This window comes from Centroberyx gerrardi, chromosome 4, assembly GCF_048128805.1.
Source record: "Centroberyx gerrardi isolate f3 chromosome 4, fCenGer3.hap1.cur.20231027, whole genome shotgun sequence".
NCBI lineage: Eukaryota > Metazoa > Chordata > Actinopteri > Beryciformes > Berycidae > Centroberyx > Centroberyx gerrardi.
The window spans coordinates 24,815,756-24,956,738 of record NC_136000.1 but is presented as its reverse complement, the minus strand read 5'-3'; the positions used below and the strand labels follow the sequence as shown (position 1 = coordinate 24,956,738).

The 140,983-nt window shown below is 42.3% G+C and overlaps 12 protein-coding genes and 1 non-coding gene across 13 annotated transcripts; 10 read left to right on the top strand and 3 right to left on the bottom strand.

Moving 5' to 3' along the window:
• The first annotated feature begins 749 nt into the window (after positions 1–749).
• Positions 750–832, top strand: trnal-cag (transfer RNA leucine (anticodon CAG)). The gene has a single exon. It is a non-coding gene; the product is annotated as a tRNA-Leu (tRNA).
• Positions 833–3,173: 2,341 nt separating this feature from the next.
• On the top strand, positions 3,174–11,372 carry pllp (plasmolipin). The gene is made up of 4 exons (XM_071920960.2): positions 3,174–3,376; positions 7,960–8,133; positions 8,967–9,089; positions 10,376–11,372. Exons 1-4 carry the CDS (start codon positions 3,212–3,214, stop codon positions 10,481–10,483), a joined length of 570 nt encoding a protein of 189 aa, XP_071777061.1. The 5' UTR covers positions 3,174–3,211; the 3' UTR covers positions 10,484–11,372.
• A 1,227-nt stretch (positions 11,373–12,599) lies between these two features.
• On the bottom strand, positions 12,600–15,493 carry arl2bp (ADP-ribosylation factor-like 2 binding protein). Its single transcript, XM_071920957.2, has 7 exons — positions 15,420–15,493; positions 15,008–15,101; positions 14,668–14,729; positions 14,222–14,328; positions 14,007–14,092; positions 13,657–13,753; positions 12,600–13,293 (listed from the first exon to the last, which is right to left on the bottom strand). The coding sequence occupies exons 1-7, from the start codon at positions 15,436–15,438 to the stop codon at positions 13,195–13,197; spliced, it is 564 nt and encodes a 187-aa protein (XP_071777058.1). The 5' UTR covers positions 15,439–15,493; the 3' UTR covers positions 12,600–13,194.
• Positions 15,494–16,111: 618 nt separating this feature from the next.
• rspry1 (ring finger and SPRY domain containing 1) lies at positions 16,112–32,563 on the bottom strand. Its single transcript, XM_071920956.2, has 14 exons — positions 31,973–32,563; positions 30,081–30,133; positions 26,357–26,469; positions 25,070–25,196; positions 24,065–24,123; positions 23,332–23,398; positions 22,642–22,773; positions 22,347–22,462; positions 21,412–21,555; positions 21,179–21,290; positions 20,911–21,013; positions 20,348–20,500; positions 19,263–19,367; positions 16,112–18,898 (listed from the first exon to the last, which is right to left on the bottom strand). The coding sequence occupies exons 1-14, from the start codon at positions 32,368–32,370 to the stop codon at positions 18,802–18,804; spliced, it is 1,779 nt and encodes a 592-aa protein (XP_071777057.1). The 5' UTR covers positions 32,371–32,563; the 3' UTR covers positions 16,112–18,801.
• A 5,264-nt stretch (positions 32,564–37,827) lies between these two features.
• anapc13 (anaphase promoting complex subunit 13) lies at positions 37,828–39,015 on the top strand. Its single transcript, XM_071920958.2, has 2 exons — positions 37,828–38,155; positions 38,486–39,015. Exons 1-2 carry the CDS (start codon positions 38,057–38,059, stop codon positions 38,609–38,611), a joined length of 225 nt encoding a protein of 74 aa, XP_071777059.1. The 5' UTR covers positions 37,828–38,056; the 3' UTR covers positions 38,612–39,015.
• A 1,601-nt stretch (positions 39,016–40,616) lies between these two features.
• LOC139928406 (lathosterol oxidase-like) lies at positions 40,617–43,637 on the bottom strand. Its single transcript, XM_071920959.2, has 5 exons — positions 43,428–43,637; positions 42,473–42,605; positions 42,236–42,336; positions 41,461–41,589; positions 40,617–40,889 (listed from the first exon to the last, which is right to left on the bottom strand). Exons 1-5 carry the CDS (start codon positions 43,635–43,637, stop codon positions 40,617–40,619), a joined length of 846 nt encoding a protein of 281 aa, XP_071777060.1.
• A 3,912-nt stretch (positions 43,638–47,549) lies between these two features.
• On the top strand, positions 47,550–51,769 carry LOC144538586 (profilin-1-like). The gene is made up of 4 exons (XM_078283302.1): positions 47,550–47,626; positions 48,124–48,304; positions 48,968–49,157; positions 51,418–51,769. Exons 2-4 carry the CDS (start codon positions 48,146–48,148, stop codon positions 51,513–51,515), a joined length of 447 nt encoding a protein of 148 aa, XP_078139428.1. The 5' UTR covers positions 47,550–47,626; positions 48,124–48,145; the 3' UTR covers positions 51,516–51,769.
• Positions 51,770–55,689: 3,920 nt separating this feature from the next.
• Positions 55,690–56,786, top strand: mt2 (metallothionein 2). Its single transcript, XM_071920951.2, has 3 exons — positions 55,690–55,826; positions 55,940–56,005; positions 56,557–56,786. Exons 1-3 carry the CDS (start codon positions 55,802–55,804, stop codon positions 56,646–56,648), a joined length of 183 nt encoding a protein of 60 aa, XP_071777052.1. The 5' UTR covers positions 55,690–55,801; the 3' UTR covers positions 56,649–56,786.
• A 5,282-nt stretch (positions 56,787–62,068) lies between these two features.
• LOC139928401 (semaphorin-4E-like) lies at positions 62,069–69,863 on the top strand. Its single transcript, XM_078283281.1, has 14 exons — positions 62,069–62,101; positions 63,385–63,487; positions 63,964–64,109; positions 64,753–64,911; positions 65,035–65,134; positions 65,405–65,515; positions 65,758–65,906; positions 66,026–66,201; positions 66,670–66,817; positions 66,991–67,213; positions 67,875–67,993; positions 68,629–68,795; positions 68,898–68,947; positions 69,118–69,863. The coding sequence occupies exons 1-14, from the start codon at positions 62,069–62,071 to the stop codon at positions 69,861–69,863; spliced, it is 2,430 nt and encodes an 809-aa protein (XP_078139407.1).
• Positions 69,864–71,549: 1,686 nt separating this feature from the next.
• On the top strand, positions 71,550–73,377 carry steep1 (STING1 ER exit protein 1). Its single transcript, XM_071920953.2, has 2 exons — positions 71,550–71,986; positions 72,554–73,377. The coding sequence occupies exons 1-2, from the start codon at positions 71,672–71,674 to the stop codon at positions 72,914–72,916; spliced, it is 678 nt and encodes a 225-aa protein (XP_071777054.1). The 5' UTR covers positions 71,550–71,671; the 3' UTR covers positions 72,917–73,377.
• A 2,814-nt stretch (positions 73,378–76,191) lies between these two features.
• nup93 (nucleoporin 93) lies at positions 76,192–115,124 on the top strand. Its single transcript, XM_078283070.1, has 22 exons — positions 76,192–76,312; positions 77,254–77,436; positions 78,668–78,785; positions 95,066–95,128; positions 98,700–98,828; positions 103,147–103,221; positions 104,582–104,674; positions 104,872–105,011; positions 105,258–105,390; positions 105,687–105,844; positions 105,991–106,156; positions 107,149–107,242; positions 110,402–110,593; positions 110,692–110,818; positions 111,254–111,326; positions 112,066–112,110; positions 112,600–112,716; positions 113,003–113,121; positions 113,532–113,649; positions 113,916–113,999; positions 114,133–114,261; positions 114,716–115,124. Exons 2-22 carry the CDS (start codon positions 77,258–77,260, stop codon positions 114,824–114,826), a joined length of 2,463 nt encoding a protein of 820 aa, XP_078139196.1. The 5' UTR covers positions 76,192–76,312; positions 77,254–77,257; the 3' UTR covers positions 114,827–115,124.
• Positions 115,125–119,708: 4,584 nt separating this feature from the next.
• On the top strand, positions 119,709–124,612 carry zpd (zona pellucida glycoprotein d). The gene is made up of 10 exons (XM_071914941.2): positions 119,709–119,729; positions 119,954–120,005; positions 120,116–120,223; positions 120,866–121,074; positions 121,242–121,399; positions 121,991–122,105; positions 123,292–123,419; positions 123,563–123,746; positions 124,209–124,314; positions 124,491–124,612. Exons 1-10 carry the CDS (start codon positions 119,709–119,711, stop codon positions 124,610–124,612), a joined length of 1,203 nt encoding a protein of 400 aa, XP_071771042.2.
• Positions 124,613–126,330: 1,718 nt separating this feature from the next.
• Positions 126,331–139,161, top strand: LOC139924010 (matrix metalloproteinase-15-like). The gene is made up of 10 exons (XM_071914926.2): positions 126,331–126,433; positions 128,039–128,187; positions 129,764–129,889; positions 130,000–130,313; positions 131,322–131,483; positions 133,861–134,294; positions 134,650–134,788; positions 136,414–136,564; positions 136,863–136,978; positions 138,030–139,161. Exons 1-10 carry the CDS (start codon positions 126,359–126,361, stop codon positions 138,524–138,526), a joined length of 2,163 nt encoding a protein of 720 aa, XP_071771027.1. The 5' UTR covers positions 126,331–126,358; the 3' UTR covers positions 138,527–139,161.
• The last annotated feature ends 1,822 nt before the right edge of the window (positions 139,162–140,983 follow it).

Here is a 140,983-nt window from a genome sequence, read left to right as displayed (position 1 = left end):
TGGCCACCAGCCCGAAAACCTCGGTAGGCTACATACAGAGACAGACCTCACCCATCAGTCATGTCTTTACATTTTCCTGCTCATGTTTTCCCAGTGCCTATATCTGTGTTAATGCAATTTGTGGATATTGTAATGATGTCAGTTGTATTGTGCATTATGTTGGATAGGGTACATTGTGACATTCGCTCTGAACTGCTTGGATGCTTTTATTTTGCTCTGTGCTATTGACGGTTCAATATACTTTTGGGTTTTAATAAGTTTAAGTGTCCATGTGTGTATTAAATACAGTTGGGATTTTACATTACATGTTAAATACATTAGGGATTTGGAATGGAAATCTGCCTTTATCGTTTCCACACATGCTGAAACTATCACAAATTTCACAGAAGTTCGTAATTTAGCCACAAAAATAGCCAAAATAACCAGGATGGATGTTTGTAAAGTGTAAGTAATATTTTGAGTAGGTGCCAGTTTTGAACGCATTCATGTTTTTGGTTTTGACCATAGACTGTAGGTTTTGGTTTTGACCGGTCACTGTAGTCTGGATTTCCGAGCTACACCAGCAGAGGGCGCAAGAGAGCTGTGTTTGAAAACCGGGCCACTGCTGCGGTTCTGCTCAGACACAAATAACGGTTTTTTCAGTAAATACAAATCCACTGATCTTCAACAAACTGTGGGGACACAACTGAACCATGTACATCATCGGTGGTTTATGAATAAAAGCCAATGTTTCTTTTTACTGTTTCCACGTCAGGATGGCCGAGCGGTCTAAGGCGCTGCGTTCAGGTCGCAGTCTCCTCTGGAGGCGTGGGTTCGAATCCCACTTCTGACAAACACTTTTCACACTTCTTTTGACAAAAGGCAGGGAGCGGAAGAAAGACGGTAGAGATTCACTGCGACCGTCCTAACCGATAGAAATACATCCTATGATAGCAGGCACATGTCTGCCCGTGTCAAAGCGCTACTGGCTTGTACACATTTATTTCAACAATTTGACAGTTGACATCCCCTCCCACACACACACACACACACACACACACACACACACGCACGCACGCACGCACACATATTATGCGAGTTCTTCACCCCAAATAATGTAACTAATTGATCCACCAGATAATTGGCATTACCTTACATACCTATCTTGTAAACCTGTATGGTTTGAGTTGATTTCCCCCCCTAAATAAACAAACAAACCAGTAATCAGTAATACATACACAGAGATAAACAGACATATATTAAAACATACATAAAATAATAAAAACCATGTACTATGTGTCCACCCAATGCATGCTGGGATAGGCTCCCACCCTCCCTTGACCCTGAATAGGGTTAGGGAATGAATGAATGTGTACAAGTAGCCTATTGCATTGTTGTTTCTTATGATAATATAGAATAATATTGACTATATTTATCTATTTGTAAAGTTGCAAAGTGGCATAAGTCACGTCAGAACAAAATGATGCGACAAAGTAAAACACAAGGACACAAAACAAAACACAAGACACAAAATAAGATGGAAAGACATAACAGGCCCTACTTTATCCTACCAAGCTGGGCCTGGCCTACCTGGCACCACCAACCTTAGACCCTCAACAAGGAAAAACTCTCAAGAAAAACCTTATAAGGAAAAAAAGGGTTGGGACAAACAGTAAAATGTACAATAACATAATACATACAATAACGACAAAGAGAAACATGATGAGGATGAAAGACGGGACTCAGGTCAGTGCTGCCAGGTGAAGTCACTGTGTGTGTCAGGTGCCTGAAAGAGAAGAAAGACATAAAAATGAGATCAAAATAAGGAGGGCCCGATGATCTCAGGTTGCACTCTGGCTCATTTTGGTTAACATTATACAGGGTTGCTGTTTCTTGACTTAATCCAAGAGGTGGTGGTTAGGTGGTGTAGAAATGCAGGAAATTTGTTGAGTTATTTGAGTTCTGAGATTAATCTCATAATTCTGAGGAGAAAAGTTTAAAGTCTGACTTTTTTCTCAGAATTCTGACTTTAGACCCAGAATTCCGAGATTAACCTCAGAACTCAAATAAATTGTTTACATGTGGCCCTAATCCTGTTCCGCAACTATCCGCTGCCCCAGAAGAAAGAGTTTTTTCCAGATTATTTTCCTCTGGCTAATCTTGTTACACACCTTGACATCTTCAATTTTTTGGCTAACTGTTTACTCCCTTCATGTGCCCAGAGGCACAGGAGGAACCCTCTGGTCTGTCCTGTCAGCGTTAAACGCTGTAACTATGCCAGTGGAGAAAGCTCCCTCCCTCCCTCATGTTAATGTGTCACATAATGTGAGTGGTTCCCATAGTCTCTCTCTCTCCCTTCATTTTGTCTCTTACCTCTACTTTTAATTGTTTACTCTCCTAGATAATTTGTCCTCCTCTTTTCCCCCTTCCATTCATCCTTCTCTGTCTTTCTGCCTCCCTCCCTCCTCCCAGTTTTCAAACAGGTGTTAATTCATGTTGATGTGTCGCTCAGGTGAGAGGCGGGTTGGGCCTCTGGGAGCCATATGGGAGGTGCCTGAGAGAAATAGAGATGGTAGGAGAGAGAGAGAGAGAGAGAGAGAGAGAGAGAGAGAGAGAGAGAGAGAGAGCAAAATAGATAGAGAGAGCATGACAAACACTCTGCGGGAGATAGAGTGAGGGAGAGAGAGAGGGAGAGAGAGAGAGAGAGAGAGAGAGAGAGAGAGAGAGAGAGAGACACACACACCCCACCACCATTAGGCACCTGTTAGTTGAGGTGGAGATTAGTGACTGCTAGATATCTGGACCTGGAACTCTCTCTCTGGAGCAAGGACAGACTACTGCTGGACTGTTTTTCTAACCGTTGACAGTGTGTACTTGTGTGTAATATTGCTGAGACACGTTTTTTTATCAGCTTCTTAGGAAATAATTGTGTTTTGGACTTTACTGAAGTTCTTGAAACATTCAGTCTGGCAGACCAAGTCAATGGTCACTGAATACCTCACCTTAGGTAATACCTCAGGTACATAAACTACTTGATTACTGCTATTTCTACAAAGAGGGAGCAGAGCCAGCGGCCCACGTTTCTGCGAGGAGTGAAAGACAACCAAACTCTCTTTGAGGAGGCGAACTTGCTCAGTTCGGTCACTGACTTTATTCACAGAGTGCATCACCTCCACAAGGGGTTTGACGTTGCTTTAGCTGGTGCAGCCGGTTCCAGGACAGCCGTGCGATCATGGCAGACTTCCCGTCCAAGGTGACCACGGAGACGAGCCCGCCCCAGGCCCAGGCCTCTCAGCAGGGGGGCAACAGCCTTCGAGGGCTGGCTGCTAGCGCATCCGCCGGGATGGACATGTCCTTTATCAAGAGCATCCCCGCCGTGCTCATGATCAGCGAATCAGTGAGTGGCTGCGTTTGGAGAGAAAGAGTGTCAATATATTCAGCACAGTTCTGTTCTGTTGTACTCTGTTCTGTTCAGTACTGTTCTGTTCTATTCAGTACAATTCTGTTCTTTTATGCTCGGTTCTCTTCTGTCCAGTACAGTTTTGTTCTTTTGTATACTCTGTTCTCTCCTGTCCTGTCCTGTCCTGTCCTGTTCTGTTCTGTTCTGTTCTGGTCTGGTCTGGTCTGGTCTGTTTTGTTCTGTTCTGTTCTGTTCTGGTCTGGTCTGGTCTGGTCTGTTCTGTTCTGTTCTGGTCTGTTCTATTCTGTTTTGGTCTGTTCTGTTCTGTTCTGGTCTGGTCTGGTCTGGTCTGTTCTGTTCTGTTCTGTTCTGTTCTGGTCTGGTCTGTTCTGTTCTGTTCTGTTCTGTTCTGTTCTGTTCTGGTCTGGTCTGGTCTGGTCTGGTCTGGTCTGTTCTGTTCTGTTCTGTTCTGTTTTGGTCTGGTCTGCTCTGTTCTATGTTACTCTATTCAGTACAGTTCTGTCCAAACTCCCTTGAGTTTGTCTTTTTTTTACTTCCCACACTATAGCAGCACTAGTCTAAAAAAGTTGAAGAACCCCAGTGTGGAGAGGAGTTATACCTAATTACTGAAGATGAGTTGAAGATAAACTACACTAAGTGCTAAACTCCAACTTTCCAATAAAGCTGCATGTGCGCTCTTTATCTTGTGCCACAGGGATTTGAATGCATGTAAACAAGCTTCAGTTGCTGCATTGTAAATGTCACTGGCTATCAGCAACAAAACTGATTATCATTGGTCAAGGCCTTTCCTATTTTGCTGTGCTGTGTGTGTGCACTTTTATAGTAATACCCCTTCTTGCTTTTTTCAGATGTCAGGTCAGTTCAGGGGCTGGTGTAGTTGAGAACTTTCTAGTTAAAAGTTTATAGACAATTACATTCATAAGGATTTCTATTTATGTACATAAGACTTGTCTATAAATGAGGCACCAGCAGAGGTGCGTCATGTTTGCTCTCCCTGTTCCTCAGCAGAACGTGTTTTGAGACTGAGGCGGGGACAGGCAGAATCAAGATAGCAGTACTGCGCCTCAGCTTCGATCTCATTAACCCTTCCAGTCAGGATGTATTTGCACGAGACTCTGTCCCGTTGCAGACGAGAGCATGTGACTGGCCTGCTAACCGACAGGTAGATCTTTGTCCCCTGGAGGCCCTCGTCTCCTGCTGTCACACCCCTCTCAGGCATCCCATTAATTACAACCACTCAGCCTCCATGCACAAAGGCTTTTACAATGAGACTACTGACCACGTTAAAGTTAATGTTCATACTGTATAGTATCTGACGGTTGAACATTTCTCACTTCCCCATGCTTTATGAGTCACAAGCTTTGTCGGCTCTTGATGGTCTAGGTCTACAGACAAAACTGTGGCCAGCATTGATTTGGAATAAGGCTTGGTTTGTAGATACCATGTCCTGCACACCTGTGTCTGATGAGCCCCTTAAAAAGGCAGCAACCTCCCCTCTATAAATATATATAGTTACTCTGTGGTCAACTGTCCCTCACTGATAGACAAGTTGAGTAGCTGTAGTAGTGTGAGCAAAGAGTTGTGTCCAATTAAATACAGACATTAGAGAACAATAATTGACTTTATCTTTGAAGTGATCTTTTAAGATGCAGTAAAATTGTTTCCATTGATCAAAGTGTCTGGAATGTCACAGGTTCGCTCTATCTTGATGACATGTGTTTAGGCACTAGTTACAGATAGTTTTAAACAAAGATAAGGTTTAGTGTTGCACTAAAGCCATTAGAATTATTTGAGTTGGACCTGACTCAACTGTATGAGTAAATATCAGGAGGGGCTATAGCCTTGATTTGGGAGGATTTGAATCGCCGAATTAGCGAGGACAATCTCAGAGGGGAAAGTGAAGGAGCAACACTCTCCTCTCCCTCAGTCGCTACCATCAATCTGCCCTTGGTGTGAATGTGTGTACCTGTATGAATATAAAGCAGGGTGTTGCTGGAAAACATCTGTGCTCAGAAAACCTTCCTTGGATAAAATAAAGGTTAATAAAAGATACAGTGTTTCCCCTGTGATTCTCATAGCAGTGGTAGATGTGGCTTGATGTCCATATATATTTCAGTACCAGCTTTGGTTACTGTGATGGGTGAAGTGCTAAAAGTGTTCTTGATCGACTACTTTGCATTGTATTGTCAAATTTAGTCATAAATTCGTCATATTCTAGGTTAGGTCATGGTGTTTCTAATATTGTTTTGATTTGATATTGATGTGAGTTAATACAGGAGAAGCACTGGTGAAATATATACTGAGTGTGTGTGTGAGGATGCTCCACCTGTTTGACTGTTCATACAATACCGACTTTAAGCTAGCCTGGGGCAGGTTTCGATGAGAGTAGTCTGTCTGCTTTCTTTGTTTTCAACTTTCACTCATTTCCTTTCAACTTTCACTCATTAATTAGTAAAGGAAATTAAATTACAGCTCCTTCAGTCATTTCCATAATGACGCTGTAATTGTATAGTAACAAAATATAATAACAAATGATGAGTTGGGAAAGCTGGACAGCAGGCACCGGCTTTCTCTCTATTTGAAACAATGCATTGGTATCATGATGTAACCAAATCCAACAATCTAACCAGTACATTTTCAGTTAAGGCCGGGTGAATTACAGGTCCACAGGTAGCAGTAGAACCAGCTATGGCAAAATAGAAACATATTGTCAATGTCTAAGTGTACTGTAATTATAGTAAGAATATGAATTTCAGTGTATTTTGTAATAAAAATAACAGTAGCTGTGGTACAAAAGGTGTTAAGCTTCCTGAATCTCTGTGAGAAAAGGCGTGACGCTCTCAGTGTTCCACAGGACAAATTTATTTAGGTAAAAACATGACATTTTCTTCTTATGACCTTCCTGCTTCTGCTCAGGAAAGAGACTTTTCCTGGATTTCCCTTCCATGATTCTTCTAATAGAGCAGCGATGTATGGATAGTTAGTAGCCTGTGTGTGTGTGTCTGTGTGTGTGCGTGTGTGTGTGTGTGTGTGTGTGTGTGTGTGTCTGTGTTCATACCTGTATCTGAGAGGAAGGTGAGGGAACAGTGAGAAATTTCCCGGAAGGATTATTGATATGAAAATCATTTGTCCTGATCCCTAAATGCCAGCTTATGCAACATCAAGAATTTGACTGAGCCTCTGTTTAGTAGTGTCAAAGACTCTCTCTCGCTCTCTCTCTCTGTGTGTGTGTGTGTGTGTGTGTCACTGCATGGTGACATCAGATTCCATTATCCCTACGCATACTCTGGCAACAAAAACATAGAAAGGGGAGAGGCAGACACTTTTACTAGAGAATTATTATTTGAAGTATTCAAACCAAACTGTACCTACTTTCTACTCGAGCGCATTCATCTAACATCTGCAGTTAGTATTGCATTTGAAGAAGAGGAGAATAGTATGCAGAAGAGTTGTATTAGGCTTTCCTGCCTCTCTATGTGACTACCGACCCTTTCAATTTTACCTAAAGTGCTTAATGCACTTTAGATGGGAGATAAATAGAAGAGGCCCAATAAAGTGATGGGATATTTGTACAGAGCGTAACTCTAGCCAATCTCCTGTTTCACGACATCCAGTCCCTCATCCAATATTAATAAATAATATGCGCCCAGCAGACTGTGTGTTATAAAATGCATCCAGAAACAGCTTGAAAATATTGGAGCTGCTTAAGGTGTGCTTGAAGTTGCCTCAAAAATGGGCGGTGAAAATATAAAGTGCTCCGCATCAAACATATATGACATCTGTTTGGTCCTTAATAAACCTTCATTAACTGTCTCCCTTAACAAGATGATCTCACTATTGATTCCCTACTGTTCTCTCACTTATCAAACTGGAGTCCAAGCCATAATGTGTCTCTGTTTCGTGATGCTTAACATAGAAAAGCTTGGGAGCCACTGTCCAGAGAGCTTGATGAAGAGAAGGGGCATGAGTCAATACATGGCTGTAGATGATAGTAACAGTTAATAGTTCACTTTGTTACTCTGTAAAACTGGGTTATAATCGCAGTGTCCCTCTTGTGCAGAATGGAGTTCGTTGTTAAGATGGGTGCCTTGTAAAGGTCAACCTTTGAGCGCCTCCCTACTGTGTGTGTGTGTGTGTGTGTGTGTGTGTGTGTGTGTGTGTCATGTGTGTATAAATTGAAACATAATCTCTGCATACATAATAGACCATCCTATCATATCAAGTGAGAGAGAAAGAGAGAGAGAGGGAGTGTGAGAAATTAAAAAGCCACATCAACATCCTCTTCGTAACAGGAAGCAAGGGTTTATGGGAAATGTAGTCTTGATTTTGAGAAACACCGGCACTAACAATAGCACTGGCTGGAGAATAACGCCATTTGACGATCATACAGTATATTGATATGTAAAAATGCTACACCCAGCATCTTTAACTCTCTGTCCCACCTCATCCCTCTCTCTCTCTCTCTCACTGTCTTCTTCAGTAGGACAAATAATATACCATAATATAATATATATATATATATATATAATATAATATATATAACCTCCTTGTCTCTCCAGGTCCTGGGGCTGCTCCACTGGGCGTTGATAGCCAGCGCCTACTACGCAGCGGTGCCGGCGTACGGCTGGGTGATGTTTGTGGCCGTAACACTGTGGATCCTCACCACCATCCTCTTCTTCATGATCCTCTACAATGTCCAGAGGAAACTCCCCTCTGTCCCCTGGACCCTGACGGTGAGTGTGTGTGTGTGTGTGTGTGTGTGTATGTGTGTGTGTGTTTGACTTTACTTCCAGTGTCTCCACATCCAAAACAGTGAGGGTTTTTTTGGATATCTAAGGGTTACTTAGCTAAAAAAATTGCTGTTTTTTCTGTAGAGAGAATTATTTAAAATCTCAATTATAGGTTTCAAACCGTTATTTGACCTCTAACCTTTAGGCCAACATGTATCAAATGTGCTTTTATTTTGCATGCTTTAAGGTTTTCAAGTTATTTTATTGCCTTTTATTGCCTTCTGTCACCCTGCACAGTTGATGTTAGCTGTATCCCAGCAGGCACAATCTGATGGGACACGGTCTCTGTCCTGTCTCCTATAGGGGAAGTTATAAGGCAAAGTATATATGAACAAAAGAGAGCAAAGAGACCAAGAGTAAAGACACGCAAGGAGAGGAGGAAAGGAAACCTGACGACCGATTAAGAGAAAGAGGCAAGGACATAGGGGAAACTAGGAAAGTAGAATTAGGTAAGGGAATAAGGAAACATCCTAAGATAAGGAGGCAAGGGTACAAGGAGACAGAGAGAGGGACTGAGGCAAGGAGATGAGGAGGCAGATTAAGAGAAAGGTGGCAAGGGAATAAAGAAACAGAAAGCGAGAGAATAAAGCAAAGGGACAGAGGAAGGACATGAGGGATGCGACAAGGGAACAAGGGGATAGAAGAAGGCGATGAGGCAAGGAAGCAAAGGGGGAGAGGAAACAAGAGGGAGTGCCAGGAAGGAAAAAGAGGCAGAGACAAAGGTCTGCTATGTTTGTGTTGCTGATGTACTGAAGTCGTCTCCTCCTGTCTGCTAGCTGATGTTGTACAACGCCATCGCCACCGTTCTCTATCTGACCGCCTTCCTGGCCAACGCAGCATCTGTCCACCCGTACCGCCTCACCCACTACTTCTTCTACGGACATATGGCAGCCGCCGCTGTAAGACCGTAACACCTGACACCTCTCACACACACACACACACACACACACACACACACACACACGCAGCTCTGAGTTAAGAATGTGTCAGGGAGAAAGCAGTGGAAAATGAAGCTGAGGTTCTTCTTCTTACACCAGGATATTCTTCACAACCGTTGTGGTCACACACACAAGGAATCAATAAGATGTGCATGCTGCTCTCTGTATTTGCCCGCTACTATTGTCTTATCTTGTCAAATACTGAATGTTAGTCTTTGGCTGATAAGCCTGGCCAGCAGGCAAATCCCTGTGAAGAGAAACAAAACTTGGCCCTCAGCTGGTTTCTGTCACTTTCTAAGGCCGCTACATGTTCCAGTTTCTACAGTGTCTTCCATCCATCCATACATACATCTATCCATCCAGTCCATCCATCCCTTCCTACCCTATCCCTCCCCCCCTCCCTCCCTCCCTCCAATCAATCATTCTCCTTCTAATCTAAAGTTTCTACACTGTGTACATTTTGTAGTTTTCTTCTGTGTCCTCCCTCCCTCCGCTATGACACACTGTGTTTGGCTAGGTGTGTTCCTGATAGGCTGTTTACTTATCAGGCTGTGGCAGGCACACATACCTGGAACATGAAGAATAGATGACAGAGAGAGAGAGAGAGAGAGAGGAGGAGGAGGGCAGGGCTTTCTTACGGGTCACATGTCATGTATTTGCAAGTTTTAAAGTCCAGTTACCTTCGCTGCACGTCTTCCCCTCTCCCTCCCCTCTGCTGCTTCATCAAGCGGATGTTCAATAGAAATGGTCTTTTGAGAGAGAGAGAGAGAGAGAGAGAAAGAGAGAGAGACACACACACACACACACGCACACACAAAGTGTGGCTGTGTCAGGAAATAGAGGCTAGTGGTCTTTTATGGTCTGGTCCACTGACCAGAGTCCACGTTAGTTTACAGGTAGCACATGACCAGATTTCACACTCACACTCATACACACACACACACACACACACACACAGCCCTTGCCCCTCGCCCTATCACAAAGCCCTATCAGCTGCTTTTTACTGCCTTTAAAAACAGTACAGGCAAGACTTTAGCTAATGGAGGTGCGTTAGTCAACATCATCAGCATCTATCAGAGATATGAACCTATTAGTGGATTAGTGGCAGTCAAATACATCTTTGGTTTGCTGTTGTTTTGTTTGGCTTTAGAAGACCTCAGACCTTTGCTCTGCTTTTTGAGGACCCACAGGAGAAATAATGTGCTCTCTCTCTCCCTCTCCCTCTCTCCCTCTCTGTATACCTGCAGTTCTTCGGGGCGGTGGTGACCGTAGCGTACGGTGCCAGTGCGTACTTCTCCTATTTGGACTGGAAGGGCGATGGAGGGAACGCTGCCACCAGCACAGTGCCTACATAGGAGTCAAACCGCTCCCAGGAATCCTGTTTCCCCTCATGACTCAGGCCCGACCCAACTTGGACTTCAAAGTTTCCATCCAAACACGAAACTGAAAACTGAGAAATACAGCCCCCCCCCCCCCACCATTAAGCACATTATGAATCCATATTCTTATGGTCAGAGTATTACATAATTTAAACTCTAGGTTGACTACTTTGTGAGGTAACTGTGCAGCTATTGATAATCTCATACTACAGTCATGCCAGACTTAAAATGTATTATCATGTCTGTCATAATGAAGTAAAATGCATGTCATTTTATGTGATTATAATCTACAGAGGGTGCATATTATGTTTATCATACACTTGCACTTCAAGTCAAGTGGCCCAGCTCTGGATTACAATGTTAAAATGCTAAACGTCTGATTTGAGCTGCTGAGTGAATCACATTGTGGGTGCCCAGGTTCACAGATATGGATTAAACCATGCCATATTCAAAAGTATTGTAATATTATAAAGGTCTGGATGAGAAATGCCCATCAAAGACAGGATACATCCATGTCTGTGGATCTGACTTACTGTCCATGTTTGGATCACTGGTTTATTATCTATATTCTCTGTCCCAATGTAACATTTTAGATGAGTGGCCATTACACAAGAGCAGGATGAACTAGATGTGAACACAGATTTATACCATCAAATATCTTCAAATAATATCAAATATCAGTCTATAGGCCTTTCAGATGACAGTTTTTACCTGGGTTCACCAGAAAAGTGATAATTGATAATAATCTCCCAATCTACGTAGGCTAAAATATGAATAACTTGTGCTGTTGTATTGCCTGTGTAGTGTAAAATGTTGCCTGTGTAAAACGTTTTGAATAAAAATAGATTATTGAGATGGACCTGAAGTTTCTAGAAAACCAGTAGGTGTTTTTTGCCCTGAATATTCCTGCCCTTGTAATACTGACACCAGTTTACACAGGCACATGCTGTGAGATCTAATCATTAACTATTTGTGACACACATCTGATTGTTTTATGGCAGTCTTATGATATTTCATTCCTCCCTAGTTCAACAGTGATCTAACGATCAGATTTGTGCCACAAATCTGATTTTTCTGTTTCAGTGTGAATGCAGCATTTGTGTGAGTGGACTTGTATCAATGAACCAAAGCACAGAATACAAGAAATTAGCTTACTTCAAACTTGACAACCTGACCAAATACTTTATTTAAAACTTGTCTGGGCTCTATGATGCAAAGTGCAGAAATATCGTCTCATCCTTGCATCCAAGCCCATGAAAAGCATCCTTCAGTCATGTTGGGTCCCGTCAGAACTGAATCCTTTTGCCCATTTGGGATCCCAACCCATAGCTGAAGAAACACTTTTCTGTTAGATTGATATTGAAATGCTGTTTGTTTAGTATTCCTTGTTTACAGCCATTTGCTTTGGTGGTTGTTGCTATTTTAGCTAGTCTCCTGCTGTACTGATGCTGTGACATGCCTGAGTCATGCGTGTTGTCTAAATCTCTTCTGTGATGCCCAGATAAAGGTGTTGCTCTCATAAATTACACATGGCCGTGCAAGAACATATGAAGATTGGCAAGAGTGTCTATTGATAAAGCATGACTGATTAATAGCATGTGTCCTGCAGAAAGGTTTTCTCTAGTTCCTTCTACTGTACAGTCAGGCCAAAAATTTCCACCTCATATACAAACCTTATTTCTGATGCTTAGTCCAAGTCAAACCATTGATAATGAATTGCAAATTGTCAAAAATGCATGGTTGCTGATGCAAAATTGACCAGTTTCTGCAGGACACTGATGACAGGATTCACTAAATGCAGAAACAAATCGACAACTTAGCAGCTGTGTAAAAAATGTGTTTTTCTTTACTGATTTATATGAAACCTCTGCTCGACTCCTGTTGTACTTGCCTTATGAAATAATATTCTTTTGTACCAAGAATGTGAATATTGGTGGAAATGTGTGGTGGGTGCTGGGGCTCAACCATGCACTCTTTCAAATAAAGCCGCTGGTGATTTTAAGGATAGATTTCAACATCTTTATTTGAAAAACGTCTCTATTTACAATCAAATATGACCACAAATATTTACATTACAAAACAGTACCATAAATATACTTCATTAGCAATTACAGCAACTGCTATGTTAAGACAAGTAGAAAACACTTTGTCATACTGAAAAACTATAGACTCTACTTTTAAATTAACTTACACGAATGACACTTACACTCATGCACACACACACACACACACATATATACAATACATCAAATCACATTCATAGGCACAAAACTCGACCCACTGAGTTTACAAACTGACCAAATAATTTAAGACTTTTGATGTCATTTCATAAGAGGGACAGAAGTGCTTCTCTTTGCCGATGGTTAGTTAAGACACAAACATTCAAAGCAAAGAGAGCAGATCAGCGTTTTAGGCAGAACAGGTCAAATTAGCTGAGACAAATCACAACCTCAAATGGTTTTACTTGCTTACTGAAACATTCATTGACGTCAATCACAAAAGGAACTAGGCCGAACTAATCAATGCAAAATCAAAAACTGATAAAATCAAGAATGAATTAAAGGAATCAATGTAAAATCAGGACTAGGCCTCTTCCCACCTCCAAATTCCAGTTTAACAAATGACTTGAAGCAATCATTAACCCAGGTGTGTGTGTGTGTGTGTGTGTGTGTGTGTGTGTGTGTGTGTCACTGCGATCCAGTGGAGCTGACATGTTTGTAGCCAGCAGAGCACAGGGATGTGACCACCAGTCCTTGGCTCAGGTCTAGACCTCTGCCCTCCTTCTCCTACAAACACACAGATTCATGCTCCGATGTTAAGAGTGATATTAAACAAAAACGCATCTTACCTTAAACCCTTAAACACAGCACAGGGAGACTTAATAATGAAATAAGCCTATAGAGAGCAGCTCACAACTAGGGAATGTAGCACCAATGGCCAATATCGCAATTCATTCAAAATTGGTAATATGGAGAAAACCCTATTCAATTAATTCAAAAATAACTTGTCTCAACTCTTGGTATGGATTTTCTTGAACGTGAAATTCTTACATTTATTCTTATAGAGGAACATTTTCCTGACGGGGAAAGTGAATAGGTTCGATTGGGAAACCAGAGGCAGAAAAGTAAAGAGGCCGGCGGACAACTCACCGCTCTGTAATCCAGAAACATCTCCTTGAAAGCCATGAAGTCAGTGAAAGTCAGCAGCATGTCGAAGATGTCGCTTGGCACCTCCTCTTTGTGCTGCCTGAAGAGGGGAGAGACAGACTGAATATTATATTACATTATATTTTAGAGGTACTAGTGTGCCACCTAGTGGCCTACTGTGGAATAATATTTCTTAAGCAACAGGTGCACCAACAGGAAATATAAGCTGATGGGTTTCTTTCCTTCCCACCACTTTGTGTCCCCAATTCAATTAAAGTGACTTAAGTCTTCTAGGAGGGATGGAACACAGCCAGCACAAAATGGCTTCAGGTGAGAGCGAAGGCTAGTCTTACATGAGCAGGTCTATGAAGGCGCTCATGTTGAAGTTCGGGATTCTCTCCATCAGCTGCTGTTCCAGGTGTTTCTCCAGCAGGTCGACCTACAGGAGTCACACACAGCCAACATGAACTTTTTGGCTCACCTGCCAGGGGCTGCTGAACTAAAACAAATTTACCTGCCAAGCACAATTTTTAGATCGGGTTATACAGCTAAACAGCGAGCAACTCACGTATTCGTTGAAGATGGGTGTGTAGCTGAGCTTGTTCTCCTCAGAGTCGTCAAACTCCAGGTAGTGTTTCTCCATGAAGCTCTGCTGAAGCTGCTGGAACTCCTCCTCTATGAGAGGAGAACAGATCAGTCAAACACCACACTTCCTCACCCATTTACTGGAAAAAAAAATGGGCTCAGAATAGGATTTCTCCTCAAGAGGCTTAGGTCCGTGACATTTTAAACATCTTGCTGGCAGGATTTTTTCTAAATAAGCCCCAACTTTCCATGTGTATCAATACATTTTTTTACAATATGAGACAATAGAATTACTCCTTAATGTCACATTGCTCTGAAATTCAGCTTTCACAAATAGTGTGACTTGTAACGCAATACTAATACAAAGAGAAGTCTGACAAAGTATTACCATATTGTATTATAAAAGAACAGTTTGATTACTAATCCTACCCATGATGATGTCCTCGATGCTGCCAACAACAGCATCAAAAGCAGCATCTGCGGCTGATGAACTGGAGGAAGAAACAACAGATAAAGCTCATATCACTTATCGGTCTAATCAATTAAATAGACTAACAATAGCAGAAAGGAATAATGATATTAGTTCTGTACTATAAAGCCACAGCAGCCCTACTGTAAATCCATCTACTGTGGGTCTGCTGGTTGAACACCACGCACAGTACGTGTTGACTCTGCTTTCTCACTCTTACACACATGCTTTCGGTCTGACAGACAGCCAGGCTGCAGAAATACTCATACACAAACACACGCACACATTTTAAACACATACTTAGAGATGGCAAAGTTCTCCTCGTCCATGTCAACCATCTCGACGATGTTATCTCCACAGCCCAAGACGTCTGGTGACAGAGGGGAGGCGACATCTGAACAGTGATGGTTTGGCAAGAAAAGACAGTTAGCAGTTAAACACTTTGTTTAGTTACTTAGTTCAATAAAACAGCCGTATTATCGACTGGTTAACTTCCACGATAAACGTCAACTACTCTGTCACACATACAGTAACGTTAGCTAGCACTGGTCGTTATTTAACGCTAGCTGACTGGCTAACGTTAGCTAAGCTAACACGCATTTTGAAATGAGACACTAACAGTTATATCTTACATTTCCCAAACTGGTGGTGGTATTTCCAAACTCACTTTAGCTGCTCTGGAGTCATTTAAAACATAAATATATACACTTACTTCGCTCCTTGATATCCATGATACTTGAATGATTAATTGTGAACGTGGATGGCAAATGTCGAACGTAGTGTTGTTGCCAAGGAAACGGAGAACAAGTGTGCTCCGTTACGTCTCGTCCGACAGAACAAACTCTGCTCGTTAGTTCCACCAGGAAGGAGCAGGCCAGGAGAAATATAATGATGGATAATTGTAGAGCTGGTAAGGCAGAGTTGGAAAGGCTTTTTCTAAATCAAATCCATTGCCGATTACTGTAATGTAACAAAATATAACTCTCAAAACTCAGAAACGACTGATTTTATACATTTGGGTTAGTTTGCCTCCAAAAACCATAAACATGCAAACAACCTATAGAGCATAACACCATGTAAGAGCATCTCCTCTGGGAATTATTGCTATATTACTGTCTGTGATTTGAATAATGTAAGCATTAACATCTACAGCTACCACCAACCATTATTTCAAGAGGTGTATGTATCTCAATGTGCATCTCAAAATCTACAGGTTATTTTATCTCCTCACAAATGTAATCCAACAAGTGTTTTTGCAAAATAATTGTAATGTCCATGTTTTGCAATTAGATTATTACATTAGCATTGATACATGTCATCTGTGACAAGTAAAGCATAGTAGGTTATAGGTTGATGAAGTGTGATTTTGAGATGTCAAACAAGCACTACACAGTGAGACAAAAATCACATGAACATACATTTATTACAAATATCACAATCCAGGAAACAACAATTCTTCAGTAAATCACATCTTTGGGAACCCTGGGGCAAAATTCCTTTATAGATGTTTAAATACAACTTACTTTTTTTTAATAGTCCTGAACTTCACCTCCAGCCATAGAGACAACTTATAATTTCTCTCACCTGGATGTACAAGGTGCTCTGGGAAGTACAAGGTAGCAAACAGTGACCAGACAAGGCTGTTTCATACTGAGAGATGCATGTTATCTTCAGAAATCATTCTGGTATAGTTGGAATGATTTTACAGATCCAGTTCATGCAATTTAGTGGAGTAAGAGCTGTTCCAGATTCCTTTAATAAACAATTTGACCAAAGAAAATTCTAAATTATTTAGCATCATTCATCTGAAACATCTTCAATTGAGCGTTTAAAATTGTACACAAATATAATTTTTCTTGAATCACAATTACTCGTGTTCATTTCGCCACCTGTTTGCAAAATACAACCGTTATTCAGTCAACCCAGAGATGCTTCAAGTAAAGGACGGAGAGAAAGAGAGAGAGGAAAAGACAGGAGGAGGGTGTTACGGAGAGGGAGGGACACAGCAAGAAGAGAGCAGACAGATGTGCTTTGTTGTTACGTAACGCATGAAGAGGGAAACCACATGTTGCTCAGTCTGACCCAGTCTCACTTTGTGCAAACCTGGAAGTTACTGTACTGGTCTGACTAACTTGCTTTGTCTCAATTCTGTTCAGTATGTACACAATCCCAACTGTGCAACAGGGATAAATGTGCTGTCATTTGTAGCATGTGGAAAATGATTACTACTGTCAATCCATACTGAAGCCCATGTCACAGCACTGTAGGTAGTTTTTTACTCTGCCAATTCACTGTTAGTATTTTGCAAATGTGTCCCCAATCAAACCCAGAAAACAATTACCTTTAAGAGGAACCTGGGACTTTCTGTCAACTGACATTGAGGGAAAAATTCCCCACTAAACCATTTTAAATTCCTTTTAAACAACTTGGTACAACACAGAGTTCCAACAGGGCAACTGACTTACTATCATCAAAACCTGTCACGTTTCTACATCAGCGTTCACCATTACTTATAACACAAAGGATAGTTCAATCACATCCTGTGGATTGCAAATGACTGTTTTAACTGACTGACCGCACGTGTCTGCCATCACAAACCCAAATGAAAACAAGAGCACTGCAGATACACACGGAATAACTGAACAGAAAGTCACCGGCTTCGCTTGTTGGCAATCTCAAGTTCTGCTGACCCTCGATGGTGGAGCCACATTACAAGGTTTAACAAATGTTTAGCGCCAACTAAGCCAATCCCGCAGTCAGGGTGACAATTTTAATAGGATATTTTCTCCTCAGTGGCTCTTAAAGCATTTTGCACAATTTAAAGGGACAGAAAACGTGCTTAAATGTACCGAGAAATCTTCTATAAATTGTAATCCACCCTTACAAACTCGTCCGTATGTTGGTTTATTTGTTGTGGTTGCTATGTATTGATTTAGATTGAGGGATGTGAGCAGAGAGGAGGAAGCACAGGGAGGAGGGCTGGGTGTGGTGGAAATCAGTTGGCTCTGATACCAGTTCCAGTATTTCAAATTTTATATTCGTTTTAAAACTATACTCAATTCATTAACTTCCTCTGTGGTGTGAAAGCTCATTTCATGACACTAGAATAGATTTTCTGCTTAATATCTGCTTTACTAAACCAAATCAGACCATGTTCAACTGAATTCCTCAATATAAATAACCATGAGAAAACAGTTCTTGTTAGAATCCAAGATGCTGAAGCTTTTCGATACCTTTGATGCCTCAAGAATTGACATTGATAGCAAAAATCTGTGCTTTATCCAAAGGTGTGTTTGTTCCGATCCCCAGCCCTAACAGGGGCGACCAATCAGTACAGACAGTAAAACTGACCAAAGGATAGGTGTTGGTACAGAAACAATATTCAGAATCCCTAACATTCAGCAAAGAGAATGACAACGCTACCTTGAAAACATCACCAACTGCATATCTACACCCAGAATTATGAAAGAGAGATATATCTCCAATTTCTCTGTACCGTAGGTTTAATACTGTACGACAGGCTGTATTCCTTTCTTCCTCCTACCCAACCCTTTCAGATCTGCAGGTGGGTGAATGACGGTGATGGGATTAAATAGTAGTAGTTTCTGGACTGAGTCTGAAAGCGCGGTGGGATCCTCCTCTCTCACGGGACGACATGTAACTCTACACTGGGGCTTGCGGACGAGCAGTTGGTTCTGTCTATGATCTGGTTGAATCGGCTCCGCTTCTCACTTCTCCTGCTCTTTTTTTTTTGTCTGACAAACACACTGGCAGGAGAGGGTTGGCGTTTCCTCCGCTTGGCCCGGCTCCTGCAGTGAGTTGTCAGTCGGATGCAAAAGAGAGAAGATGGAGGTAAATGAGAAGAGGCTTTTACTCCCCTCCTCTCCTCACCTCTCGTTCTCCTCTCTCCATCCCTCCATCCCCGCCTCCTCTGGCCAGACCCAGGGTTCCGGCATCGTCGCAACGCTGCGGCACCGCCCTCACAGTCCTATTGGTCGGTTCGATTACTTGGGCGAGAGGGGGTTAGGAGGAGGAGGAGGAGGCTGTAGGGTGTCTGTGTCCATGTCCTGATTGGAGGAGAAGCAGGAAGTGTGTCAGGAGACGTGTGCAATGAGTCTGACGCGGGTCTGGATGTCCTGGCGGCACAGGGGGCACGTCTCTAACTGTAAGGCACACTCCATACATATTCCACTGGAAGGAAAGAGAGAGAGAAAGAGATGAATTAAGAGTTTATTATCCCATCCACAGCCACAGTAAATGCTAGACAGGAAAATAAGGAGGTTTATCAGTAAAACTATAGTTCAGATCTCCCCTTAATCCAAAGCCCTACACTGGAACAGCATCTTGCCATCATCCTATTTCTTTATGATGGGCTGATTGCACAATGTGTTTTTATCTTAACTTCTGTTTGTTGCTGTTATCTATTGTTTTTATGTCCTTGCTGCTGTCTTTCACGTTCAAGACAAGGTTCCCTGCAGTAACAAAGTTACTTTTCTCTTGTTAAAGACCTTGTACAACAACTTTCACCGTTTCTTCACATCAGACGCACACGTACCCATGTCCACAGGGTCGCAGCTCGGTGTCGGCCATGATGTCGCAACATAGCGTGCAGCAGTTGTCTCGGATGCTGACCTGCTTCAGCAAGGCCAGACGCCGGTGTCTGGGAGCACACACACACGCGTACACAGGCAAACACACACACAGATAGAAGACCAATGTTTATGTATATACGCAAGCATTAATGCTGTGTAAGAAAAGCAAATTTCCCTGCTGAGATGACACTGCTGCATCCTCCCTTGTCCTGTGCGAGATGATAATAGAACTATTTCATACTGTATTTTTATTGTTGTTCATGCAGATTATGCAGAACACTAAAATTTACATGCTATACAGAAACTTGTAAAATGGTTTGCACTGCAACTAATACACATGGATGAACAAGGTTTTGAGAAATTTCTGAGTGAGTGATGTATGGCAGTAAACACACTGTCATTTCCAGCTCTTCATCACACTTTAACCAATTATGAGAATAAAAGCACACGGCCAATAAATGGTTTAGCTATTAGCCTGTTGTTTTTCCAAGTCACTAGCTGTGATTAAACCAAATGTTATTCATTCATTTGTGTTTCCTGAACCAAGGGTGACGTACTAAACACACCATTCTACCGTTTGCTCCAATTCTATATTCAAGATAAAGCACAAAATGATTAGCATTGAATTTGCAAACAGATTTTTTTGTGTGCATCAAATACAGATATTGAACCTACTATATATAACTGGTCCTATTAACAAAAAGAAGAAAGAGTTACTTTGACTTAGTGAGTAATGAAAAGGCTCTTTGGACTGGAGCATCCCTTTTTTTAATTGACTAGTCATGTTTGTGTCATGCCATACCTCCTGACTCACATCTACTGGTTAAAAGCATGCTATTGCAAATGCAATCAGCTGTTGGCTGATCTCGGTCACCTGTGGGTTACCTGATCTGTCATGGCTTGTCATGGTTCAGCCAATAGCAACCAAGACCAGCCAACAGCAGATTGCAATTGTAATGGCATGTTTTTTTAGCCAGTAGATGTCAGTACAACCTGAAAAGTAGTGTCCGTGTTTGGCTTCCCTTAAAGCACCAGCCTCATTTCTTACCTGGGCAGAATGATCTTCTCATTGGGCAGCAGGGAAGCAAAGTCGTTGAAGGTGCTGAACTTGATGGAGGGTGGGTGGCGGAAAGGCTTGGCCCCGAAGTTAAACTCACACTGCTGGTACGACATGAAGCTGGCCGCCGCAAAGAAACCAGACCTGAAAGAGAGAGAGAGATGAAGGGAAGATATGGGATTAGAGGAGGTGAGGGAAGAGAAAAGGGAGGGACAGAAGGAATAGAAGGAGAGGGGAAGGAAGGAGGGAAGAAGGAAGGAAAGGGAGAAGAGAGGGGAGAGGGAAGGAAGGCAGGAAGGGGAGGATGGGGCGTGAAGAGGGCAGAAGGAAAATAAAACAAGCAACGGTTGTTTAGTATGCAAGTTTATGAGAATTGGACACATGCAGAGAGAGTGTGAGTGAGCAGGACTAACCACTGAAACTAAAGACACTACAGCGAGAGAGAGAGAGAGAGACAGAAAGAGAAACGCTCGTCTGAAAAGGGATATGTGACTGAGCGACAGTGTGCACGAGGGCAAGATAGACAGTTAGGAAATGTGCGTGTGTGTACTTACGTGGCTGAGGAGAAGACCTGTTTCTCTGGCGGCAGCTGATGTCCATTCAGGTAGAAGATCATCTGCTTCTTACTGAGGTCCAGCAGGAACCCTATGGCATCTCCTAAACAGGACACACACGCATACACACAGCATTGATTGAAAAACAAAGAACAAGAATCAAATAAGGAGAATTGGAGCCAGAATCAGTAAAATACAAACTGTTACCAACTCTATTTGTGTGTAAGTTCTATTTGAGTGTGTGTGTGTGTGTGTGTACAGTGCATACCTTCCTTCCAGCAGGGGTGAGAGTGGGGTTTACTGCGAGCATTGTACCAGATGAGCTGCCTGCAGCCATCATACGCACACGAGTACTCATCGTCTCCTATCCCATAGCCCTCCTACAACAAACACACACACACAAAATGCAAAAAAAATAAAATGAGACCATACAACAAGCACGGTAGCAAGAAAAGGATATTTCGAAAAAGGCTGAACAGGAAAGAGATTAGAGATGTGTACATGGTTGAGGAATTTGCTGTCCTTGGTGGCCCATCCGATTTGCATCACTCCTGATGTAATGACCGTCACCTCGTAGTACCAAACGCCTGAGTCCACGCAGAATGTACAGCGCACACTCTCAAAGGACGAGGCATCGCAACGTGCCTGAGGAGGGAGAGAAAGAGAGAGAGCATGGATTGGAGAGGGAAGAAAGAAGGCAGGGGAAGCAGAGAAAAAAGAAGAGAAGGAAGAGAGTGAGAGAAAAAGAGAAGGAAGAGGGAGATGAGTGGAAAGGAGACGGAAGGTGAAGTAGAGGCAAGAAGGAAAGAATGAGGAAGGAGAAGGGAACAAGAGAAAGGGAGGAAGAAGAAATGAAACATCAGATGTCCATTTTCACAATATAATATGCTTAGTCTTTCTGAGAAAGCCCATCACTGCATGCTCATGTAACATATGCTAACCATGTATCAATCAATCAAAGGGTCTAATCAGTTAGTTAGGTACAGCAGATTGATTTATAACAACCAGTCACTGTCACACTAAACTACACATCACCCTTTTGTATTGTGGAGGATAGAAGTTTATGTTAGTTGAACAAGATTGTTGTTTCAGTTCTATCGCACAGTAGAGTGGTATGAGAGAAGAGAGAAGGTGAAAGTGGCCTCGAAATCTTCAGCCTTCTGCATGCAATTGGTTCATAACTAGACACCTAAACAGTGGACTCCAACTGGCCTGACCTGGCTCTCTCTCACTAACACACACACATTTATATTGCAGTGTGGACCTTCCATTGACGGTCCTTCCATGTTCATTTCCTAGTTCTAACCCTAAACCAATCACCTAACGGTAACATTCCCCTTTTCCTCACTCCTTACCTACAAAACTTCCCAAAAGTAACACACACACACACACACACACACACACACACACACACACACACACACACACACACTAACCTCCAGTCCAGTGGGAGAGATCTTGAGGTACTCGCTGACGTCGTTGCTGTTGAGCATGGCGTTTATGTTGGTGAGGTTGACCTTCTCGTAGGTGAACTGACGGCCCTCCTTCAGGACTGGACAGAGGAAAGAGACACCAGAGGGACCACTGTCACATTTCATTCTTCAATGACACACAATCACAGCTAATTACAGAGATTGTCGCGGCTCTGGTATGAATGGAATAGGACGTGTCTCTTCAGCATACATGCAGTCGTGATGACACACACGCTGTCGGACACTCTGGGCTACTCACAGAGGTTGTCGAGGCTCCACTGGGAGCAGAATCCGACCTGCCTCTTCAGGTAGTCAGACTGCTCTGCCCACGACTCCAGGACAGCGAGCCGATTGCTGATACATGACTCGGACACCGTCAGCTTGTTCTCACCTGAGGAAAAGTAAGGAGTGAGTCAGAGAAGGAAAAGTAAAAACCTACTTCTGATACATATATGCATACAAATACAGCAAAGTAGGCGCAAGTGATATCATTTCATTCTGCGTTGATAGTCATAGTTTTCAGGCTGTCATTTTACATGTTAACAATTATGATACCAAGAGCAGCCTGAATGCTCGATTTGATGGCAGACCAGGATAATTATTGTTGGAGGCTGACTGCTCCTGAACTTCTGTAATAACCTTTACTTGTAACAGCCATTATCAAACACTAAAGGACAAATGCACAGAGTTTATTAAAACAAGAATAAAAACAAAACAAGAACCATACTTCAAGGCAAAGCAAGCCTAAAAACGTGTTTTAAAAGGACCACAGTGAGTTGGCAAGCCTAATCTTGTCAGACAGGTTGTTCCAGAGCCTAGGGGCTCTGATGGAGAAGAGCTTCCCGGAAATATGGAAAACAGTGTTTTATTACAATCAAATATGGCATTAAAGCCTGTGTGGGAGAGGCACTGGTTGGGTTGAGTGTAGAGATGCAGTGGGTGAACCTACTGGTCTGGGAGAACTTCTCCAAGGCAATAAGAGCAAACAGCATGACTGTGGGATGGGCCTCAGAGCTCTGCACAGAGAGAAAAAGACACAGAAAAGAAATACAATCATGCTCAGCAGCTTGTGCCCCATTGACTTTTATCACATAGCACTGTAGTACTAAAATAATTGTAAAAAGCATTCATTTGAGGTGGTTTATTGAGATCTACAAAAACTACAGTGAACATTTACCAATACACAAGGTCTGATGTAATTACCCCTTCTGTTATTAAACGATGGGAAGCATGCCTACATAGACGGATGTCAGAAGAAAGACGGGTGGGTGAGAGCCGGTATGTCACTGGGGTTATCAAGCGGCCACCTCCCGTCACAGCTGTCCCATTAAATTAAGCCCAAGACACCTCCAGATCCAGCCCCGCTCTATATCTGCGCTCTGCTCTGCGTCACACTAGACTAACACTGCGCCTACAGCTAGGCTTACACTTCACAGCATCTCACCAGGCAATTTCCAATCTCACCATTAACCACAACAACAGGTTAAAGTAACAGACCCCTTCTGGCTTTGACTTCACTATATAAAAGAAAAGAAGATTGTAAAAATGCATTTGCCTGGATCAATGGGTAACACTTAAAAAATCAAAACAAAGCTACTTGATTTTATGCCCGTTCCCACTCTTGTATTATGCACACTGCATTAGAGGTCTGTGTGTGTGTGTGTGTGCGTGTATTCTCTCACCAGGCTCTCTAGAAGGTACTCTAGGGTTCCAGGGCTCAACAGTCCAATACTGGCCGGTCCTGAAAAAATCAATAGAGCTGAAGTTAACAAACAACAGCAGTGCTGCAGGTATAAGAACCTCCATGTCTTGTATCTACTTGTATCTAACCTAAGTCTCTAAAAGGAGGAGTCTTGAGGAGTCTGTAACTAATTTAAGTCTCCAGTGATATGGTTTTTACTTCATGTTTGCCAAATTATTTTTGATGAGCAATGTTAGTTAAATTGTACTTGCTGTCTGACCACATTAGTGTCCTGGACATTTATAGGAAAGCACTGGGCGCTGTGTGCACCTTGCTGATTTTGACGGCATAACGATAAAATGTTGTGGCAGAGCGGCCCCCATTACTCGATGAATTTGTGTGATTGCGTCCCTCTATGTCCTGAGCTGCTGTGTCTGGGGTGTTACAACAGGATGACAAGACCAAACGCTCACATCTGCAAAGTCAGCTGTCTTCACCCTCTCTCTCTCTCCCTGCCTCTACTTGGTATGCTTTACAGGTGCCTCCGTCACGCTGTGTTTCAGTGTGTGTGTTTGTATCCTTGTGAGAACCTACCAAAGATGGGAAGCTGAGGACAATCATCCACTGTGAGCGCATTTTTTTAGTCTTCACTTGGAAAATAGGCGGTTGAGGATTTAGGTTAGGTTGGGGTGAAGGTTAAGATTTGACATTTAGTGGTTAGAACTTAACTTAGAGTTAGGAAATGAATGCAAGTCAATGGAGAGTCCTTATAAGTTGAGTAACAAAGATTTTGTGTTCTTTTAACCAGTGTGGTCAGCTCTCTCACGCCTACACGCTCATTGAGAGCAATTAACACGCTAGAGAGCTCTCAGGAGCAAGGGGTTATATAAACTGCAGTGCCTGAAGAGTAAAATCTACCTACACCTACACCCTGTGTGTGCGTGCGTGCGTGCATGCGTGCGTGCGTGAATGTGTCTATACACGTCCACATGTCTGTGTACTGTACCAGCCAGTTTCTCTGCCAGGCAGCCTAGGACAGCCGTGGTGTTTCTGTGTTTAGCGGGGCTGAGAGCGTCCTGGCGTGCGACAGCCGAGCTTAGACTCAACATCTCAGAGAGTTTCTGGAGAGCATCCTGGAGACAGAGGACACAGACCAGTTACTGTGCTGAAGGACAAGCGCGCGCGCACACACACACACACACACACACACACACACACACACAGTTTCTACCGAACAGCCTGAAAGGAGAGGATGAAGGAGAGATGAATTATTAAGCTTTCAGTCACAATGTGTTGTGTCCCTGAATGAATTAAAACAAAACCTTATCGGGAGAGATGCAAAATAGCTGCTGCACAATAGATGAACATGCAAAGCAAAATATACTAATATGTGCACACACACACATACTAACACATACACACACACACACACACACACACACACACACACATAAGTCACTTTTGGGGTATTTACATAGACTTACATTTCCTGGAGACTTACCCTAACCATAACCATAACCACTACTTGCCGAAACCTAACCCTTACCCTAACCTTAACCACTGACCCAAAAATCCGCTTTTTACCAATTGGGGACACGGCTTTTGTCCCCAATTGCACAAGCCGTCCCCAATCAACTGGTCTTAAGTCTGGTGTGTGTCCCTGAAAGTGACTTAAGTCAGGAACACACACACACACACACACACACACACACGCACACAGACAGCCTCAGCAAAATTGAAGAGAGATCATGGAGATAGAGGAAGAGGGATTGGTTTACTGGTTAGAGCTTCAGTTACAGCATCTTAAGTAGCCTACAGGAGGTATGCTTCATTTAGCTTGTTAGATTGAACAGATGAACAGCTTCAAACGTGTATGTAAGCACATACAAGATAAAACAAATCAAATCAGGATTGTTTTTCCAGTTAGAAACTGGATGTCTATTTTACCCAGGCCTGGCCTGCATACATGCAGGTCATAGTAACACTCAGACATTCTCACTGATATTTCAGTGGCTGTAGCAAAGGCTATCAACACTGGAGCTTCACACTTATGCCCAAATCAGATGGGACCAAAACTGAGAGGCCAGGGCTGGGTCAGGGCTTGGGTTCACGAATATAGTAGAAAAAATTCTGCTGTTAGCGATTGATCATTAGCAAATTAGTAGCCTCTTAAGGCATTGGTCAGGTTTGAGATTCCAAAAAGCTTTTCTGCCTCTGGTTTGGTTCAGGTTTGGACAGAAATTTTTCAGGTTGAACCCCAAGTCAAGCTGTCACACACACAGCAGCTGCTGACCTTGGTGGGCAGGGGGCACTCGTCCAATAGAAGAGTGATCACTGCAGGGCCCAGTGGATCGTCCAATGGGATCACTCGAATCAGAGACTGGACCACCTCCAGCCAACCATCATCTAGCAGAGGAGAGGAGAGGAGAGGAGAGTGATTTGAGATTCAACATTGATTGATTGAATTTATTTGACACGTCACTCCAATAATAAATGCAACAGTCTACAATGCACTTGTACAAAAAGGGATGCTTCAACTGAGGCAATAAAATGTTCATTAGACAGTAAACTCTAGTTCTGGTGAAGAGCTAAATGAAGACAGGTCCTTGGACTGACTAGTATGGTAATTACTACTAGTACTAGAAACTAGTACAAAGGATGACCTTATAGTCACAATGTCTGACAATCACCATTTTAAGCACATTGTTAGACCTGTGCATATTTTTGTTTACTATGAAGATAAATCAGATTTATATTTTTCTACCTCTTTTCCTGAATCAACATATTTTTTTAAATGTGGGCGTGGTTAAGGAGTGTCGATTCAGGGAGCTGGATCTGAACAATTCAGCCCCACAGGTAATTGTCCCCCACCAAAGGGGGGACTATGGATCGGTCTCCGTCCGTTAGTTAGTTAGTTCGTTTGTTAGTTAGTCACACTGTAACGCTGACTTTGTGCCGCTAGGGGGCGGCATTGACAATGAATGGGGACTCAGTGGTAAAGCAGGTCATACAGTTAAAGTTAACATACAATGTGGGGGACAATGAATGGGGACTCAGTGGTAAAGCAGGTCATACAGTTAAAGTTAACATACAATGTGGGGGACAATGAATGGGGACTCAGTGGTAAAGCAATACAGTTAAAGTTATCATAGGTAACATAATAGTCTACACACGCTACACACTTGGAGACATCAGACTGGGTTGATGTGTTGAAGTGAGAGTCAATGGAGAATTTTTGGGCAAACTAACCACAAGACACTGTAGTTATTGTACAGTTGTTGGACTGTTGTACTGTTATTGCATTCATCACTGCACTACCACTGTGCCGTCAGTGTTGACTACTTATGTCATATTACCACTTACCTACTGTGCAATACCATTTATCACTTATCATTTAGCATTTATATTATTCATAACACTCACGCTCCTGGTGTTGTATGTTATATTGTATATTGTATTATAAATTGTATTGTAGTGTACACTGTGTAATGTACGGATTGTATTTATTGCGTATTGTAGTTCTTATATTTTGTACTGTATTGAGTAAAAACAAGACAATTACAGTTACTACATTTCAAGATATAACTTGTAAGCCTAATTCTGAGGAGAGTAGGGCAACAGAAATATATGGTCAATCTGTCCTTTCATTGTCCCATACGAAAATGCTTATACAATTTCACTCATATTTCAAGTAGACTCAGCAATCACTGACTGACCCAAGGGTGGAACTACATCACTGGTGGGGGACAGCATGTTTAGTATTTGCTTGTTTATCTGTAGTTTTGTGTGAGAATCTATGAACTGAGCCGCTGAGGACTTCAGTGAATACACATCCTCAGATGGCAACTCATAGACTGACACCTGATCATGTCTATCAACTAAAGCTGGTATTCCCCCCAGTTCATCTTTATCCCACTGGGTTACAAATAACTAGCATGACCTTAGTGCCACAATACCAGGCCATGCCTGCCAAGATCTAAGCCTTCATCATCCTTTCCCTGTTGGGCCCAACACGTCTGACAGCTTGATAAGGCAACTCAGTATCAGTGGGTGACATTATAGACTGTTGCGCAAACAGGCGCCCCTGACTGAGTTTCTGTCACAACAGCAGCACATTTGTCAGGCACACTGTCAAAAGCACTTCGGCGGGTTTCAACAAAACGTCAATCACAGCCTAAACTCATGGATTATGCAAAAGATTTGGCCGCTAGTGACAAGGCGATATGTTGAGACTGGGCCTGGTACAGGAATGCATTGAAACAACAGCATTTTATAATCTAAGCTTGCACTGTCCTCAGTTGTTTTAGAGTGGAACCAAGACCCTCAAACAGAAGAATGGCTAGAATAAACAACCCACCAGCAATTAGCATATCTGACTCAGTGAGCTGGGTTCACTGCCTGAGACTGTCGGAGAAAATCAACCAGACCAAACCCGTCCCATCTTCTCCGCACTGTACTGTCTTCTTATACCTGTGTATCACAGGGATATTTGTCATAATAAGTTTTTCCCTGCATTTAACTCAAAACTCTATCTATGGTTATATTTCTGATCGGCTATAAAGAAGTTTTCTATATGGTCTTGGCTTTCAGAATGGTTTTCAATAGCATTTGCCCATAAAGACTGGTGTGTGGTAATTACCTGAATTTCAGTGAAAGCTTATTCTACTGCTGGCATCAATCAGTGATTCCAATACTCAATATTCACTGTGACAAGAAAATTGCCATCATCATTTTGTAGAGAAAATGTGACAATAAAAGCAGGCATTTTAATTTAGCCCCATTAACAGTTTTATTAGTTGCACTGCAACTTGTACAAGAGCAAACATTTGAATCAAAACAAGAAGCTACACAGAAATGAAAACAATGTAATACACTAACCCACAGGTAAAAATAAAGTAAAATAAAACTGCATGAACATCCACCCTTTCCTGTGCATAAGGTAAGAAACTCGCTCTCTCGAAGCACTATCACTCCCCCACATCAAAGCCACAGCACACTGGCTTATGAATAACCTAACATCGTAGCACATGGCAAACAGAAAGTGGCTGGCTGGCTGACTGACTTCAAGTGACTTGCTGGTTGGCTGCCTTCAGGGTCCAATATCTGCTAGCTAATACCCAACTTGGCTGTTGTTGAGCCACACAACACCACGCCATGTGAGCATCAGACACCATATGTGCGTGCCACAAGCACAAGTACGGGAATTCAAATGCTAGCACACGAGCATATACACACACACACACACACACACACACACACACACACACACACACACACACACACACAGGCTGTGAGCATCACTCACCATATGCACAAGAAGGCATTTATTTATCCAAACACCAACACACAACATTTCAGCTCTTCCTTCTCTCTAGACTGTTTCGGAGCCAGCCACAGCTTTTTGTGACATTTGACAGTACTCAAGAAAAAAATCTAAACTTTCTCCCATTAATTGATAACTTCTCCAGGCCGGGAAAATTCATTTTTAAAACTCCATGACTTTTCCGGGGTTTTCCATGTGTGGGAACCCTGCTAACATTTAAAACACAAGACACTTGCTTTCACATCGCACTGATGCTTAGTGTCCTGTAAACCAGATTGAAAAAATGTTTTGTTTGCCAGGGGGACACAAATCAAGCTGCTCCAGTAAACTAGTCAATGCCATCTTTGTTTAGGGAGCGTGCAGAGCTTTCACAGTGCCTTTTCTGCAGTCAAAACGCTGTTGGCGGCAGTTCTGAGGGAAAACCCATTGACCCCTGTTCCTAAGATGCACCCAACTGCTTTAAAATGCCATTAAATGAAGCTAGACATCAAGACAGAAGGAAAAACAACACACATAAATGCATTGTAGCGGCATGTAAATGGGCCTACATGAAGATAAACCTCAAGAAAACTGCTACAGAGGAAGTATGACAAAGCTGATTTGTCTGATCTTCTGCCAGTGCACATTGTGTATTGTGTGTGTGTGTGTGTGTCTGTATGTGTGTGTGTGTGTGTGTGTACATTTAATGTCATACCTGTCTCTGCCATCTCATGCAAGGTGATCATGGAGTAAGGGGGCTCTTGGTCACTGAAAAACAAGACAGAAAGTTTGCATAGAATCTGATAAGTGTGTTTATTAGTATTGCTTTTTATTGTGTGTGTTCCTCGCCTACACCACATCTTGTCACATGTATCACCGTGTACCACAAATTACGTTCTACGTTCAGCATGTGATATGTGTGCTAATGCATGTGCACACTTTGCACTCTTTACAGCTCTTTAGTTCCAAGTGGAAGTGCTGCTTGTCGGTAAGAGCATTCAACCAGCAAGTACATCCTGACTGTAAATGCCCATGTGACTACGGCCATAAATCTGGATATAAATAAATGATTCAACTGTGTGCATTTGTGTTTGTATACATGGCTCCAGTCAGTAATGTAATTCCACGGACAGGGTAAGACAAGCATATAATTGTGATGGATTTGCTTCAGCTGCTGTTTGTTGTTGATGATGCCGCCATTATTGTTACTTGTCACGGCCCATCCCTGAACTGTGCTTTCCCTTTGTCAGGCATAACCTCATTTATCCTGCTGGATCCTCAGATTTCCAAACAGACCTAAGCAATGAAGTAATACGATAACTGTTTGAATTTCCTTGGTGATACATGGAATTTCAAGCATCGCAATTATGAATCAGACTGTGCACAGATCCTTGGATATGTGCAGGCATGTTTCACACAGGGCTGTACAATTATTCAAAATGCAACTTAAAATGTGATTTGAGTATATGGGATATCCCAGATGCTACAGGGTTGTTTTTTTCCAATATTTTCACCTTCACACAGTGCAATGGCAATATTTATCAAAATTCTCACAAAGCGTTTTGTTTTGACCATATCTCGCAGCCACAGTTGTGTATTTGTTTTATGGTCATTATGTTGATGTATTTCTGTCATCCAAACACATTTTCACAAGCTTTCCTTTACCATCACATGACCAAAAGCTTAAACACAAACTAAACAGCTCAATCTCTGTCACACACAGAAAAAAAAATCCTAACCTTGGTTCACATTCTACCGAGACTCATTGTTTGGGATCCAGGCAGTTTTCCAAAGCTGTCACCGCAACAACTCAACAATAACATCAGTGGAATTTTACAGTGGTACGCCTCGGTGATTTGCCCTGTGGGATTTCAGCACAGAATCCTTACTGTCCCTACTGTGCCTCCAAAAAGTGAGGCAGTGCTTAGTCATCTCCGAGGCATGACTTTACTTTGTACCCATCACTCCCACAAACAACCTTGTCAAACTCGCTGTGAATGTAATGTGATTGGTGACCACAATAGAACCTCATTTTTTGCTTCCCTTGGACATCAACCTCCAGGTTTTTCTAAGTTTTGCCTCTTTCCGATGAGCCAAAAATCACGGGCAGCTACTGTGGAGCACTTGATCAAGGCGTTTAACCCCAACTGCTCAAGTGACGCTGCACAGTAGAAAACCGTGGCCGTATAGAGCAGCTCATGGGTGTGAATGTATCTCACTGTATGAGTACGAAACAGGGCATGAAAAAGAGCAACTGTGCTCACCATCCTTGGATAAATAGAGGTTAACTAAATCAAATAGACATGAGGAGCAACAGGTGATGAAGTTGATCAATGGTGTCTAGCAAGGAAAAAAAACAGTAGGCTAAACGTTGATGACTTGTATTTTTTGTCCTGGGTCTGCCCACTGCTAATTGTAGCACTAAAAGATTTGTTTGTGAATGAAAATGCAAGAGATTTTTCTGTTTTGTTCAAACACTGTAAGAACTCTGGTATTAAGTCATTATTTCAACTATAATGTCTCCTCTGAGAACTGAACAAACCCATCCCTCTCTTCCTCCCATCCCCATCCATATGTTATTAATATCATTCCACTTGTTAGACTCACTTGTCTACGAGCGTCCTGATGACAGCGAGTGTGTCCAGCACCAGGCCGTCCACATTCTGTTTCTTCCGTCTGGGCTCATGGGGCCCCCGCCCTCGGCGCGGCGGCCTCACCGGGTCCCTGGGCCGACTGCTCCGAGCCTCTCCAGCATCAACGGCGACGCCTGTACCGTGATCCACCCGCCTGGCTTGGCCTCGGGTCGCCCTTGACGACCCGTGGTGGTGGTCCTCCAAGTCACTGTCCTCCCGGCACACGCAGCTGTTACCCATGGTTACAGCGCCGGAGACCACACTGGCAAGGGTCTCCCAGAATGGAGGAGGGGGTTTTGAGGAGGAAAGGAAGAGCAGAACCCGTGCAAGGCTCCTGCAGGCACAGAAAGTGATCCAGGCGGCTACTATCATATCATTTGGAGCGCTTGGTTTTGGGGGGTCTTGTCCCAACGGGTCGGGTGGGGTCAGCGTAGCTCATCATACTGGTGCCAAGCAGAGAAGTGGGATTGGTAGGGCCGTAATACTATATGGCTGGTTAAATGGACCAGGAAGAGTCAGATGATGTAATGAAAAAGCCTCTGCTACTGGTACAGGGTTCAGCTTTCTCCCTCGTAGGCACACCTGAGGGAATAACACACACACAACAGAGAAAGTGAAACTCTCAAAAGCAAAGTCCAATCTGATTCCTATACTTAAATGTTAGACAGTCATCTGATCATGTTCTCACAGCAGTACAGCTAAAGCTTAGCTTAATCTACAGATCCTGTTAGATAACAGTGACATTTATGTGGAACATAGCTAGCTAACAACAACTGATGAAATAACGCAGAATAATAAGCAAAACACTCATCATCTCTCTTGGAAGATATACATCTAATTTCTACTTCCTTTCACTCTGAGATTGTTAGTAGCGAATAGCGGCTTATGAATAATTAACTAATGATTTACCAAAAATATTAGAAATGGCTAAAACGTATTCGAATTGACTGTTGACAAACAGATTATCAAAGTTAGCTAGTTAGCAAGCTAGCCACTCACCAAGCTTTCCTCTGTCCAAGTTAGCAATTTAAAATGAGAACCAAGCCTGGGAATTCCACAGTTCTAATTTTGTTAGTAAGCAAATGTGAACCAACTTTCATCTGAAACCCATACTTACGTTGCCACCGCCTGAAAAACGGGAGTGTTCAAATGCAGCCAAGCCAGCAGAATGTAGCTAACAAAACAGTCAGACAGCTACGTGTGTAGCTAACGTTACCCTGTGAGCAGAAGACTCCCCTGATTCTGTATTAGCAAGCTAGACAAGTTAGCTAGCTAACGTGAGTAGCAATGTTTTGTGCGTTGTACTCAAACGCGGGTTGACAACACGATATAGAGGCAAATTTACATGACTCACGTATATCTCATAACACACATTTGCTGATATCTAGCACAACATATTCACTTGATAGTTAGCTAACGCCTCTTACACATTGTTTAACGTGCGCTACATCGCTAGCTGCTTGCTAAGTTCCGTAGCGTCGTCAGCTAGCCATCAGCTGTCGATGCGGAGGCGAGGCTGATGAGGGAGGAGGGAGGAGGATTTGCTCACAGCAAAGACTTCGTGAGTCATGACAGGGATGTTGCCTGCCATGATTAACTTTTTAACTTTTTAACCAAAAGATAAAACCTACGCGAAACTTGTAGCGAAAGTAACGTTAACCCAATCGTTTTTCCCAGTAAGGTTCAAAATGCTGTAAAATAAAGGAACTAAACAAAAGTGTCTGAACAATTCTCCAGCCTCATTACAGTAATGGTTTATGTTTGTTTATTGTTTGTCTCCTAGGATTGATTTTACGACAAAAAAGAAGGTGAATGCAATATTTTTCAGCATCTCATTTGGAAATCCCAGATGTCGGACTTTCCCATCAGTACATGAACGCAGCATAATAGTCTAATGGGCGGCAATCCCACATTACCGTCAAACTATTTGTAATAGGCTATATCTTTGAGCCAAGGGCTATCTGTTCACCAGATTTCAGCCAAATCTGAACGTTGCGAGATATCTTGTTAACAACCAGCTAGATAATAAAGGGAAACCACTGCTGACTACATTATGGCTTGCTCAGCATAACAGAAATAGAGCAAGACTACTATGTAATGGCAATTTTATCATATTACCATTACATTATAGTCACCTGGGTACCAGTGTACTGCCAGTGTATCATTCCAACATTGTACAAATGGACACTGGCCAAGGCAACTAGTCTGATAGAACAAGCATTGTTCATCAAGATGAACAGCCAGATCTGACTTAGATTTACATGTTGTGTTGTATTTCTGTAGCCTATCATCAACATTAAACTGTCCTCGTGTGAGTCTTTATAGTTTAGCTGAAATAGAGAATTCAAAAGTTTGCTATGGCATTTTCAACAAATTCATTATACATAACAGATCACTTTGAAAACTTCACAGTGTTTAACAGCTATTTGGCATTAATTCATCTTCAGAGCAATTGTGATGCAAGTCTGTCTGTGGAGGAGAAAACAGAGCAGAGGGACTGCAGGTGTCCAGCCAAGCCAGATTCCTCCATCAACACACAAACCCACCAACAAAATCCCAATGTCCATAATAAACATCAGTTCAGATAGTTTCCACAATATCCACAATAAACCAACTGTAAGAGAATGTGTACTGTAGCTACATTATGAAGATACTTACTGCACCTTTTTACCTGATGAAGATCCCTCCTCCTGCACCAGTGGCTGCATTCGTGGAGAAATTCCTCCACAGATTTGTTTTGCTTTATCAGAGACTTCTCACTCCAAGTATCTCTCTTATGTTATATTGGCCTTACTTTCACAGTGGATTGTAAGCCACAGTATGTAGATGTGGAAAAACAGGCTAGTGTGGTGCTAACAGAGGAGTCATTGGTACCTCGATGTCTACATTCTCGTCCCACAGCTATTGTCCCCAGGCCACTTTTGCTATTAAACATAGTGCAGTTTTCATCCTTCTAGCAAATTTGCCAACTCACTTTTCTGAGTAAATTAGGCAGGAAACCATGTGAAAAATGGTTTACTGACAACTTTGGCCTTATTTGCTGTCTCAGAATGTGGAAATCAGCGGCGCACACACTCATTATTTTTAAGAATGGACTGGGGAAATGAAAGCTCAAAGGATCCACAATGGAGGTATTTGGTGTGGAAAGAGTAATAAACCAGGACAAAGCAAATCTGTAAAGACAGGTTTCTTTCACTGCAGTCAGAGACTAAACACTCAATTTGCCACTATCAGGAGGTTTGAATAGTTGCTGAATTTGACAGTTTTATTTTCAAATTCTATCATTTGTTGAATGTTGAGAGAATCACAGTAATGAAGCACAGATATATATATTTGATTTGATTTAAAAAGGGGTAATAATAACAGTGATTGACAGTATACTGTGAAAAACACTGACCTCTGCTGATGGAGCTTAACAAAGTTGACCCAGTCCTGTTAACCTACATAAAACTGTCAGCACAAACTTGAGTGATGGTATTGTCACAGGTCTTTGGGACTTGAGGCTTTATGAAGCTGCTCTGACAGTTAATCATCAAATGAAGCTCAGATTGTGCAGATACACATAGAGGCAGATTATTCAAGATTGTATAGAGGGAAAATGTGCATACATTGTATGACTGTTCTTTTCATTTTCCATTCATATTGTTTTTATTACTTTCAAGTCCAATTGCATGAGGATTCAAGTAAATGATCACAGAACCAAAGACTTTCAAATGTTTATCATTTCCAGACTAATTCATTCGATGGTGTGCTGTAAATTGGGGCAGTCATACACCCTGCTTCTGTCCAGACATGTATTGAAGGAGTTGTCGCGGTACATGCCACACTTTCCCAGGTCTCTAGTGAATCTTTGTGACAGAGGGTGGAAAGCACACGGTGAACTTTCAGACGTGGGAGACAGAAGACCGTAGTCATTGGAGGTGGTCCTGTACAGGAGACTCTGGGGTTTCGCCCACAACACTCGCGGTTTATCTGTAGCTGCTGGGATCATCAAGCAGGAGAACACTGGGTTTCCAGGGTTGGTGCATGTTTTCGCTTGATTATTTGGTCCCTGCCGCTCTTGAGAGGCTGACATCATTGCAGTACCTAAGTAATGAAGAGATATCTTAATTCAAAAACCTCAACTTTGGTCCAATATTACAGAAAAATAGCCAGAAACATTTTTTAAAACTTGCCTACAGACAGATTGACTGAAGCGAAGGGTCTATCTAGCTTTGTTTACCCATCCTTATCTTTCTAGGCATATGTTTTAACAGGTTAACAAACATTTCTTTTATGTCATATGGAAGGATAATTTCCTCCTATTCTGTCAGAAAAAAAATTAACCCATGGACATATTTTGAATGAATGTCATCTACATGTACAAATACATTTGACATTTTATAAAATAGATATACCAAAAGTATAATAAACCACACTGTAATTATCAATTAAGAGACAATTAATCCTGATCTAAGAGTTGAAATAACTGACAAGCAGCCTAAAGTGAAAAAAGAAGAACAAGAGAGGACAACAGTTACCTTACCTGGTCCTGTCAGGTGTCCATTATGCACTGATATTGATGCTACTTCTTAAAAATCTGTCATGTTGATTCTGTTTGAGTACTCCTACATTTAGTTAAGTAGATTCATTGTTTTGTATAGCAAGTAGGCTACAATGAGATCTGGCATTTAGCTAGTTTACAACATCCTGAATTTGACCTCCTAAAAAGTAGTGTAGCTTGTAAATGCTAAAAGGAAACAATCTCCAGACCTCTGGCTGATTTTGGAACAGCCACAAAATCTCAGCGACTTTCGTGTAAAATGTAGCTACTATTTTTAGTTACTCTTTTACGTTTACATGCTCCGACTTGAGTATAACTGAATTGACGAGGTCGCTAGCGTTAACGTTACTTGAGTAAAACGAGTAACGAGCTAGCATTAGGTCTGACGTTATTTCCACCGTTGACGTTATTTCTAACACGTTATTTCCCCCTCTGGATGTGCCAGACTCACCTTTCCGCTGACTGAAAAGTCTCTGAATGAAAACTGTCCAGACACTCTCTGAATATATTCGACAATATTCTCAATCACTTGGATAAATCGTAGTTAACCTGCAATACAGTCTTCATTCTACTGTGTTAGGTCGCAAGTGTTTTGTTTCCAGGAAGTGGTGTCTGGTTACCATAGTAACCATAGAAAGTCCTATGGGGTTGCCATTGTGAAGTCCCTTATGAAACCCATAGGATTCTCACTGGGTTCCCATTGGCATTTTATTGAGTGCTTGGAAAAACATTTTCTTCATGAGATAATTGTTGAAGTCTTTGAGCTTGTAAGCCATAGTTACATTTATCACCACTGGATCTGTCTCTATAGAGCTCCTTTCAACACTGGTTGAAATTAACATAAATACATAAACACAATATGTGTAACATCATCATCAACAAAAACTATTAATGGTATATATAACATAGGTATTGGTCAGCAAACCCTGCAGATACGGTCATTTTGTGCTATGGAGCAGTAAAACCCACTTATTTCCCCTAAAAACCAAGATAATTACTGTATCTCAGACTGGACTGTGTTCATTTTTCTTAAGCTGACATTTGCAAGTGTTAAGTTTATTTTCTGACAAAGGGGTTATTCACAATTCACTTGACTTTGGTGTAGGCTACAGTTTTAAGTATACATGAATCTGAATTGTCTGTTGGTAATAGCATAAATGAATCAGTAGGACTTGAGTCGTTCATGTCCCGCAGCACTTGAAGGCAGCATTTGCACATACATCACTCCCTTAGAATGCGCCAGCTGCCTACGCACAATTACCGCGACTCCTGCATCTTCACTTCCTAGGCAGCACGTCTACTGTGCAGAAACCTAGGCTACCTTTTTGTTGTTGCTGCTATTTTCTTATCACTTTGTAAGCTAAATAGTGCATTAGAAAAGACAGCAAACGTGTGAGTTGACTGGCTCCATCTACCTTCTGCAACACTGCTCGAACTGATGCAGTTAGCTTGAGGCTAGCTACAGGAACAGGGTTGAGTGGGCAAGCGTTAGCTTGTTATTTCCCTGAAAAGAGGATGGACAGTGAATTTCAGCGGGATGGGAGAGTCCTGGATCTCACTGATGACGCCTGGAGGGAAGACCGGCTGCCTTATGAAGATGTCACCATTCCTCTGGTAAATGTTGGATATGCCATCCAGTTTAACGTTAGCGTTAGCAAGACACAGGTTGAGTTTACAGTCGGGAGTGCAAGAAACGACGAGGTGGTTCACAAAGCCTAATTCAGCTCTCACCTAACACCACATTTCTCCTCGTATATGAGATTTCACTTGTGCCCTGATAATTGACAGCATTCCTGTTTATTTTTAATGGAGCTTCACTTTTGTTCTCAAATGTTTTCTTTTTTGTCCTCATCCCATCCCTGTTATTAAACAGGATGAATTGAGATGGATGTGACCCCAGCCCAGCTCCTCTGTCTCATGTTGTCTTGTCCTGTCCTCTTTCAGAGCGAGCTGCCCGAGGCTGAGCAGGACAACGGAGGATCAACCGAGTCTGTGAAAGAGCAAGAGATGAAGTGGACAGACCTGGCCCTGCAGAGCCTGCATGAAAACACCCCAAACACTGGAACCTAAAAGCCCGACCTGGAATCAGTGAAGTGCCACCTGTGGAACCAAGACACCCCCCCACCCCCAAATCAGTGACAAGCATAACCAAACTTGACTCTTGGTTTCTGAAGTCTCTTGACGGGAAGAAGTCTTATCCAAATGTCCTGGTGCTGGCTGCTGTATGTTGTATGGTTGGTTAGACAGCTGTAGCGCTGACAGCACCAATCCTAGTCCAGTAGGCCATCCTTATATTTGTTTTCTGTAACACTTCATCATCTAAAGCAAAGGTTTTTTTACTTTTGGATCCAAGAAAGTAGAGACTAAATGCGGTGCTAGATTGCACAACTTGAATCATAGGGTGAGAATGTTACTGAGCCATGAGTTGGAGCAAAATAATTTTATAAGCAATAAATACAAACTTGAATGTTGAATTTATTGAGTGTTAAATGCCAATGCCCTCAAAGCAAAAGAAAAAAAGTCAGTTTCACATTTCCTACATGTTTAATTTATGTTAAATTATCGTCAAATTTGTAAACACAATACCAGGTTGGAGAGAAAAGGTGGTTAAGAAGATGAGAAATTGAAGTTACTTGCATAAATACCAGGTTCTACTTAAAAGTAGTCTTTACTTGTTCAGACAAGACCAGGCAAGCCTAGTTTAGCTGAACCGTGAATGCAGCCTCTGGGGGGACATTGTCTGTCAGGAACTGAAACATTTGAGCTATGACTTCCTCTCCATAAATGGTGCTGGAGCTTCTTTTCATGTAGGTTCCAGAAGATTCCTCCCTGTCAAAAGTCAGTGAGAAGTAGGGCGACATTTTCAGGCTCTTGGGCAATGTCCTGTGCCCTAAAACAGCTGCTGTGGCATGCACGTTCCAACAATGGGGAGTCAGTCAGTTAGGGACAGAGTATTCTTGGCCAGCCCGCTCAGCCGTCCGGCAAAAATCCTATTAAGCGAGTCGGCTGTGTTTCTAACCTGCCCTCTGTCTGCTCTCCGTCATTGCTTTCCCCTAGAGGCCACTAGCTATTCAAGTGCAGCACAGCAGCAACAGTGCCTCATAGTGGGTTACAAACTGCCAAACAAAATGCACACACTATAAAATTAGGATCACAAATCAGCTTTTGGTGGGGATTTACATTGTTATTTGGATGAATAGAACCCTGGATTTCAATGTGACTGGCAGTATAATCTATCAGATTAAAGTTCTTCTTGAAAACTTAAAATGTTCTCTCACAGTTGTCTCCCACAAAACAAAAAGTGTATGTAATTTTGATTAGAATAATGCCTTTCGTCTTAAGTAGTGAAGGAATAGTATCTGATATGTTGCCTCTGTCAACACTACTGCATTTGGAACAGCAGTACTTTGCAAAGTCTTGGTTAGGACCTCAACACACACAAAGGTTAAAATGGATCAAAGTGGTATTCAAAGCTGTCAAGCTAAAAAGCCCAAGACGGTCCATTAAATACATGTTGGATAGGTGGGTCAGAGGCCTAAAATTGGGTAGACTGTTAGATAAGCCTGCACAGTAGCCTGAAAAATCACTTTTGGGAGGCAGAAAAATAATTTTGAGAGTGAGAGTACCCAGAAAAAGTAAAAGAAACAAACGGACAGAAGCAGTACAACCAAAGAACACTTTTACCAAGATGCACTCTGATCACACCATACTTCTGAAAAAACACATATGTTTAGCTTATGCACATCAAGGATGGGTATGTAGACAAATTCATCACCTTGTGTAACATGGCCAATAATGTGATAGTACGTCTACTATTTTAAAGTGTGACCAACATGTACTAAACTGGGCTACTGAACAAATATTGTCAAAAAGTACACAGACATCTTTCTGCAATACATCTCTGTGTAGTTCTACTGAAAACACTTACATGGACATAAAGACCAAAAAAAACGTTTAAAAACCCACGTAACCAAATCACAGCGTCTGATGCAACTATCCCTCGCGTCATGACGCAGGGCGAGCACTTCCCCAGAAACCTTTTCCTCAGAAGTTTCAACCAGAAAAAAAAAATCCATCATCTGTCCGTCTCTGCAGCTTCTGCTGTGAGTTTGCGGATGTGGTCGTGTGGCCCCTTCCCCAGCAGGGCCGAGGGGTGTCGGTATGAACCCCCCAGACGGTCCCAGAGGGTGAAGTATTGACCATAGTTGTAGTAGAAGAAGAGGTGATGGTCCACGTGGTGGGCAGCGCCGTTGATCACCTCGATCAGAGGGCCGGGGAGGCGGTAGTCCCCGTCATGGATGGAAATGGTCCAGATGTTGACGAAGACGAAGAGGGCGAGGTAGACCACCTGGAGGATGTCAGAATGTCATTTGACAGTTTATATCATGTTGATAGCACACTCATACTTTTTTAGAAATCATTGTTTTATGGGACTTTAGTGGAACAGCCTCGTTTTTAGGTTAATGACCATGCATTTTTGAAGTTGCACAATGGTTTTTGAAAGTATTTTGCAAGCCAGAGTGTCGTGAAACTCCCTGAACCCACAGAGGAACTTCATTCGTAATCATTCGATTCAAGTGAAAACATGAAAATCATGACAACTGGAGTGATACGTTTTCACCTGACAACAGCGTTATACAGTTCCACTGAAATCGGTTGACGGCTATGACATTTTAGAATTTGCACAATGATTTTTGGAACTGTTTTGCAAGACCATGAAAGTCAAGAAAGTTCCTCAACCCACAGAGGAACTTCCTTATATATCCTTATATTCAAGTAAAAACATGAAAATGGAGTGAGGAGGTTTTCACCTGACAACACCGTTATACAGTTCCACTGAAACCTGTTGTATTCATCATTTGCTGGATTGTTACTCCTCAGACCTGGTTCTAAATATAATGTTAAGTGAAGACCGCCACCTTGTGGAGTGGGAAGAGGAAAGGGTAGACGTGGTAGGGTAGACTCTGCAGGAAGCCGTCGACTGGGTGGAAGGCATGGCTGGCGAATGGCGTAGGGATCTTGAATATATGGTGCTGCTTATGTAAGTGCTGAGGGGGAGAAACATGAATGACCATAATTAACTAGGTTTCATTTAAAACCGACTCAATCTCAGGACTCCAGCAAAATTGACAATTCAGAGCTTGAATAACTCGGACCCAAGTACAGTAGAAGATAAAGCGTAACTCCTGCCATTTTCAGCCTGGGCCCTATTTTCCCATAATTTTCCATCATACTGATCAATTCTGACCAAAATCTGGACAATTGCTTCATTACTCAACATCTTCCTTACCTGGGTGCAGCTCTCCAATACAGCCAATGGACTCCATTGGCCTATTGGAGAACCAAGCACTCAGACAAGCAAGCGTAAATCAATTGGTAGGTAATGAGGATCCAGGTGGGAAACAGTTCTGCTGTAAGTGTTCTGAAATTCAAACATTCAAAGTGACCTCTAATAAAATAGGTGTAGTTAAAAACCCACAGTAAGGCAATTCCACATTGATTTGTCATGCAGGAGGCCTGCTGGCACCATAGGGGACACTCAAAACTGACAACTAACTGAAAATGTGTGAGTCAGTCAGGCTTAAGCTGAGCCAGAGTGGACAGCACTATTGTCCTCGCCAAAGCATGTCTAGGCCTTTGATGTCATACTGGCCCTCTACATCTCAATCAGCCATGAAACACACTTAAGATCACCTTGTAAATGTTCTTATGATGCATGGAGCGGTGTATCCAGTAGATACACATGTCAGTAAAGAACAGGAAACCAGCAATGCTCAGCAGCACCCCGGGCCAGCCTGCAACACAAACAACACAAACAGCAAGTATGGGTCTCATGGTACAACCTGTTTCAACATTTGAGAACTTGATTCTAGGCTGGATTCAAAGTGAATGACCTAGCCCGGGTTTCGGGGTTGCCGACTGTTCTCTCACCCAAGGCAGATTCGCTGACGTCGTCGTACAGTTTGCTGTATCCCCTGATCTCAGCGAAGAATAAGGCCACTGTGGGGAAGCTCATCCAGAAGATGGAGACTGTTCCTAGATTGATCTCTCTTCGTACCTGGTTCTGTCATTACATTGGAGACACAAAGTTAGGACTTGTGTAAACCTGCTCTGGAGTCGTTACTAGATTGTTATGCAGAGTCTGTGTTGCTGTTAAGTCCCGCTGACAGCGACAAGCAGTCTAGATTACCATCAGTCTAGGATCTTGATCCACAAGTAAACCTGGAGTTATCTATCCTGATTTTACCCATTTTCTTACTTTAATGACTATGGAAGAGGAACATGGACACATATGAACATTTTATTTGAGTTCTGAGATTAATCTCAGAATTCTGAGTTCAGAGATTCTGAGAATAAAATCAGAATTCTGAGTTTAAAGTCAGAATTCTGAGAGTGAAGTCAGATTTCTGAGATTCTAAGAATACTAAGATTCTGAGATTAAAGTAATTCTGATTTGTACCCAAATACATTTTTTACATATGGCCCTAATCCTCTTCCGCATATCACAAAGGGCACACTCCCCAAAATGATATGCCAATTCTCATTCTTCTTGATAATCCACTAGCAATGGACCAGGTACAGTAAGATGGCTGCTTGCATTGAGCTCAGAGGTGACCAAGGTGTTTGAATGACATTAAAACAAGAGACTGCCATCTTTATGTGCCAGGGTCTGAGTTCATACTGCCTCTCAGGATAGAAGTACTGCTAGAAAACCAGAGTTTATCTTTAAAAATAAATAGGATTAAGACAAATAGTAATTCCACATCAGCAGTCTTGCTGAAGCAAATGTCATTAAATCAAGCTTCCACTGACGTCTACTGACCTTTTACTGGTCTCCAAACTACGTCAATACCAGGCCTGATCCATGGCCAATTAAACAGCCTACCTTAATAAACTGTGGGTGTTTCATGAGCTTATGGTCGAAGACGCAGTAAAAGCTCAGAGCAGCGAAGCCTAGGTAGATGAGTTGTGCTCCCAGGTTGGTCACCAGCAACAGGCTGATGAGTTGCCGCAGAGTCCCGTCCTCGGGCCAGGAGGCCGGGTACACATAGGGGCTGAGGATGTAGTAGTCGGCCACGCTCAGCACGTGATCCATGGCTGAATCTGTGAAGCACAAAAGAGTGAAAAGCCCTTAAATTACCAATCTCACCCTTTATATACAATGACATGGATGTGTTTGGGAGGGGGGGAACAAAACACATTATGATAAAGTAGAATGGGCTATTTGAGGCCAACAAATGCAATTTTTTATTCTACTCTCCAAAACTGCAAAATCATAAAGGTGCAGAGATGGTGGACATTATCTATCAGTCATTATCTGTCTATCTACCTGAGAAGATACTTTCAGAATAGAACTGGGGGATCTGATAACAAAAAGTGGCCCTGGCCCTTCATGGCACAGCTCCCTTCTCAGCAAAGTAAGAAAGAAAACACAAGTGACGCGGTTCTAGAAAATTCTCAGTTTGAAAATATCAGTGTGGCCGCTTTCCTAAAGACATTTACTGTTACTTATATTTTATATACCTTATTCTATATGCTTTCTATGCCTAGCTCTGTACTTTTCATTTATGCTCTGAATAAGGCATATCTTACAAAGTTAAACATTTCAACCTCATCTTACAATGCATAAGTAATTATCATTTCCATGCAATACGTGTAAGAATTTGACTGAATTTGTTAATTTCTTCTACAAGTAGGAGCAGCAGAAGGGTAAGCTTGACTCTGTACACATGCTGCAGAACGTGCTCCCGCTGCAAAAAATATCCCAAGCTCTGCAAGCATGGTCACCTTGCATTCAGACTTCTAAAGCTTCAATTGTAAACTGTAAGTGAAGTAAATGAACTGACCTGCTTTGAGACCAGAGCCAGGTGACTGACAGGCTGAGCGAGGCGGGCGAGCCTTCCCAGATCAAGTGTTCCCAGTAGCTCCTTTGCAGCTGCAAAGAGCGCGACCACCAGCATATGATTTGTGGAGGAAACATATGGGCCAATATAGGGCAAATTGTTCAATACAAAGAGCCCCCAATTCCATTTAAAATATGAGTGTTAATAGTCATTTTATTTATCTTGCATTCAGAGAATATTTTTCACAAATGTGCATAACATTTGTAAGTATTCAAATTACTTTTTTTTTTTTCCTAGAGCGGCCCTATAGAGTTTTAGAATGAAACCCTTCCTTTGCTTTTCAGGGTGACACAGGAATACGATCCCAGGCCTGGACGGGTGCATGCACAGCAAAAAGTGACACGCTCAGCAAGTGACTTTATCTTCTATCGAGCTTCTATTGAGCTTTCCTCAAGAGGCTTTGAATGAAATCATCTCACTGCACTGGCGGGTAATTCAGCTGACACCAAGAAATTTCACTTGTTTCATAGCTTGTTTCAAGTCTCAAATCTCAGAACAAGTCATACTGTCATGAAACAAGTGAAAATACATTTCTTGAAATGGGGAAAATCACCTGCCAGTGCAATATAGGATTTAAGTGTGAATGAAAATTTGACTTCAACTATTTTGATGTACCACAGATGCAAAAATGCAAAATAAGTGCAAAATAAATGCAAAGTAAAATCACTTGCTAAGCCAAGCAGGTCATTTTTTACAGTGCATTTACCCCTGCTGGCCTATAGGATCAAATTGCCCCCCAAACTGTCTGTGCTGTAAACTCCCACCCAACCCCCACCACCCCTCCTGCCCCACCCTGCACACACGAGCAAAAAATAAAGATTCCACAGAAATAGACTATAGGGAAATATTAAAGTTGTTCCGAACATTTGCAGAGATGTACGACTGATAAGGGGGAAAAAAACATTCCAACACACATGCACACACAAAAGGTCACCACAGACCTGTCCAGCAGCAAGTCAGTATGTCAACACTCGGGTCTGACCTGCCACACACACACACACACACACACACACACCTTGCAGGCAACTTACATGCCCGAGCAAGAAACACTAGAGGACAATGTGGAGACTTAGGAGGAGGAGGTATGCAGTGAGACGTATAGAGCTTCTCTTTTCGCACCATTTAATTGTTGTTTTTTTCTCATAGTAGGCCTTTAAAACTTTAAAACTTTACAACATTCAGGCTTTTTCATCTCCATCCAGACACACACGGATAGGTGTTGCCATGGTTACCTCTAATATCTGATTGGCCAGAGACCCTCAACCTAAATCGATAAACCAAGGCATTTCTTAACTTTCACTTAAGTCTTGATACATCTGGACAGAGTTCAGTGGAGCTCTTTGCAGTGACACCCCCACTCCCCCCCCCATCCTCCACTGACTGCAGCAGATTACAGTTACCAGGGTTTGTATTCAGATTACAACAATCCTGTTACGTAACGTATGACCAATGTGTGTGGAAGAGACACAGAAAGAGAGAGAGAGAGACTCTGTGTTTAAAATGACTACTACCCTTATTTCCCTACCCCAATGAGTTGAGACCACATTCCTATGTAATGGCCTGAGGGAGCTGGGAACGCACACACACACACACACACACACACACCTGAACAGCCCCTTAAAATGCCTCCTTTAAGTCCTTTGTTAAAACTATTTGGAAAGTCATAGAAGGCCAATATCGAAATAGTAAGTGTGGCTGAAATGAATGTGACAAAAACTGCATGTATTCAAAAAGATTCAAATGAAATATAACTTTACTGCTAAAATGAACACAGAGATCTGCTGAGAGGCTGAGGTCTAGTCAGTTCTATGAAAAGCTTTATGGAAATGATCGTTTAAGAGCCTCACTGTTTCTGCATGTTTCACCTCATCTGTATTCACTCAAGGCTGAACCAAGTTGTCCCCTCCTGGTTTTTCCTGCTCAGTCAGACTGTGCTAGTTGCCTGCAGGCAACAGCTAGGGGAGTGTTTGTGTGTGTGTGTGTGTGTGTGTGTGTGTGTATTTGTCTCTGTATGCAAATGCTTGTGTTTTAATCACTATGAAAAGATTTTACCACAAGATTATTGGTCTACCAATACACATAATTTGATGTTGTAATCCTCTATGCCATAATGTAGGGCAAGTATTCATACAGAAAATATAATAATGAATAATATACAGTATATGAAAATATACTATATATCCTAAGCCATGTGAAAGTTTCGATTTTGACTGAGATGAACTTTGGATGACATTATTCTTGTTTAGAACATGCCATGGACATGTCATATATATATATATTCACTTTAAAGTCACAGTGAGGTGACGATTACTTTTTCTCCTTTTTAGCTCACTCTGTCATAACAATTTATGCCAAACAAAATGACAAAAAAACATATTTTCTTATATTTTTATATCAAAATCTCACAGAAAATCTTTAGTGGTGACATCATCGTGAACCAGCAGGAAGAATTCCAATCAATTTCTGAACACACCCCCCTCCCAGGGGGGTAGTAACGTAATACTTGCAACAGCATTACATATTGAAAATCAAAAAAAAAAATCAAATCAAATCTATATTCTGCTATGTTAACTAAAAAAATACTGTATACAGCTACATACAGCTACTTGTGTGTGTGTTGAGTTTGGGTAATCCCTTAGATTACGCTACTGATTTCAGTTTCTACTAACTGCAATAGAATGCATTTTTACAGTAACCTAGATTCAGGTCTTGTACTTTACTGTACTGTCTCCTGCCTCGCCCATGGACCTGCAGTGCTTTCATTTCAGTCTATCAGTTTTTCCTGCTCGGTCAGAGCGTGGAAGTTGCCTGCAAAGCAACAGGAGTGGTGTGTGTGTGTATAAACGACTCTCTATATTCAGACTAGAAACAAAGTGAGAGTAATATACTGTATGTCTCTGTGCAGCAGCTTTGGGAGTCCCTCCTGGACTGTGCATGGAGGATGCCGACTGGGCTCAGTGTGACTTGGGGAGGAGAGCGGAGAGCTGATATGTGTCAGTTCGCTTGTGTGTGCATGTAGCAGGTCAGACCTGAGGGTTGGCATACCTTTTGCAAACATCTGGTCTGTTTGCGACTTTGGGACAACCCTCCTCCCCTCCGGCACACACACTGAGAAGTATAAAAGCTTGACACCTCGTACTTTTCTCCTCTCCTTCGCTCTCCCCTGACAAACCTCACTCAGGTAAGCCAAAATGTTCTCTTTCTCTATTGCTCTTTTCTTTTTCTTTCTTTCTTTCTTTCTTTCTTTCTTTCTTTCTTTCTTTCTTTCTTTCTTTCTTTCTCTCTCTCTGTCTGTCAAGTTTCTTGGAACCAGCAAAATGATCTGCCAGAGTAGTAAAAGTCTGAACACAGGATAAAGTCAGTTGCTGATGTGATGCAGATGAACTCACACATACGGGGAGTGATTATTGGCTTTTTTGGGGGGTTTGTTAATAGTGTAGGATGTGCCTGTTTTTAATATTTTGCTTTACTTCAGCTCTGTCTCTATCTATACCTGCCCTCCCACCACCTCTTCTTTCTCTGGGCGTGTCTGAATGCTCACATATAACCTACACTGCAAAAGCTGAAAAGCCATTCTATCTTGTGTTTCTAATTTTCTATATTGAAAGCAAGTAAAAAAAACAAAAAAAAACAAATCTGCCAATGTGGTAAGTTACCTTTCCTTTGTTTCCAATACAGTTTCCCTCCCTGCCTATGAAAAATGGCAGATAAGCAAGAGGAGAAGGATACACCTTGGTACGCCTACCTTGATATTCTGGCTAATTTCGAACCAGAAGCCGGTAACCTACTCATGGAATCGGCCATCGTGGGCCTGGATGGCAGAATGTGGGCCGGGCGGGGCATGCTGGGCAAAATCACGGTAAAAAAACAATAACTGAAAGTGTGTATGCAGGGTGAATTAATTCTTTGTGTTTTATCATTATGGCAACAATGTTTGGGCAGGGGCGGTAGGATAGAATAGTGGTTAAAGAGGCCGACGCTGAACCCCTACCTGCAAAATCCTCAGTGTTAATTTAACTCTGAGAGCATAGAAATCAACTCTATCGGTGTTTATGTAAGTCCACACCCATCAGAGTTAATTGGTAACAAAAAAAATCTGCTGTGAATACCTGTGTGAAAGCAGCCATGTTACCTGGAATGCTGCTAATCCGTCACTGTCAGACCACTTTACAGGACAGGGTGTTATTTTGAGACCTTTAGGCCTGTTACGGCAGGCTATGACTGGAATGTCGACAAACTGAAGAGGTAGGGAGGAGAGGGAAGACAGTGAACCGCCATTACAGCCTCAGGGACGTTTGCAGATCTGTTTGTAGTTCAGAGGGACACTGTGCACAGCCAGTGGACTTAAAGGTTAAGAATAAAAGTACATAATCCATGTGGCATCCTTGTATCCTTGTAGGTTACAGTAAAGGGCTTGGCGGTCCACTTGTACTCCCTGTGATTGCTTCCTTTTACACTTGTGTGACTCTTAACTTTGAAAGTCCATGATTTTCATGAGCTTGTGGCGTTGTTTCCTACGCAGGCCGACGAGGTGAAAACCCTGACAGGTTCTGACCGGGCGTCTCTGTTCATGAACGGGCCGAAGGTGGGCGGAGTCAAGTGCACGATGGTGCGTGACTGGTTTATTCAAGACGGTACCATGCACCTGAAAACCTTAAAAACTCCACTGGATAATGAAAGCTATTGCATTTTTATCGCCAAGACCAAAACGGGTAAGAAGTGCAACACACACACACACACTTACATGTACACACTCATATGCACATACATATTGAGCAAACATACAAATACACATTCACATGCAAGCATTGACGTATCGATATATATATCGCAATATGGCTCACGTTTGCAAAATCACATAATCAAGTTAATGTTCATCCCATTGAACTGAATGGTAATGATGAGGTGTGATGTCAGTCAAAACTGAATTTTTCAAATTATATTCCTTAAAATGTTTCATACCTCAGTTTTTAAATAAAATTTGCTTGTGCTCATCAATTTAGACAGCAGAATGGGAAATCACCATCATGATATGATTCCACTGAAAGACAATAAATGATAATATTGAATTATGGCCCAGCCCTAATGCTAACACATTTGTTCCTTTCATTAGTTGTGATTATATGAACACAAACCTTTGCTGTTCAAATCATAAGTACAAGTAATTATTGATGGAGAGTCTACTGTGTAAGTCAGACATCATCTGCTGCCCAGTAGCTAGTAGTAGAGATTACAGTTTGTCAGTCATTTGGTACAAGCAAACCACCTTTTTAATCGTATCTGTGGTTGAAATCAAAAACTTTTCAACAAACATTTTTTGTCATTTTCCTAATAAGAAAAGTAGAGAAATGTATGGCAACCCCATAATGAAAATGCTGTGCCAACACTGGCTCGCTCTCCCCAATGATGCATTACTTTTGAAAGAGGACCCAACAATGTCTCAGTGTAGATTGGGTTGATTTTGTGGTTAAATAGATGGTTTTGAGGCTAGAATTTGAAACCTCCTGAGGTGTTTACATTTAAGCGTGGATATCTGAAGGTTTAGGTTATCTGAAGGTGTAGATGAAGATGTAAGTTGTTAAGGGAAGAAACCCGGAGAAGAAAATTTGTACTCTGTAATGGAAGTGATTTAAAATGCAGCGAAACTACTGACTTTCAAAAAAGTACAAGTACACAAAAAAGTGACATAATTACAGTAACGAGAGTAAATGTTATTCAGTATTTCAACCTAGGAAAACCAGATTTTCTGGTTTCTGTTAAAAACAGAAAGATGATTACCAGTGGTGGGTAGAGTACTGAAAATCTATACTCAAGTAAAAGTACAATTACTCCCATAAAAAATGACTCAAGTAAAAGTGAAAATTACCATTTGAGAAACCTACTCAAGTAAAAGTAAAAAAGTACCTGGTTAATAAATTACTCAAAGTACAAGTTACTTTCCATTTTAATATTTTTTAGGGTGTGCGGGCCAGTGCAAAATAATGAAAAAACAGCACTTTCTTAGCCCTTTATAAAACAGAATATAAGTCTGTTTAACTCTAGTATTTACAGACATTATGAAAGTAACCAAACCTATTACAGCCCCAAAATGCAGTAGATACCGAATACAATACAATTAATTAAAACTCAGATTTTCTGTTCTGTAGTATTACTCCCTGTACCAAGACCTCAGTCAATCAACTAGAGAATGAAAACTTCTTTCCATTCACATTTTTCATTTGGGGATACCATTTGTTGGAAGCTGCCTCTTGTTCTGGGTTTTGCTCCGTCATCATCGCATCGTGGTCAAAAGACAGGTGGTGCTTATTTTTCTTCCAGGCAGCTGGCAGCTTGGCATCTGCAGTAGAGGTGCTCCTCGCGCTCTCTCCCCCTACACTCAATCCCCACATTTAGAGCAGACTAGTTGTGTAGTGAAGTAAAAAGTAGATTACTGGCTCAAAAATATACTCGAGTTAAGAGTAGAAGTACAGTTTAAAAAAAAAAGAACTAAAAGTACTCGTTCCTTAAAAAAAACTACTTTTTTACTCATGTGCGTTACTTGTAATGCGTTACTACCCACCCCTGATGATTACATGCCATTTGTGAAACATTGTGCTTCTTTTATTTTCACATGCCTTTTACAAAGCTAAAGAGTAACTTATCACCAAACCCAAATCTGTGTAAAGCCTGACAGCTAATTGTAAAAAGCATGCTACTGAAATTGCCATCTGCCATTGGCTGGTGCCAGGTGATGTCACCTTCTATAGAGTACAATAGTTGGTGACATCACCTGGCACCAAAGATCAGCCAATAGCAGATGACAATTTTAGTAGCATGCTTTTTACCATTAGATTACCATTACCAGCATGATTTACCATTACCATGATTTTCAACCGTCTGTCTCTCGCTTTCGTTCTCTCTTTTATGTCTGTTTCTCTGTCTGCCGTGTCTCTCTCTCTCTCTCTCCCTCTCTCTCTTTCTCTGTGTATCTAGCTCTTATCTTTGCGAAAGGCAACCCAACCGTTCATGGAGGAAACCTGGAAAAGAGGGTCATGTTCGTGGGTGATTACCTGAAAAATCTAAATATGTAAAACGACAGGCTTTGCCCTACCAAACAAGAATGACTGCAGCTGCTGTCCGAGTGGAAACTTTCCAATTTCAAAAACATTGTTTCTCATTTTCTCACAGCATCTTAGGGGGATAAGTTGACATATTGATGTTTTATGTGTTGCTTATCGTGCCATATTTGCTTTTATGGTTTCATGATTATAGATGAAAGTTAATTACTTTAGATTTAGATGATTATTTTTGTGTATGAAAATTGTTGCCTTTACTGTTTCGTTACTGTTTCATTAAAGAGCTGTTATCTTTAACAGTACCTTTGTCAAAGCACGTCATTTCTGTATTGTTCTGACAAACCCATCATAAGATGTTTTAAAAATGTCAAAAATAAAGAGCTACCACCACATTCATACTTACTGTGTACGTGTGTGTGTGTGTAGTGGTGGCAGAAGTGTACAATTTCTTACTTGAATAAAAGTAGAAACACACTGGTAGTGAAAGACAGAGAAAGTAAATAGAGCCAAGACGAGACAGCAGGGGGCGTCTCACTTCCACTCTCTGCTTCCCTGATTTCCACTTTTTCCTCTCCAATATAAATCTTTCAACCAATAGCGAACGTTCTCTGTGGCTACGTTAGGACCCGCCTTCTGTCAGTCACAGCCCGTTCAAGCCAACAGACAAACCAAAGCAAGATGCTTCCGCCAGCTATAGTCCATGAAATTAAACAGAAAATAAATATAGATTTTACACAATTATGGCTTAGATTGGTGCCTTCGTCTTTACTGGGAGTACGAGCATTTGTTTCAAAAATATTTACTTAGAAAAACAACTGAAACAAGGGAAAAATAGGCAAATTCTCATGAAGTGATAAAAGCACTGGAAAATGATTTACAGTGATGTAAAACAGTAAGGGAATGCAGGAAATTAACAAACACTCCAATTACGCTACAATGCAAATCAACAGCAGTTAAATAATTCATGAGACAGACTTACTTTCATGGTAGTGTGCAGCCTTTGAGTTGAAAAAGCTAATTCACTTATGTTGATTTTTGATTTGATTTCTTATAAATCCTTATGCACACCAATTCAAATATAATTTAATTACCTGTAAAGTAGATTTTCTCAGATTGTGAACAGTTTTTAGCATACGTGTGTGATAATAATTAAAATTTGTCAGGTTCATTTTTTTGGTGAAGTGCCCCTTTAAGTATCAAAAGTAAAAGTATACATTCTACATGAGGTGCTTGTATTTTAGCCATTTTAGTTTAGATTCCTCTCTCTTACAGCTAGCTGGCCCAAACATTTAAGGTGTGGCTTCGTTATTATCATGTTTTGTAACTATAGATGTTAGATAAATGAGGCAGAGTAAAACGTGGATTATCTGTTTAAAATGTTTAGTGCAAGTAGAATACAAGTAGCTCAAATACTGAAGAAATCTAGAGCACAAGAGTTTGCAACCATGCCTATAACTCTAGTCTATATGATAGTCTCTCTCTCTCTCTCTCTCTCTCTTTGAATGTCTCCCTCTAAAGCTCACAGACACAAACAGCACCTCCCCATGTCGTCCCTTCATGTCTTTTAAAAGGCCTCAGAGTGACAGACAGTTTGGGCCCTGGGCTTAGGAAGAGGAAGAAAGTTGATCTAGAACAAAATGGCAAACCAAATGTTTAAATACCTCAACCAACTCGTTAGAAGAGACTTAAACATGACATACAAATGACCAATTAACTATTTTGGTGTTTCTAATAATTTTCAGCCCAGGCCAAATTGAGTAAATTTAATCTCTATGGTTTTGTCCTTTCATCTCACCAGAGAAGAGGAGAGGATGAAGTTGTACACATAATAATAGGCTAATAATAATAAACTTTATGTATAGCCTTTATCAAAACATAGACATAGACGCTAGAAAGGTAGGTCACACAAGAAAAATGAAGTGTTTTCAGATTCATTGTACTCATAATACTTCACTAATGTCCTGAGCTCCTCAGCCCAATTTTTAAATCAAGTAGCCTAATTAATATCAGGCTCAGTGAGTGATGCAGCCTATCTTATTTATTTATGCAAGTTCATATAATCAAACCAAACACTGTGAAATGAATAAGGCAAACCCTTTTCAAAGTTGTATTTGGTAGTACAACACTGGACATTGAGTAATTATTGTCATTGTTTATTCTCAGATGTTATTTTGATCAAAGTTCAGACAGGCACCACGGTGAACTAAACTGCAGTTCATGGCAAAGACCAGTATGCTGGACTCCTGTTTGAGGAACTCTGTCGTTTCATACAGTTGAAGTCATAGTTGGCAATGCACATGTTTAGGAGCCAGTAAATTATGTTACAAACCAGGTTTCCACTAGTTCACCCAGCACAGTAACTGTACAGAAATAGTGACATTGGTGCAGAAACATATTGACAACTTGAATACAAACAGTAGGCTACAAACTGATACTTAATAATAACAACGACAACAACAATAAGACTCAAATACAGGCACACAACGTGCTTTGAATGTCATGAAACAATTCTTTATAATTTCAAACTTTTATATTTGGAAATGGTTGTATTATAGATGATATAAATATAAATATAATATACATATAAATTAGATTTTCTATACGTATATATATATATATTACCTGTATTGTGGCTGTGCTGCATGATAAACTGATACAATATTTGAAAGTTTTGCTGTGGTATTTGTATAGTATCCTTCTAAAAACGTATTATTTTCTCACGGCCCCTGCACTCAGTTCCAAATCAGTTTTTTGTTTTGACACATAGTCTACACACGGTTCTATATACCATAATTTGCAGATCATGACAATGACTCAGCTCATTGCTAACTGTCATTTACTCTCACAAGGACTTGTGGAAAATCACCCCAGGCCCGCTAAAGCCAAGCGGTCGGATATGTAGCGGGCGCAAAAATGACTGTTGCTGCCTTCAAGTGCTCATCGCAAGCTCCGATTTCCGAGTACAGTGGTTGTAATAGGCCTACCAACTGTCGACCATTCAAGTGCTTTAGGTCAAAAATACGAAACAGGCACCTTGTCATAAAGGTAGTTTTTAGTGGCTGTCGTTTCATTTTAGAAATCAAGTATCACAGAAGTAGCCTACTTTTTGCTGCATTGGCAGAACGAAGATGGCACATCAGCCATATAAGTGATGTTTTTGCCTATTTATTAAAAACAAAAATGTGAGACAACTGAAAGTTAAACAAAATGAAAATACAAACATACAACAACCCTACTTATTAACAGATTCCTAACAATAACAGACAATAAGAAAAAGAATAAGAGTTACACATCACTTTCACCATCAGTTACTGACAAGGCTTCCATCCTCTCAGGCGTTTTTTCCTCAGGACGCGGCCCCTAAACATCTCGTCACATATCGGCAACTCAGGTATCACAGAAAAAGCACGACATTTCCCCGTCGTATTTGTTTGTTGGGTCGCTCATCGTGTGGCGACATTTTCGACAGCACTTGAAGGCAGCATATAGTCATACAAGTCGTGTGTTTACTTTCGGTTGCTCACGAGCGCTCGGTGTAGCGACCGAGTGCAGAGACGAGGGAGGGGGGGTTGTCCCGGAAGAGAGCGACAATAGACAGCTTTGACTGCTGTCTGTGTGAACCGTGTGCACAGACAGAAACCCGAATCACGGGATAGATGACAGAGGAATGACTCTTCAATTAGGCTGAACTGTATTAAACTAATGTTGTGTCGGTAAAACAAAAACTTGAGTCCCCGGTTCTTCTGGAAGCCTCTGGACTCACTTTGGACTTGTATTACTCTGAACTGATATTGAGACGGAGAGAGAGACTGAAAACCCCTTTGATTATATCCCTCACGAGATTATAATATGAATCTCAACAGGCCACATTATTTCCCTACAGACCACAATTATATATATATATATTTATTTCGTAAACATTTGCAACCAACCGGTGTGTTCTGTTACCCAGTTATATAATCTTGTTTTTCCTCTAGAAATGTGTCAATTAATCGGAACTCCTGTGTCCCGGGGGGCGCGCGACGGGTCTTACATAATTTGCATGACAAAAACGCCAACTCGTCCTCGCTTGGGAATTTCTGCTCCCGCTGCCCGTGCCTCGCCAGGTCGTGTGCACAAACCGCTTGTAATCATCTACTACGTGTCTGCGTGACAGGCGCAGTTTGCACCCGGTCCCGTTCCTCACCGGACGCTATAAAACGAGCCGCTCCATCCTCCGATACACACAACACTGACTCACTCGAGACAGACACACACCGGCTTGATCTCTCAAGAAGACGACGACACACACCTGCTGAAACATGGACCCTTGCGACTGCTCTAAGTGTGAGTTTTATCTCTCGACCCTTTTTTGTGTGTTTCATATTTCCAGATGTGGTTTTGTTTTGTGATATGGACGATGGAGAACTGACCTGTCTTCTTCTTGTTGTCGTTTCTAGCTGGAACCTGCAACTGCGGTGGATCCTGCACCTGCACAAACTGCGCCTGCACCACCTGCAAGAAAAGTAAGATTTTTTTTTTTAAATATATATTTCGTAGTCAAAGTTCAGCCTACATCTTGGATAATGTGTGTTTCGGTGGGACCCCACTGGTGGTCTGGAAGTGGATCTTAATCCACTTAGTGTCTTAATGGATGCTGGTGCCCTTAGTCGTCTGGGTTTGTGTGAACACCCTAAGCTATCAAACTGATTTAAAGAGACATCTGTTTCTCCTCTCAGCACTCTGTAAAATGTGACATGTGATTACAATAGTTTTTTACAATAGCCTATATAAAACTATTTCGGTATAGGTAGCAAGTATCAGGTATCAAGTAACGTCGAGGAATCTCTCGGCCTCAAATTGTTTGCCTGTGAATATACCCAGGTGTCTCTAATGATGATCAAGCCATTGGCTGACACACACACACACACTCAGTTTAAACCCCTCTTCAGATGACAATCAGATGTAACTGGTGTGCAGTAGCCAAGTCCTATGAGAATAGTCTTTAATGGGACACAAACTGATGTGTTCCCCTTGCGTCACTGACTGGAGGTTAATTATGTCTGTCTCTCTGCAGGCTGCTGCCCATGCTGCCCGTCCGGCTGCACCAAGTGCGCCTCCGGCTGCGTGTGCAAAGGGAAGACCTGCGACACCAGCTGCTGTCAGTGAGGCTCCGACCCTGACTCTGCCTTCATGAAGCCGATCAACTACTGTAAATGAAGATGCCCTTAATTGCAGTTGCAACTGTCTAGAGTAGAATTTTGTACTTTGATTTCAATGTGAAAATAAAACTTTTTTTTTCCTCTACGAACATGTGTGCTTGCAACTTATTGGAAGCAATATTGCCGTGAAAGTGGGCGAAGACGTCTCAAAAGCAGTCCGGGTAATCAAGTCACTTAAACAAGGTCTAGACGAGTCCGCTTAATGCACAGAATGTTTTCAGATTTCGGGGGGGTGGAAATCGCACATACTGGAGACGGTATAGTTGTGACACTTCAGTTTCTCCAATCATGAGCAAGATAGAAGGTGATCACATGTGTAGATGCTCCTAGTCACGGGCCCACATGGAAAGAAGTTCAGAAGAAAACTGGCAAAAAACATTTCTTTAAACTGAAATTTTTCTGAGTACCTCACTTTTTTTCTTTTTCTTAGTGTTAGGGCCTCATAGGCTATGACTTTATAGTCTAAATGCACAAAGACAGATGTATTTTGGAGTTTCTTTGCACTCCATTGAACAACCCTGCCTCCTTTCCAGGTTAATGCATCACATACACCAGTGAATAGGTTAAAATAACTGGGATGATTAATAAAATCAAAACTTGGATACCAACTCTTACTCTATGACTTATGATTCTGAACTCGCATTTAAATTGTCATCAGGAATAATAAGATGATGCTGTGACCATTCATTAAAATAAAAGCCACAGGTTGGAATTTGGGGAAAAAACAGGGTTGGTTTAAAACTGGATTCACAGCAAAATCCTCCTATTTTGAAAATATGAATGACCTCTGTGTGGTCGATGTCCCTCTCAATAGTAGGAGCAGAGAAAGCTCGCCTTCACAACTGTTAATGACAGTGTTGAGGCCAAGACAGCAGCAGTTTCACCGTATGTAGATGCTGCCTGGATGTTGCAGGATGCAATTTATCTATTTTTCTTGACTGCTGAATATATTTTAAGTCTATTTCTAGGCTATAGCCAACTTCTCTGATCCAAACCACTGCCTGTTTTTGAAAATGCAAAATCATTTTATATCAACTTGCTAAATTAAATTTAGTCAAGTAAAATCTGACCTAACACCAACATAATTTCAAATCAAAATTGATTGACAGGCCATAGGTCTGCTAAATGAAAACAATTAAGATACTTTTAAAGTGGCACGACCTCATCAACCTACACTTACTGTGAACACACACATGTAAACACACAACACATGTACACACACACACACACATCCGTGCAAACATAAATACACACATAAAAACACATCGTCTGGTGCTGCCTGGATGACCAACAGCGAGTCAGTGCATCAAGCAAAAATGAAGTGTCCCATTAGGATGAAAAAAGTGACGGTCTCATGTTTTACTAGGGTGCCCCCACAGTAGAAAAAAAACAGAATTCATTTAAATTTTTCAGTCATTTTTGCCCTAATGTCACACCAGGTGGGTATTTAAGCAGCTCACGTGCCCCTCTGGTGAGACATTAGGGCATGAAGAAAGAAAAGCCAGCACTCTTAATGTCCTTTTATCATATATTTGAATGGGCAGCTATGGAGCACAAACGACGGACGCGTTTCAGCAATAAGCCATCATCAGCGTTGTGTTGCTCCAAGCGGAAGTGACACTTAAATACATACACGCATACAGTTCAATTAATTATACAATCAATATGGAAAATACCTTCTCAAAGAGTCACTATCAAAGATAAATCGATGTGCCAGGTTCCCCCACTCAGTACGGACAACTCCAGGAATACACAATCCACAGCATAGACATAACACTTAAGAAAAAATAATGATAAATATCAAGAAAAATGCAATATAAGAATGGAAGAATAAAAAAAATATATAGCTAAATGTCTCTGCACATATCTCACAAATTGTAATCATTTCAAAAAACAGGTCCTCTACACAGAAAATGGAAATGAAGGGAGGCTAAATCTTCCCTAGTACAGGAAAAAGATATAACCCTTCTGACACTAAACAACTGCACATACAATTGGCCAATAGAACATGCAGTCAGCTGCCGCAGGCCAATATGCCCAAACAGCCTGGGCTCTCCTTAAAGTAGGGAGTAGAGCCACTAATTAATCGCCACCCTCCACGTGTCCTAAGACATATGAGCCCGACAACAAAGTAGAAGGACTGAGTGCAGCACATATCAATACACAACACGGAAAAAACTTTAAATATGTATTCAAAAACAATTTCACAAATCCAAGTTCAGACAATTTCAGAGAAAACACCCTAATAATAATTCCTCATTCAGACCTTTAGGGTGTTCAGTTTGTAGAGTATGTATCCAAAACGCCTCTCTCTGCAAAAGTGTCTTATCCCTATCACCCCCTCTTTTCAAAGGTCTGACTTCTTCTATACCTTGGAACCTCAAGGAACACACGTCATGGCCTGCTGAGTTAAAGTGTCTCGCTACTGAGGACTTCTCATCCCTATTCCTAATATTACTTTTATGCTCAGATATCCGGGTTTTTAGTTCTCTTTTAGTTTTGCCAACATAGCACATCCCACATGGGCTTTTCAAAAGGTAAACCACATGTTTTGTCTTACAAGAAATCCTACTCTTAATAAAAAACTTTTTGCCAGAGTGTGGATGTACAAAAGACTCTCCTCTGATCATAGCATTACACTGAACCGTTTCCCCCATTTCTCATGAAATTAAAAAGTGTGTTAAGAAGCACTGGCACATCCTATCTAGTGATCCCCACATAGGTCATGTTTTTAAGAATGCTCCTATTTTTGCCCACAAACGAGCTAGAAACTTAAGGGATACACTCAAGGGCGTAGAATTGGGTAGGGACGGTAGGGACGTGTCCCTACCAATATCAAGCGACTCTGAAATGTCCCTAGCAATTATTTTGATTGACAATAAACGTTGTTTTGTCCGTCAGTGTCTAGTCAATGTTAACAGATCGCGTTCTCTACTACGAGTCCCGCTGCATTGGTGTAGTGCGTTGGTGTCCCGCGTCGGCATAGCAACGGACGCTGTAACGAAACGCAAGAAGAGCCAAAGCTCCGCCTACCGGCGAGCATGCGAGTGAAGACTCCATGCTATTTTATATTAGTAACAGTTGTGTTTAGCCATTAAAGTTAGTTTATTTAAGTACCGTGTCGCGTGCGTCTGTGACGAGTGACGACCGTAAGTAGCCTACATGTCACAAGTGAGATTGAACAGTGCTGATGTTGCCACACTGGACAACACTGATGTAAAACAAATATGCCAACAGTTCATCTCTGTTAATGACAGGCGTAGGCAAGTGTTTGGCTCCTTCAAATAGGAGCAAGGCAGTGAACACTCAGCTGTTTGTATGTAGGGTTTGGATATAGTTTACAATATCTTATCATCATTATTATTATTTTAAATGTAAATACAGATCGTTGGTTTGAATAGGCAACAGTACTACAGTACCTGCCTTAAACAAAATGTGCTCTTCAAAGTCCCATTCAGCTGGCAAATTTGAGTAAAGGATTCATTAATGTGCTACTCCCTGTGTCTGTGTGTCTGTTAATGAGTGTATTGGCTACCATAACTATCTAGATCAGTGGTTCTCGACGTGGGGTCCGGGGACCACCAGCGGTCCTTGAGGAGGTTCCAGGGGGTCCCCAGCAAATTGATGAATTGTTAAACTTCAGCATTATTTAATTTACAAATAGTTAACACAATTACAGAATGTAGAAGAATGGCTGTTTTGATCTTAGTTTCACTGTTATCTCTCTACCTACAATACAGACAGTCATGGGATTCTGGATCAAAATCAAATCTAACAATAAAAGTATTCTCAGATTTGGGTCCGAGAGACAAAATCTCATCAAATGGGGGTCCGTGGCTCTAATGTGGACTAAACTAGGGGTCCTCGATATGAAAAAGGTTGAGAATCACTGATCTAGATGACATGAAATGGCGGTCAGAAGTCTATCATAAATGTAAAATGCCTCAGCTTCCAGTGGGGGTTACATCCCCTCCGGACCTCCCCCATTTGTGTCCCTACCAATGTCAAAATCAAACCTACGCCCTTGGATACACTAGTTAGAGCTGACTGTTACATACGTCCTCAACATTTCTTATCCAATTTACCCAATGGTAATTTCCCATGTTCCAATTGTGTTCAGTGTAATGCTATGATCAGAGGAGAGTCTTTTGTACATCCACACTCTGGCAAAAAGTTTTTTATTAAGAGTAGGATTTCTTGTAAGACAAAACATGTGGTTTACCTTTTGAAATGCCCATGTGGGATGTGCTATGTTGGCAAAACTAAAAGAGAACTAAAAACCCGGATATCTGAGCATAAAAGTAATATTAGGAATAGGGATGAGAAGTCCTCAGTAGCGAGACACTTTAACTCAGTAGGCCATGACGTGTGTTCCTTGAGGTTCCAAGGTATAGAAGAAGTCAGACCTTTGAAAAGAGGGGGTGATAGGGATAAGACACTTTTGCAGAGAGAGGCGTTTTGGATACATACTCTACAAACTGAACACCCTAAAGGTCTGAATGAGGAATTATTATTAGGGTGTTTTCTCTGAAATTGTCTGAACTTGGATTTGTGAAATTGTTTTTGAATACATATTTAAAGTTTTTTCCGTGTTGTGTATTGATATGTGCTGCACTCAGTCCTTCTACTTTGTTGTCGGGCTCATATGTCTTAGGACACGTGGAGGGTGGCGATTAATTAGTGGCTCTACTCCCTACTTTAAGGAGAGCCCAGGCTGTTTGGGCATATTGGCCTGCGGCAGCTGACTGCATGTTCTATTGGCCAATTGTATGTGCAGTTGTTTAGTGTCAGAAGGGTTATATCTTTTTCCTGTACTAGGGAAGATTTAGCCTCCCTTCATTTCCATTTTCTGTGTAGAGGACCTGTTTTTTGAAATGATTACAATTTGTGAGATATGTGCAGAGACATTTAGCTATATATATATTTTATTCTTCCATTCTTATATTGCATTTTTCTTGATATTTATCATTATTTTTTCTTAAGTGTTATGTCTATGCTGTGGATTGTGTATTCCTGGAGTTGTCCGTACTGAGTGGGGGAACCTGGCACGTCGATTTATCTTTGATAGTGACTCTTTGAGAAGGTATTTTCCATATTGATTGTATAATTAATTGAACTGTATGCGTGTATGTATTTAAGTGTCACTTCCGCTTGGAGCAACACAACGCTGATGATGGCTTATTGCTGAAACGCGTCCGTCGTTTGTGCTCCATAGCTGCCCATTCAAATATATGATAAAAGGACATTAAGAGTGCTGGCTTTTCTTTCTTCATGTATTAATCTTTGGCCGTGCACCTAAGGAGGATTTTTTTTGACCGAGTTGTGCTCGCATTTGGCGGAGTTTGAGACATTAGGGCAAAAATGAGCATGGAAGGGGCCGGAGCCCTGGTGGCTCAACAGGTGGAGCGCGTGCCATTAAGGCAGCAGCAGGAGTTTGAATCTGGCCCATGCCTCTGCTGCATGTCATCCCCTCTCCCTGCCCTCTCTGTCCTGTCAATCTCTACTGCCCTGTCAACATTTTTTTTTTTAAAATGAAGTATTGGAAGTGGCCATTAGGGCCTGGACCTAACCCGGTCTCCCCTACGTGTAGGCTGGAATTGTACTGTGGTGAGTATTTTGTGCTGTTGTGACTTTTCAATTCATTCCACATATATTAAATATGTTGTGGACTCATTTTTAGATTGAATGCCATTGCAAAAATGAATGTGTCATTTGAATGACATTTATTACTTAGAACTTTATTTCTATTTAGAGTATGGAGTCAAAAACAAATTAAAAGATGGTGAGAGGAGAGAAATCAGCATTTATCTTCAAAAATATTCTTTATTTGTGTAATGTTGACTAGAAAAGGGATCTAAACCTCACTAATCATTGCAATCAAATCTCTCAAGCAGCACATGGAGGAAAACTGATGTGGTCCTAGTGTAGCCTCTCTCTCTCTCTCTCTCTCTCTCTCACACACACACACACACACACACACACACGCTTCCCTCTCAGCTAACCCTGTCAGATTTTGTGTTTTTACAGGTACACTGCACTGAAATTTACTTTCACTTTCAGATCGCGGCCGCGGTTCGTCCAAAAATTAGCCTTTTTTCATTTATGTATTTATTGGTTCATTTATTTTTTTGACTCAGTTTTCAAACTAGCCCTATTTGCTGCGAAACCCGTGGACCTGGTGCGCGCGTCACAAGCGTCTTCTCCAGTCAACGCGTCTGTGCCTTTGTGACGCCACAGAAGGCTTTGCACTCACCTGTTGAGCAGAAGATGATTCTGACCACATTTCAACTCGAGTTTGATAAGACAAGATACAAGGGACGAGACAAGACAAGAGCGAGACGAAAAGACAAGATCTATCTAACAACAGGTGAACTAGATAATATAGAGACTGATAGAGATAGAGAGAGAGAAAGACTGGTTGAGAGAGAAATTGATAGAGACTGACATAGGTATTGATAGGGAGACTGATAGAGAGACTGAATCATTGTCAACAGTCATGACAAATCATTTCTGTTCTTTACTGAACAGTGTGTAATTAATAAAAACAAGTACAAGTTCTTTGTTCTTTTATGGTGAATTTTTTTCTTCAACTATGAATCTTCACAAAAATGTTCACACTACCCTTAAATAGGCTAACTGATGTTGTAACGTTGGTGGTCACTGTTGTGTTCTTCCCACCTCAGGACAAGATGAGGCCATCCGTGGTTCTCATCTATTTACTCCTCATCCTGGGCGAAGGCAGCGCTTTGGCAAGCAGCCAGCCCCGCAGGAGCGTTCCCTGCCATGGTGAGACTTCTCCTGATCCTCAGCAGGAATGTAGATGGAGGGAGCAGGGTCAAAGTTGAAATGAAACACATGCATATCACTGATTATAGATAGTAGACTTTCAAATTGGGTCATCACAGCAGAAAATTATAGGACACAGTAAAGACAAAATAGGATATATTTAGGAATAGAGAAAAGTGGAGGTATTAAATACAACATAACCAACAATTTCAGCGTTGTTATATGACAGAAACGTATGAAAATAATATGTGAATTGCAGCATAAGACAGCAGTAAAACATACTGGGACAAGGAAAAATAAAAGGAACCATATGTGCAACATGAACGTATATGAGAAATATGAAATATAGGCTATAAAGTATGAACATAAAACATTTGAAGAATATGAAATGATGATATAAATGATGATATAAAAAAAAAATGTGAGATTGGATGAGATTTCACCTCTTGCTGCTTGTGTTTTTTAATCTGGTTTAGAAATAAACATGAAGCGCTTCGCGGACCCGGGTTTTGCCAATCTGAGCTCTCTGCTGGTCAGAGAGGACGCCGGTCAGCTGGTTGTCGGAGCCAGAGGGACCGTCATCACCCTCAGTATGGACGACATCTCCGACAAGATCAGTGAGGTACGATCCTCTGTTTGGACCGTCTGGGCTACCGTATGCCACACACACAAACAAGTTTTCTGGGCCATTTCAGAATCACCAAGGACATTAAATGTGCAGGAATTAGTGTGGTGACATTGGTACAGACACAAATTAGCATATTGCAGTTTCACGTACTGACACACATGGTACAGCACACGACCTCTAGCAGACTAACACAGAACCACAGAAAAAGGAGGGTTCTTTAAGAGTTCTTTATTTTCTATATGGAACCATAATGACGCAAACAACCCTATGATTTGTGAAAGGAAAAACTGGCAAATCAGAATAAATAACCCAGTGTGGTTCTTAAAAAAATCGTTCAATACAGCTGATTAGAGCATTTCATTCATTCTTAAAAGGGTTCCAATAGCACCAAAAAAGTGCTGCTAGGGAACAAGCCTAAAGAACCTTATTCTAGTACTATATGAACCCTTTTTGTTGAGTACAGAAAGTGGTGGAGCGGTGCCTCCCTTCTGTCCTGCCTTACAGAAAAGAATCTCTCGCTCCCTTCTAACAATATAGATGGAGAATATAGATTATGGACTTACAGACGTTTGATTTTGCTAAATTAAAGACAGTTGAGTGACCTCTAGGAATCATCTCCAATTGTCTTTTCTTTCAGACCAAATGGACTGTCAGCCCAGAAGACAAATCTGTCTGCCAGATGAAGGGCAGAGACGCTTCAGACTGCGAAAACTTCATCAAGGCCCTACACACAACTCGGGATGGAAGGATGCTTGTGTGCGGCACGAACGCTTTCAACCCTGTGTGTAACTACATGGTGAGTATTGTACACTTGGGTGATAAAAAATGGGATGGATGGATGGATGGATTTGATTGATTGATTAATTGATTGGGCCCTGTGTACCCAATGAAAATTAATCATGAATGTCTCCTCCACCAGACCTTTGCTGACGGACAAGTCATCCTGGAAGGGAAACAAGTGGCAGGAAAGGGGAAAGTGCCTTTTGACCCAAACCAACGGCACACCTCCCTTATGGTTGGTAAGTACAGTGGAGTTAACAGATCCTCCTCCTCCTGATATGGTTGTATTTGCCACAGTGTGAAGTCTTACAGAGGTCTTCCTTTCATGGTTGAATCTAACCAGTAAATAACAACTGGCTTCTCATGTCCTCTGACCATGACAACATTGATTGATTTGAAGTCCTGGCGACTTTTCCATACTAGCTATGCAATTTGAAAGACAGATGAGAATAGAGCCCGGATTCCGGTTTTGAATTGTGATACTCAACTGTTTCTTTTCCACTTGACAGAAAACGTTTTGCACTCGGCCACTTCCTCTAACTTTCTGGGCACAGAATCGGTGTTCCAGAAAAATGGACCGAGCCCCCTGAAGACCGAAAGCGAGGGTTTCTGGTTAAACGGTAAGCTCTCCTCTCCTCTGTTTGTGAACATGTAACTAAACATCCAGAGTGAGGTGCTGTGAATAATTCTACCTCCAACTTTCTGAATGTGTGTTTCATAAGACAGATGATTTGTGGAATAGAATCATAGAATAGAATCTTCTTAACGTTTGTATTTCAACAGTGGAGTTTCAGACCTTGTAGAACCTCAGCGCCCCTGTGATCTCATATCTTCAGTTTTCTGCGTGCTGTCATGGTTTCAGATCCCACCTTTGTTTCAATGAAACTCGTTGAAACAAGTAAAAACAGCCAGGACGGTGAAGACGACAATATATTTTTGTTCTTCACTGAGACGGCCATGAAGAGATGGTCAGCCAACACCCAGGTGTCCAGGATTGCCCGTGTGTGCAAGGTAATCATGTCTGCAAAGTCATTGGATACACCTCTACCTTCACATAGGTGGAATGAAACCTCCTTTAGCTGACAGTGTAAATCCAGCTGATGTAACTGACTGTGTGTGTGTTGTCCTAGGGCGACATGGGGGGCCGAAGGACCCTACAGAGGAAGTGGACGTCTTTCCTGAAGGCACGTCTGGATTGTCCCATGGGCCAGCGAGGCATGCAGTCCCTGGTCCAGGACGTCTTCCTTCTCAAAGACCAAAATGACTGGAGGGACAGTGTCTTCTACGCCACTTTCACTTCTGACTTGTGAGTTGTCTTCCTCAGTCTAGTCTCACTGTGGGATTATAGTAGTCTGCAGGACAGAATTTTACTGTAGTCGTTGTCACTGTTAAAATTGTTGTTGAGGGAGGTGACAATGTTTGCAGATGATAACATTTTTATTAAGCTGTTAGTACTTAGAGTTTCTGACCAAGGATCTCTGGCTAGGGTTCCTCTGACCATCCCAGTCATTATGAACTGAGCTTTTAGAAGTAAAGAGTGACCAAGAATTAATGTTCCGGACCCTTTAGCCATCTCAGTCAAAATGAGAGGACAATATAGCTTGTGACCTCATCATTTAGGACCTTGATACAATTACATAACTGTATAAAGTTTCATGTTTCATGTGTATAAGTGTGTAGTAGTTGATTAGCACTATAACATAAAACGTAGAAAAGATATATAGACATATAAATATAGTAAGATATAATGGGAGCTTTTCTGAATCCATGACAGGAAGTCCTCAGCTACTTCTAGCCGGTCTGCCGTCTGTGCATATAAGCTGTCAGACGTCAGCCAGGCGTTCAGTGGAAGGTTTTTGACTCAGCGTGTTGGGAAATGGGTCCCATATACTGGAGAGGTGCCAGTTCCCCGCCCCGGATCAGTAAGTATCAAGACTAGAAAGATTCAAAGTTCAAAATCTCATCATTATATACTGCAGTCAGTGAACACAACTTAAGGAATACCTTAATATTGAGTTGCACAATTCATGTTATCAAGTTCACTCAAGGTTCTTGTCATTATCAAATGTAAACTTCTTCTGTCTTGTTCTTGCAGTGCATTAACAACGCCATGCGGGAAATGGGTGTGAGGTCCTCTCTGGACCTCCCAGACAAAACGCTGCAGTTTGTTAAAAATCACCCACTGATGGAGCAGGTGGTCAGACCACTGACCGGCAGGCCTCTGCTGGTCAAGACAGGGACCCGGTTCTCCAAAATTGTTGTGGACCGAGTGACGTCGTTGGATGGAGAACAGCATGAAGTCATGTTCATTGGCACAGGTACTAGGGCTGAAAGATATTGACAAAACATCTAATTGCCATTACTTTACAGAATACTGCAATTGTGATTTAAACTGTGATTCATATCATCACCCGTTTTTCTTGTCATAAATTTAACTTTAAAAGTAAAACAAAACATAGATGTCAGTGAGTATGATGAAAGGTTTTCACTAATACTGTACTTGATTCATGGACCAAAGATTACCCAGAGCACTAAAACGTCTTGTTTAGAAATCCATTTTGGACGCCCCCCTCTCTTAAGCAATTCATTGCAGCCTCTGCGATTTGGAAATTGCAAGATCATATTATGATTTTGATTTTTTTTTTTTGATTAATTGTTGAGCTCTAACAAGTACACACAACTAGCATGTGCAGCCATGCATTTATGCAAAGCACACAAATCACACAGACTCACACTGACAGATGAATACGCTATCTTATTCAGATTTATGATTAAGACACATTACTGATGCTCTTATCCAGAGTGACTAACAGTTACGTGCAACAGTAGAATAAGCTTAAATTCCTAAATCACCCAAATTACAATCAACCAATCATAAGGAGTGCAAAGGTCAAGTTGACTTTTTACATATGACATTCTCCTAATGGAGCTGTAATCCATCCTTCCATTCATTAATTAATTCTTCCTCCTCACCCTCAGACTCTGGATGGCTGCAGAAGGCAGTGAGGTTCGATGGAGAGGATGGCCGCATCATCGAGGAGCTGCAGCTGTTTGAGACCCCACAGCCTGTCAACGTGCTCCATCTCTCCTCCAAAAGTGTAAGGAGGTTCACAATACGCAAACACACCACAGTGATTGATTGATAGATTGAATCACTCTGTTTCTGTCAGGACTAGCTGCAGTAGCTGCTACTATCAGCAGGCAGTACCAATGTTCCCTTTACGCCAGTGGTGTCCAGCCTATACAGGTTTCATTCCAAACACTCCAATCTGCTAAGTTTACTAATCAGTAAATTCAGAAGCATTTGGTTGGAGTGAAAAACCTGTATACTCTGGACACCAGTGGCTTAGAAGGAACCCTGAACAGTACGTTTGTGCCACTCTTTAACACTTAGAAAGAACCACAACACAGAGTAACAACTACTACCAACCTTACTATTGGTGCTTTCTCTATTTTCACTCTGGTCGTTGTGGTAAACCTTCAGATTTCTATGTAGCATCAATCCCTGCCTCCTCTTTCTTATGAGTGGTCTGCTCACAAATAAAGCCCTCTGCTCTGCCTAAAAACAAGCCAGGCACAGCATCTTTTTTCAAAGCGGACGCTGCCCATTAATTTCTATGTAAGAAAGGCAATGCAGTTTGAAAAAGCGCAATAGTGTGAACACTGCCTTAAGTGGGGAGACAAGTGTGTGTGTCTATATACTGTACTGTAACCTGTGTTGCTGTCTCCATAGGGCCAGCTGTACACTGGGTCCCATAACGTTGCCGTTCAGGTTGACGTTAGGGACTGCAGCCGCTACTCATCCTGCTCTGACTGTGTCCTGGCCCGAGACCCATACTGTGGCTGGGACCTGATCAATGGCCGATGTGCACCTACTGTTGGCACGTCATCTGGATTTATGTAAGTACAAGCTCTTATGATACTTTCCTTTGTTTATTGGGTTTTCAGAGTGAGTCCTTCTCTGATGTGGCCTAATTCAAAGAGCTATTTCTCATCTTGCAGGATTCAAAGTCTTACTGATGGAGACGTCAGGATATGCCCGACCTCTGAGGGTAAGTTGAACATTCACGTACATACGTACGACCTGTTGTCAACTCAAAACATGCTTTTACCTCTAGGCAGTGTTTGAAATAGAATATCAATTACCTTGACCTTGAGTGTTCTTTGACATGGACCTAGATACTTGCCGAGTCTGAATGTTTGTGTGTGTTCCCTACCCCAGTGAAAGTGAAACCAGTCATCATCCGCTTCACCATCGGGATATCCCTGATCGTCCCATGTTCCCCGGAGACCAACCTGCCGGTCAGCTGGCAGTTCTCCGACAGCGTCCTCCTGCCCAGCCCCCGACACACAGTGCTCAGCCAGGGTCTTTTCATCACCGAGCCCACCGAGTTAGACGCCGGCCTTTATACCTGTGAGACTGTGGAGACAATCAAGGGGAATATTCATCGGCAGACCGTGGTCCAGTACCTTCTCCTGGTACAGGACAACGGAGGTATTGTCATCTACATGGAGATGGCTGTGATAGCCTTGGTTGTTGTCTTCGGCATGGCAGTATTGGCCGGATGCAGCTTACTGGTGATCGGAGTGGCAACGGGACACTGGCAGAACAGGGTTTGTCGTGGCAATGAGAACAGCAACAATGAACACTGTGTGATCACTGTGACGCCCGACAGTCTCTGTGACCAGGCCGAGGACCGCCGGATGGGAGACCTGCTTCACTGCGACCAGGCTGAGGACCGGCAGAACGGGGAAGAAATCAGTACCACCCAGGATGACAACAGCAGAAGTGATGGGAGCGTTGCCATGGAGGAGGAGAGGACCGCGGACACTGGGAGCATGGGAACTGTGCTCATCCTCCCAGAAGGTACCGTGGCAAACCAGGCTGAGGAAGAGGTGGTGGAGGATGGGCAGAACAACAATAACCACAACAACAACAACTATGTGGTTATTGAGATGACAATGTGATCCCCTACTTCACCATTCAACCCAGTGTACGAGATTTCGAAAGGGACGCCAAGGGGTCACCAATAAAAAATATTAACCAACTGTTGTCAACTATAGCCTTACTCACTTAGATACCAAGCACTTGTCTCATCTCATTCAGAAGCACTTTGGTACGCTCATTGACAGTTTCTCACATTATTTCCCAGAGGAGAGACACCTTGAGTTGACGGAGAAACGATGGATTAAAAATCCTTTTGAATTCACGGAGCCGGAGACTCTGGTGGAGCTCAATCTGATACGCATCAATGCCACTATCCACATTCTGGCTCAGTGTCTCGTCAGAGTCCCCAGCCCTCAGCCAAATGACTAGTCTGCTTTTGCTGGCATTCATAATGACCCACAAGTGTGAAGTGGGGTTTTCTGGCATCTGTGTTCAGGTTCTTTTTATTTGTTCGGTTTTGCACTTTAAAAGTTCTACTAAATTGAAGTGTTGCTTTTAAAAGAAGATATTCTTCAAACTCTAGTCTACAGTAAAATAAATTTTCAATGTCATAGCATTCGTAAAAGTTGCATCATATATTGCACCACAGTAGTACTTTCATAAAAATTCAATATGAAGTTAGGAAACGTTCTGAGGGTATGTGTGTGCGTACATGTCTGTTTGTGTATTTGTGTATGAATGTGTGTGTGCGTTTTTCTCCATATGTATAGGAACAATTCCATATGGCCTATACATACTACAATATTAACATGAACTCAGTCTCTTAACGTATTAAGGAGTTCGTTTCCACAAAATCAGTTTTTCCTCATTCATATGCAGATGTATGCAGCACGGCGCTCCAAAATCTAACCAGATAATCTACTCTATAGGGGGAACTTGTGGTGTAAATACGAAGTTGTTGTTGACTTATTGTGTTCAAGAAAATGTATTTACACACAGACATGTACCATGGTGGATGTAGTCCCCCTCTGTGCCACTCAGTAACAAATATACAGCATCACCTTGTTTTGACCTGTAATTGTAGCGCCCCCCTTGGGCCAATCAGTGTAAAGGACGAAGGGACACTGCACCCCTCAATTTCATCATGGGGGACACACAAAATCCCTTTAGACATGTAGTTTACCACAATATCATGTATACTGGTAGCCTGAAGGTTACAGTAGCAGGCTTTTGACTGGGAGGTTACTGGTTCAAATCCAGTGAACAGCAGGGAAAGTCTGAGGGCCATTAGGGAAAAAGTCTAATGCTGTTAAACAGACTGTCAGGTGTTGTTCAGGCCGGCTTGCTGCAAAGTGTCTGAAGGTCATTAGCTGTGACTCAGTATGGACACTGATCCAACCCTGGGTCTAATTTCACTGTGATGCAGAGGGGCAGGATATATGAAACTGGACGATCAATACGGCATAAAGATACTTAGAGTCTTATGAGTCTGAAATGTTGATGCAGGGGAGTTTTCATGACCGGACTAGTGATGCTAGTTAATTTCGTAATTTCATACCCTGGATGGCCACTATCAATAAGCTGTTTATAGCTGACCTTGGGGCAATGTTTCAGACTTATTCATGATTGGCGAATTACGGACGTGGGTTTGTTCTGAATGTTCCCCTTCATCGACACAAAATGCCGTTCACAGCGTTTTAACCAGGCGGAACGAAAAACAGATACCCATTGTTTCTAGTAGGAACCGTTCCAGTGACGCCCACAGGAAGTCTTGTGTCGTTTTTGTGTTGACGAACAAACTTGGCAAGTCTTGCCGTGATGTATTAGAAGTATAAGTTACCAAAAACATTTAACAGCATAACATTAACCGATATTAAGTCGCTAAATCATGCCGAAGGTCGTCTCTAGAAGCGTCGTCTGCTCGGACACCAGAGACAGAGAGGAGTACGACGACGGGGAGAAACCGCTTCACGTCTACTACTGCCTGTGCGGCCAGATGGTTTTGGTGCTGGACTGCCAGCTGGAGAAGCTGCCCATGAGGCCCCGGGACAAGGCCCGAGTGATAGACGCGGCCAAACATGCCCACAAGTTCTGCAACGTGGAGGAAGACGAAAACGTTTACATCAAAAGAGCCGAGGGCATCGAGAGGCAGTACCGCAAGAAGTGCGGCAAGTGCGGCCTGCTGCTCTTCTACCAGCACCAGGTGAGCTGATCCTCACGTTACTGTAACTGAGTAGGGGTTTTTTTTTGTGTAGGCTACTTGTTCTTTTTGAGTATTTTTCGTTTACGTACGTTTTTACTGAAGTATTGTACTTCACTACATTTTAAATCACATCAATTAACGTTACAGAGTACAAATGTTGTGCCTCCATAAGCATCAGAAACTAGATCATGGTAAATTGGCCAATAGTGGAGCCATTCACAGTGAACAGTCAGTCAGTCAGCAAAGAAGAGAAGAGTAATCTGGCTTAATTTAATTTATTGTGCACTTTATTTTGTAATTTCTTATTTTTTCAACTAAAAGAATGAAGTTTGAACTCTGTCCTCTCATCATTTTAGAATCACATGGGAAAGATCACATCTAACAACAGTTACTTTTCTAAACAGTAACTCAGTAACTTTTACTCTTGAGTACATTTTAAATGAGCTACTTTTTACTTTTACTTAAGTAGATTTTTACACCAGTACATTTACTTCTCCTTAAGTAAAATATCAGCAAACAGTACTTCTACTTGAGTAGGACATTGTGGTTCTCTTTCCACCCCTGCAGGTGAAGAACACCCCGGTCACCTTCATCATGGACGGAGCCGTGGTCAAGTTCGGACAGGGCTTCGGCAACACCAGCGTCTACAGCCAGAAGCCGCCGGAGGCTCCCAAGAAGGTCCGCGTCATGATGACCAAGCGGACCAAAGACATGGGCAAGTTCAGCTCGGTCACCGTGTCCACCATCGACGAGGAGGAGGAGGAGATCGAGGCCCGGGAGGTGGCCGACTCGTACGCCCAGAACGCCAAAGTGATCGAGAAGCAGCTGGAGAGGAAGGGCATGAGCAAGAAGAGGCTGCAGGAGCTGGCCGAGCTGGAAGCCAAGAAGGCCAAGATGAAGGGTACGCTCATCGATAATCAGTTCAAGTAGAGGATCCTGGGACCCTCGGGAGGAGTGGAGTCTCACTGTGGGACGCAGACTCCCAAAACACATTATGACTCTTGTCCTGCGGAGACCCATCCATAGGGAGCCTGGAACTCAGCTGGGGTCCTGATCTGTGCAGTGGGGGCCAGCTAAGAGCTTTTCATTAGGTGGCCAGCGTGGGACCAGCAGCTTGTCTGGGACCAGCAGTTTTTCTGGGGTGGCATTTGCTCAGTGGCACCTCCAGCCCATTTAGAAAGGACACGATTAAGGAATTTTGACCGATAAAAAGGGCTTGATGTTGTGTGTGTGTGTGTGTACATTTGTACATTTTGAATGGTGGAGCTGGGGTGAGGCTGAACTGTTATTTACATTATTTACATGACACGACATATTGATCTTTAAAGCTGTTGGAAATGTTTTTGTTTTTTTTACCAAAATTGTAGATAAAATAAATCGGTTCAAATCAACTGTGGTATTTTTGTCTACAAATTATGCTCGGTGTAATATTCACTGACTAGAAAATATTAGGACCATCTCATCCTGTCCATGAAACAGACTGAGCAATTGAATCCAAGTGTTAAATCTCCCTCAGGCGTTCAGGGGAAATGTAGAGGAGACAGATGCAAGTTAAAAGTTTTTCATGCCTTGAGACACAAGTTTTGTAACTACGTTCGGATGAATAAATTTGATACTAGAATATTCATAAGTCATGAAATGATCTGATTTGTAAAGAGAGAGTTTCACATTGTCTGTGTTTCCGTGTCAGACAGTCATTCATGACAGAAAACGTTGGTTAATGTAGGCCAGTGTCTAACTGGCAGGTCAGGCTCTAAAAGTGGGTCAGAAAACAGAGGACGAGTTAGACAGGAGAATAATGTGTTCTCTAATAGACTGGGTCACAGTTTGGTCAGTTTCGATCCTGATACAACCTCACTGAGAACCACAGATGTAGGCTTTTCATTCTCTATTAGAATAACATTTTATCAAAATATTTACTGGCTATACAAAAATGCAATTAGAAAATGTATTGTACAGAATACTTACAAGATAATTCTACTTGTATGTATAAGGTATTACAGGTAAACATTGCTGGCATAGGTAGGCAATGATGGGCTAAAAGTCTAAATTGAAATTCTTTATACAATACAAATAGAAATAAAATAATTGTTTTAGTCCGCACTTAAGCATTAGGGCCCTGGAAGTGTCCCACAGTTAATAGCTGACATTCCCAGAGGTCACAGTGAGCCTGGTGAGAGTAGATGAGCAGACTGGAGGGAAACCTTTAAATATTTATCATAAGATATTCATATTGGATTTGGTTAGTTAAAAGTCGGCAGGCTACTCGACCGATACCTTCTGTTCTTTTGGAGCAAATATATTACAAATTTGCAGCTTCTGTTCCATTCATCCAAATACTAACTTGCACATTTGTAAATCTTCTCTGTGAATTCAAATGTAGGACACAGGTGTGTGACTATGTTCTGAGAAGGTAATTCCCAACATTGAAGTTCTCCGGTGTTTTGGTACAATAACAGCTTCATACATCCGTCTTCCATGTCCAGAGGCTCAAGTCAAAGATAAGCTCATGCTGAGGTCAGCTGAATGTCCACAAGCTCCCTGAAACCACAGGTTAGGCTGAAGATCTATGTTTTCTGTAGTAAACAATCACAAGCACTGCTGTGGGCTGTCTCTTGTTCTGCGTTGTATAACAGACAGAACAGATGTACATGTTATTATATAATGATGTAGCTCTGGGGGTTTGTACTCTATTCAACCAGATCCCTGTTTATCCTCACAAAGCAGCAGACTGTTAGCCTGGATCCAGCCCACAGAACTGGGCATTTTCATTTTTCATCAGCCTTTGTGATTCATGGGACAGGAGGAGGCAACAGAGAGGAATATAGGGAAGCAAGAGAGTAAAGTCTGTCAGCCTTTTTTAAATTCATGTCTGACATTTGTATGATGTGAGGACCCACCAGACACTTACTCAGGACCCATTTGGGGTCAAAACCCCTGTTTAAAGACACAAATCTATGGATGTTTCTTTTCAGAGCTGATCCAGTATTAAATGCCTTTGATCAGGAGCAAAATGTCCTAACATTTGGGCTTAGATTGGGTGAAAGACATTGTGGTCAGAGGGCAGTACATTGAGTCAGTAGACATTAGCCTCTATGTAGGCAAAATGTTCATGATTTAAGTTACTTTTAAATATAAATACCAGTTTTACTTTGATGTTATTTATCACCTCACTAGCCTACAATAAATGTTTTGAAAGGACAAATGTATATGGTGGGGAGACTTTTGAATAAACTATAAAGCTATTTCAACAGAGATTAATTTAAGAACCCACGCTGAAGGCTTTCAAATAAAACAACGCGAATGAAATTGTTTTTCTTAATTATTTAAAAATGCCGAGTCAAAGCTTTTCATCCGAGATATAGACTATGTCATAGTTTACTAGTAAACACTTAGAGATCAAATGTGAGTCTATTCATTTACTAACCCTCATAGCAGTGAACTCCCTTGACCCCGGTGAGTTTGGTGCCTCAGCCTACACACCATGAAGTTGTTATTTCCCATATCATATGACCTGGTTAACCTCACAGGAGCAGTGATTCTTAACTTGAGGGTAAACAGTGGGATGATTTTGGGTAGTTGTGATGTGTTGAGATGATTTAAAGAATATATATTGCTAAAATACACATACATGATGAATTCTCCTTAAAATAAACACTTTTTCCTTGTGAAAAAGGAAACATAAAAATAGGTTTCATTTATAAAAATGTTATTGGACGTCATATTAGATTTCATAATGTGATAATTTCAAAGAATATAATATAAAAAGCAACCAACCAATAGGAGTGCTACAATGATATATTAGGCTAGTACACAATGCTGCGAGTCCCACACCTGAAACATGTTGCATGCCATTTCTATTTCCTACCCTGCCATTCTCTCATGTGTAGCCTGCTGTCAAATGAAGGGATAAAAGGGAATTAAAAGGGAATAGGATTCTTAGAGCTAAAACACAGAAATGGTTTCTTCTACATCAGTGTTTTCTTAACCTTGGGTGTCATGGGCCTGTTTCTGCTGGTTCCTACATGATATAGAGGACTACTGGGCATTTGTTTTACTGAGAATGAATTTACACTGCTGTGACTGGACTATCTGTCAAGATCCTCCTGTCCAGTTGGCAGACCAGCGGGATTTGCAAACATCCTGGCAAAAAGCGAGCAAGAGCAACATCCGGTACGGGGCAGCGTGTCGTCCAATCAGCGTCGCTGCAAGAAGTGCCGGGGCAAATGCATGTCGGACTGCAAAACAAAACTGGATAAGCGATAGTGACTCTAAACGTGTTCATCTGAGGGACGGGGCTGTATTTATATCTGCCCTAGATATCAGGTAAGTTGTTTCATAGTCCGTCTCCAACAATATGCGTCAAAATATTAACATTATAGCACTGAACCACCTGCGAGCATGCAAGGTAACGTTTAGCCGACTAGCTAGCCCAGTAGAGCGCTATTCACTTGCCCATCAAGCTAACTAATAAGTAGCATGCTGAAGCTAGGCTAGAGGGGCTAGCGCTAACTAAATAGTTCTTACCCGTGACCTCCGCAATTTTGCTATCCCTTTCAGCTTTCTCACTAGCTGAATAGTTGTAAAACTATCTGACGCTGCTGTCACGTGTAAGGTGAGTTTCTAAACTAGCAGGGCAAGATGTTAGCATAGTGCTAACGCTAAAATAATCTGACACCCACGGGAGGGCATGCGCGCGCTCCAGGTCAGCCTGTTGATGTCAGCTGTCAAAAGATGCTCTGACAATATACTATATTTACCTATACGATTTCTATATGTTGTATATTCCATATACTCTATATGTTTTCTATGTCCTGTTTTCTGATATATTAACAGTTTTAATTTTTGCGTTTATTTCAATGGCGAAACTTTGAAACTTGCAGACATCCTGTCAGGGATGGAATGTTTACTAGCCTGCTGACCTGGGCAGGTAATGTTCAGTCAGGCTACAGCAAAATGGACCTTGCTCGCCAGAATTTGAATGGGTGGCCAACGGAGATGGCACTGAGAAGGCAGTCAAATAGTAGCCTAATACGTGCATACAGACCCAAATCCTTAGGTTCCATTCCAGTACTACTTATTGATATTAAACATTTTATTGACGCTGCATTCACTCCTATTCTTCCCCCTGCCTCTTCCTCTACAGCATTAGACGCTGAGGGTTTTGGTGAGCTCTTGCAGCAGCAGTGTTAGACATAACTCAAATACACTGTCTTCTGTATTCACTCTTTCATTCAAACACTCTTCCTCTCCCCCTCTCTCTCCAGAGTCATGGATGCCGAGGGCTTTGGGGAGCTGCTGCAGCAGGCGGAGCAGCTGGCTGCCGAGACGGAAGCGGTGTCAGAGCTGCCTCACGTCGAGAGGAACCTCCAGGAGATCCAGCAGGCCGGAGAGAGGCTCCGGTCCCGCACCCTGACTCGCACCTCGCAAGATGCTGCTGACGTCAAGGCGTAAGTTACACGTGCACACATGGGCATGTCACATAGCCAGAAAGTCTCTCTGCTTGTCAGGTGTCTGGGCACTCCCATAATTTGTGCTTCTCAGCAGACGTCACAAAAGTGAGAAATACTGTTTATATACAGTTTATATAAACTGTATTTTAAATCTATCTGATTCTATAAACTTAGCAGTTATCTGTAATTTGACATGCTCTCCCGCCTAATGCATTGATATGATCTTTATATTCTGGTAATTTGAGATTTGAGATTGTAAATGCCTTTTTTATCAGGGGATGACATTCAAAGCCACTCGATAGGATGCTTTTAATGATTTTCTTTTTCTAACCCTGGACATTGAAGATTTCTGAAACCTTTTTCTCTTGGCTCCTGTTCCTTGTTCCTGTAGAACACACCTTTGATGTTGACATTTAACAGGGAATGTTTAGAACCTTGAAGTTACTAGATCATGTACTATATATTATAGTATACTGCTATATTGTCATGATGAATATTTTTTATAAATATGAAAAATAAAATAGCGCTTAGTTCTTAAGTTATGTTTTTATGGAGCCTTTGCAACATGTCTGCAGATCAGCAGATCAGGCCCCCAGTTGAAAAACTGCTGCTTTAAAAAATACAATACACAAAACAGAAATACAATAATAGATAGGTCTGATTGTTATGTATAACATGCTATTGGGTGGATGCTTTTATCCAAAATGTAGGGTAGAAGTATGAATTCTGGTCTAGATTTTCAAAACAAGTCCAACCCCAAATAAAGTTTTATTTCTAGTCGTCCTGTTTGTTGAAATTACAATATTAGAGGAGAATATTCCTTTTTTTTATACGTGCATTGTAGTAATTTTTAAGGAGACTGGACGTTTTACACCGACTTTGCCGCAGCTTTGCTGTATTGTATTTATCAGTGAAATTTAAGTTACAGGCACATAGAGTTTATTTTATTATTTGGGTTGTTTGTCTTTTTAAATGACTTCAACAAGCCCTGTGTGTCATTTTTACGGAACTGACCTGCCATCTCTAATGAAAGGGTCGGACTGCAGTCACAGCAAAGCCTCTTGTGCCCTCTAGTGGGTTTCAAGCGTAACTACACTTCTTTGTTAGCTCTGCTCTTATGGATGGTTCATGTGCGGGGAAATTTGAAACATGAACACCATGAAGTCCTTCCATCTCTGATTCATTCATTCATTCCCCTTGTCTCATCACCTTTCTGTCTCACTCTCAGGTCCATCCTCCTTGGCTCCAGAGGTTTAGACATCTTCCATATTTCTCAGAGGTTGGAGAGTCTGAGTGCTGCCACCACCTTCGAGCCCCTGGAGCCGGTCAAAGACACCGATATACAGGTAATAATCATCCTTCAATTGAAGTGAAAATGTGACAGTCACCAAAATTGGAGTTATGAGGTTTTCACATGACAACAATGATATGCCGTCTTGGATGGGGAAAAATCCCTTGTGAAGACTGGAAGTTTAAGGCTGGAAAAAGTCTGGAATTGGTGTTTCAGGGGGTTTGTAACAGCAACACACACACACACACACACACACACACACACACACACACACAGACACACACACTTCAGTGAGTTAATTGTTCCCCTGGAGAAATCGGTTTGCAGCCTGGCTAACAGGTGTTATTGTGCGTGGAGGAGAAAGGGACACGCATTCATACCCAGTAGGTCACTGTAGCAGTGGGATGGTATGTAGATTAGCAGGTCAGGGTCATTTGACCCTCTCGAGGTTCATCTAAGTCCCCGTTCCTCCCGTTTTTACCCCTGCTGTGGTGTTGCAGTATGTAGGCATTTAACAGGAATAGGCTTACCACTGAATCTCACAAGTCAAACAATTCCCCCCCCCCCCCCCCCCCCAACAGTTTCCCCAGTTCTGTTATGATAGGTCTCCATCCACCTCTTCATCATCCTTCATTATAGCCAGAACTGAGGGGTAGGGCAATACAACATCACGCTGATTCATATTGATTCACATCAATATTTTTTAAAGACAACATATTTAAATTCTGAATTTGAAGCACAAACTAGTGCAGAGTAATAAATAGATAATAACAGAATGCGGATGCTATTGTCAGTGTCACAGATTCATCATGAGATGGTTTAGGCACTTACAGATTTGTGGTGTTAGTTTTATCTCACATGCAATGAAATCAGAAGAACCTGACTCTACCTGGTGACAGTGCCAGCTACGAGCAGCTGCTGCCCAGAAACACAACCAGTCAATCTTAGTTTGTCTTGAATATTACTATATATGCTCCGCTTTGCAACGATTCAACAAGCATATAAGCCTGTGTGGTTTTAATAGACAATGCTTCATGTTCGTAATTTATTAAGAACTTTTTTCTTTTGGGAAAGCGTAGGAGAGCATTTTTTTTGGTGGATGAAACATGTTAATTGGCAAGTCGGCAGCGTCAAAGGATATTTGGGAACATTTTTGGCACGTGTCAGTGTAGCTGAAAATCGAAGAAGAAAAAAAAAATTAAATATGTTAAAAATACACACTGACATATCTGGCATAAAATAGCTGTGATAGCACCCTTCCCTCTGACATTCTGCGTCTGCTCGTCAATGTGCGAATGTGTAGAATTACATGTAACGAGCCTTAATGAAATATCTGTGGTAATAATGAATGAAAACAACTATGCTGAAACAATGGGGACGTCTGTGCTCTGGAGCGGTTTATGTTGCTATACTGTATATCCCATCTTTACCATTTCCTCCCATCTGCTCCTGGCTCTGTCTCTCTCTCTCTCTCTCTCTCCTCTCCCTCTCTTCCTCTCTTTAGCTTTGGGATCAGAGATGATGCTGTACTTCATCTCTTTCTTTCCTTCCCTCCTTAATCCCTCCATCTCTTTGTCTGTTCTGTCTCTGTTCATCGCTTTCCCCTTTTCCCTACATCTCTCCCTCAGTTCCACATTCTCTCTCGCTCTCTCTCTCTCTCTCTCTCTCTCTCTCTCTCCATCGCTGGTTCAGCCATACATCTGAATGCAGTCCAGTCTGACTTCTTCCTTCCTCCTCTTTCCCCACACCCTCCTTCTTTCTCTCTTTCTTACTCCCTCCATCCCTTTACTCATCTTTTTCAGCTACATCTCTTCCACTCCCCCCCCCCCTCTCCCTCCTCTGTGTTGGTTTTAGTCAGCCGGATGTACGCTACCCTGGTGGGTTTGACTGACTGACTGGAAGAGCACTTAGCCTCTGGCAGCATGGGGATGTACACACACACACTCTTACTCTCTCTCTCTCTTTGCTCTTGCTCTTCCATTTTTATTGGTTTATACAGAAGACAAGTGCATTATAAAGTTGTCATTTTAGTAGAAATATGGAAAATCAGATTCAATATTGTAATTCCTCTGCCCTGTTGAAGATAAAGTTGCAGCCCCATTTGCATGACCAGATACCAGGAAGGTGAGGAAAATGTATTGAAAGTAGCTGAAAGTCGCTTAAAGGCCCACTAGGGCAGACACATTTTGTTTTTTCCTTTTGTAAAAAGAGTTTTGGAGCGTAGTGTTGAAGGCTTTTTCATGGAAATGATCCACACATCCCTGTGTTAATCAAACAAATGGCCTTGGCTTCTCCTCTCCACCACCCTGTAAAACCTTTTTCCCAGTCTTTAATCCTCCTCCTCCTTTCCTTTTTACAGCTCTTTTTTTTTAACTTGATATGTAAGGGATAATTTACAGCGAGCCATTCATTATTGCAAAATAAGCCCTGACAGGGTGATTCTACATCTTGACGCAAAGCTGAGTAATTTACAAGCTTCCACCAAAAAATAGTCCAGCAGGATTGTCTTCAGTAAATGAGGAGTAACGTCTTTTTTACAGAAGGTGGTGATCAAATCAACCGGACTGCAGAGTGGTATGTTAGATGTGAAACAGCAGTCTGTTATGTGGAAAAAGTCACAATGTGTTCATTGGCCAATCAAAATTGAGTATTGAACAAAGCCATGTAATAATTTACTTTATAGAACACCAGACAATAGCTAAAGCCAGCAGGGCTTCCATCTTAATAAGGGCAAGTAGGTAATCCAGTATCCTGAGCACTTTTTTCTTTATTTAGCCAGGAAGGCTGTGATGACTACAGTAGGGATGAGACACAGTAAAGAAGGTTCTGGCAGGATTCAGTCTCCGGCCAGTAAGGGTACATGCCGATACAGAGGCTGGAGTTCACACCATCTGTCTTACCCTTCTGATTTCTGTTCACTTTAGTTCCTTTTCAAGTAGCCTACAAGATGTGAGAACTCTGCTGTGTCCTGCCACTGGGAAAGGGAACATGTTTAAGACTAGAATGCCCCTTCCTCTACACTGCTGGATCAGTAATTCCTCCACAGTTGTTTGTATTTTTCTCTTTGTGGGGAAATAATTTTGGTTGGAGACCCAGGTTTGTTCCTGTGCCCATTCCAGGATCAATCTCACTAGGTGTTGCAGTTTAAGAATGGCTCTTAGTTGGATATTTAGATGATGATATATGGACAATTGTAATTTTTGGGGGGATGGGCTGAGCAGTAAGGCTTGATGTTGAATTTTCAATGTATTGGCATTTCTAGGCGGCAGGGGCAATTTTCAAGCAGGGATGGCGCCACAGCCAAATGAATGTAAAGGAAACACTGGATGAATGGCCATAGATGTGAAGTGTGTTATGACCTCTGACCTCTGAACCTTAACCTTAAAGCAGCAATAACTTCTTTATTTTAACAAATAAAAAATTCCTAAACAAAAATCATGAGGATCAGTAGGTCCAGCCACGCCTTGGACCATCGGACCCAGTGCCCCCCTCAAACTACCAAAACGATTATAATAAAACTGAACTAACAAACCAAGCAATACATCAGCCAGATCCTTATCCCTGCCGCATACATTTCCTGACTTCCACATTGAAGGTTTGCAGAAACGGACTCCAGCGCATCAGTCTTTGATTTGTGTTAAGAATTTGAATACAGATCCACATCATCAAGGTTCGCCTCACAAAACTGGCAAACCTGACAGAACAGTGCTAACAAGCCTTTGAAATGTAGCAGTTGCATCATTCATGCCAGAAGCCATAACTGTGTTATGGCTTTTGTAAGAAATTGTCAGGTGTTACAAACACAAGAATTTCTTTTGTGCGAGGAGTTAAAAGGACTTGCCAGTATCCTTTGAACAGATCCAGTTTAGTTAAGTATCACCACAGACAGTCGACACAATCCTCTGTATGTAGCAGAGGGTAGCAATCAGGCGTAATGACACTATTCACTTTATGGAAATCAGTGCAAAACTGATCTGTCTCGTCTGGTTTTCCTACCAACAGACAAGGTGAGCTCCATGAGCTACAACTAGGTTCATCAAGCATATAGTCAGTCTCTTTTTTGAGCCTCCGACTTTTCTCTGGAGGGAAACACTTACACAGTAGGGATGTTGCTTGCTTAGTAGGAGGAGCATAATTCCAAAACATGTTATGATCAGTATATCAGAAAACAATTTGTGTGACTGAATTATCTCAATCACATCTGCACCCTGAATATCAGTCAGATTAGCCAAATGAGGGTCAAGTTTTGTCGAAATCTCAGAATTTTGTAACATTCCCCGTACCAGACGGGGCATTAACATCCTTTGCCTATTCAGAACTGGACAGCTCCTTTACCTGGCCAGATTCAGACTTCAGATTCAGACAGAGTCTATCTTTATGCTCTGGAGTGGCAATAGGATAATCTCGATCACTAAGTGTCTTCTGAACCAAATAAGGGCCACTGTAACAATTTTGCAGACTTGAACCAGGGATAGACAAAACTTTAGCACCAAACTTTATCACCTGGGACAATATAACCTCTGAACCTTGGCTCCATCACAAGAGGGCCACAACATAAAGCAGGCTGACTCGAGTTCAAAAGACGCAATCATTTAATTCCTAAACAAAAATTATAAAGGTCACGAGGTCCAGCCAAACAGAACAAAAGGAGGAGGAAGCTCCCGGGCCAACCATACGCTGGGCCACTGCCAGAACAATTATAAGAAAACCAAACTAACAAACAAAGCCACTGAAAACTGGACCACTGGAACCCTTTCCCCAAAAGAAAAGGGAAAAGAACAGTGCAAAGCAAGGGTGTTGTATTCCCCAGGAGGAAGGCAAACACGCTACAGAAAAGTTAGTGTGCAGTGCCCCTATGAAACCAACACACTGAACTGCCACAGAAACATCACACGTTCAGACAGCCACTTCTTTTTGAAACATGCATTGACCTGTGGTTTGAACTAGACATGAAAATTTAAGCTTGGCCTGACCTGAACTGATAATTTCAGCCAACCCGAACTGAACTTGAGATGTAATAGATTCTTGTAAGCCCCAACTTATACTCTGAAGTTGCTGTTGATTTGATTATCATCAATCGTTAACAACAGTTTTTCAACTATTCATAGTATTCCCAGGATGTCACATGCATTTCCTACCAATATGGTGCCTTACAATATAGACAGTTCATGGGCTGTGGCTGTCGTTTGATTATAATCACCTGTTAATTTATTACAATCACCTGTTATTTTCCTATCAAGATGGCCGTGTGATGATGTAACAGAATACTATGAATATAGTCCTGCCTTAACTCAAACAACGAAGTCAGAAATTCATCCTGATGCAGCCCAAATTCATGAGGCGGAGTCGTGTCTCGTCTAATTCAGGAATCATTTTCAGGATTGTGGTTCATTTACTTTCAATTCTTATGTCATTAAAATGTTCCTAGATTTGATCTGCAAAGAAATTATTGATAATGAAGGTCTATTGTTCTGTAAATTGCAGTTTCAGTTTCAATTTTGAATTGAGCTCATTGAAAGTAAATTGAGCCCAACCCTGATAAATGTCACGCTGCGTTCCACCCCGCTTTTTTCCCCCCGAAGATTTGCATTTAACACCTTTGGACAATCGCAGTTGCTTAATTTTGCCAAATACGAGTGCAAAAAGAACCTGAACTGGTTAATTGATGCTTAGACATTACAAGACATTTACACAATACAGGAGTGACATAGTAGGTGTAGGACAAAATGCAACAGGGCCTCACATTCAGTGCAAACAAAATGTACTGCGTGACATTAGAATAAACACACACACACACACACACACACACACACACACACAACAATTCTACATTCAAAGAATTGTTGCATAGCTGCAGCATCAGAATAGTAGGCACCAAAGGAAACACATGTTCCTGACTGATAGACAAAATACTAGTTAAAAAGGTAATCAATATAGAAAAAATTCAACAACTTTACAACCATTCACCACAAATTTACCAAGGCAGCCTAGTGGGTGCCATCTTGGCTCATCCTTTGTTGGATAATTTTTAGTTTTACCGGCATCCCCAAATCAATACCATATCATCCGTGTGCTTCGCACGCTTAGTGGTTCTAGTTCTCACCAATTTTGTAATGTGTTTAGCAGGGATCAAATAACAACAGGCTACATTAGCAACCTCTTCCTCATTTCTTGTACGACAACCTCTACTCATTCTCCGAGGGCGCAGCAGCACAGGCTCTGGTATCAGATATCGGGCTGCTGGGCTATAAAGGGTCTTGTATCAGAGAATTTCCCCATCACTAAAAATCCATTGCCAAGAAGCACAATGTAGCATGTGAGAAGGCAAAACAAGGTGACATGGTGTTTCTGCCTTTTTCACACACAGAAGGATGTTAAATCTGTAATGGAGAAAAATGGATTACATCTTAACCATTTTTGTCCAATAAAACCAAACAAATGGCCTGAGTCCATGTAGTTCAGTAAAAGTAAGGGAGCTGATCGGTATCGGCAGTGAAGGAGTGGTATTGGCACATTCCTCCCTTCCTTATGTTATCTTAAAAGCTATGTGTCTAATTTTGAGGCTGCAGTGAAAGTCTCCAGTTCAGTGTGTGGCAGCTCCAGGGTGTGTCTGACGAGGGAACTACAGAAGACAGTCACCGCTCTCTGGTTTCTAGCTTTGGGAGAAACATGTTGACAGGCGCCAGTATATTGTTGAACTGTCCGAGATCACGGGGATAACACAAATGAATTTGGTTTAAGGGTGGAATTTTGCTTTAAATGATGCAGGGCCGTGGGACTGGCCCGGTGCTGGGGGCTGGCAGACAGGACACAAAGGAAATGCAAACATGCTGTCGGTGTGTGTGTGTGTGTGTGTGTGTGTGTATATGCATGTGTCCGCTTGAGTGAGCTGATACGTAGTCTCCACTGTCCCTGCGTGGAGCACACACACGTGCCGAGGGAATTGATGTGTGAGTGATACGTCTGTATGTATGGCTGAATACACATTAGTAAGCATCTCGCCACGTTAGCCTGTATAGACGTGGAGTCCTAGAGTGAGGACTTGATGAATGTGGGAGCGGCTAGTAGCGTGTAGACCACGTTTCTAGGGCGTACGTGCAGTGGGTGATTTGCTCAGATTTAACAAGAGGATTGTTGGTTTGGTAGATAAGTTTTTCTCCCTGTTTTCCCTCTAAGCCATAGTTAATATGGTGTATGTAATAATTTGTGCCTAGGTTTGCGTCACTCCCCTTCATCAGATGCAAAACATTTTATTGAGCAAATGTAAAAGAAGCAGGAGAGTAAATACAACATACTGAAACACAATTAAAAGAAATATAAATTATCTTTTTGTGGCCCAAGTATTGTGATGATCTTGTATGATATCTGATTGTCACTCCTGTCTGCTGCACATCATACTGTGCACAGATTTACTGGTCTAACACCACAGAGAAGATGTCTTTACAGTCTCGTCTTTGTTTTACGCTCTGTCAGATTGGTTGGTGTACTGTATGTTCTGTACGTTGGTAAGTGTGTTGGCTGAATAGCTGTGAGTGGATATTCAGCATTTGTGGGTTATTTGTTTTGTGTGTCATCAAATAGGGCACATAGTAGCAATACTGGTCGAGACAAAGGGAGGAGAGAGAGAGAAATAGAGGGAGGCTGAAAGCAAGAGAAAGGAGCAAGGCAAAGCCAGGGAAGGTGGATGGAGGGAATGTGAGCAAAATAAATGGGAAAATGAGATGGAGAAAGAGATGGAGGGTGGAGAGCGACGCTGGTTAAGAAAAAAAAAAAAAAAATGGCGACCGGCCGCAAGGCGAATCCTTTCTTTCTCTCTCTGTCCTGGTCTCACTTTTCACTGTTCCATCTTTCTCTGCCAGTGCTCTTTCTTTCTCTTCCCCAGCTCCCTCTCTCTCTTCCTCTCTGTTCTATCTATCTCTCTCTCTCTCTCTCTCTCTCTCTCTCTCTCTCTCTCTCTCTCTCTCTCTCTCTCTCTCTCTCTCTCTCTCTCTCTCTCTCTCTCTCTCTCTCTCTCTCTCTCTCTCTCTCTCTCTCTCGTGTCTCACTCATTCTTTCCCTCCCCCTTACAGTTTGTCTGCCTCTCTCTGCTTACTCTCCCTTTCTCTTTCCATCTACCTTCCTCCCTCTCCTATTTTTCGTTTTCCCTCCCTGTCTCATTATCTCTCTCTCTCTCTCTCTCTCTCTCTCTCTCTCTCTCTCTCTCTCTCTCTCTCTCTCCCTCCCCCTCTCTTCCTTTGCCCCCCCCTCGTCTTTCTACAGTGATGGCATGCGTTCAGCGGATGCAGTTGGCTAAGCCCAGAGCATCTGCTGAGATAGACTCTCACTACTGACATATCTTCACAGGATGTGTGTCATGTGTGTGCGTAGCGTGCACAGGCTCCATGTGCTGCGTTTGCATGCCTGCTCCTGTGTCAGTCGCGATCGATTGCTGGCATATACGGCGCGTGTCTGTGTGTGTGAATGAGTGTGTGTGTAGTGTGGATTTGGCTACACGTGGGCGCATGGATTTTCTTGCCTCCTCGTGTGTGTTGCCCTGCATATATGAAGGTGGCTGTATGGCATGTGGCTGTGTGTGAGTGTGTGCACAAGGCTACAAGTGTGGGGTGTGTATTAGAACACACAAAGCAAGCATGCTGTGATTGCCGGCCTGCATATAGGAATGCTATGTATGTGTGTAGCCCCCCCCACCCACCCCCCATCCCCCCATGTGCCTCCCACCCCCTTCATTAACTAAACATGACCCTTAAGAGCATGATTAGCCTCGTTTCAAGACAGGATGTCGGAAGCCATCAACCGAGGGGGAAAAAATCCATTACTATAATTGCATTGCGCTAAGGGAGGGAGGGAGGAGAGAGGGAGGGAAGAAAGGAAGGATGCATAGATGGATAAAAAAAAGGGAAGAAAATGAGTGGGACTGAAGGAGGGAGAGAGGGAGGGGGGTGGAGGGCCGTCAGAGATGCTGGGAAGAAGTGAAGGATGAAGGGAGGGAGAGAGTGAGAGATGGAGGATGGAGGATGGTGGAGTGTGCGGGGGGGGGGGGGTCTGCTCATGGTACAAACTGATATTCTATATGAATCCATAGTTCCGTCTCGCGGATCCCCCCCTGTGTCTGAGCGCTCAGTTGGTACGGCCCTCCGACAATAAAACCACCTCCAGTGAGTCTTGATGTGGCACTTCTACTCGGTTCTCCGGCTCGTGCACAGAGTCAGTGGCCTGCTTTAGAATGGGGAAAGGCTGCAACTGGACCGCCATGCCGGCTCTACGGGGCACAGCGAACACGCCCCAGAATGGCGGCCACTGCTGCTGCCCTGGCCAAGCAAGACAGAGGAATGAAGAGGTGGAGGGGGCAGTGCGGGTCTCTAGGGCTGGCAAAGCCTGGATACCTGGGCACTTTTTCTTTTTTTCTTTTTTTTTTACTATTTTCTGCACTCTTCCTCTTCTCTTCCTGTCTTCTCATCTGTCTGTCAGTCTGTCTGCCAGGCAGGCAGGGGCTCAGCATGAGTGAGTATTGCCTTCACACATGGATACGTACACACACACACACCAATATACACACACGTATGTGCTTTGTGTGTGTCACACTTTCTCTGTCACCTGTCTCTCTCTGTCTCTGTCTGTAGTCTGATTACGCTACATTGTCTGTGGTTATATGGCATACATGGAGATGATGATGACGATGGTAGGAATTGATTATTCGATTATAGTCAATTATAAGATTATAGTCGATGACCACTATTTCGAACGCGTATATACATATATACGCTACACAGGAAGTGGAGGAGTGAAGGGTGGGGTTTCTCACACACACACACACACATCACACACACTGAGGCACCGGTCGGCTCATTGTGTCATGGCAAATGAGGACAGAATGCCTCCCACTCTTGCTTTCACCATGTCTGCCAGTTTTTCACTTCATATCATACAAAGAGCTGCCAATCATTGCTACATAGACAGCAAGCTGACCGGACAATATTTAACACAGTTTGGATATAAATCTGTTCATTAGAAATATATTAAAGGTTATAGGTTGAGGCTTTACAGATGCATTTCTGTGCGTGCCATCTTGAACGAGATCCTACTCTGATGTAGCTAAATATACGTATTTATATATTACACAGTAGGCCATTATCCAATAGGTAGTTTCATTGACTTGTGTTTTTCCGCTTATTCTGTCATATAATCTGTAGACAGATACAGTTCATAACTTGTTAGAGGTTACCTCCCTTGAATCCCCCAGATTCCTATAGCCTCTGTATTCCTAGTATAGTAATTATGTGACTAGATTGAAAAAGTGAAAAATCAGACGATAGCCGATAAGCTGTAATATGTGATGTATGATTGCCTGACTATAGATTGTATTCAGGCACAGACAGTCTGACTTGCTTGACCAAGCCTGAGGGAAAGAGGGCCTGCGTGTGCCGACACGGTGAATGAGCACACGCGTGCACGTCACACACCTGAACACATACACACACATACACACACAGCATGTAACATACATGTTCCTTGGTGACCAAATCTGGATTTTTTACCATAGGTTCTTAGAAAGCAGGATTTTAATGTTGCAGAAATGCTACTATTATGTAAATGAATCTGCGTAGTATGGCGCATTTTCAGGGACACAAATGTAGAGGGGTAACACTTTGATCTCCCAGAAATATAGTGATCTGTGGTCACTTCAGAAGCAACGGCCTAAATGATAGAATAAGTATATTTTTAGGGACACAGTCAGACGTCCGATGCTCTCTGTCTATACATTGGATCAGAAAATGAGAGTGACAATGACCGAAACTTCCAACGGTTATATTTTCATTTGAAGGAATTTGGTGTTTTAGGATTAAAGGTGGTATGAAGGCAGACTAAAGGACTAGTCAGGAGCAGTGTGATTTAAAAAAAAAAAAAAAAAAAATTCTCTTTTCTTCAGTTTCTATTCTCTCTACGCACATCTCCTGTACGTATTTAATGGAGGTGGGATTTTTCCTGATAGCCCCCCCCCCCGCCCCTTATTAACCTCTTTTCTCTTGCTGCGTTCCCGTTCTCATAGAAGCTTCTGGGCTGTCTGACCAGTAGGCTGTGGGTTGCAGATCTCTGAGGATACATAACACGGGTGGGGCAACAAAAAAACATCCATCTATAGCTAAGTCTATTTCCCAGTATTGAATTGATCCTTGAAGACGATAAGCATCCATTTCTCTTCTTTGGAAACTTCTTATCTTTTATTGTAGATGGGTACTGCGTATATGTGTCAGTGCGGGTCTTCAAAATGAACCCCCTCCCCTCATTCAATGTCTATTTTTACCTATTAGGAATGAAGGCATAGAGGAATAGAAGCTTCTGCAGTGTTTAGCCAGTGTGAAATGTGGGTTACAGCGGCTCTAAGATCTCCAAGGCTACATGACATGCCAACTTTATAGGCCTTTAACGCTAATTTAAGCTGCACAGCAGTTTTGATATTAACAACAAAGATGTAAAGTCTCTGTCCTTCACAATGCTTTCTGGAATAGAGAAAACCTGGTGAACTCAAACATCGACACTGCGTATCCTTCAGCTGGGTCCAAGGGTTATGAAACACGATCCTCGGGTGGGGAACAACTTCAGATGTCAGTTACAGTAAAAAAGGCAAAATTTGAGATCCAGTCTTTGTTTTCAGGTAATGTATAGTGGTAGAAATATTCCATGTGAATAAGAGGATCTTTGTCTATTGATTTCTGTTGGAACTAAGGTCATCCTCGCACTAACATCAAGCTAACACTTTGAGGCAGTGCAGATCGGCTATTTTGCCTTCAGAAGGGAAGAGGATCGACAGCTGGGACAAAATAAATGTGGAAATATTTTTGACCACAATTGTTGGCTGAATTGCCCATCTACATTTGCCACATCATGTTGCCCAGGCAATGTTTTGGGCAGTGCCGCTGAGCAACACATCCAGCAACTGGCAACAAATTGACACAGCAGTCAAAAATCTTTTAAAATGTTTCCTGACCTGTATGTTCCGCAATTAAAGCAAAAATGCTGAGGCAGCTGCTTGGGCTTGGACTTGTCCAAAACATTGCCCTTTGTGTCACTGCTTTAAGATGCTTTGGAAACCGTGGCCGTGCCTGTTACTAGAACAGATATTATTATCATATCACTTCCCCTCTTCCAGTTTACTGGAAGACCAATCAGCGCCATCACCATGACTAATACAGTCTTCTGTTGTCTTCGATCCAACATATCCTATCTCCAAATAAAACCCTATTATAACTAATGCACTCTCTGTTCTGTTCTGTTCTGCTCTATTCTATTCTATTCTATTCTATTCCTCTTTTCCAGTGCAGCTCTCCAGTGAGCATTGACCTGAGCTCTCCTCTGGTTAGAGTGGTTAAATATAGACCTATTCTCAGCCTCTCCTGGGAAAAGAGCGAGATGGAGTGAGTGCGAGAGGGAGGGAGGCATGATAGGAGAAGGATGGGGGGGGGTTGAAGGGTCAGAGAGAGGGGGAAATTGGAAAATCAATTGCTAACTTTTATTTCCCATATTAATGGATCATAATTGACATTAAGTATAAAGCTATTCACCAAGTTTGACCTCTTAGGTTTAGCTGCATAGCGGCAGGTATTGTCATACCATGCACATGGAAATGGGAAAAACTACAAACCAAAGTAAGCTGTGAAGAACAGCTACTACAACTCAAAGTTAATTTCTGGTGTGCTATCAGTAGCTTACCAAGAAACAAATTATTGTGTTGGAACAACAAAATGGAATTAGCCCATTGCATAAAGACACACGTTAGGCTGAATCTTTGACCTCCCAAATTGGCTTTGGTTTTTAGGGGCATCTTGTCTCTCACTTCTTACCTCTCTCTCCAGTAGTGCTGCTCAGTGACCTGAGGGGGAGCTGTTTCTCAGACTAAAGGCATGTTAAAAGCACAGTCGGAGCTAACCAGCTGCCATGCAAAGTGACTGGCGAAGAAATAGTTCAAAGGCACCCTGGCCTTCTCACTACACTCATGTATGAATAGTAGTTCAAGTATCATGAGGCCATTCAGGACACCACAGCCAAAAAAAGATAAAGTAATAAAGTAACATGCCAATAACATGAAAACGCCTTAAAGTTATTTAAAATGCAACCATTATACTAGTAAACTTTAATGTAATTTTTTTTTGAGTTCTTCCATTTACTCCAAACAAATCACTGCTGCTACTGGAAACATAAAACACATCACTTCCTTTGCAGCAGAGGGTTTTTGCCAGTAAAGACCTACCTGACACTTTCTGTTTAGAACAGCAAATGTAAAAGCTTTCATGAACTGGGTATAGGTTGAATCACTATTGTGTTATATCAATTGACAATAGAGAGTAGCAAAACGAACATTTATTTGCATGGAAATGTTGTGGATTATTTCTTTGAGTGTAAATAAGGAAGTGCTTATTTATATATGGGCAGCAACAGTTTGTAACAGTGTTTCCAGTAGAATATTTTTGGTGTTCCAGTTTAAGAATGGCTCTTAATTGCAATACAGCACGATGCCTGGAAAATCGAGCCGTAATTGCAATTGGAAGGCCAGGCTGAGAAGTAAAGCCAGATGATACATTTTCATTGTAACTGATTTCAATGCAATAATTATCATCATTGTCACATCAGATGGATTTTGCTGTCGTCATTTTCTCAAAACTTTTTTTTTTATGTGGCTCTCGCAGTGAACTTTGGGGCTTCCCGTTTACTCTCACTTGACAGGGAAGAGGGATGAGAGTGAAGGAGGGTGAGGGAGGAGAGCAGCGCAGTGACAGAGGTGGAGGTTGAGAGCTTGGGAAGAGAGGAAGGGGGGGGAGAGGGGAGACTGAAATAGGCAGGGCAGAGAGCAGATGTGGAAGAGAGGCAGATGGGGGGGGGTGGGGGGGGGTCTGGGCAGAGGAGGGATGGGAGGAGGACGGAAGCCAAGAACACCCACATTCCTGTAGTGCAGAATAATCTGTAGTCGGATATGAGAGGAACAAGAAGTGGTATCTGTCTCACCAGGCGCTTGCTTCTGCTAGCTAAACTAATCCTGCATGCTTCAGATGGAAAGACAGACACACAGTGCCAAAAATGACAGCAGTGAAATAATAGACAATTATCTGAGAGAAGAAACAACTACCCACCAATTTAATAGGCTATTATGTCAGAGATAGACGGCCTATGGTTATATAAACTCTGGGAAATGCAGCCCATATCATTACACCTAGGGCTTTTTCCTGGTTATTTTGGACGTCCTGCAGTATTTCGCTATACATCTAAGGAATGGAAATTTGCACACAGCGGGAGTTCTTAGCTGTTCTGTTGACCCGTAAGTCAACAAAGCTGAGAGAGAATCTAGTCCACAAATCATAATCAAAGCACAAACAAGGCATCGTGGATAGAGGAAGTATAATTTCATGCTGTGTTTACAGTCCTACGTTTCAATTTTGCAATTACTGCTATTGAGAACTGAGGAAAATGCCTTAATGCTATAGCTGAGTGAAGATCCCTAGGGCAGGTAACGCAACTTCCATGGAAGTGTGTGCACTAAAAAATCAACATCTTCTACCAAAGTGAAATATAGGTAGCTTTAAAGGTTTTTTTGTTTTTTTTGGAGCCCAGGACTCATATTCTGTGAATTAATTCTTACCCTGGGACTTCATTAAAACATTCTAGTGCTCTTGTTACATGGGATCACCAGAGACCGACCCACCAGCCATAGTTTACGACATGCTGCTTTACAAGATGATGATGCAATTTATCACAAATAAACCAGCCTGGATTTCATGTCTTTTGGGGCGCAATGGTTCCATTCATATGTGGGTTAGTTAGTGGCCATTGAGGTACAATATTTTCAGTGAACTGACACTTTTCATTCTGATCATGTTACTCTGGTTTCTCATTCTAATTGACATTGCAGTTGTATTGGTGATATTAATTAGCAAACCTTGCTTGAGGCAAGATGAATCAATCGTGTTTTCAGTGCCACTTATTTTTATTTTTTTTCAACCAATCCTCTTGTTTTTTCAAAGCATTCAGAAACATTTAATGAGTTTTTTGCTCAGTCTGACCTAGCCAGGCTAGATTAGGCCATGCCACTGAGGCTGTGATATGATATGATGTGTTCAGTTAGATTATAACTTAGCACAGTCAAACATCCTCCAAACACCCAAGAGTTTTCCATTCAATTAGACAGAAACTGCACATTAGGCATTAGTGCATGTGTATGTTGGTGTGTGCGCACATCTGTGTGTTTGCATGTGTTTCCTGGCCTTTCAGGGACGTGTGTGGATTTGCGCTCATAACTCTGTCTGTTCCTGGCACTGAATTGGTTACAGTTGTACAGATATAATAACCTGTGTTGTCAATTTGATACTGTTCAGGCTCATTTGTCAATATTTCTAAATAAAGAATGGAGACTGAATGTTTGACTCAGCACTGGGTTATATGCAACTTTTATTGTTCATCTATAAAAAAAAAAAATGCTACACATACGTCAGTATATGTTGCCTGGGGAAAACTACATATGTTTATAAACTTGTGATATTCTGTGGTAGCATAAAGCTCCCAGTGACCCACACTTTTGTTTGCTCTTAGAGGACAGAGAGAGAGAGGGCATACAGCACAGCCTCCATTTTGGTGTTTTCTCAAGATGGCTGCCCCTTATACACGTCCGCATCCACTGCCTCCCTCTGAAGAGTGCAGTTATGTACTCCTCTACTCCAGTTATTACATAAGTGCCACTTACTCACTTGATAGCTCAGATCTTGTGTATAGGATAAGTAGCTTATATTATATTAGAGTAGGAGGTGAATAATTGCAGTTTTTCAGAGGAAAGGCCAGAGGAGGAGGGTGGGTGCATGCAGGGGCAGCCATCTTGAGACGACACCAAAATGGAGGCTCTGCTGACTGCCCCTGCGTCTCGGAGTGGAAACAAAATGGCGTGTGAGAAATTAGGATAACTCGAAGCATGGACACTTATCCGGTATGCCTATAGATCTGTGCAGAAGAGTGAATAATTGGAGCGTCCATACTTTTCGCTAATCCTGACAGTGCATGGGACCGCACAAGTGCGCGCCTTAGAAGTGCAGACAAAATAGGATGGAAGATTGAGAAGCAGTTTCTGTCTCCCGTAGAGCAAATGATGGTGCGCCTGTTAAATCTGTCCCCCTAGAAATCTCTGCATACCGTTTATCTCTGCTTCATTTTGTCCTCACCAGTCGAACTAATGTCTATCTTTTCTTGCTTTTTCTCTCTTTCTCTCTGTACTCTCTCTCACGCTCTTGCTCTCTCTCTCTCTCTCCCACTCTCTCTCTCTCTGTCTGTCTCTCTCCATCGCTCCATGTCTCTCCACAGGGCTTCTTGAAGAACGAGAGGGACAACGCCCTCCTGTCAGCCATCGAGGAGTCTCGCCGCAGGGTCAGTATCTGTTGGCAGCGTCTTGATACCTTCTTAGGTCAAATGGGAGCCGTAGATTATTAGTCACAGAAAGAAAACCAATTCAAATGCATCTCCAGTATGAGACAAGCCTATGTAGCCCATATCACAGTATTATTTTTGCACGTATACAGTATAACCCTGTGATATTTTCTTAAACTTGCCCACACTATGGTTTGACAGTTGTAATGCTTTAAATTGCATTCATGAGGAAGTTATGAACAATTGCCAAGATCATTCGAATATATATTCACATCGCTGCATATTGCATTCATTATAGCCATTCCTTTTGACGTCAGTGGACGTCAGTTAAATGTTTTATATGACCTCCACTTTTGAATACAAGTTGTGAAATTAAAAAGTTGATAAGCATATAATTTCCTTTTTTCCTGACAATCTGTCTTTCTATACACTAGTGTAAATACTTTCCTCGTCTTACTCTTGATGGGACAGTTGTGAAAAAAAATCAGATTAATCGTCAGCAAGATATATGAACATTAGCTCATTGTGAGGACACTTTAAACTGAACTTTTTTTGTCATCACCTCTGCTTGCCGTGATCTAAAAGTCCTTCTGGTGCTAACCTTTAGGGAATGGTTGTGAAATGGTTTCCATGATGTGCAGAGCTAATAGGCCCTGGGTTTAATTAGCTGCCGTTCCCATTATCTGTCTCTGCTCCCTGAGAGGGGAAGAAGGACCTGGGTGGAAGGGTGTAGAAATCAAACGCACCTGAATATTTGAAAAATACATACGCTATACATGTTAAGTTTTTTATGTTTTAAGTTTTCTTGCAAATTTCTTTCTGGCTGGTTGACTTTTACATGACTACCAGGAAACATATGATGTTCTATTAAGTGTCATATTTCCTCTCAATTGACCAATCTCACACCAGCCACTTGAGATTAAAGGATAATTATGTCATTTAGAGTTATAGCCCATTTTCTACTGTCTTCATCTAGTTGACATTTCCACAGTCATTTTGCAGTGCGTCTAGTATGTAATAATATTTTTTAACGTTTACTTGTTTTTTGCTGTCTTTAAAATACAAACTTTACGGTATCAAACCTAGTTTGAAATGAACTGCTGTCCCAGCTAACAAAGACGCCCCAAATAAGAAGACATGGATTTGACAATAAAGTTTGTAAGGCAGAATGATTTTAGGAATTATTTCCTGGCAGAGACTTTCATTTCGTCCTGTGGGTGTCAGGTGACAGTAAGCAGTGCATAACATAATACGCGCAGTGTTAACGCTCAACTCGGCGGCAATGAAGTAACGATAAAAGAGAAACTTTGACAAAACCAAATAAAGGCTTCATGTTTACTGTGATGGATTATCTTGCTTGGGCCATTTTCAAGTGTGGAAGTTGTCGTCATACTCCACAAAAATGAATGGCAGCAGTTGGCTTCTTCTAAAGTTAAGAAAAGTGTGTGCAGACACCACCAGGAATAATGTAAGAGAGAGCGGCAACTAGATGACTGGTACAAATAAAATAAAAAACGTGGGTATTACCCGTTAAGTGCCTACATAGCTTGTACATTCAAAAGTTGTCAATTAATTTTCTGTGTTTTGGTTAAAATGAGATTTGGGACAGTGCACAAATTTCCAATTCCAGTTGTCATTTGCCAGCTTTTATAACTGTACAGGACAGTTATGGAGCAAGTGGTGTGGCTGGGATGCAGTGCTGAGACGCTACTAGCCAAGTGGCTAAGAGTCCATCAATGCTCATTTGGAATAAAGGGCTGAAAGACAGTCTAGTTGACAACTTGGCAATGACAGACTGAAGTGCATTTAGGATGCAGTATCCAGCGATGACAACCTGAAACCAAGTAGTTTGGTTTCAGATTGGAGCTGAAGGGTCACCTTGGCCAAAGCAAGATGGCGGTTGTGTTGAACTTTTGACTCTTAATGCAGACATGAAACAGATGGGAGGCGATGCTTGTTGAAGTGACAACAAGATCAAATTCTGTCAGACATCTGTGTGTGCAGACTTTGTCCTCCATACATTCATTTTGTTTAAAACACAAAGTACCTCATGTGCTCAGTCTAACTCAACTAAAATGAAGCGATAAAATATATTAAAAAAAAATACTTACACCATTAAAAATACACCTCAAAACAAGAGGCTTGATGAATCCTTACGTAATATTTTTGGCATTTTGCTGGCAATCAAAATCTGCTCATATTCTCAAAACGCCTTCTAAACGGTTGAAGTAAGAGCTGTGGGACTCAGGCAGTGCCCATGTTAAACCAGTAAGTGGTAGCTCTAGTCTAGTTCTGTGTTGCTCCCTGAGCTGGAGATTGGCAGGGTTTAATTATCTCATGTTCCCATTATCTCACTCTGAGTCTCTATGGAGAGATAAAATAGATAGGAGTTGTCCTGGTGGACTAGTACAATCTTGACGGGGGTCTGCTGCTAAATCTGGTGTGTGTGTGTGTGTGTGTGTGTCCCCACATGTATGTATATGTGTGTGTGTGTGTGTGTGCCCCCTAGGTAGGCTGGTTACCTGATGAGAATTCGTCTTGTGCTAAATCAGGAACCACCTACTGATACCACCATAGACCACTAAGTCTGTTTGCCCTCGTGTGTGCAGGACTCGAAATTTACTTTTTTACTTTTTTACTCGTCATCCCAACCTCCCAATTGCACTCATCTTTATGGACGGGACAATAACCGATATTACTATATATCACGATTAAAAACAATAACGATTATGACACCGCCCTTAATTTTTATTACTGTGACCACCGCGATAATCTGCGACTTGTTGGGAGGGTGAATAACAAACTAACTCGTCTGTCATCATTGACGTTTTATTTTCCCAAAAAGGGGGAGCCCTGTAGTCCTCTGCCACTCGTTGGGAAGTGAACAGCATCATAGAGGAAGTGTCAGTAGTAAACACATAAACATAATCATGGCTGATAATCAGGCTGCGAGCGATAAATAAGTGCCACCATCCACTTGAAATGTTTTTCATCTTATTAATAATTATCGTGATAATATCGTATATCGAGATATTTTTGGCCAAGGTAATCGTACTATAAAAATTTCATATTGGCACAGGCCTACTCATGTTTACCATATATCTGAGTGTTGGACAATTGTACACAATGTACTGTCTAACACACACTGTTACAAAGCTGCAAAGTCGAGAGCTGGAAAACATAAGACTCACTGTCTAGAACAGAACAGACAACAGAAGAGAGGTTGTCATGCTTGATCTAAAGAACTTATTCAAATAAATTTGCACCAAGAGAATTATTTGTAGGCGTGCCAGTGCGTCCAAATTAAATTTCCAGTATAATTTCAATTTTGTCCGCATTTGCTACACATCAGAATGCAGGGGGCTGCAGAACTACACACGGTCTAGTCTAGTTAACGCCTAACATCTTACCTTTTCTCTCTCCCGTCCCTAACCCCCCACCCCGCCCTCTTTCTTTCCATCTTCTCCCACCCACAAACACACCCAACTTCTCCATTCTTCACCCACCCTTCCCTCTGCATCTCCCTCACCTGTCACCTGCCGCTCTCTTTGTCCCACCTCCGTCTTTCCAGACATTCCTATTGGCTGAGGAGTACCACCGCGAGTCAATGCTGGTCCAGTGGGAGCAGGTGAAGCAGAGAGTGTTGCACACCTTACTCGGGGCAGGAGAGGACGCCCTGGACTTCAGTCAAGATGTGGAGGTACGGCGCACACGCTGCACACAGTTGGTATGTGAGGAAGGATCTCCACAGCTTGAAGTGGAGGAAGCGGAAGAAAAAACTCACCTTTACTCGGATAGGTAGACGGTCTCAGCCCACCTTCATTGCTTCAGTAAAGATGCTAAACAGTTTATTGGGTTGGTTGTGGCAGCAGGCTGCGGTGGGGAAGACACACAGCATGGAAAGACAGATGCAACACTGGAAGAACTGTTTTAAGCTGTCAGCACGGGAAATCAGATTTTGGTGGGCCGCCACAAATAAATCCATGTATGGGGAAAATACACTACAATACAAAGTCATACAAAGTCATACAATACATGCACTTTGGGGAGAAGAGGATTTGTTTGGGTATTATGCCATTTGTATTATTATACCATAGTTTTCTGTACAGTATAGTCTTCAATGTCCATACGGTCATTGGGATTGTGTATTTTTTGCCTATTTCTATACGTACAGGACAAATACACACACAGTACAGATAATGGGTTGGTACTGCAGAGCAGTTGCTGCTGGGGCTATTAAGGGTTAAATGCCTTGCTCTAGGGCAGTGTTGTAATGTTGTAAATGCCATTTGTGTTTCATCTTTCTCCTTTTGTTGGTGAGAATATGTTGTATTGATAAGTCGGTTGTGGCAGAGAGCATGCCTTCGAGGTGCAGATCTCACTGCCTCCGGGGCCCGGCCCAGCCCAGCCCGGCCGCTCCCTTTGACAAGATTTGCCATCAAAAATGAATAAGTTTCCTAAAAGAAAATGGCAGGCACACCACTGTTGGGTTTTAATAATGGAGCAGCTAACAGAAAAGTCTGTTTTTGGCTTTTCACGGGGTTTGGTTGGATTGAGATTACAGTTTTCACTTCCAGAGTGAACCTCAGTTCTCTTCCTTCTCAGATTTTTTCAATTGAGGAGCTCATTTCCAAAATGCTTTAGATCCATTTTGGGAAAAAATGAGGGTTTACCATCCAGTATCTCTAGAACACAGAGGATCTAGTCTGTATAGGTGATATAATTTGTCAACCAAGCACTCAAGTTACCTACTGTCTAAAAACTCTAACAAATCTAAAAATATGGCATTTTATTTTATACTATAGATCATTTGTTAGCAAGGGTGTCATTTTTTCCAAATTTTATTTTGGAACAAAACACAATTCGTAGTTTCTTCTGAGGTAACTGATTTGCTTTGTTAGTACATTTGTTATTTAACCAATATAAAATGAATATCTTTATTTTTTTCAAGCAACCCAAGGACAAGAAGGCAACAAAGACTGTTCCTTTTTGCCTTCAGTTTATCAGTCCAGGTCGTATAGGATGGTAGTTAAGAGTTAATTGGAAAAAGAAAAAAAGATTAAAAGCCAAACTTCCCCATAAAAGAGTGTTTGCATTCCTATAATCATAGTTTAACTAGTTTATAATAAAGTTTAACTAGTTCATTACTAACAGGACTTCAGTCTTGAGTCACTCCTTCACCCACTCTTTTGACTGGGTGCTGAAACTTCCAAGTAATAACAGAAATGAATGACAAATAGAAGAAAGAAGACCTTACACGATAAAGGACATTTTGGATCTGATGTCAATATGTAAAGAAATCCAAAAAATTACCAATTTCCTGCCAATATAGAGCTTTTGTGATAGCATGTCACTTCTTTCACTGCTCACTGAAATGAAGCATTTGAAGAACTATAGCAGTGACATGAGGCTCTGACGACTCTTCTTTCCACTTGAATATCAGACTTCAGTTTTCACAACAGTTAACATGGCTGTTTATATCGTAATCTACAACTGAATATATGGAAGGCCGGCTCCATGCTCTGATACTAAAGAGATTTTGTCCATTGTCTCCCTTGAAAGATTCAGGAGGTTTAGCTGAACTTAAACATCTATGTTATGTAGCAGACCATCACTGTGATGGTGAGAGATTTTGTCCATGTTCCTCTGCTGAATTATTAAGAAGCAGTTGAATTTTCCATGGATGACTTGCTGTTGCTTGCCCACTGCCAAAAATGGCTTCTCTATGTAGGGAGTTGTGCTGCTGAAATCAGCAAGGCCATAATAAGATGAGATAAGATTAGATTGCACTTTATTGATCCCCTGGGGGAAATTCAGGTGCCACAGCAGCAATTGGCAGAACAATGCCAAGGAAGACGAAGGTGATAAAAAATATAATACAGGAAAGGTAATATCAGAAGTAATACAAATAAATATAAAACTCTAAAATGATTGTGCATAGTGTTCCCAGTAGTTCCCAATAGTTCCCAGTTGGGTTCAATTCACATTTGATTTAGTCAATTCAGGAAGTAGATTATCTTTAGGATTGCAACTTTGCATGAGAAGAGATCCATCCAACCCTAAATATTTGAGAAATAGTGCTGCATTATGAGCAAATTAATTACACTGCTATTTATTTTTTAAATTTTATTTAATGGGAAACGAATTGACCACAGCCTTTGATGAACTAGTTCGTCAGATGTCAGATTCAACTTTGTCAGATACAGATACAATTCAGTAAGCAGAGTTTTGGCTGATGATGCTTAACAAAGTTCAAAGCTTTGTTTTTCCCTCCAGGCCACAGAGCAACAGCCACAGCGGGACACTGAGTTGAAAAGTGTACCTAGTAGCTGCAATAGGAAAAGTGTTGAAGGAAACACCAGTGTTTTAAATATACTTGAACTTATTGGATTGAATCAATGTACTCAAAAGCAAGACTCGCCCTCTCACAGCATTTGTTGAACACTATGTGCTCTCAGCCATCTCCATCCACTCATACCTAAACTAACTAGAATAACCTCTTCATCTGCTCCTCATAGATACTGTTTTTATCATCTCTGTGTAATGTGTTAAAGGCTTTCATCCTGTATACTGACATCTCAAATCATTTTCACCAGCCAGACAGCAGTGGAATTGAAAGATTTCTCAAAGTGCAGAAAATTCAACATGAGAAAATACGATCGATTTAAGATTCTGATTGATGATTTCACACGGGACACCTGTAACAATTTCATTGGTGTGTGATTAGTGTGCCTGTCGTTTCGAGCTTCATTTAACTCATTTTCATAAATGCTTCCTTAGTCAATGTGATGTCTGAATCCTTGGTTTGCCCCAGGCCGCCAGAATCCGCCAATAAAAAGAATAAATTAGAAAGAGAATTTAATAACTTCTCTCCCTTGACTACAGCCAAATATAAGAAAAAAAATGAAATAAATTCACCCATTTACAAAGAAGAGTGAAAAAGGAATCTCCAATTAAACAAAATGTCTCTTACTATAAAAATCTAGATGCCATTATTTTCTCAGATGAACAGAAATGGAAATATTTGAAGTTCTTGTCTTTGCATTGGAAAAGAAATATGCCAAGTTTTATCAGCTAGATTCCTAGAAGCCATAGTTGCTGAAACAGTGAGCTGGATAAGAAGGCATTATCAGCAAAACCCACTCCCTCAGTGCATTTTGTTTTTGTTGTACTTTTTTCCTCCCTGTTGTTTTGTTGTCATTTAGTTTCGGTTATCCGATTCAGTTGTGTTTTTGTTTGTCGTCTTGATTTCTTTTGTTTATTTCTTCTGAGCTGACACGTTTTCTAAGGCTCTTAACCTCCAGCTGCTCCAGCGGAGCGACACAGTGACAACTTGTAGAAGACCGTGTTGGTACTGAGTTGCTCCCATGTGTGAGGTGTTGAACTGAAGAAGTGTGAAGCAGGGTGTTGCTGAAAAAGGGCAAGTGTCCTCAAGCCACCCTGCCTTGGTAAACTAAGGTCAAAAAGCTTTGAAAGAAATCACCAAATAATATTAAGTAGTACTGCAAGAACAATGGATGTTGAAGAATGGAATTTTACAATCTTGTTTTAATGTGGTTTGCAATAATATTGTGGCAATTGGTGCAACTTGCAACTACTGAAAGAGCTTAAACAGAGCAAAATAGGCAATGTTAAAATAGTTAAAGAAAACTAATCTTTATGGGTGTAGCCTTTGGAGGTGTGTGTGTGCGTGAAAGAGAATTTGAGTTCTCACAGTAGCTTTCATGCTTCATTGTTCAAAGCTTTCTTTGGTATTAATATGCACAACAAAGATTGGAGATAAAACAAACTCCTCTGCCTATCTCTTAGACACACACACACATTCCCACTCTCTTCTTCTGGGGTCGTCATGATACATTTCACATACACACACAGATCTACACTACACTACGTCTGCGTGTAGCCCAGTTTAGAGGTTGTGGTCCCAGGGAGGAATGGACACAGACTTACACACATCTCATGCACGCTTGTGTGTAGTAAATGAACATAGTAACGTGTGGCACCTCTGTCTGTTGTAGCCCAGCTTCGTGAGCGAGGTGGCGGTTCCAGGGAGGAGCGCCTTGGACAGCGTGGAGGTGGCCTATGGTCGACAGGTGAGTTGATGTCCATCAAAATCCCAAATGACGACCCAGAACACAAGTTTTTTTTTTATTATGGACATTTTGGGCTATGGGACAGTAAAAGTCTTACTTAAGGCACCTTAATATATCATTTATATAGATTTGCCTTTATGTAATGATCTTTTATCTTTGTTTTTGACTTTTGCCTTGCTTTTATTTCTTCTCTTTTATTGCTTTTGCTTTTGTTGTTTTATCCTTTTTTAAGTGCTTTGTAACTGTTTTGAAATGTGCTACATAAATAAAGATGATAATAATAGTATCAATAGTAAACTTTTTTTGTATAGTACTTTTCAATACACGGTTAAAGTGCTTTACATTAACAAGAAAAGGCAAAAGACAGTAAAATGACAGCAACACACAAATCTATAATCTATGAACAGTAGAATCAAGGCAAAAATACAGATCAGCATAAAACAACAAACTGAGAAGGAATAAGATAAGAGCATAATATACTGAAAGTTACTACTGACGCAAATATCCAAGGTCAAATAGTTCCTGCACTTTTCCTCTTGGAACAAGAATCTCTGTTGGGTAAAAGCAAGTTTATAAAAGTGTGTTTTAAACAAGATATTGTAAATTCTAACTACTGTATTATGAACCCAGCCGGTCAGTGTGTGATGCCCTCCATCTGTCCAGTCAGTAAAAATGGGGTCACAGCAAGAGAGGCAGTGACAGATCAAACACATTGATTGATTGGATGGTAGAAGGGCACTCTGGGTAATTTCCCTAGTGTGGGGCAGGGATGAGCTCGCTCTCTCTCGCTCTCGCTCTCTCTCTCTCTCTCTCTGTATCTGTTTCTCCCACTCTACCATTTTCCTCCCCGCTATTGCTGCTTTGTCTCTTGCACACTGCCCCCCCCCCCCTCTCTCTCTCTCTGTCTCTCTCTCTCTCTCTCGTTATCTCTCTACCATCGTCCCTCCCTCATCATCCTGTCTGACCTTCTCTCTCGTCCATCTCTAATTTGTTGTGCGAGGCAGTACCGGTACTGTAAATGTGTTTTTTCCTCTGACCATGTGTCGTCACATTGCTTGCGGCATCATTTGTCTGGTTTTCGTCATCTTCTTCGACGACCTTCTGAACATTTTGATTCTTTTCGCGTTGTTTTTCTTTGTCAACCATTTCACTCTACGGTCGTAGCATCGCCCGATAGTCTGGAAGCTGAGGCTGTAGGCGTATTTCTAATTTGTCTTACACATGAAATTGCTGAAGTAGAAATCTAAACAAAAATTGAGTGAGCAAATCTTTTAATTAAGAATTGGGGGAGCTATTTAACTACAACCTTATTTTTCCTTTTTTCTTCTCCTCTCTCCATCCCTGCTTCTTCCCTCATCAGATCTACATTTTCAATGAGAAGATAGTGAATGGTCACATCCAGCCTAATTTAGGAGACCTATGTGCTTCTGTAGCAGAAAGCCTGGATGACAAGGTAAGAACATATATCCAACATGGCGTCACATGTGCTATTTCACCATGAAATTAACATCATGAAATGAACAGGAGATGATGGTGTTGTCCTGCAAACATGTAGCTCAGTGCTACTATTTTATTTGTGACAGCTAATATGTGCTTTTCTTTGTTTCTGTGTGTGTACCTGTGACTGTCACCATCTCCTTCCCCCCCAAGAATGTCTCAGACATGTGGCTGATGGTGAAGCAGATGACCGATGTGTTGCTGGTTCCAGCCAAAGACACCCTCAAGAGTCGCACCGCTGTCGACATGCAAATGGCCTTTGTACGCCAGGCACTCAGCTTCCTTGAGAACAGGTAACTGTGTGTGTGTGTGTGTGTGTGTGTGTTTTTGTGAGGGCCGAAGGTTGGTCCTCATTTTGAAAAATGGCTCATTTTAGGGTTAAGCTTTTAGTGATTTAGTGAGATTGCCCTACAGTAATCCAAATATGTGAAGAGAACAACACCATGGTGATGATGTTTGCTAACTGTGTGTGTGTGTGTGTGCGTGCGTGTGTGCGTGTGTGTGTGTTTCCATGTCTGCGTGTGTCTCCTCTCTCCCAGCTATAAGAACTACACCATGGTGACGGTGTTTGGGAACCTCCATCAGGCCCAACTAGGAGGGGTGCCCGGAACGTACCAACTAGTCCGCAGCTTCCTCAATATTAAACTACCAGGACCCCTGCCTGGCATGCAGGTAACACACACACACACACACACACACACACACATCCAAAGACACATATCCCAAGACAGGTAATGAAGAAGTCCAATTTCTGTGAATGTTGTGTGTGTGTGTGTGTGTGTGTGTGTGTGTGTGTGTGTGTGTGTGTGTCAGATGGTGAAGTAGAGGGCAGTAATCTACTCTACCATGTATATATACTGTATCAAAATCTGTGTTCTTCTTCTTGTGTTGTTTGGGAATGAGCGAATGAAAGTCAGTGGAATATTCTCACAACTGTAGTCGTATTTTTTGGTGTTTGTGTGTGACAGGATGGTGAGATAGAGGGCCACCCAGTGTGGGCTGTGATCTACTACTGTCTGCGTTGTGGAGACCTGAACGCAGCCATGCAGGTGGTGAACAGAGTGCAACATCAGCTCGGAGACTTCAAGACCTGGTTCCAGGAGTACATGAACAGTCCTGACAGACGGTGAGAACACTTTGGCTTCTGTTTTTTTTCCTTTTCTGCCCTATTTTTTCCCCAGTGGATGGTGAGACCTCTAGACAGGTCAAGGAAGGTCAAACTGTATTGTAATCTCTCTGTTCTCCTTTGCTCTATTCTTTCATTCCTTCCAGCCTTTCCCCGACTTCAGAGAACAAGCTTCGTCTCCACTACCGCAGGGTGCTAAGGAACAGCGCCGACCCTTATAAGAGAGCCGTCTACTGCCTGATAGGGAAATGTGACATCAGCGACAACCATGGAGAGGTGGCAGACAAGACTGAAGACTACCTCTGGCTTAAGGTATGGGTCATTTCTTTATTTTCTTGTTAAGTGTAAGTATTGGAACAGTGGCCTGAAATTGGTCTTTGCCAATATAGAGATAAATAGCATGGGTTCCTCTTAATTTTTTGATTGTTAAACCTTAACAAAGTGTGGGTGATTCAATGGCAAAAGATAAAGGTTAACTTACAGTCTCAGGTTTTTCATCTTTACATTGCACAGCAGGACCCACAGGACATATCTTGTGGATGGTTGTAGTTGTGATTTCATTAAAGGTGACTTGTTTGTTAAATAAATGCTTTGTGCACAGCTGATGCCATGTTTCCATGGAACCTCATGGATGTGCCAGTGCATTTTGCCTGTATTTAACACAAAATGTAATGTGTCTGGATGAGCTTTTTTACCAGGTTCCAAGGTGGATCAGAAAGGGACAATTTACCCTCCCTTTAGCTGGCTTATCAACTTCAAGCTGAATTTTAAGCTGTGTTAGCGACCAAGTCTGGCTAGGTTGTGAAAGGTTGCTGGCCCAGCAGCTGTGCAGCAAGGTTTGGCCAGTTTCTAAAGATAGGTCAGATGCTGGCTGTGAGCCAGAAAGGTCTTAGTGCAGCTAGACCCTGGGCAGAGAGTACAGTGAAATTATTTTACAGTTTTCTAAATTGGAATTTTCAGTGCAGTTGTTCACTTTTAAAGTAGCTTACGCATCACTTTTCTGTAGCACTTTTCCAAACAGAGCAGTTGAAATATTGACCAGAGAACAATGTTTCTAAAGAGTATGAACGAGGTTCTTCGAGAGGAGTTTTGAAACAGTGGTGGGTACATACTGTTTGAACTGCAGTGAACCATCATTGCTACAGGGATGTCACTGAGGCTTAATAAACCTCATTGGAAATCCTTGGACTTGGTGTCTATTTGAATTTCCTGTCTTTTGTGGATTCGTGTTGAGCCTTGAGCCACAGTTGTTGTCATGAACTTTACATCTAGAGGTGTGCCATGTCTTTGTCTTCTGCCTGCAGTTGAACCAGGTGTGTTTTGACGATGACGGCAGCAGCTCTCCCCAGGACAGACTGACCCTGCCGCAGCTACAGAAACAGCTGCTGGAGGACTACGGTATGGATCTGCCTCTCTGTCCCGTCTATCTTTCTCTGTCTCCCGCTTCAGAGACAACCACTCACATTTACATTTTAGTCATTTTAGTCGCTTGATGACTTTCTTTGTCTTCCCCTCTCTCTTTCCCCATTTCAGTAGCTTTCAACTTCTTGAGTACTGTGTGTGTGTGTGTGTGTGTGGATGTGTGTGTGTGTGTGTGTGTGTGTGTGTGTGTGTGTGCGCGCGCCCCTTGGTACAGACTTTCCTGGAGCAACCTTTTGGTGCAGAGCCCCGTGTGTTCACTGTAATAAGACTACAGCCATATCTGGCTGTTGGTTAGAAATGAAAACTGTTTGCCTTTAGCATGGATCTTGATTCCCGCAGCTCCCAAGAGCTAGAAGTCGGTAACGTAGCACACCTGTAGGTGCAGAGCAGATAATTGGGGTGAAACCTGCTATCAGTTATCTAGAGCCCTTTGAAATCCTTTTCAGTTTTTCCCAAATAGTTTTTGTCCCATTTTCGGAGAGGTTTTCTATTGTTTTATTTTCGCCAGATTCTAGGTTTTACATGTTTGAAGTGTTTTACAGTCAGTAGTTCCTGTTGTCCCAGTCTTGTTTTTTCAATTTATATATCTACTGGTATGCTTACAACAGGCATACAACACTTTTATCTTTCAATGTTAATTATTTTAAGTGTCTTTAATCAATGAGCACTAATTATGTGGCTAATGGTGCTCAACATTAGGCTTTATCTTAAAGGAGACTGTTGGTTGAAGATACACACACACACACACACACACACACACACACACACACACCATGTAAAGAGCTTAGCGCAGACAGTTTGAATGTGATGGCACTTTCAAGGACATGAGAAAATGTGTGCAGGTGCTTTGTACTATTAATTATCAAACCAGTGTATGGCCAAATGGAAAGTGTAGCACTCTCACTCCTCAATGTAGTGAAAGCTCAATGCATGTTGTCCCATGCCTGTTGCACGTATTCTCTGACATGCTTGAATATGACAATACAGACATTGACTGTCACTCCACCATTTTGGCATTTTTTGGATGTTCACAAAAATGCTAAAACATCACAAGTCCATGGTGTTTCATGTTTATGTTTAAATTGTGTCTTTAAACCCAGATTTTGTGATTCTGGCAGCAAAACAGAAAAAACACAGACCTAGTTATCTTCAGTGTCCTACACTGGGAGAAAGGACATCAACACTGGGGCGTCGGGGTACCACAGCACCCACTTGAGAAAATGAGCTTTTTACTGTAATTTACTGTAGCAGATTGATTGCTGAGAGATGAGAACATTTTTAAGCCATTCATCCTAAGTGTCAAGGTAACAAGGATGTGGAGTTTCACAAGCTATATAAGGTTTGGAAACCTCATTCTCTCAATAACTCTGACCAACTCTCATTTTGTGTACTATGTACTGCGTGACTTGCTGTTTACAATACATGACTTCACATACTTTTCACACGGAGCCGTTCACCCAGTTCCTTATAACTTTTGAATGACCTTGTGAATTCTCAGAGCCGGCTTTAACAAGAGAGATGAGGGACAACAGAAGTGAAACCATGAGCTATCAGACAGACTTTGACTTTGATCTCCCAAACACATCTTAATATAAAGCGGCCCACTCTGATAGCCGCACGGCCTCCCGCACGCACATGAAAAAAAGAGGGAGGCGGGGGGGGTGCGTTAGGCTTTCTCTCCCACAGATTGAGAGAGTACTGTTTTCTCTCCTGGGTGCTGCGTTCTCCACGGGTCTATCCTGCGCTGTCCAGATAAGACTGCGCTGTTTTCCTCTCTTTCTCTCTCTCTCTTTCTCTCTCCCTCACCCTCTCACATGTTCCCTCTCCCTCCCTCTCTCTCTCTCTCTCTCTCTCTCTTCTCGGTGGGAGGTAAAGCCTGAAGCCTCGTTCTGCTTCTCTCCGTCGCTCCGCTCCCTTGGTTGTCTGGCACAGGGTTGCTTGTTGTGCTCCATCTTGCTTCGCAGCAGGATGTAAAAGCCCGAAGCATCTCTTCATTTCTCTCTCACATTACCGCCTCCCATACTCTCTCGCCCCCTCTATTCTCCCCCTCTCTCTCTCTTTCTTTCTCTGTCACTCTTTTCCTCCATCTGTCTGTCCTCTCCCCTTTTGTCCTTCGTTCTCCCTCTCTTTCGGTCTCTCTCTCCCCACACCTGCACCGTTACTCTGTTGTTTTACCTCTCTCCTCACTCCCACTTTTTCCTCCTTTTCTCTCTCCTTGCCTGTTCGTTTGTTCTTTCTCATTTCTTGTTCGCGCTCTGTCTACACACACACACACACACACCCCACCCCCACCCCACGCCGTTATCTCTCCTCCTTCGTCATTTTCTTTCTCTTCATCTCTCTCTCTCTCTCCCTCTCCCTCTCTCTATACTCGCGCTTTTTGAACTAAAGAGCTGTAACTCCGAGATAAGGCTGTAAAATGGCTGACATGGTCCACCCTGTTCTATCCCTGACTCCGAAAGAAAGTTTTAGCCAGCAAGGGGATTAAGGATTATAATTAAAAAGTCAACTTGATGACTAAGTACCTGCGCTCAACAAAAAAAAAAAAAGTTGCGTCTAAAATGTTTTCAAATTTGTGTTTTTACACGTTAGTTTTCATAGCAACTGAGAAATCCACAGAAAGTTGACGTGGCACGTATACAAATTAATCAGGTGTCATTGAATGACTTTATTAAAATGTATTCAGGTAAAAAAAATTGAAATAAATAATAACTTTTTGAATTTATATAGCACTTTTTCTTGTGGGTGACTTGATGACAAAATGTAGTGGAAAAATAGGTGAATTTCTGCAAGGCTGAGTAAAACTACTAACTGTCTGTAGGAGTTGTATCAATTTCCTTTTATAAAAAACTCAGTGCTTTTAAATATTATCAAGTATGAATGAGTGGAATCCTTTAAGTTTGATGCAGAAATCTGTTTCCTGTACTTACTGTATTTCTAGTCTTTTTTTTGTCCAATCAGACTAATTTCTTCTCTCTTTTGTCCAATAATGGGAGTCTCATTTTTGTTTGTTAAGTTTCTCCTTTTTCTTTTTTTTACAGTTCAGTAATACAGGAATGCAGGGACTTTAGTATTCTAAAAGTTTTCTATCTCTCATCCAAAGCAACTCGTCCTCTCTTGTCTGTTGTCCAACAGGAGAGTCCCATTTCTCGGCGAGCCAGCAGCCCTTCCTGTATTTCCAGGTGTTGTTCCTGACAGCTCAGTTTGAGGCGGCCGTGGCTTTCTTGTTTCGTGTTGAGAGGCTGCGGAGTCACGCTGTGCACGTGGCGCTGGTGCTGTACGAGCTGCGGCTGCTGCTCAAGTCATCCGGCCAAAGCGCTCAGCTGCGTGAGTATGATCACCTTCGTGTTGCGAAAGCGGAACGGAAACGAGGAGATGAATATTGATAGCGAATCAAATGTTGTGTTTTCCTCTCCTCCCTGCAGTAAGCCAGGAGGCCGGTGACCCCCCCATGGTGCGACGCCTCAACTTTATCCGTCTGCTCATGCTCTACACTCGCAAGTTTGAGTCCACTGACCCGCGAGAAGCCCTGCAGTACTTCTACTTCCTACGGTAAATAATACTACACACATCGTATGTATGTACGCTGTACATCCACATACCAGGAAATTGATGCATGAATTAAATATTTTGTTCAGCAGTTCTTTTAGTTCCAACACTGTGCTACCACAGCACTTTGGTGTTAACAGGTGGAGTTTTTAAAGTCAGTGCAGTTTCCCTTACTTCACAGAGCGTCCTTCATCCTTCACATTCTTTTTATTATCTGAGTTTAAGATGTAATGTTTCTCCTTCATTAAAATAAGCAGATGAAATAGGTTGGTTTTTTTGTGGCGTATCTGCTTTATTTGACTCTATACTGTGGAGAGAGATGGGAAAGGGTGAGAGGATGTTATGAACCAGGTTCAAGTGTTGCTTGTGCCTGGTGTGGTCGTGTCCACCACCATGCCTCTGTTTCTAATTCATGTCTGTCTGTCTGTCTGTCTGCAGCAATGAGAAGGACAGCCAGGGAGAGAATATGTTCATGCGCTGCGTCAGCGAGCTCGTCATCGAGAGCCGAGAGGTGAGTCACCCACATTTACACAAAGGCCTACTGCAGTGTTGTGGAGCACGTTGACGTCACTTTTAACGCCTGTTAACAGGGTTATTATCGTAAACTCAAACTAATAGGAAAACTAGGTGTTTTGTCAGACTTGTCTACTTGCAAAACTAATAAAAAAAATAAAAATACAGGTGTTTTGTTTTTAGTTTTCATCTTTGTCTTTATGTGCAGGGTATTTTTACTGAAAGCTAATTGAAAAATTAGCATTCAAATAAATTCAAGTATCAGTCAGCATGATTAATATCATGACACACTATTGAAAAATAGATGCTAAGACTTGGTTCACCTACGATGTAAGAATACACAGTATGGATGCAAATCAAAACAGATTGAGGTTTGATTGTGAAAATTCAACCCTACCTGTGAATTTTCACATAGCTTCTGCCATCGTCTTTCATATTCAGAAAAAATGACTGTGTCTACTCGATGGTGATCACTCATTTCAACATCTGAGGAAATATGGCCGCTGGGCTTTTGGATGCATACTATGGGAAATACATGTCTGCCAAAAGGCCGGCCGGTTTGGTCACAATTCAAAACCATGTCTGATATGGATTATGGCTGATTAACTGTGTTGTCTTTTTTCAAAGTAGTATTTTATGATGTAAAAAAATGTATTCCCACAGCAGTGTCTTTTCTTAATGTATACTTTTTATGTTTTTGACATGGTATTTTTAACTCTCTCTCTTATCTTTCCTAGTTTGACATGCTGTTGGGGAGACTGGAGAAGGATGGCAGTAGAAAGGTAGGAAGATTGCGTCTTTGATCACTCTCCATCTGCCTCTCCTCTTGTCTCCTCTATGGTTGTTCGCTCGTAGCAAGTTTTCATACGTGTGTCTGTGTGTCTCTTACTCTCTCCCGGCTCCCTAAGTGGGAGTTTCAACTGTCAGAGATGGTCAGAAATCTTCCCTTACTTCAACACGTCCCCCACATGTTTTGACACTCCCTGTTTAACAGCACTCTGTTCCGCTGTCATGGATCAAAAAGCACTTGACAATAATTCATTCTAGCCTTTGCTTCCAAAGTTTCTTGACATTTCCCACAGTGCCTGTGGCTTTCTGCAAGATGTGATGTTTTCAGGGTCTTTTTTCCCCCTCTAATTGACTTCTTTTTGTTTTTTTGTTGTCGGAATTGAACCATATCTGCTATTCACAACCTGCAGTCGTCTGCTGTACCACCTGCGTATTCCTCGTCTCGCTCTCATGTGTCCTCTCTTGTCTCCTCCTCTTCCTAGCCTGGGGTGATAGATAAGTTTGCTGGGGACACCAGGGCCATCATCAGCAAAGTGGCTCTAGAGGCCGAGAACAAAGGCTTGTTTGAGGAAGCGGTTAAACTCTACGAGCTGGCCAAGGTGAGCAGACTTCTCCCACGCTCATCTATTGCATCCATATACAGTACTTCTACACAGCTTCAGTCATTAGCAGCACTTCACGGTGTTGTGCACATTACACAATGAGCAGCATCCTTCAAGGAGTAGCATAATAACCTCAACAAGCTAATATGTGCTGCTATCTAACACCCATGCTGGATATTTTATTTGAATGCCCACCCCATACAAACATGCACACAAACAGAAAATGAATCCTTTCACTCCTGTCTTTCTTTCCCTCTCTCTCTGTCTCTCTCTCTCTCTGTAGAGTCCTGATAAGGTCTTGGAGTTGATGAACAGGTTGTTGAGTCCGGTCATCGCCCAGGTCAGCGCTCCTCAGTCTAACAAGGAGAGACTAAAAAACACTGCCGTGGCCATTGCTGAAAGGTAGGGACACACACACACACACATACACACTAGCCTGAAAGGATAAGTCAAAAAGCCATCTGAACAACATCTGGTTTAATCATTTAATCATGGCATGATTTGAAAAACTACAGGCTAAGAGCTAAACCTCTTGTTGACTATGTGCTTTTATTTTCATTATCTCCATTAAATTGCCAGAATATTAGCAATGCCAACTTAAACATATCTTCACTGTCAACAGAATGTAAAATGTTAAGAGTCAGTAACTTGGTAATGTTAACAGGCATTAAGAGAGATCGGTAGCAACACTAGCAAGTTAGTAAGAAATTAAGCTTATTCTACTGTTACACTCATTTTAAAGTGCTCTGGTTAAGAGTGTCAGCTGAACGCCAGAAATGTAAATGTAAAGCTGTCTTTGTTCTGCGCTGCAGGTATCGCTCTCAGGGTGTAGCAGGAGAGAAGTCGGTGGACAGCACTTTCTACCTGCTGCTGGACCTGATGACATTCTTTGACGAGTACCACGCAGGTCACATCGACAGAGCCTATGACGTAAGTACAGATCTTATAGTAAAGGGTAGGATGTGCGACTTTCTGTGCTAGCTGTTCCACCAAAACCAGGAGTGGTTTGTTAGAATTATTCCAAAGTCTCACTGTTCAATAATGATAACAGCACATACACTATTGGATCCTGCAATTCAACAGTTTCAAAGTATTATTTTGTTACTGTAGTCACTCTAGTATGTGATATCAGCTTGTGTATGTTGTGTAGGTTTTCTGTTTCATCTATAAAACTCCTCTGTCTGTGCCTCTGTTAGGTGATGGAGCATTTAAAGCTTCTCCCCCTCAGTCAGGACAGTGTGGAGGAGAGAGTGGCCGCCTTCAGGAACTTCAGCGACGAGGTGCGCCCACCAAGTTCTGAACAATCCACACAGCAATCTCTCTCTCTCTCATACATACACACACACACACACAGAGTATTGTTTTGGTTATTACTAACAACATAGATGTCGTGACCCTCCTTTGTGTCCCCAGGTGCGTCACAACCTGTCCGAGGTGCTGCTGGCCACCATGAACATCCTGTTCACCCAGTACAAGCGTCTGAAGGGGGCGCCAGCGGGCACGCCGGGACGCCCGCAGAGGACCATCGAGGACAGAGACATGGTGAGCTGAAAGGGAAAATACAACTTGATTTTCTACACTTACCGGTCTTACAGACAGGTTTCCTTCTGATTATGGCAGGGAATAAAGCCGACGAACTCCCAAAGCAGTCTGATTTTGCCTGATAGTACCAATGAAAGGATTAATCAGATCAGTTTCATTTCATTTATCCTGTAATCGAGGTCTCTTTTTCAAGAGAGATCTGAGAACAAAAAGCAATCATACATATGACAAAGAAAACAGAAAAAAAAATTCTAGCCGACCACAGCTGTGTTTTTCTGCCAGCACAGTAGATATACACAGGGGAAGCAGCAATACCAGTCGATTACAGCCGGTATTGATTGTAGAGCCGCACGCCCCGGGGCTGAGAGAGCACATCAGGCCGTACAGTAACAACTCATCTCACAGCATCAATATATTCAATATAACTTGCCTTGTTCTTCTTCTATGGTAACAGCAACTGCGCAGCCAGGCCCGAGCCCTGATCACCTTTGCTGGGATGATCCCCTACAGGATGGCAGGGGACACCAATGCAAGACTGGTGCAGATGGAAGTACTGATGAACTGACAGCACACACACACACACACACACAGATACACCTTCCTAGAAACCATATTTGCTGGAGACACAAACATAAAACAGTCACAAAGATCCCAGATTACAGACACACATGTATACACACACACACAGCATCGCTTGTTTGATTTTGTATGTCACATTCATCCAGTGTGTTAACACACACACACACACACACCTGTCTGAGCTTGGTTCCTGTTAATTGTCGTTCTGTCCTGACCTGTTCTTTTTTCCATTTTGTTTATCCATATTTGTATTTTTTATGATTTGGATTAAAAATTTAAGTTCACTTTTCAGTTGTCATTGTTTCATTCTAAACTACTCCTTCATGTTTATTGTGTTTACATTTTGTGTTATTTCGCCTCATCCTTTATTTTTATTTTTTATTGTATTGCACACAGTTTTGGTTGCTTGCTTGAAGGGTTTGATTTGCGTTGTCACAGAAAACAGTGAAGGAACATGCCACAGCTTTGCATCTACTATGAAATTCATGTCAAGTAAATTTCTTGTAAATTTCCAGTCCATATACACGTCAAATTGAACAGTTGTGAGAAAATATGATATTGCATTAGTCATGAGACTGTTGTCTTGTTCAAACTGGTTGTCAGTCCAAGTGGACGGCAGTGGGCTGATGTGGCTTTATTCCACAGTGTCAAATCCCCTGTGGACTCATTAGTCATCAGATTTTTGGTTGTACATTTGCTGTGACTGGATGTACTGAGAGTGATCTACTGAGAGTGATCTTCAGATACAACACCTCTTAACAAGGTGTTAAGTTTTGATAAATATGCTCACACCTTCCAGTGTTTTTTATCTGGAATATCAGCTCTCAAGTTTGTAATTCAAAGAAATGTCCTCCATGATGTCTGTCTCAATTTGTCCACCTTGTTCTATCATTTATTCTCATGAGTAAATGGTAAAAGCATTGTGTCAATGCGGCCAACACTAATTAGATTACATGTAGTGACAAACAGCATTTTAATTGAGATCGAGGGAATAAACCTCTTATACCGTGATAAGAGAAGCTGCAGATGCCGTTTCAGTACTTTGTTCAGTTCCTTGTAGTTTTACTGAGGCGGGTTACACACCGTCTCCACTCCTTGATCCAGTGTGTGTTCATTCTGCCACAGTCGTGTGTTGTTGCGGGCCATAGCCATGTTTTTTCCACAGGCTGTACTACTGTATGTGTGACAGATCCTGTCCCTGGGCAGGCGGTTGGCTTGGACTCCACTAAAAGACTGGAGGGATATTTCTGTCTGTCTGTGCATCCAATGGGTGATTTGTGGGGTAACGGGTGGTGGTGGGGCTTACCTCTTTTTAATACAAATTAATGTATCCCTCTTTCCGAACATAAACTGCAAAAATCTCCTTAAGTAATTTAGTTGAGTTTTAAGTCTTCAGATCTTATTTTACTTAAAATGTGTCAGTAGGGTGAGAGCTTCACTTGTTTCCAAAGCAGACTTGAATCAAGTAATGTTATCTTGATACTAGTGGAGTGATCTATTATTTTGAGATACTGTCACTTGTTTCAAGAAAATGTTTTTTCAGTGTAGATTTAAGAGTAAAAGTGAGCAGAAACAATAGTTTACCACCCACCACCCCCCTTGTTGAATCGTAACAAATGGCCCACTCTCTCTGTCCCTCAGTCTGGCCTGAGAGAAGACAGATGGAGGCTCCGTTCTGTCTTGGCTGCTCCACATACCGGGGATGTTGAGCACCCAGGGTGGGTTCATCCAGGGCCAGAGACAGAGCCGGGCCAAGTACTGGCCGTGGACAAGGAGTGCTGTCCTTAGTCCAGAATTATTTGGCGCATTTCCCTCCATAACTTACTAACCTGCCCAGCAATGTAAGAATCAGCTGGCATATAGTAACTCTGATTAACTCTGATTTACCAGCTACTGAAAACTGCAATTTTCAAACTGTTTTCTCATTTTTATATTCATTGAATCATTTTGTGACAGTGATCGAGACGCTTCATTTTTATTTGGATGGTGTCTGACATCCAATCTTGCAGTAGGTGCAATGTAAATATGCACCATCCCAACATGTCTTTTATTTGCCTTTCCCCCAGGCAACATTTGAGTTAAGGCTGCCTTAGCCACCATAACAGCTAAACAAGTCTTAGAATAGCTGCATTTATACAATACAGGTAGAGCCACAGAAAAGATGGGAGGCAGAGGAACTACTACTGGCTAGACAGGAGTGTAAAGATATAGAGAAGCAAGATGGCATCCATCTTGTAAGCACACAGTAGACACTTTGCTCATTAAAAACAGTCAATCCAGTCACAAGAGGGTGCTCAGCTTCATTATAGAGAGGAATGATATGTAAAGGCCATTCATACTTTTCTACTTCCCACTACCTGTCACATCTCCAGTGAATGACTTATGTTCCCCTCACCTCTCTTTCTGTTTGGTTTGTTTGTAACCTACAGAAAAAACACTCTCCTTTCTGTGTGTGTGTGTGTGTATTACTACCTCCAGCAGCAGAAGACCTGCCTCCTAGGTGTGTGTGCTGCAGCTGGTGTTGTGAATCAGGCCGATGACAGACACCTCAGATAACCCGGCTATTTCACAACACCAGGGTGGCACCACACCGCTGCCGACGAGACGACGAGCAAGCCGAGATGCTGCAAGGCCCGCAGTAAAAAAAATCCACCAAGCCCATAACACACAGAGGACTCTGATATCTCAGGGTTTTTCTAATTAAAGCATGTTTTTTCCAGTGTTTTTCTCAACCTCAGCACTACTGAGATAGAGGATTATCCTACCAATTACTACACACACAGTCAGATTTGAGGATGCGCCTAAAAAAAAACTGGCATATGGTTTCAGTGGTGTGTAAGTGGATTTTGATAGTTTGTTCTATGTATCATGAATGCGGTCATGTAAAAAGAACATGCTGTTGCCCTATGAGCCCCAATGGGGGAGAAGAAATGCTTTCAATAAACTTCAATAAACATAAATTTTTCTCCAATCTCTGCCTCTAATGTGGTAACAACTCTCTGGTTTCTCTACACCTATACATTTCTGTCCTTCACACAGTCTTTCCTGCAAAAAGGCCCGTTCTTTAAAGGGTTTTGTTTGCTCAGTTAGACCTACTGTGCACATTAATGAGAAACAGAATGACTTGGCATACTTTCTGCTTCAGGCCATACAAGCTACTTAATCGGCCGAGACCGTGGTTAACACAACCACTTACAACGGCGCCTATTTTTACCCAACGCACACACAAGACACAGCTTCCACTTCTACACAGACGCAGTTTTCATCTCTACACTACAGTGTGTGCACACACACACACACACACACACACCGGTCTAGCCGCTGAACAGAGTATAAAGGAGAGTCCAAGGTCACTGTTAAATACCCAGTACTGTTCCTACCACATGAAGCTGTGTACATCACGTTCTGGCCTTTCCATCCCTTCATATCATTGTCTTTCTCTTTCTTCCTTCACTCCTCTTTCACAATCTTCTTTCACTCTTCTTTCATTTTTCTCACACTTCTTTCACTGAAGATGTGTAACTAGAGAAAAGTTTAGGCAGAATGCTGGAAAGTAACGCATGTCAACCCAAACTTCATGTGCAGATGTGTTGAAATTGATATATATCGATATACAGCACTTCCAGAATCTCACTTTGACCTTGGTTTGTTAATAACTATATTAATAAGACTATATTTGTACAACACCTTTCTTGAAACTATATGGGTATTCTTCACATGGCAGTAAGTGCTGCAGTATATTGTGCAGCTTATTATTATACTTTAACCAGACTGCCAGTGTGACCAAGTCCATATTCCAAAAGTCTATAGGTTCCATAGCCACATTAAGCTGTCATATTTAATGGTTTTAGGGCAATTTACCACATTATTATTAGTATTTCTGTTTTTTTATCCAGTGTTTTCCCTTTGATGGTAGTAAGTAATTAGGAGAAGTCTCCCTTTTTTATTTCAGATTTTTCTGCATCAGTTTTAGTTAAGTAAACCACATTAAGATCATTCATTTCCATTCATTTTTCGGTCCTTTGGTGAAGACTGTCAAATCCTTGTGTAAGAGACAAATGAGGGAGCAGAGATGGTATTTAAGTTAAGAATGAAGCAATTTATTGAACAGTCTTAAAATGACTGCAAAGTGAAATTATTTCCAGTGTAGTTGATAAAACAGCAGTTAACGGCTGAACGTTTTCAGAAGCAACCTTAATGTTGACAAGTTAGTGTGCTACAAACAGCATAAGCCGAGAGAGAGAGAGAGAGGGGTCGACTACAGGGGCAACAGACGGAAGGGCCGACAGACAGAGTGCTGACCACCACACCACCTGTACATCACTCACATGCATTGTACACACAGCAGGAAGTGCACAAGAGAATGTTTACGTGCAGGGCACACACACACACACACACACATACTCACACTCACACACACACACACACACACGTAATGAGCAAGGAATGTTAGTGCTGAAAGGACATCTTAGTTGCTTTTTGGATTCAACTGTTCGGGATGACCTCTTTGGCCCCGTGTGTTTACTGGACAGCATTTCCAGCAACCTGGTTGTATGAACGCTCTCCAGTAAGTGATTAAATTCTGAACACAATCATCAAGATGGCAAAAACTATGAAAATAAGGCCCAGGTTGAGTTATCCTTTAAGGAGCTACACTACATTGGCTTCAAGACTGACCAATATGCAAATAGGGCACCGGTTGGCTGCTGTGTGTGCACGTGCCTGCTGAGCAAACCCACACCACCTCCGACAGGTGTTCATTAATTGGCGGCCAGCAGTTCAGGACGGGACTAAAACAGAGCAACACGTTTGACTGCAACTATCGTATTGATAATAGAAATACCTTTATTGAAAATACCAATACAGCAATGGTCCTAATCGGCTTGAAGGTGGGTGTAGGCAAAGTTAGATGGCTTATTAGGCCTAAATTTAAGAAAAATAATGTAGCCTATAGGCTGATGTTTGTCTATTCGGGCATATTCAGAAATGTTACTCGACCAAAACTCAATAATGTCTTGTCATAGTCAGGCTAAACGGCTAAAGTAGCTGGAGGGTAAATAAATTATTTAACATTTTACACAGTTAAAGTGGAAATATTCATTCTTCAAACCAGCTGAGCGCGGTCCTCGTGATTCTCCTCGGCTTCACGCGCCATAGTGTTGTGGGTAAGTGATGCCCAAATGAGACGGAGGTCAACTCCAAAATGCATTGTACAGGTTCAACCATATGTGTGAAATGGCTCTGAATGCAGTTAAAGGCATGTTTTATCCCCTAGGAATCTGCAGTGTGGAGTACTGCACTGACCCCTCCAGATGTGTCCTGTCTCAAGACCAAAAACGTTGCAAATGCGCCACCGGGTATTATGCAGACCGGTGCGACAGAGGTAAGACTGTTTTGGTCCTGTGTATCTTATAAATTGGTTTAGGGTGAAACATCCTAATTTGTCATTTATGGACCGGTTCCTTTAGTAAGCCAGATGACATGTGGTAAAGTTAGAAGTTCCCATCTTTTACTTTCTTAATTGATCCTTAAAGAGGTTGTTCAGATGCCTTCACATGATAAGAGATTGTCTTTGTTTCCCCATATGACACACACTCTCTGTATGAAGTACATTAGTGTTCAGTGTGGCTGCAAGCAATGCATGTATCCCACTTTTTTTTTTGTTTGATATTTGAAAAAAACACTGTTTATAGAGGAATTAGGAACATTTCAGTACCGAGACATCAGATTATCTTTGATACCTCTGTGTTTGATACTTAAAACTTAACAAATATAAGCTGATGTACTGAACTTCAGCACCAACATATGAGACTGACAACAGTTTAATTGGTTCTTACTCACAATCAGATACAGTGCAGTAGGTTGGGATAGATGGATGGGTTTCATGTGCTGCATTTTTTGATGTGGAAACTAAATTTCTGTCTTGTTCCTAATCTCAAGCATTCAATTCAAATGTCTCCCCCCCCCCCCCCCCCCCCCTGCAGCCGAAAATCATCCCTCATGTCTCGCATCTCTAATTTTACAGACGCAGACATCAAAGTGATGTGCGGGAAGGACTTCATAACAGTCAGGGTGGTTGAAGATTTCTTCAGGTATTACAACATACTGCTGGAGTCCCTGCACTTGCCCAACAAGTCTTGTCGCGCTCAGAGAGAGGTGATCGATAGCGTGCCGTACTACATGTCCAGGATATCCAAAGACCAGTATCAGGCCTGTGGAGGCAAACCACTGGAGGTAAAACCGCAGCACTGGGCCTTTTAAATGCTACAGCACAAACAAAAATGTCAGTTTTGGTCAGCATAGGAAAGGACATGTTGTCTTTAACACTAATCACTGTTAATCAGTTTTGTTTTGTTTTTTATTTATCTGTTTTTTTGTTTTCTTTCTTCCTCCTCCTACAGAAAAACATCACTCACATCTCGTATTCCCTGAGTCTACTATCGGCCCCGCAAGTTACTGGAAACATCATTAGAGATCCAGTCATAAAGATAGACTACACATGCGTCTATCCATACATCAGAACGGTCGGCCTGTCATTCCCAGTCATCCCTTTCTCCAGGTAAGGATAGAAGGTGAACAACTGACTTTACCACTCATTGCACATCGTTTCATATTGGAAACCACACATTTCGGACATGATAACATTACTTTGGACCAAATTGAAGTGGCCAGTATCAAGATAATTTGCGGTTTGTAGCTGATGCCATGTATATCCTATGATTGTTTGATTATGTTTGATTGTGTTGTAAATTATCATTTTGTCTCCTATCAAGGATCACAATAGAAATAGATGTTTTGTCACACTTTCTTGTGCCATCCACAGGGGTCAAATATACACAAGCTGTTTCCTTCACGTATATTTCTATTTCCCGGATAAAATCAAATCAGGGCTTTTCTTATCAGACTGTTCCAGTCCAAAATGGAGCATTGTCAAAAGCAGCTACTGTATATTATCGTTGCACCAAATCTTAGACCAAGGCTAAAGATAAATCTGGGTGTTAGAATTTGCCCAGTGACAAGCTGAAAATTCACTGCTAATGAATACAACCAATGTATTGTGCTGTGTAAATGTGTACAGCACTTTGTGTAACGCTGTACACTCATCGTCATCATACACTCCCTCTGCTCTCTTCATCCTGTGCCTGGGCAGTGAGACAGTGATGCGTGTGGATGAGCTTGACGCCACAGTACAGATGATGCTGTACACAGACCACACCTATACCGAGGCTTACAGCCGCGCCCCCACCATTGAACTGAGAGACAAGGTAGGTAGACCTTCATTCAATCACCTGCCAATTCAACCCAATTTTGTTTAGCTCTATTTGTTTAAGCTAGTATGTCAGATCAGAGATGGCTTTAAAGCAATATTCCACTTAGTTTTAACATGGGGGTTATTCGGCACTTGACCGTTACGAAAACCATAATATAAACTAATCACCAAGATCGGATGCAGCTGGGACTTACAGCTGGAGTTTGTAGTGTTCCGATTTTTACTTCCCATTCATGTGAATGAGGCCACAAAAATAGACTGAAAACTGACATTTAACACGTTTGTGAACAGATTCAACAACAGATCCCACTACTGTGATTTTCAACTGACATAATTTCGCCAAATAGCATTTTTATTGATAGAAGAGAACATAGTGGAGGGATACCATTTAGGAGAGATAGTTCCTGTTTGGGAGACCCGATCTACTTTTATTTGTGAATAATGAAGCATCGCGTTAGTTCAGGCAGGGCACCGACGTCACGCGTTGCTAGTCATCTACCAGCTGATCGCCACGCACACCAATCATAATCCATTCTCATAACAAAGCGATCTATTTAAATGGCCTCCTCCTACACTGATTCCTGCTTCACAACTGCTGCACACTCTGCTTTACCTCCACCTCCCCAGCCTCCAGCTGTTATAGTCTATGCAGTCGAGCCCACGGTGGCTCTTAAGTGTCAACGCTGCTGAGTGTTGCTGCTCTGGCTCTGCTCTGTATTCTCCCATGGGGGGATTTGCATGGCGCCCCTGCTATACCTTCAGCATGCTTGCTGGGTAAGCAGGGAGCTGATAGAGCAGGGCCATATCCGCCAAACATAACTGTATTACCATTAGTTGCAATTAATGGTTTTATCTTGTGACTAAGTGTTCCTGACTGAACTAATTTTAATGTAAACTAAGAATAGAAATGCAAAATCATGACGGACCAATGATTGCTTTATTGTCTTAAAAGCGGGATCTGCTGTTGAATCTGTTCACAAACGTGTTACATAGAAGTTTTCAGTCTGTTTTCATGGCCTCATTCAAACGCTACAAACTCGTCCAGCTGCATCCGATCTTGGTGAGCAGTTTATATTCTGGTTTTCATGCCGGTCAAGAGCCAAATAACCCCCATGTTAAAACTAAGTGGAATATTGCTTTTACGTGAAGAATCATTTTTATAATCTATTTATTTATCCCAGGTGTTCGTGGAGGTGAAGGTGACGGAGCCTGCGGATTTCTTCCTGCTTCGGGTTAATGAGTGCTGGGCCACGCAGTCTCACAGGCCCAACGCCACAGAGGGATCGGTTCACACACTGCTTCTTAACGGGTTAGTTGGTATATTGAAGTCCTCACATGTAGTAATACTCAGACCTACAGTTTGCCTCACAGTTTTTGTCCTTTCACTCTGAACTCCACATCTTCCCGCTCAACCCATTCCCACTCTTTCTTTCCCTCCCTCTCCCCTCCCAGGTGTGTGAATGACAAAACGGTAACCTTCCTCAACGTGACTCTGGGACAGTCGGGCAGTAACGGGGAAAGCTCCACTGTTCGCTACAGCTTCGACATGTTCCGCTTCACCACAGCGCCTCACGACCTCTACCTGCACTGCACCGTGCAGCTGTGCGAGCCGGACGACGACAAGCCCTGCAGACCTGTGAGTGGCTTTCCCAAAATCCTCTCGCTGCTCCAATAATCCTGCTCTATTCTAAGCCACTGATTGATTGATTTTTTTCTTTTCTTTTCTTTTTTTTTAATTCAAAATAATTGGAGAGAATCTGGGGTTTCTGTCAGTATCTTACTGCTCATGTTATTGTTGCTCCATTGTAGTCCAATATTACCTTTCTATGCCAAGATGCTTATGGCAAATTGGACCCTGTATTAATTTACACCACTTATATTGATCAAGATCAATGAAACACTCGAAGTGAACATGAACATTGTATTTATATGAGAAGAAACTCTTTTTCTCTCAGCTTGCATTGAAGATTTATGTGTAGACGTAAGGGAAAACTCAATGCAGTTTGCATACTTAACCATGAAAGGAGATGTATCATTTATGTATCTAATGATGCCTTCACCCTGCAATCTCAATAGATAACTGTTTTGTTTTTTGTAGAACTGTAAATCCATCAGTAAGAGAGAGGCGGTGAGAGCTGACCCTATCCAAGGCCTGTTGTCATATGGCCCTATCAGGATTGAAATGCCAGACAGACCTCAATCCAGTAAGGCTCTATTACATCTTGACCTTTCCTTTTCACTCTTCCCATATTCAGCTCTGCATGATTGGGAGAGTTATGGCTACGGAAGATTAATGACATCTTCAGAATTGACAATTGATAAGCTTACACACAGGCATGCACTTGGATATACAGTATATTTTATGTGTTTTTTGTTGTAGGCATACTGACGATGGTGGTGCTGCCTGTAGCGTGTATCTGGACCGTGGGCCTCTTCCTCATCATCCTCATCACCGTGGCCAAGGCAGGCAGCAGGAGGCTGGCACAGATACAGGAGCACTGACATGCTACTGCTGCTATTGCAGCTTTAATAAAACTTTAAAATGCGCTCATCCTCTTCATTCCTGTTCTGAGACATGATTGCCTAAAGGAGCATTATTTTCACGGCAGGACTAACTGAGATATTACAGGCTCAGGACTAACTCCAGATGTTAATGGATTTAAAGATCTGATTAAGAAGCCTGAAATTTGCTTTTCAAATGGTTAATATTACAGCCCAGCTGATGGGATTAAAGGGAACCCTAAAAAAGCATTTATTGCTCTTTTAGGTTTCATTCAGTCACAGCTGAGCAGCCTCTGTTCGGCCCTGTAGTGGGAACTAGGCTGGTGTGGTTTACAGTTAGAAAGCCATACAGGATTTTCCTGGAACGGTAAATGTTGTGGCCACTAAACGACTGCAGCAGGAGTCACCATTTGTAGTGTAGATTATTTTAGGATTATTTTATATCCTGGTTACTGGAACTTCTGTGGGTTGCTTTTGTTTGTGCCATTTTTTAAAACTCCACTTGAGTATAATTTTTATTTCGAGGGATGCAAAATGGCAACCATAAAACAGCAACAGATTGACAAAGGATCACTGCAGCTTAATGTCCCTTAGAAATCACAAGTGTATTTCTCAACAATGCTATCGACTCCAACTAAAGTAATGCTGCTGCAGTCTGATTTAATGTCTCTAGAGTCATGCTTAGAGTCTGTTGGGAGAAAATGCTGAAGGCAGTGTTTCATTCCCTCACCAGTGAGCACATGGGAATAGAATGGGAGTGCAGATGAAACTCCTTTGCTTCTTGATCCATAATGATTTTATTTCTGGTCATATTGTACTCCCAGAAACTTGACTGTAGTTTTCCACAGTGATCAGCAGATGGCAACAGGAGCCGTCCCTCCTCTGGCTCCTCTGATGTGGGTCTGGTCTGCTGAAGGGAGGGAGGACCCTCTCCAAAGGAAATCTTTTGTTCATCAGATACACCACTGCTTAATGGTTGTCCCAAACAGTTACATAATACTTTTCCTGCCCTAAATTCAAAACCAAAGAGGTCTATTGGTGCAAAACGGGGCAAAGCATATTGATATTAGACTTCTGAAGGGTTTTTTTTTTTTTTTTGATTGCACTATTTGTTGCAGCATGTTTAGAAACTGCAGAACTTCATACACACTTTTCATCTCCTAATTACTGTGCTCAGCCTGTTCCGCTTGTGTTTGCACCAGGGGTAAGGAGACTTGTTGCAGGATTTGCTGCTCCCTCCCTCCTCCTCATGCTGATCAGCCATTGTGGAAAGGGGCAAGGACTACTTCATATGCCTGCTAGCTACAGTATTAGCCCCATGCATGAAGAAATTGCTCATTGTATGAACAGTTGTATGGACCATGAGGCAATAGTCTCGAATCCATAAAAGACTGTTCAATCGGGAATGGATTAAGATCATCTCGATTTATATGCCGTCGGATTAATTTTTAAAAGCACTTTTATTTGCTTTGGGTCGGCCTATTCTGTCAACTTTGGACCAATTTTACAGAGGTTTCTGATTATAGATAGTGTGCCGACTCCAAAAATGGGTAGATAACTTGTGGCTGAAGTTTGGAGTTTGTCATTCAATGCAACAGCCGGGAAAGAGAACTACGGCACTTGGTCCTGTATCCCTGCCAGAGGAAGCTGCGTGTTTTTGTCGGCCGGTCTCCCCCGCTCCACCGCACCGTGCTCCGAGAGCAGAAGATGGCATCCCGGCTGAGAGCCTGGACACCAGTCTTCATCATGACGGCGTCCTTCAGCCTGCTCCTGTGCAACAAAGAGGCGGCTGCATCAGAAGAGGACGGCTTCAATGCTGAGGTACTGCATGTCTGTCTGTCTGTCTGTCGGTCGGTCAAGGCCATTGGCATGCTGATAGAATAAACTTTTTGTGGGTAAAGAGGGTCTCTATATTCCTATAGCGACTTATATTATGAGTATTGTGAGCTTTGAGTGACCTTATCATACTTTATGGTATTGTTAATCTCCTATGGTATAACTCTAAACTTCCTATGATATTCCTATAGGGACCTGTAGTGTGTCTGTGGTACCCAAAAGTGAGATTATACTGACCATATCCTTTTTTGATTCTAAAATTTCTATCGAGTATTATAGGATTATAGTTTTGTAAGGGATTTAGTTACTCCAAATCTTTATGTTTGTGCTGCCAAACATCATGAACAACAGGTGGGCTGTTGCACTGCAGGGATGTTGATGTGGTGCATGAATGCCATTTGACCTTATGACCTTTTGCCCAAATGGCACATCAACAACTGCACATGTGGCACACACATGGAAAGAGACCACAAGTTAGGCAAGTGGCTCTCAAACTATCTATCTATCAATCTGCCTGCCTGAACTATGATGTATGTTGATGATATGAGGGCCCAAGACGAGATGAGGCAAAACCTCATTATCTGTAACTAAAAGGTTTTTGCTTTCCTTCTTTCTTGTCCCTCGGGCATGATAGGCATACTTGACATTATATTGGTTGAGGCTTGCCATACTATGTAGAAATTGGGCATGTGTGTGCGAGTGTGTGCGCACGCAGATGAGTGTGTTTTGTGTGTGTGTATTGCCCTCGGCCTGTACATGCGTGAAAGTATGAGCCCCGTGATCCAGCTGTGTGGAGGGGCCCATGGTGTTGGTGAATTCTCCTGTTGAGGCGTCTTAACAGGCAGATCTGAACACTTTACAGTTTTTTCCCCCAGGAGCCATCATCCTGTTTGCCCGGCTACGTGGCTCTAGACTGTCAGTCAACATAACAGTGGTGCAGAAAACAAAAAAGGGAAAATCCAGGATGGGTTACTAGACTGTCAATGCTTGAATCCCACACTATACATGTAGATGTATTTATTTAGTTTGTGTCGTCTGCCCTCTTTCTTCCTATCTTGTTTTCTTCTCCTCCTTTCTCCTCTTTCTCCCCTTTCCTTTCATAGCCACTCTCCTTTCTTTACTCGTCTCATCCCTTTTCATTTCTCCTGTGTCCTGCCTTCCTCCTCTCCTCTCCTCTCCTCTCCTCTCCTCTCCTCTCCTCTCCTCTCCTCCTCTCTCCTCGGCTGTCAGTGGGGAGGAGGTGCAGTTGCGAGCAGGAATGCTGCAATGTTAATGGAAGCCACCTGGTCTCTATCTCTACTTTCTCTTTTCTTTTAACTCCTTATTCTTTTACTCTACTTATACTTTCTACAGTTAGTGGACAGTGGCTCATTCCTGCGTTAGCATAACAGTCCCTCCCTCATAACACTTAATCGCTGACATACGCATTTATACACATGCACAAGACATAAACAGACGCACAGACTCTGTCCACATGCTGCAACAGTTTGGCTACTTTTCTCTGGAAATTCAGCCTATTACACCCACACACACACTCACACATATACAGAATTGCCTCTCCACTCTCATTCTTTCTCTCTTTTCCTACAGGCATGGCTGCGTCAGTTTGGCTACCTGTCCCAGGCGAGCAGACAGATGTCCACCATGCAGTCGGCTCAGATCCTGTCCAAAGCCATCAGCGACATGCAGCGCTTCTACGGCTTGGAGGTGACGGGCGAGATGGACCCTGCTACCGTCAAGTAAGCTTCATGTTGTTCAGTTGTGGGGCTTTTATTCTACTGGATGTGTTTCCTTAAAGACATGCAACATCAGCGGTATCAAACTGTTGTGCGCATTAGCCATTTACAGAATCCAGGCTTTTTTCCATGTATTCTCTAGACGCAATATGTTTTCTTGCACACATTGCCGTAATGGCTCCAAGTTTCAGTGAGTGAACTGGGAAGACAGGGCCGACGCTAAGTACCATTGCGCTGTCAACAAACCTCACCTCAGCAACCAAGCATGATTCGTTTTGCTCAGCAGTGGGAGCATCTTGAAGCAGTGTAGATGGTTTCAGAGCTTTCCCTCTTCCCATTCACACATCTTTAAATGAGCATGGGCTTTGTTCTCACATATGTAGGGCACATTTACAGAAACATTACATGTTTAAACAAGAGCAGGAACTTGCCAGTACCGATTTTCCAGAGGTTTGATTCCAGCTCTCATTCGCACGACGAATAAATGGAAACGTTCCCATTTACACAGGCTTTATGTGTGTATAATAAAGGGTTTACTGATTATATCCCAGGAACATTTGGTTGCTCCACAGACTATGGGAATCTTGTCAAACTCGTTTCTAACCTTTGTACACATTTTACAGTGTTGCAATGGCCAAGAATTCAACCGCTGAAAATTGATATTAAAGCTTGTTTTTGTACCTGTTTGAACTTCACACTGCTGCATACAGCATAGCCCATATTACTCTCTTTAAAAGCAGAATGGCTGATGGGTCTGAGGCTCTGTGTTCAGTAGGTGTGGGTTTGACTCCCACTGTTGAAAAGACTGAAAACAGCCCAAGAACTGAGTATATTGTAAGCACAGGTGGAGCATATACTGTATATGCTGTAGGTGGAACATATGGAGCATGCACGTATAGACATGCCCACACACACACACACACACACACACATATATATAGGTAGACATGGTATATCAAACTCTGTCTGCACACATCTTGCATATCCCCACCTGAAAATGACCAGTGATGCACATCAACTCTAAAATTTTGTTGATGTTTATGTTAAAAGCAGACACTTTATTTAAAGTTTGAGGCAGTAGCAGTCTGCTTACAGGGCAGCAGGAGGTCTCTCATACCTTCCCCCGCAGACAAGTCAAGGCACGAAAATGCAAATCTAAAAAAATTCCCTCGACAACATCAACACTACTCAAGGGTAATAACGTGTTTTCATGTATTTCAGGCTGAAAAAGTTTAAGACCCCTTGCTTCAGACAGATGTAACTAGCATCCTCTTTGAACTGTCAGATGAGGATAAGGATGGAGCCAAGGTCAAAGTCACATAAATCGGAAGCTAGAGACTTCAAAATAATTCACTTCAGTACAACATAAGATGCATACTTCCATAGGAGATAAAAATAACTACCATAAAGTACAGTAAGGTCACTGTAAACTCACTGTTCAGTACCACAGACTCATTCCTCGTAGGAATACTACAGTGATTTTTAATTAGGGTTGGTTGTTTCTGACTCTGCAAGCACTAATCGAATTGTGTTTTGTTTGTGTGTGTGTGTGTGTGTGTGTGTGTGTGTGGCTGTGTAGGGCCATGCGTCGGCCTCGTTGTGGCCTCCCTGACAGAAAAGCAGAGGAGACGGCGAATGACGGAGCGAGGAAGAAACGCTATACTCTCACTGGACAGCAGTGGGACAAGGACCACATCACCTACAGGTTTACAGCATTAAAACAGAGTTAAGACAAAGAGAAAGAGAGATGAGTAGAAGATTTCTCAGTGTGTATTCTACATGTGAACTCAAACATGCTGTCTCTCCCTGCCTCAGTATAATGGACCAACACATCCCCTCCTCCCTGGGCGAGGAGCGGACATATGATGCCATCCGCAAGGCCTTTGATGTCTGGAGACGGGTCACGCCGCTCACCTTCGAGGAGAAACCTGCTGAAAACAACAACAGCAGCCAGGGAGCGCTCGCCGACATCCTGTTGTTGTTTGCCTCTGGTTTCCATGGCGATATGTCGTTGTTTGATGGCGAAGGGGGGTCGCTGGCCCACGCCTACTACCCCGGACCAGGAATGGGTGGAGACACACACTTTGACGCAGATGAACCTTGGACACTGGATAACCAAGATCCAGCGGGTTAGTTGGTTGTTTTTTCTTGTGGGGATTGAACCTGGGACGATCTCCCTAACCTTTAGGTCAGCCTGCCGCTGGTTTGACATGACTAGCTTCTCTGCCTTTCTTGCCCCACGGTTGACTCTGAAGCTGCGGCCTGAAAGTCTCGTCTCAACCTTCAGAGTTCAGCCAATCACTCCTCACCAGGCTCTTCCCAGGACCAGCAACTTTGTTAGCTAGCTTAGTATGCTAGCTTTAAACAAACTCTTTATTAGGCGGCAAGCTATACATATTCAATGCCATTGCAAAGGCTATTCTACTCTTAAGTTTTTACTATATCTGGGAATCACTTACTTATTTCTTAGCATTTAATTTCTCTTCATTTGTTTTTTAGCACTTAATTTCTCAGCTAGCTTTGATGCCAAGCCAAAATCCAACCAGGTAACAAGCTAGTTTACTGGCTGCCTAGAACTTTTACTGCTAGCTTTTCTCGCTAGCTTAATTTAATTCAATTAATTGAAGTAAGACCATCAAACAATGCACACAGATTATAAAGATTGTTTCTGTGTATTATATTTGTCAAGTTATGGCTTAGCCTCTGAGGCTAAGAAAGCATGCTAGCTCAATTTGCTGATTCGCAGCCATGTTCACTTTTAGCGCAAGAAACATTTTCAACTTTTCAACGTGTAGCCAATGGGTTTACAGTAGGTGGTTGTAGTACACCCACCATCTTTGTAGTGTTGTAATGATTTGCAAAATGGAGGAAAAGCACACGTGTGTTTCAGAATTACTGCACAGCTCCAACAGAGACCAATACTGAGAAAATGTATTGATATGTTTGGCAAAATGTTACGTGTTGCTCGTGTTATTCACTCACTGTGCTGTGAGATGTAAAAAAAAAAACATCTCACAGAAAGAAAAAAGAAAATTCAACACCCAGTGGAAGGTTACAATATTGTGCTTTTCAACGGCAACATCCTGTAATCTCTCTCTCCCCCCCCCCCTGTCTCTCTCTCTCTCTCTCTCTCTCAGGTATAGATCTCTTCCTGGTTGCAGTCCATGAGCTTGGTCATGCTTTGGGCCTGGAGCACTCGGACAACCCCAGTGCCATAATGGCTCCCTTCTACCAGTGGATTCACACACACAACTTCACACTGCATGAGGATGACGTCAAGGGAATACAGTACATATATGGTGAGGAGCACATTCTGTATGGACACACGCATTTGGATTATTACCTCCGCCAAGGAGGTTATGTTTTCGGTGCCGTTTGTTTGTTTGTCTGTTTGTCTGTTAGTAGGATTACGGAAAAACTACTGGCCCGATTTTCATGAAACTTTGTGGAAGGGTGTAGCATGGGCCAAGGAAGAACCCATTAAATTTTGGAGCGGATCCGGATCCGACTCACGAACAAGCAATAATAGCACAAACCTTGGCGGAGGTCTGCACTCTCCGAGTGCTCTTCCAGTTTACTTATGTTTACAACAGTAAAGACCAGGTTATTTAAACAATACAGATACAATCAGAAGATTTCAAGGACCTGCCTAGTAGTGCTTTTAGGTACAGATAATAATAATAATATACTGTAATATTAAAAAATACTAAAATTAATGTGCAGACTGTCAGCTGTAATTTGAGGGTGTTGCATACTCATACACAACTGCACTCTGTCAGAGGAAGACAAGAAGCCTTGTGAGGAAGCCTGGTGGTGATGTACGCACACACACACACACACACACACACACACAGCAAGATGCAACACACTATTCCAATGGACCTCGCACAAAACAGCATATCATGCATGCCGTTATAGTGCGCTCATCTTTCCCTTAGATGAATGGATGGCATTGTTAATTGACACAGATGACACTACTGCATGTCTGTGTGTGTGTGTGTGTGTGTGTGTGTGTGTGTGTGTGAGTGTGTGGGTCTGAGCATGTGTGCATTGGAGCGTATGTATATGTTTGTGTGTGTCTTATCAGAGCTGTAATTATGTCCCAAAACACTCAATTCAATTGAAGACATGAATTCATCACAGGCATTGTTTATATTGGGCTGATGTGGGGTTTTTTTTACTGTGTATCAGCACAAGGCTTCCACACAAGGCTTTGTCATCTTCCTTTGTCAGATTAAAGTTGTGTCTGGTATGTTTGGCACCCTGAAATTAAATTTGAGAGTCTAAACTTTAATCTCATCGTCAAAGTGTCACGTCAAAGATTTAGTGCGTATGTGTTTTTCTCTCTTCAGACAGCCTTGAAAAGATAATACCTGTGGTTTTTCAGTTGTTTTTCAGGGTTTCGTGTTTTTAAGCTATGAACCTCACATATTTTTCTAATAAAGGTTCGTGTTTTCCTTTCTCTCCCCCACTTCTCTGCTCTTGTTTTGTCCCGGTTACATCTCTGTTTTATTTGGATTCCTGCATTAGAGTAAACTGTGTTTTGGCTAGAGGTCCCTTTTCTAAACTAGATGTGTAAAAGCCTGTAGGTTTTCTGCTGTAAATACTGTAAGGTAAATGTTTTGACTGAAATTATACAGTAGCGCCTTTTATTAAACAGATCATTCAGACAGTGTTTGTTAACTATTGTGAGAAGAAAAGCTCTGTCTTCAGCAAAAAAAAAAAAAGCATCAAAAGACTTCAAACAGAGAAACGCAGCATAAACACTGTTAGGAATAAACATTTGAGATGCTTTGGAGGGAGTTTTATGTTCTTGGAGACAGCTTTGCAGTTTTTGCTTCCCGGGATGAAATTTTACTCATCTGCTCATTTGTTGTTCAGTGGTCGAATTCCCACCGGTCATTTGGGAGGGGGACAGTGACATGAAAGGCTTGGGTTCAATTCCTGGCCAATGAAAAAGCCTTTTGAAGCACTGATAGAATGTCTCAAAAGAAAGGTTAAAATGTTGCTGATACTGAAGAGCTTGTAAAAAAAGGCTTGTATATCTAGTTAATAAGGAGCTCTATATATACAGTATATTTTAAGTAATATTTTGGTTCAGCGTAGCTTAATGTGTCCGAGTGCTTTAAGCCTGTCAGCTGTCTGTCCAGATTACATAACTAGTTGTGTGTGCATATCTGTGTATCTGTGTCTCTGTGTGTGTGTTTTCCTCTCTTAGCAACCAGCAGGCCAGAGTTTCCCAAGCAGCACAGTCACAGTCAACCCTGTGAGCTTATAGCCACTGCACAGGACGGAAAATTACATTTCCTTTGTGTGAGGAGAGGGAGAGAGAGAGAGGGAGAGAGAGAGAGAAAGAGAAAGAGAGAGATCATTGCCATGTCACATCCTTGAATTGGCCTTTGAGAAAGCGTGCAGTACACTATAAATTCACCACTTATCTAACAATACTGTACCTTTCTCCGTCTTCTCCTGACTGATGGATGGAAAAGAGAGAGGAAAATCATAGAGGAAGAGAGCGAGAGGAAGAGAGAGAGAGAAATGTTTTTAATTGCTACACAGCCAGGCCGGTGGAATTCGTTTCAGTTCAGATGGAAATTGGATGAAAACAAACGACCGTCTTCCTCAAACTTTCCCTCTCTGATTCTAAACCTGGGCTCTCCATCTTCTCTTTCCTAGGCCCTCCTCTCGCCACCGATGCCCCGCCCACCTCCGCCGCCGATCCCGCCCCCGACGACGAACCGGACGGCGAGTCCCCCGCATCTCCCCCCTCTCCTCCCGAACACGAGCCCACCCTCCCGTCCCCCACGGACCCCCCGCCGGAACCCCCGAGCCCCAGCGACGCCGGCCCGGAACCGCCGGAGCCGAGCCCCAGCCCCACGCTCCCCTGGCCTCCTCTCCGTCCCGGCCCCACCCCCGCCCCCACCGACCCCCAGCCCGAACCCGTAACCCCGTCGGTGAGAGAGGACGCCCCCTCTCCTCCGCCTCCCCCTCCTCCTCGCCCCCCCGCTCCTCCTCGGCCCCCCAAGCGGCCGGACCACCAGCCGCCCGACATCTGCGACGGCGACTTTGACACGGTGACCATGCTGAGAGGGGAGATGTTTGTTTTCAAGGTGAGAATTACACGCATTGTGCAGGGATCAAATGATTACTATTAAACGCAGAAGCGTTTGAGTCAATACACTCAGCGGGAGAAATAGAGTTTGCGTTGGAGCTGTAAACTTGAATGCTCCACATGATGCGGATCAAGCTGACTTCTCTCAGCACGCCATCGCTCACTGGTGTTTTCACAACCCCTGACCTAAACAGCAAAAGGGCATTTCCAAATCTATGAATTAGCAGGACCTCGCTTCAAGTCATGACAGCAAAGCCAAACAACGGGAAATAAGCTATGAATGATGTTGATGTGTTGAAGGAAACGGGATGAAAGATAAACAATATCCTTATTTTCCTTGGTTGTCGGTCCAGGGTCGCTGGTTCTGGCGCGTGCGGAGGAACCGGGTCCTGGATAACTATCCCATGCCCATATCGGTCTTCTGGATCGGCCTGCCCAGTGACATCGACGCGGCCTACGAACGCCACGACGGCAAATTCGTCTTCTTCAAAGGTACGTGCGAGCCTTTATTGCTCCGTTCGGCTCCAATAAAATCTGTCACTTCGCTAACGCAGCACCCACAAACGAAGCAGCGACTGCATAATGTGTGACTTGAAACCTTTTTTTTTTATTTATGGTTTAGCACCTCGCTTGAGGGCACAACAGTGGGTTCAGTTCATTTGTTTCCCAGCTACTTTTCCTTGGATGAAGGCAAAGCGGAGCCATATTAGTGTGTTCTCTATAAACACAAAGTGGGGAGAGAAACTCAAATCTGTGCTTTGATTTGAACTGGTCAGACTAAATGGAAACAGTGCAAACTCAGTGCTTTTCCCTCTCAGCATGATTTAAGAGGAGATGGTAATAATTCAACACAGCTATAACTCTCCGTATCTGGCACACACACACACACACACACAGTTAAATATTTAAAACATTAGAAGTTATTTGAAAAAATAACTCTTCCTGTGGCCAAATGACCTCACTGCATAAACAGTCTGAAATATGGCAGTGGATAGGGAAAGGGTGCTGAATTTGTGTTTGTATGCATGTGTGTATGCGTGTGTTACTGAATGTGTGTGTGTCCTTGTGTGCATGCACTTCTTTGTGCGCATACACGCTGTATATCGGTGTGTTTTGGGTGTCTTGAATGAGACTCGCGGGGCTTGGCAGCTGCAGCTGGCCCACTTCAACCCCCGTCCAGCTGAGCAGCATGAGGCCGCAGGAGAGAAAGGGGAAAGCGAGAGGTGGAGGATTGCATCAGCCCCTCTCTGCACCGCTCCGCTCCAGATGTGACCGACTGCAGCGCTTTCACTTTTCGGACAAGACCCTGAAGACGGGAGAAGGGATTTGTCAGGCATTTTCGGGATTTCGGGCGTTTTTTGATCACATAACTCTCATCCATTTCTAATGGAGGTTCCTATTTTTGCTGATTTCTGCCGTTATTCCTGCTTTTTGATGCGTCGCAGTCGCATCCCCGAAAGGTTTAGGAAGAGGTTGGATAGGTTGATGGACGCATTTTGTGTCTACTCTGCAAGGTCCTTGGATAGTACGATCAGAACCTGCAGAAATGTTGAACGGTTCAACAGTGTCTGAGGCACAAAACCTCACACATCAAAAGTTTTGAGTATTAAACAGTATTTCAACCTAAGAGTGCATACAGTAGATGAGTAAAAATCTCCCTGCACAAGTGAGGCTATAGCGCAGCATGTTGCAATGCCCTGGCAGCGGGGCTGGAAAGTGGCTGAATGTGAAACTGTGTCCAAAGGTGTTAGGAGACATTGGCTTCCACGTAAGGAACTCCTGGAAAATGAGGGTTATGCTAAGACTTTCTACCTTGCCTGTCCCCTCTGCTTTTCTTCTGGAAAGTGTAAACCCCCCTCCAAGACATCTGCCCTATGTTCCCGCCATATCTTAACATGTTCTCTTTCTGTCTTCTTCCCTTGTTTCCGTTTCTTTCCCTCTCTTTATTAACCCTTTCTCTTATCTTCTCCCCTCCTTGCCAGGTGACAAGCGTTAGGTGTGCAGAGAGGCCAGTCGTGCTACTACCCAGTTATTAGAGGAATACGGACAGACTGGCCCTCTTCTCCTCCTCCTCTTCCTTTCTTCTCCTCATCACCCGTTACCTTCTCTCCCTCCAGATGACAGGTACTGGGTGTTCAGAGAGGCTGACGTGGTACCAGGATACCCACAGCCGCTACACGAGTACGGACAGGGAGTTCCCGCAGACCGGATAGACGCAGCAGTCTGGTGGGAGCCCAATGGATACACATACTTCTTCAGAGGAGACAGGTATATTACAGACACACACACATGCATACAGACACACGATAAAATCATGGTGTAATGTCAATCCAATTGTCACCTTGTACATTCAAAAGCAGTATCAAGAATGAAGACAGTGAGCTATTGTTAGTCTTTTTAACTGGACTTGTCACTGTAAAACTGACTTCACCTCATAGCATGAATATGAGGCAGAAAAAACACTATTTGTCAGCATTTGATTATGGGTCTTTATGAGCTTCCATATTAAACCAGGTGAAACAATGGCAGAAAGACCCAAGTTTTATACTTCTTTCTGTGTGTTTAGGTACTGGCGATACAACGAGGAGACTCGAACCACAGACCCGGACTTCCCCAAACCAGTCAGCAGATGGGGAAGAATCCCAGACTCACCCAAAGGAGCCTTCCTCAGTGATGACGGGGGTACGTTATTACTTTCAATCAGTCAATGAGAGCGAATATGTTTTTTTCGGGTGGGGGCAGGGGATGCAATGGCTCCTTGGCCGTGAGAATCGCAACGGAGGGCAAAAGCTGTGATGAAAAAGAGTAGTGAAAGCAGGAGCAACAGCGTGAGCGAGGAGAGACGGGAGGAGGGGAAGAATGAAAGGTGAGAGGGGTGAAAAGGGGGTGGGGAAGAAAACGGAGAGGGAAAGAATTAAATCTGAGACTGGTTAGGCTGGAGCAAGTAGAGCAGAGAGAGAGATGGAAGGGTAAGGGGGGATGAGAGAGAGAGAGAGAGAGAGAGCAGCGGGCAGGAGAGAAGGGAGGAATGAGAGCTCTGGTTTGGGGGTTGGCCCATCCTTCCTCTGGAAATTAGATTTGTGGCAGAGCGGCTCTAATGCGCTCTGTAACAGCCAGATCTCATCTCCACCCAAACTGAACTAACATCTCTACTGTACCAGCCTGGTTCTAGTTGCCAACGCAGGAATGCATTTACACCCATCAGTGTCCTCCGAGAGGGGATGTCATTCTTTATGCATCTTGCATCATTTGTTGTTTTCTTGTAGTTTATTCCCTTAATCTAGTGTTAAAATCATCAGCCCAGGTCCCATTGGCCCTTACTGTGGAAAAGCTGCTAATGAAGAAGGGAGTGCAAAGGCCACAGTGGTTCCTAAAGCGACATGGCAGAGACTGTAGTTGATTTTTTTTTTTTTTTCCCACAAAAATTGAAAGCACCTTTACTTTGTCAAGACAAATGTCAAGGTGAATGAGTTTACAATTGAGCAAGTTTGTACAAGTTGCAGAATTGGTAAAAAGTCTGTGAATCATATGGGCTTGGTTTCAAATACTGTGTCAGCTACTTTTCTAGATTTACTCCCCCCCTCTTTCTCTATTTCTTACAGTTATGTTCTGTCTTCTCTTTGAACAAAGTTAATCAAACGACTAAAAAAAGGATATCTGGAAGACATTAGAAAATGATAAAATGAACAGAAAATCACACTCTTTCCTGTCTCTCGCTCTTTCTCCCATGCAGCTTACACCTATTTCTACAAAGGCACCAATTACTGGAGGTTCGACAACCGCAGGACGGCGGCCGACAAAGGTTACCCTCGCTCCATCCTCAAGGACTTCATGGGCTGCTCGGGAGTCGCCGACCCAGAGCCCGACGCGGACGCGGACACGGACAGAAAGCGGCCTACGCCCGACAAACCGGTTGACCCCTCGGACGGAGGCGGAGGCACGCACCAAGAACCGGACAGAGACGCGGGGAAAGGCCGGACCTCGGACGCGGACTATAACCCGGACGACACAGACGGAGGGGAGGAGGAGGGGAAGGACAAAGAGGTGAACGTGGTCGTGACGGTGGCCGACAACGAGTCGAAGGTCATGACCCTGATCATGGTGACGGTCCCGCTGGTGCTGATCCTGTGTATACTGGTCCTCATCTACGCCATCCTCAGGACTCTGCAGAAGAAAGAGACGCCGAGGGTCTTGGTGCACTGCAAACGCTCGCTGCAGGACTGGGTGTGACGCGGACGCAGGGTCAGAATGGAAGATAAAAGGGGCATTCCCATGTTCTCCAACGATCATTTGTCCGGTACGGTTGCTGGCATCAACGTTTTTTTTTGGTAATTATGTCGTGGTGGAAATAAGCATCGTTACAGTACGTATTATAAGACTCCACATAAGGCATCATTGCTTGAGTTTTGGAGTCACACACTGCTCACATGTGAAATAAGGCTCATGCCCAGAGAGTCCAGCGGCTGCAAGTTTCCCCCTGCTGGCCTCGAATTGAATCCTGCCAGAAGTTTTTTTTCTCCTGTGCCTCCCCCCCCCCCTCCCTCTTCTTCTGTCTCCCTCTCTGCTTTCCAACTGTCTGAATAAGTAAAACGAGCTAAAAGAGAGTGGACTCCCCCTGTCTTTAAGAAAATGCTCATTTCCATCACAACATTATAAAAATGATGTGGCAGTGACCTTAGGTGTACTGAAAGAGACACATGACACACTAGGAAGGGCCCTTTCTATCAATTCTGATTGTACAAAGTGACGAGAATGGAGGGAGAGATGGTTTATTTTTTAGTATAAACAGACACAGTCGATAATGCACATACAGTATACAGAAGCACACAGACATACACACACACACACATACACAAAGTCATAAAAACAAATATACAAATTCCCATATATGTGTGCTTAACATTTCATTCACACACACACGCACACATACATTAAAGTCTTCCCTATGATTTGACTATGGTGCTTCAACCAATCTTGACATTTTTCTTTCTGTTTGTAACAGATCATTTGCACTTTTTTATGTTCCTTATTCTGTTGTTGATTGTTCTTGTTTTGCTGAGGTTAGTTCACTCCGTGTGTGTGTGTGTGTGTGTGTAGGTGTGTGTGTGTGTGTGTGTGTGTGCATGCATACAGATATATGTGTGTGCAAAGCAGAACTCTCTGTGATTTACCATATAAACACACAGACACTGGTGGGGAAGCTCGTCCTCCAACCATCACAGGAATGTGAGACAGCTGTGTGTGTTCTTCACCACCATCTCCCACTGGTGTCTTCTCTCTCTCACACACACACGCGCACACACACACACACACACACACGCACAATCACATGCACAAACATCACATAAGCTCAAATCCATAAGTACGCTTCATACTCTTTGTCCTTCTTTGTGCATGCATTTCCACATATGCTCACACACACACACACACACATGCACACATCGAGACCACTTACCCAAACAAAGGCACATAGATTTTGCACACAGACACACAGGCACCAACGTACCCTCCTCCCACCCAGCTCCACCACAATAACTGTTCAGACTGCACTATCCACTAAAAACACGGTCCCAGCGGAGACATATTGATGTGTGACCCGTCCCGGGGCAGGGATAAAGTGAAAGACGGGCAATTTTTCACATTTAACGAGGGAAATTGAGTGTTCCTTTTATTAGCAGACGTAGATTTTAAGACGTTGCGCTCCAAAATATATGTTCTGTAATTTGACTTGCAGTCATTTCATAATGAGTACTTTCTCACCTCCTCCTCAGCTCGTCCTGTGAATGTAACAGTGTGCAACATAATAGCAGTATCTACCTTTTTCTGACTGTTTCTCTCTCTCTGTTCCTTTTTTTTTATTTTTTGTTTTTGCTCATGCTGCATTTAGAGTTAAATGGAGTAAATACAGTGGGAGCTGATGCAGTGTGTGCGAGGGAGAAGCCTGCAGGCTAGAGAAGAATGGGTCAGGGTCTGGTTTCCATTAAGCGCACACATGTTGCTGATTTAGTCGTGTCAGGCATGGGGAGTGGGGGGGGGGGGGGTGTTGAGAAAAATGCAAGGGAGAAAGAGAGAGAGAGAGAGAGAGAGAGAGGGAGGGAGGGAGAAAGGGAAAGGAGAGAGAAAGTATAAGGAAAGGGAAGATGAGAGATTGCAGCCAGGATGAGGAGGGAAGGAATGAAACAGAGGGAGTCAAATATTCAAAAGGGGAGTAGGGGAGAGGGGGGGGGGGTGGGGGGGGGCAGCATTTCCTTTGCATGAGTTACAGTCTTTGGAAAAGGGGGGAGGGAGGAAAGAAAGGGGAGGCGGGGAGGGGCAGCGCTGGCGTTGCGCCTCGTGACCTAGATCGGCAAAGTCCGTTCCTCATTTTTCCAAACTTGTCTTGTTTTTGCTCCGTTTGTTGTCATCATGAGAGAGAGAGAGAGAGAGAGCTGGCTGGAGATGACTTCCTGTGGGACCCCTCCTCCCTTCCTCCTTCATCTCTCTCTCTGCTTCCCACTTTTCCGCTCTCTCTCTTTCCTCATGTACTGTCTTCTTGTCTCTTTTATCTGGGTTTCACTGCTTTTCCCCACGTCTGTCCTTCCATATGTATGAATTTGCTTCACCTTCATTTGGGAAATTGAGCTCAAATACACATAAGCATTTATAGTGTGTGATACAGATTGTAGCTAAGGAGCCAGTAAAATGTTT

What these genes read in the sequence shown, in the direction of transcription:
- LOC139928401 (XM_078283281.1), top strand. Translation starts at nt 62,069, where the DNA reads ATGGAAGGGGCCGGAGCCCTGGTGGCTCAACAG. An exon ending in CAGGAGCGTTCCCTGCCATG is followed by an intron (nt 63,488 to 63,963) that starts GTGAGACTTCTC and finishes AATCTGGTTTAG; the next exon opens with AAATAAACATGAAGCGCTTC. An exon ending in CAGTTCCCCGCCCCGGATCA is followed by an intron (nt 66,818 to 66,990) that starts GTAAGTATCAAG and finishes TTGTTCTTGCAG; the next exon opens with TGCATTAACAACGCCATGCG.
- nup93 (XM_078283070.1), top strand. Translation starts at nt 77,258, where the DNA reads ATGGATGCCGAGGGCTTTGGGGAGCTGCTGCAGCAGGCGGAGCAGCTG. An exon ending in TCAAAGACACCGATATACAG is followed by an intron (nt 78,786 to 95,065) that starts GTAATAATCATC and finishes GTCTCTCCACAG; the next exon opens with GGCTTCTTGAAGAACGAGAG. An exon ending in GCCGTGGCCATTGCTGAAAG is followed by an intron (nt 113,122 to 113,531) that starts GTAGGGACACAC and finishes TCTGCGCTGCAG; the next exon opens with GTATCGCTCTCAGGGTGTAG.
- zpd (XM_071914941.2), top strand. Translation starts at nt 119,709, where the DNA reads ATGGTCCTAATCGGCTTGAAG. An exon ending in CACGCGCCATAGTGTTGTGG is followed by an intron (nt 120,006 to 120,115) that starts GTAAGTGATGCC and finishes TTTATCCCCTAG; the next exon opens with GAATCTGCAGTGTGGAGTAC. An exon ending in CACACACTGCTTCTTAACGG is followed by an intron (nt 123,420 to 123,562) that starts GTTAGTTGGTAT and finishes CTCCCCTCCCAG; the next exon opens with GTGTGTGAATGACAAAACGG.
- pllp (XM_071920960.2), top strand. Translation starts at nt 3,212, where the DNA reads ATGGCAGACTTCCCGTCCAAGGTGACCACGGAGACGAGCCCGCCCCAG. An exon ending in CTGTCCCCTGGACCCTGACG is followed by an intron (nt 8,134 to 8,966) that starts GTGAGTGTGTGT and finishes CCTGTCTGCTAG; the next exon opens with CTGATGTTGTACAACGCCAT. An exon ending in GACATATGGCAGCCGCCGCT is followed by an intron (nt 9,090 to 10,375) that starts GTAAGACCGTAA and finishes GTATACCTGCAG; the next exon opens with TTCTTCGGGGCGGTGGTGAC.
- anapc13 (XM_071920958.2), top strand. Translation starts at nt 38,057, where the DNA reads ATGGACAGTGAATTTCAGCGGGATGGGAGAGTCCTGGATCTCACTGAT. An exon ending in AAGATGTCACCATTCCTCTG is followed by an intron (nt 38,156 to 38,485) that starts GTAAATGTTGGA and finishes GTCCTCTTTCAG; the next exon opens with AGCGAGCTGCCCGAGGCTGA.
- LOC139924010 (XM_071914926.2), top strand. Translation starts at nt 126,359, where the DNA reads ATGACGGCGTCCTTCAGCCTGCTCCTGTGCAACAAAGAGGCGGCTGCA. An exon ending in AGGACGGCTTCAATGCTGAG is followed by an intron (nt 126,434 to 128,038) that starts GTACTGCATGTC and finishes CTTTTCCTACAG; the next exon opens with GCATGGCTGCGTCAGTTTGG. An exon ending in CAAATTCGTCTTCTTCAAAG is followed by an intron (nt 134,789 to 136,413) that starts GTACGTGCGAGC and finishes CTCTCCCTCCAG; the next exon opens with ATGACAGGTACTGGGTGTTC.
- steep1 (XM_071920953.2), top strand. Translation starts at nt 71,672, where the DNA reads ATGCCGAAGGTCGTCTCTAGAAGCGTCGTCTGCTCGGACACCAGAGAC. An exon ending in TGCTCTTCTACCAGCACCAG is followed by an intron (nt 71,987 to 72,553) that starts GTGAGCTGATCC and finishes CCACCCCTGCAG; the next exon opens with GTGAAGAACACCCCGGTCAC.
- mt2 (XM_071920951.2), top strand. Translation starts at nt 55,802, where the DNA reads ATGGACCCTTGCGACTGCTCTAAGT. An exon ending in CCCTTGCGACTGCTCTAAGT is followed by an intron (nt 55,827 to 55,939) that starts GTGAGTTTTATC and finishes TGTCGTTTCTAG; the next exon opens with CTGGAACCTGCAACTGCGGT. An exon ending in CTGCACCACCTGCAAGAAAA is followed by an intron (nt 56,006 to 56,556) that starts GTAAGATTTTTT and finishes GTCTCTCTGCAG; the next exon opens with GCTGCTGCCCATGCTGCCCG.
- LOC144538586 (XM_078283302.1), top strand. Translation starts at nt 48,146, where the DNA reads ATGGCAGATAAGCAAGAGGAGAAGGATACACCTTGGTACGCCTACCTT. An exon ending in GCATGCTGGGCAAAATCACG is followed by an intron (nt 48,305 to 48,967) that starts GTAAAAAAACAA and finishes TTTCCTACGCAG; the next exon opens with GCCGACGAGGTGAAAACCCT. An exon ending in TATCGCCAAGACCAAAACGG is followed by an intron (nt 49,158 to 51,417) that starts GTAAGAAGTGCA and finishes CTGTGTATCTAG; the next exon opens with CTCTTATCTTTGCGAAAGGC.
- rspry1 (XM_071920956.2), bottom strand. Translation starts at nt 32,370, where the DNA reads ATGATAGTAGCCGCCTGGATCACTTTCTGTGCCTGCAGGAGCCTTGCA. An exon ending in AGTGCCCCCTGCCCACCAAG is followed by an intron (nt 25,197 to 26,356) that starts GTCAGCAGCTGC and finishes CTCTGTCTCCAG; the next exon opens with GATGCTCTCCAGAAACTCTC. An exon ending in AGTACCTTCTAGAGAGCCTG is followed by an intron (nt 23,399 to 24,064) that starts GTGAGAGAATAC and finishes CTCTCTGTGCAG; the next exon opens with AGCTCTGAGGCCCATCCCAC.
- arl2bp (XM_071920957.2), bottom strand. An exon ending in GAGAACTTTGCCATCTCTAA is followed by an intron (nt 14,730 to 15,007) that starts GTATGTGTTTAA and finishes TTCTTCCTCCAG; the next exon opens with TTCATCAGCCGCAGATGCTG. An exon ending in TGTTTCTGGATTACAGAGCG is followed by an intron (nt 13,294 to 13,656) that starts GTGAGTTGTCCG and finishes GTGTGTTTGTAG; the next exon opens with GAGAAGGAGGGCAGAGGTCT.
- LOC139928406 (XM_071920959.2), bottom strand. Translation starts at nt 43,637, where the DNA reads ATGGATCACGTGCTGAGCGTGGCCGACTACTACATCCTCAGCCCCTAT. An exon ending in AACACCCACAGTTTATTAAG is followed by an intron (nt 42,606 to 43,427) that starts GTAGGCTGTTTA and finishes ATGTAATGACAG; the next exon opens with AACCAGGTACGAAGAGAGAT. An exon ending in CGTCAGCGAATCTGCCTTGG is followed by an intron (nt 42,337 to 42,472) that starts GTGAGAGAACAG and finishes TTTGTGTTGCAG; the next exon opens with GCTGGCCCGGGGTGCTGCTG.